At 45.8% G+C, this 141,267-nt stretch overlaps 12 protein-coding genes and 1 pseudogene across 19 annotated transcripts; 6 read left to right on the forward strand and 7 right to left on the reverse strand.

The window, feature by feature from the left end:
* Window positions 1–1,275: 1,275 nt before the first annotated feature.
* Window positions 1,276–3,526, forward strand: LOC112903465 (exocyst complex component EXO70B1-like). Its single transcript, XM_025972735.1, has one exon. The coding sequence runs from the start codon at window positions 1,276–1,278 to the stop codon at window positions 3,346–3,348; it is 2,073 nt and encodes a 690-aa protein (XP_025828520.1). The 3' UTR covers window positions 3,349–3,526.
* Window positions 3,527–4,646: 1,120 nt separating this feature from the next.
* On the forward strand, window positions 4,647–6,622 carry LOC112872467 (citrate-binding protein-like). Its single transcript, XM_025935556.1, has 3 exons — window positions 4,647–5,046; window positions 5,179–5,603; window positions 6,484–6,622. Exons 1-2 carry the CDS (start codon window positions 4,702–4,704, stop codon window positions 5,575–5,577), a joined length of 744 nt encoding a protein of 247 aa, XP_025791341.1. The 5' UTR covers window positions 4,647–4,701; the 3' UTR covers window positions 5,578–5,603; window positions 6,484–6,622.
* Window positions 6,623–7,389: 767 nt separating this feature from the next.
* LOC112902597 (citrate-binding protein-like) lies at window positions 7,390–8,153 on the reverse strand. The gene is made up of 2 exons (XM_025971720.1): window positions 7,896–8,153; window positions 7,390–7,785 (listed from the first exon to the last, which is right to left on the reverse strand). The coding sequence occupies exons 1-2, from the start codon at window positions 8,151–8,153 to the stop codon at window positions 7,390–7,392; spliced, it is 654 nt and encodes a 217-aa protein (XP_025827505.1).
* A 1,587-nt stretch (window positions 8,154–9,740) lies between these two features.
* On the reverse strand, window positions 9,741–10,663 carry LOC112902580 (abscisic stress-ripening protein 5-like). Its single transcript, XM_025971706.1, has 2 exons — window positions 10,352–10,663; window positions 9,741–10,228 (listed from the first exon to the last, which is right to left on the reverse strand). The coding sequence occupies exons 1-2, from the start codon at window positions 10,556–10,558 to the stop codon at window positions 10,040–10,042; spliced, it is 396 nt and encodes a 131-aa protein (XP_025827491.1). The 5' UTR covers window positions 10,559–10,663; the 3' UTR covers window positions 9,741–10,039.
* Window positions 10,664–19,581: 8,918 nt separating this feature from the next.
* On the forward strand, window positions 19,582–22,130 carry LOC112902649 (syntaxin-61-like). 2 transcript variants are annotated; one of them, XM_025971795.1, is made up of 8 exons: window positions 19,582–19,799; window positions 20,254–20,312; window positions 20,419–20,532; window positions 20,742–20,855; window positions 20,961–21,118; window positions 21,308–21,398; window positions 21,526–21,591; window positions 21,818–22,130. In XM_025971795.1, exons 2-8 carry the CDS (start codon window positions 20,256–20,258, stop codon window positions 21,926–21,928), a joined length of 711 nt encoding a protein of 236 aa, XP_025827580.1. In that variant the 5' UTR covers window positions 19,582–19,799; window positions 20,254–20,255; the 3' UTR covers window positions 21,929–22,130. The 2 variants fall into 2 exon arrangements, with proteins under 2 accessions (XP_025827580.1, XP_025827581.1); XM_025971796.1 differs by lacking the exon at window positions 20,254–20,312.
* A 404-nt stretch (window positions 22,131–22,534) lies between these two features.
* LOC112902648 (60S ribosomal protein L3) lies at window positions 22,535–25,386 on the forward strand. Its single transcript, XM_025971794.1, has 6 exons — window positions 22,535–22,583; window positions 22,738–22,842; window positions 23,437–23,547; window positions 23,888–24,192; window positions 24,419–24,828; window positions 24,956–25,386. Exons 2-6 carry the CDS (start codon window positions 22,758–22,760, stop codon window positions 25,212–25,214), a joined length of 1,170 nt encoding a protein of 389 aa, XP_025827579.1. The 5' UTR covers window positions 22,535–22,583; window positions 22,738–22,757; the 3' UTR covers window positions 25,215–25,386.
* A 655-nt stretch (window positions 25,387–26,041) lies between these two features.
* Window positions 26,042–31,077, forward strand: LOC112902450 (RNA-binding protein FUS-like). The gene is made up of 9 exons (XM_025971533.1): window positions 26,042–26,193; window positions 27,845–27,969; window positions 29,307–29,387; window positions 29,485–29,573; window positions 29,646–29,720; window positions 29,880–29,938; window positions 30,021–30,080; window positions 30,302–30,553; window positions 30,632–31,077. The coding sequence occupies exons 2-9, from the start codon at window positions 27,847–27,849 to the stop codon at window positions 30,727–30,729; spliced, it is 837 nt and encodes a 278-aa protein (XP_025827318.1). The 5' UTR covers window positions 26,042–26,193; window positions 27,845–27,846; the 3' UTR covers window positions 30,730–31,077.
* Window positions 31,078–31,625: 548 nt separating this feature from the next.
* On the reverse strand, window positions 31,626–36,842 carry LOC112902598 (ethylene-responsive transcription factor ERF110-like). Its single transcript, XM_025971721.1, has 4 exons — window positions 36,829–36,842; window positions 34,945–35,342; window positions 32,510–33,543; window positions 31,626–32,369 (listed from the first exon to the last, which is right to left on the reverse strand). The coding sequence occupies exons 1-3, from the start codon at window positions 36,840–36,842 to the stop codon at window positions 32,837–32,839; spliced, it is 1,119 nt and encodes a 372-aa protein (XP_025827506.1). The 3' UTR covers window positions 31,626–32,369; window positions 32,510–32,836.
* A 5,891-nt stretch (window positions 36,843–42,733) lies between these two features.
* On the reverse strand, window positions 42,734–55,205 carry LOC112902599 (kelch-like protein 20). Its single transcript, XM_025971722.1, is given in 17 exon segments — window positions 42,734–43,123; window positions 48,767–48,843; window positions 48,846–48,862; window positions 49,042–49,143; window positions 49,393–49,469; window positions 49,769–49,968; window positions 50,057–50,414; window positions 50,560–50,616; window positions 50,736–50,791; window positions 50,794–50,940; window positions 50,943–51,102; window positions 51,145–51,374; window positions 51,377–51,494; window positions 51,865–51,901; window positions 51,903–51,981; window positions 52,171–52,202; window positions 55,069–55,205. Coding segments are annotated over 17 exon segments (2,274 nt in total).
* Window positions 55,206–60,361: 5,156 nt separating this feature from the next.
* LOC112902714 (leucine-rich repeat receptor protein kinase MSP1-like) lies at window positions 60,362–62,347 on the forward strand. Its single transcript, XM_025971881.1, has 2 exons — window positions 60,362–61,506; window positions 61,711–62,347. The coding sequence occupies exons 1-2, from the start codon at window positions 60,722–60,724 to the stop codon at window positions 62,051–62,053; spliced, it is 1,128 nt and encodes a 375-aa protein (XP_025827666.1). The 5' UTR covers window positions 60,362–60,721; the 3' UTR covers window positions 62,054–62,347.
* A 7,081-nt stretch (window positions 62,348–69,428) lies between these two features.
* LOC112902600 (uncharacterized mitochondrial protein AtMg00810-like) lies at window positions 69,429–69,938 on the reverse strand. The gene has a single exon (XM_025971723.1). The coding sequence runs from the start codon at window positions 69,936–69,938 to the stop codon at window positions 69,429–69,431; it is 510 nt and encodes a 169-aa protein (XP_025827508.1).
* A 38,822-nt stretch (window positions 69,939–108,760) lies between these two features.
* LOC112902601 lies at window positions 108,761–110,962 on the reverse strand (annotated as a pseudogene).
* A 10,629-nt stretch (window positions 110,963–121,591) lies between these two features.
* Window positions 121,592–125,741, reverse strand: LOC112902825 (F-box/LRR-repeat protein At3g26922-like). 7 transcript variants are annotated; one of them, XR_003230675.1, is made up of 6 exons: window positions 124,774–125,741; window positions 124,193–124,348; window positions 123,937–124,120; window positions 123,248–123,329; window positions 122,801–122,976; window positions 121,592–122,071 (listed from the first exon to the last, which is right to left on the reverse strand). XR_003230675.1 is itself a non-coding variant. In XM_025972011.1 (5 exons), the coding sequence occupies exons 1-4, from the start codon at window positions 125,650–125,652 to the stop codon at window positions 123,289–123,291; spliced, it is 1,131 nt and encodes a 376-aa protein (XP_025827796.1). In that variant the 5' UTR covers window positions 125,653–125,741; the 3' UTR covers window positions 121,592–122,976; window positions 123,248–123,288. The 7 variants fall into 7 exon arrangements, 5 of the variants coding, with proteins under 5 accessions (XP_025827796.1, XP_025827794.1, XP_025827792.1 ...); XR_003230676.1 differs by having other exon boundaries at window positions 122,731–122,976; XM_025972011.1 differs by having other exon boundaries at window positions 121,592–122,976; window positions 123,937–123,991.
* Between the last annotated feature and the right edge of the window lie 15,526 nt (window positions 125,742–141,267).

Raw genomic sequence — 141,267 nt, forward strand, 5'->3', positions numbered from 1 at the left:
GTAACTCGCAGGTGTGGTAAAAGATTTTAAAATTTTAGCCTAACTAATAAAAGCCGAATTCTAAAAGGATCGAATTTATATTTTATAAAATTTTAAGTTAAGAATACTTAAGAGTAAGTCGGCAGAATCGTAGGATCATGATCCATTACTATCCTACGTCAGGAAATAGAGAATGGAAAATTAAAGAATACCTTGTGGAGAAGAGCGAGCATGGTATGTCGACCAATTCTCACACGAATACGGCCTTTTAGTGTTGTTGACGTTGGCAAACTGGTCAATGGAGCCAACCGATCTACGTTTGAGGTACATGGGGATTTGATGGATAGACCGGTCATCAAGTCGCCACTATTACCCCTCCCTCTCTAAACATTGCGAAAATGCTACTTCCACCATCAACTAAATCTGCCCATCTAGCCATTCTTGTACCTACCTATAGCACCGGCATTTGTCAACCTCCTTGGACTTTCCCCTACTATTGTTAGCCACAAAGCCTTCCCTCAAAATCCTGAAACCTAACCTGAACTCAAACCTGAATCATGAGTTAGTAGCATCTAAACTTGAATCTGAATTATGAGTTCGTAGGAGATAGATCGGAAGTAATTCCACACAATTGTATGTATATATATTTGGATTCAAAGTAGGAAACCTAAACTTCAAGATAATTCAAATTTAGAAAATGATGACTAAAATTTACGGAATACAAGTTTTACCTTATTAGGAAAAATGAACCAAGTAATTCTCGCAGTTTAAGATTTAAAACTTAAAATTTTAGTTATTCAAATCTTCACTTGGCTAGGTTGCCCGATATGGGTCTCAAGTTTAAAAAATAACACTCTCTCCCGTTGAGTTGCAAATGTAGATATTTAGGACGAGCTAAATAGTTTAAAATAAAAACAAATGGAAAAGATTCGATTGTAATCTTTTTCCTTCTACTTTTTTTGAACTGATTTTCTTCTACTTTCTTGGAGGAGCTGCTTCGTGCGGAGAACATGTTTTGGCGAGGGACTCACGTCGCCGCGAGGTTGCCAGCACCAATGCTTTCTTTAGCAAACCCTGCTTTGCTAAGAGAGGAGAGAGAAAGACCCTTTCAAATCATGTCTCCCTCAACCTCCGGCGACCTCTCCTCTCGCTCCAACCCCTCCTCCACCATTCCCCATCCTCTCTCCTCTCCCCTCCCACCCATTGCATGCCTCAGAAACCAGACGCGCGGTCCGACCGTTATTGAGGCATTGACCTTGATCCCACCCAGGCTCGGCTCGTTGGCCGCGGCAAGAAATGGATAGGATCCCCGTCCCCGTCGCGCCGCTCAAGTCCAGCAGCTTCTCGGCGGCCACCAACCGGGAGGACAAGCTCGCCCGCAACCTCTCGCTCGGCCCCATCAAGCTCAACGAGCACATCAAGGAGGCGCGCGTGGAGAAGGCCGACATCAATGCCGGCGGGGATGCGGGCGGCGGCGAGGACGGCGCGCCGGAGGAGGCCAGCGAGCCGGACTTCGCCACGCTGTCGGCGGAGATCGACGCATTCCTCGCCGCCCACAGGGGCGGCGAGTCGCCGCCGCCCGTCTCGGAAGTGACGCTGGACAAGTTCGCCAGCGCCGTGGAGCAGGAGATCGCGCCGTCGGAGGGGACCGAGGACAAGTGGGTGCCCGAGGTGCCCGGCGAGGTGCCGCCGCTCCTGGCGGCGATCAAGCGCATCGCGGCGCTCTCGTCGGCGCTGACCGAGAACCAGGCGGAGGGCGCCAAGTACACGATCGGGGTGCACCGCGTCACGGGCGTGCTCCACCGCGTGATGACGTTCGTGGAGGACGAGTTCCACGCGCTGCTCGAGGACCCCCGCGTCGCCAAGACGGTGCCCGGCGGCGACACCGGCAGCGCCACGGGCAGGTCGATGAGGCGGCCGCCGTCGTTCGGGCACGGCGCCGAGCCCGACCGCTGCGTGATCCCCTCGTCGGACGGCGGCGGCGCCGGGGAGGCCTCCCCGCCGTTCCCGCCGGAGACCGTGGACCGGCTGCGCGCCATGGCGGAGGCCATGTTCGCGGCGGGGTACGACACCGAGTGCACGGAGGTGTTCCTGGTGGCGCGCCGGAACGCGCTGGACGCGTCGCTGCAGAGCCTCGGGTACGAGAAGCCGAGCATCGACGACGTGGTGAAGATGCCGTGGGAGGCGCTGGAGTCGGAGGTGGCCACGTGGATCAAGGCGTTCCACCACACCGTCGAGGTCGGGCTCCCCGGCGAGCGCGACCTCTGCGCCCGCGTCTTCGCCGGCGACCGCGAGGGCCTCGGCCGCGACATCTTCGCGGACCTCGCGCGCTGCACCATGCTGCACGTGCTCAACTTCACGGAGGCCGTGGCGCTGACGAAGCGCGCCGCCGAGAAGCTCTTCAAGGTGCTCGACATGTACGAGGTCATCCGCGACGTGGCCCCCGTGGTGGACGCGTTCGTCGCCCCGCCCGGCGACGAGGCCTCCGGCGACCAGGGCGGGAGCGCGGCCGCCGCCCTGGCCGACCTCAAGTACGAGCTGGCCTCCGTGCGCTCCCGCCTGGGCGAGTCTGCGGCGGCCATCTTCTGCGACCTGGAGAGTTCCATCCGCGCGGACGCCGGGAAGCAGCCGGTCCCGGGCGGCGCCGTGCACCCGCTGACCCGGTACCTGATGAACTACCTCAAGTACGCGTGCGAGTACAAGAACACGCTGGAGCAGGTGTTCCAGGAGTACCGGCGCCCGGACGACGACGAGCAGCACGAGGGCGGCGGCGCCGGCGACCCGTTCGCGGCGCAGCTGATGGAGGTGATGGAGCTGCTGCACGGGAACCTGGAGGCCAAGTCGCGGCTGTACAAGGACCCGTCGCTGAGCAGCATCTTCCTGATGAACAACGGGCGGTACATGCTGCAGAAGATCCGGGGGTCGCCGGAGATCAACGCGGTGGTCGGCGAGGCGTGGTCCCGGAAGCGGTCGACGGACCTGCGGCAGTACCACAAGAACTACCAGCGGGAGACGTGGAGCCGCGTGCTGAACCTGCTCCGGGACGACGGCGTGATCACGGTGAAGGGGCACGTGCAGAAGCCGGTGCTCAAGGAGCGGTTCAAGCAGTTCAACGCCGCCATGGACGAGATCCAGCGGACGCAGGGGGCGTGGGTGGTAAGCGACGAGCAGCTGCAGTCGGAGCTGAGGGTGTCCATCGCCGCCATCATCGTGCCGGCGTACCGGTCGTTCCTCGGCCGGTTCGCGCAGCACTTCACCGCGGGGAGGCAGACGGAGAAGTACGTCAAGCTCAGCGGCGAGGACCTCGAGGCCATCATCGTGGAGCTCTTCGACGGCAACGCCGTGTCCATGCCCAGGAGAAGGATGTAATGTACAAATATAAGGAGCCATGAGAAACCTCCCCCTGCATGACGACTAATTTGATTTAAGCAACTATTATCATTACTGTATTTTATTTTCTGCCCTTTTTTTCCTTCATTTCGATCGTTCATGAGAGTGTTGGTGGAACAGTACAGAATTACAGATGTTGTAATCCCATACTTAAAAAACTCACTGCATTGATGTTGCTCAATCACGGCAGATGATAGATGTGTACTCGTTGATTAATCAATGCAATCCTGTTCATATGTGTTATTAGCACTCTTCTTTTTTTTTTAGGGTAGTGTTGACACTCTTCTTCTATGATGAAACATAGTATTCTTTTGGTTGGTCCAAATAATGTACTTACTCTATTGGGCCAGGCCTGGCTCATTTCAAGTGATGGGCCGCATGGCTCAGACAAGTATTCTGTCTTGTCATCTATTGTTGCTGGGCTTAAACGGCAGGTAGAAAGAAGAAAGATGCAGAGTAGTTGGATAAAGATCCTGCAGGAAATATGAAGTGGTCTGTTGGTTTATATATTTGGACGTGCTTTTTTAGATTTAATTAAGGACGTGGCTACAGAGGGGCTCTCCCGATAATGACCGAGAGCCCCCCACACCACCATTTCTATTCCATGTGAGAGGAGGAAAAGGACAAAAATAATGTATGAGCACATGAAAATCTATCTCAAATCTAAAAGGTATGCAGTTTCATAACGTACATTAAAATCAATCAAAATACGATTGCACCATTATGTTTATTAGAAAAAACTTCAAAACACGATCTGACTTGCCTATGTTTTAATCAAAACGGTGAAGTTACTTTATTTAAATAAATATCACTTCCTTTGTTATATAAATTAGTAAATTAATTCGTATCATGTATATTATTGATAGGTTACTTTATGCCATGGACCAAACAATTACGTTTTCTAATATTTATGGACTACAACAAAAAATTACTTTTCTTAATATAGGGTTGCAATATAAACCAGCTTTTATTTTTTGGAAATGTTGTGGGATAGATTAGACTATCTATTTTAGAAAAGATTTGAGATCTTAAATGCAAGAACCCTCTTCTTTTAGATTTTCTGTTTAGTTAAATACTCCGTATGTCCCGCTCCAAAAAAAAATACTCCGTATCTCTCATCTGAAAAAGGACCTTGAATGGGACCCAAACAAAAGAATGCGCCATTGCAGGCCTCCTGCCATCACATGTGGCCGTCGTCTTCTGGCGCCACCAGGACGGCAGGAACGCAGGTCCGCGCGGATTCAGCGACCCAAGGCCCAATCAACTCCGAGCGCCGGCACAACTCCGAATAAACCACCGCTCGCTGCGCCGGCAACTCTGTCCCTTGCGCCCATGATCATCAGTTCAAAAGTTTTTATGGCTCAAGGCACGGGCGTTCGGTCGTCGTCGCTGCTTCCGTCAAAGGCGGCGTCGCGCCCATCGTTATTGCTCCTGTTGCTGCTGCTGGCGTCGTCGTGCACCGTGCACCCGGCCCGCGGCGAGGGCCTGCTGACCGACGGCTTCACGGCGGTGGAGCTGTCCGAGGCGCAGTTCAAGGTGCAGAAGCCCTACGATGTGCCGCTGGCCGAGCGCTACGAGCTCCTCGCCGGCGGCGTGCGCCGGATGTGGGTCTACGCCACCGACAAGCCCATCACCACCGCCCACCCCGGCGGCCCCCGCACCGAGATCAAGATCGAGGCAAGAGCAAATTAAGCTGATCGACATCTAGGCAGCTGCTCGTGCTGTGATCTTGCAGTAACAATTTTGTCTTTTTTTTTTTGCTTGCTTGCTTCAATATAATTCGCGGTCGTCTACCATTCAAGCAAGCAGCTGGTGTACAGCTCCGGGGTGTGGCAGTTCGAGGGCTACGGCTACATCCCCTGCGGCACGTCGGGGGCGTCGGTGATGCAGATCTTCGGCGCGGCGGAGCACGCCACCACGCTGATGCTGCACGTCTACGGCGGCCGGCTGACCTACTACCACGACGTCGCCACGGGGGTCGTCGACGCCGGCATCTACGACCGGTGGTTCAGGCTCAACGTGGTCCACGACGTCGCGGCGTCCAACGTGACCGTCTTCATCGACGGCGAGCGCAGGCTGACCATGCCGGGGCGCGGCGGGGGCTCACACTACTTCAAGTTCGGCGTGTACGGGCAGTCCAGGAACGGCATGTCGTATCGGATGGAGTCGCGGTGGAGGGACGTCAAGGTCTTCACCAAGTGCAGCTGAGATTCCTGCATCGAGATTCGAGAGAAGTATGTGCAGCGCATCATCTCTCTCTGGTGTAGCGTTGTTCTTTTTCACTCACTCTGGACTTTGACGATACTTTAGGGAAGTAATCTGGGCTTTTTTATTTTTTTATTATTTCTATATATGACTTTGATTATTTGCAATATATATTGACTCTATTACTGTAAGTTGTTGTGTTCGGAAGTGATAATTTTATATGTTTAACATTCATTATAATTTAAAGTGGAATTCGTAAGTTCTTCTTACTTGCATTGTACTCCAATTCCCATTGTATCAGTTATGAAGTGAACTCCATTACCCTTCTTTTGTTTGTGGTTACAAGGATAACAATGAACTCTAATACCTTAACCTATGCAATAGCACTAAAATGACAACACTTTTCTTGTGATCTAGCTATGATGTTTTTACTCTTATTAGATCATTTGATTAGATTCATCTGTAGTTGACGCACTGATTTGTATGACTATGTTTCCTCTATGCATTCTACTGCTTTGATGACGGCTAGTCAAAAATAGATCTTTGTATGTGTTACCACTATCATTCTCCTTGTGGCCTCTGGTTACGCATGTTGGTTATTGGTTACTGGTTCTTTGTTTTTTACCCGTTATGTTATTGGATGGTGTGCTGTCCATGAAAGTCACAGATTTTTCTTTCAAAAATCATTTACGAGATGGGTGGAAACAAATTATATGGTGCTACATGGTAGGATATGATTGGATTAAAATCTGATAGAGTTTATGGTACAAAATCATGCAACAGATAACTAAACGATCCCATATAACAAATAAGCCAAAAGTTCAAGATAAACAACACAGAACTTGTACTAAGCGGAATTGACCGAGTACATACTAGTGCAACTGACCATTTCTTTTTCTTTTCATGCAGCTCTGATGTGATTGTAGGCTTTGGTGGACAGGAGCTACAGATGCTGAAGGAAGGGGCAACAACAGCTTTATCGTCGAGGTTATCGGCGTCAATAAGGAGAAACTTTGAATCTCAGTGTATGTACAAAGTAATAAAAATATTGGTAACTCTTATTAGCAGCTACAGAAACAAGGAAATATTTTGAATGATGTGGTTTGCTTCCTTTAATTCAGACTAAAGTACCAGTTGGTATGCCATGTTTGTATTTGTTTTAACACTATATTTTGTAAAAAGATGATGCTTCTCAATCTCACTTAGCCTCAAAACAACAAGATCATGTTTCTAAAATCATGTTTTGTCATTCGTAGCAACGCATGGGTATAAACATAGTAATTTGATAGAAACCGGATGGTACACCACACTGGCGGAGGACAGATCAAAGCTGAGGCGTGCCTTATCTAGGCTGATGAAGCTGCAAAACTTGATTGATGGTGACAGTGAAGGAAGAAAACACATAAAGTAAGCAATACGTGGAGCATGACAAGGCACTCTTGTGTCTTAGAAAATAAGGTATGGTGGCAGCCATAACTTGCCATGCCGAGAGCTCCACCATTGGTGCACCAGTACTATATTTAATCTTTTCTTAACCGACGGCTCAACCAGTTTGACCAATCAAACTATGAATTAAGAGCTTCGTTGGTTCGTTGTGTGGTCCTGTCCTAATAACTAAATAAACAGCGTCAGATGAATGCATGCATTAAGGAGGAAGTTGACTTTTTTCAAATTAGGCACAAACTACTCACTGACGGTTTTTCTCTCTGCCGCATCACTTTGCTTATTGATCACTACACACACATTCATGACGAACTCCGATCCGTGTCACCACACATCGGATGCATCACATCGCCCGATGTCCATCGATCCCGTTCACGGCTTGGTGTAGACGGCCACGTTCTTCCAGCGCGACTCCATGCGCCGCGACGGCTGGTGGTGCGACTGCTTGTACACCCCGAACTTGAAGTAGTGCTCGGTCCCGCCGTGGCCGGCGGCGCTCAGCCGCCTCTGGCCGTCGACGAAGACGGTCACGTTCCCTGCCGCGACGTCGTGCGCGACGTTGAGCCGGACCCACCGGTCGTAGACGCGGGCTGCGAGCACCTTCGTGAGGTCGTGGTAGTAGGTGAGGCGGCCGCCGTAGACGTGCAGCATCAGCGTGGAGGCGTGCGGCGGCGCCGCGCCGAAGATCTGCATCACCGACGCGCCCGACGTGCCCGACGGGACGAACACGTCGCCCTCGAACTGCCACACACCGGAGCTGTAGATCTTCTGCTTGCAATCTCCATGCACATAGGCACGAGCAAAATTATTGAAAAGTGAAAAGATTTACGAGGAATAGAGAAGAGATTTTCTTGTCGATCGTTGAGTTGAGAAGGTACGTCAACTTTGATCTCGGTGCGCGCGACGCCGGGGTGGGAGGCGCTGATGGGCTTGTCGGTGGCGAAGACCCACATACGGCGGACGCCGCCGGACTGCTCGTAGCGCTCGCGGAGGGGCACGTCGTAGGGCTTCTGCACCACGAACTGCGATTCCGTCAGCCTCACGCGGGTGAAGCCGGCGGTCAGGTGAGCGGAGCGGCCGGAGCCGCCGCCGCCGCCGGCGACGGGGGACGTCGTCGACGATGCAGTCACGGCCATTACCACCAGCAGCAGCAGGAGAGAGCACGAGGCAGGAGAATTCGAAGCAGCCATGTTTGTACGTACGGTGACGACAGCTGGCGTTGTTTGTACGCCGCCGGGACGCATCTATTTAAGCGCTCGATTGCGTGGCCGGTCGGCGTACACCGGCGGTGGTTACCACGGCGGCGGCGCGCGTCGTGTGCGTAGCGAGGGAGACGGTGACCGGCCAGCCTGCCGCGCCGCCACGCCGCCAAGATAGCACAGCAATCAAATGCTTCGGGCTCGAAGTTGGACGGAGGAGATTTCGAGGAGTCCAGCGTCCGGAATCGATTCGTCCAACACTGCACAAACATGCTCTTGTTGACTCGTGTTGCCACCGCAGAATCGCTGACGATCATCGGATCATGCTGACAGTGACAGTCAGCATCGAACGCCGCCGCCGAGGCGCCGACGGCGACGGACATGTCCATTGGATTCCTTCCTGGCCGGCTTCGATCGGCCTGGTTCACGGCCGCGCGGGCGGCCCACGAGTGCACATCGCTGCTGGGTCATCATCTTCCCTTATGCGTCGAATGTCTATTCATGCGATATGCGACTAATGCTATATGCGAGTAGCCTTCGTATCATCACATCACATGTATCCGCTGGAGATAATAATATTTCAGAATAAAATAAAATATTTCAGAATAAAATAAAAGACTGAAGATAACATTTTCTAAATATTTTTATAATATTTTATTTTATTCTAAAATATTATTATCTCCCGCGGATATATGCGATGATACAACAACCAATCGCATCTCCGATGAATACCCGCTTCCATTATGCGTGCTGTCGTCCAGGCCCACAAGCCTGCTCCCGGGCCTGTGTTACGTTAGACGACAAATCTTTTAACATTTTCTGTCGTTCTCGTGCGTCAGCGAAGGATCCGAGTGACCAACGTTATTTTTATCCCTACACGTTTTACCTCTCCTGTATATGCTTACATATTCGGATATTCCTCTTATTACTAACGTAAAATATCCGTAAAAAATAGCGAAAATTGCCCGGTCATGGTTCTGGCTTCCAATAAGGTGTCTCGTGTGTCGTGCACTCAGCAATAAATAAGATTTTTTTTGTAAGTTACATATTTTCTAGATTTATTTTTGCAATTAATCGTTCAATTCTTTCAGTGGACATAACATCAAACACCGAGACATATATACGATAACTTCATCAGTTTTAAAATTTATCAGTTTAGTCTTTTGAAGATGCTTATAGAAAATAGAGTTTGGATTATTATATCGGTAGAGATTAGTGTGCCTGCGAGTATGATTCGAAAAAACAGGATTCTTTTTAATCGAACAAATATTCCCATCCATCCACCTCAGCTCAACCACTAGATATGAGAATAAAATGGCAAGTGTAGTCTTTCACGTTGATTAATTCATTTAACTTTAGGAGATATATATATATTACTATGCATCTAGATATAAATATATATATATATAGATGCATAACAAAAATTATGTATTTAGAAAGCCAAAACAATTAATAATTTAGGACGGCGGAAGTATAATTTTTTTTTCAAGAAAAGGGAAAAATATACGGCGATTGCACGGGAAAAACGGGTATAAAACTTCCACGAGTTGATCATTAGTATCCAGACATTCAACCACAGACAGACTGGGAGCCACACATGCATCGCTCCCGGTTATTCAACGCAATTATGGACGCAGAGAAAAATCAAGCACGTACAGGCCGGACCACCTCGACGCGCGGGCCCCACCTCTCAGTCTCACACAAGCAAGCAAGCTAAGGGTCCCGAAAAGGGTCTTATTGCGAAATCGTGAAACACGCATGGCCACAATTATTGAAGCAGGCGGGTGCGCGGCGGCGACGACGCGCCGGAGCTCGCCGGGCGGTCAGCCGAAGAGGTGGTGGTGCTTCTTCTCGCCGCTGGCCTCCTCAGCGTCCTTGTGGTCCTTCTTCTTCTCGTGGTGCTCGTGGAAGGCGTAGCCGCCGGCGCCCACGGCCGCCGTGGCGGCGATTTCCTCCGTGATCTTGTGCCGGTGCGCGTGCTCCGGGTCCTTCTTCGCCTCGTGCTTCTCGTACTGCGCAAACAACAATCAATTAAATCCAGCAGAGAAGTAGCATGAGCCAAGTTCAATGTGTACAGCGGAGAGCATCCATGATAGCGAGCTCTAGCTGCGTGGAAGCTCTAGGAGGACACGTACGAGGGCGAAGGCGCCGGCGGCGATGGCGCCGGCCTCGCCGAGGTGCTGCTTGTGCTTGTGCTCCTTCTCCTCCTTCTTGTACCTCTCGTACTCGCTCTCGCCGGCGGCCACAACCTCGGCGGCCACGGCCTCCGAGTACCCGCCGGCGGGCTGCTCCTCGTCCTTCTTGTGGTGGTGGAAGAAGTGGTGGTGCTTCTCCTCCGACATGGCTGCGGCCTAGCTAGCTGGTCAAGCTGCTGGTGGCTAGTGTATGTGGCTTCACTGGGAGAAGTAGTACACTTGGCTAGCTGCTATCTGTGCGTGACAATCGGATGGTTGGCCTCGGGGTTTTATAGGCGATGCCGCGGCTAATTTGGCCGGTGGGATTAGCATGACTAAACATGTGAGTAGGAGGATAACCACGGTATTAACTCAAGTCACGAAAGCAGATGGGTTATTAAGGAGTCATGCATATACTTTGTATGTATACCTATGACATAGTGCTCCCTCCTCCTGCAAGAAAGTCATCTTAATTTTTCAATTTCATCACACACTACTAAAAGGGATTTCAGAGGTGGGTAAAAACGTATTTTTAGGGATGGATGCGGTACCCGCCCCTACTTCTCGTAGCTAAAAATGCTATTTTTAGGGGCAAATAATGCGTCCGTCCCTGAAAATAATTTCTAGGGGCGTGACCCGCTCCTGAAAATCGAAAATAGCAAAATAAAGAAGAAAAAATATTGCAGTCAATCAGCCACCACCGCAAGAAATATGCACACTTGCATCACCCGGGGTTCGAACCACATACCTCAAGCCTCGCGTGTACATTCCTCTCCACCACACTATACAGTCACTTATGACTCTAGTAACTCTAAAATTAATTTGTAGAGGCGGATGACGCCACCACTCACCCCTAAAAATATTTTTCTACTCTATTCCGAAAATTCATTTAAATCTTTACATATAGCAAAACAAATCAAAAAAGTTAAACTTCTACGCTATAGTTATTGTGAACTGTAGATAAAAAATATTCTAAGTATATTTCAGTGTATATAAAGGTTAAAATTGTGAAAATCTCAGAGTATGACTTGAGTTGTATTAGATATTATATAGTCATAGCTATTAGACAACTTATAATAATTTTTAAACTATTAAATTACCTTAAATGAAAAATTTATCAACTATAAAATTGTAGGTCTCGTCAATCTCTACAATTTTGGTATAAAGTTTGACTTCATCCGAGATCATATGAAAAAGTTATAAATTTTTTTCCTGAAACTATTTGTAGGAGCAGGTCATGCCATCACCAGCCTCTAAAATGCATTTCCATGGGCGGATCAATTGCTACAGTAGTCTCGCTCCATTTGTAGAAGCGGATTACATTTTGATCCACCCCTGGAAAAAATGTTTAAGCAGTGACAACTAAATATAAGTCGCAGCGGTCAACGGTGATAGTACCCACGGTGCAAACTTCTTGATCATTGCATATGCGACCGGAACTCACCTTGTTGCATCATATGACGATTTTGTTCCGGAACATTCGTTTCTTCTGATAGAATAATTTTTTCCCCTTCTCCACGGAACAATTTTTTTCGTAACTAAACAAAATTTTGTTTTTTGATGTGCCATCGGCCAAAATCAATTGGAAGCTTCTTAAGATCTTATCCAGGCCACAGCACTGGGGCCAAGTAGGCAAATGGTGGAGGGGGCGCCACGTCATTTGGACGGTGCGTCCCAACGACCTTGTTGCTGCCCGATCGATCGAGCGAGTAGACGCAGGCCATTGCCAAGCACAGACAGCTTGGGAGTCGCCATTTGAGTCAGAGAAAAAAAAACTGTTCTTCTTTCTGCCGGTAGAAACTCATTTGAGTCAGTGTTGGTGCGAGCGCGTAGAGTACATGTGTACGGTGTATATACTCCCACCGCGTGTGTCGGCGAGCCAAGAAGGAAGCAGCAGGACACAGACGTTAAGACGTATTGTAAGCAAGTTTACGTTTTGAAGACATAGTCGGCAAACCATAATATCTTAGAGATGAAAACCCGTGTCACCAAGCACGGATGCCTTAACTAAAAGGTCAGCAGTTTGATCAACGGATACAGCTTATCTTTTTGACAAAATAAATCATTGCCTACACTTGAAGCAATCGCCCTTCATTAGAGCTAGAAAAGAAAAAGGTCCGAGTCTCTGATGAAAAAGAATATATGTTTTTGTTGCACATCAAATGGTACTTTGATTGTGATGTGAACTCCTTGAGACCTCATAGAGTTCTCTCATCCACAGAATTTGCCTTTTCATTTTCTTTTTTGTTTGGTGAGAAAGCAGAAATGGGTCCGTGCAAATCAAAAAAATAATAATAAAATGCAAGGTCTCAACGCACTCAAAAGTTTGTGATTTTCTTACATGATTAAGCTAGATAGATGCATGCATGTGGCATAAGTTTTTTCATAGAGGACTTTACTGTCTATATACTACTTTCTAAAAAGGATTCGTATGTAAACATCGGACGGTCGAGATTTTTCTATACCACTGAAACATTGATTAATAGTACGAGGTAGTATATGTAGGTAGTAAAGGTAGTATTGATTCACTACAAGGTTTCACCCCTGATGCAACGGCCTAAAAGTGTTGCAATATGCCAAAAATAGTTGCAATAGATAAAATTGCAAAAAATTATAAAATTATCGTTAATGGTACAAATGACAATCTTACCCCTTCTAATGGATGGTTGGATCTTTTCTATACTACGTACTATCAAGTGGTAGTATTGTGCGCCGTAAAAGATGCCTTTTTATGTAGCGACCTAATGCTTTGGATATCCAAAATCCTATATGTTTATAAACAACTTGAGATGTACATACTAGTTTAACACAATGGCATAATGGTTTTTTTTGGTGGCCCGTAGATAAAACCACAAACAATATGAAACAATAAAAACACTATTTTTTTCTAAATTTGGAGAGAGGTGATTTCTTTATAAGATTTTGGGAATGACAACACATGTTGTTGCTTCTCATGTTTGGACCACCGTACTATATGGTCATAAGTGCATATTTTCCTTTACCTAAAGGATGAACATGATTCAAATCACAAGCGAGCTGCAAGTTGTCGGCCACTTGATCCAACACCAAAAATATCTTCCCCAGCATCAATATATGAAGGCGACTCTTCTCCTATCAATCATGTGTTCTTATTTTGTCGGCATTGCACGCGTAGCACCTGTGATCTCCCCCAAGGGAGGCTGCATGCAGGTGCAAAAGGTCAAGGTAGTTTTTGCCTGTGATCTGGGTCAGGTAACAACGAACTTGTGGGCTTGTGGCCGGCTGTGCATGTAAATTGCACATGTGGTTGAGTAGCTTTAGACAGTCACTTAACCATGGTTAAAATCATAAAGCATTGGTGGATGGACGGTGCAGGTGATACTAGTTAGTAGTAATGCACTGATATAATTTATTTTTCATACTTTTCTTGTGCATCATATGCCACATGGGATTTAATTTAACTAAAACTTTCATTTTTTTTCCCCAGCAATATTGTGGAAAGAGCATAGAATTCCGGTGACTCATAAGAAAAGGTTCTAGTTAGTCCTGGACCAAATTGATTGAAATAAAATGGCCACTCATTCTCAAACTTGTTCAGAAATTATCGTATTCCATTTTTCCTAGTTACATGTCGCAAGAGAAGATTATTGAGTATTGATCCAGGATTCTATTTATCTGATAATGTTATTTCAAGCAGATGGGACAGAGACACTGAAATTGAAGGACGAAAAGCAGAAGAGATGGACCAAATTAAAACAAGCAGCATGCGTGCCTGCCTGCTGCTTGGATCCAAAGCAAGGTAGATCCAAACTAATGTTCCATTGAGAAATAATGCAGCAAGTAGGCAGCGGCAACCACTCCATTATTATTGCTGTGCAATTGAGAGAGAGTTAGCCCTACACCATTTCTTTCCAAGTGTCATGGAGGGATTGGGGGTTGAGCAAGTGCGATCGATCCATGTCTGCATCGTGCAGTAATAAGGTTGCAGTGGGCATGCCTGCACGGATGGATGAATGCCATGGCCGTAGACATTTCGCAGCGTCCTACCTACTCCGTCAGGGATGTGTTTCCAACGATATTATAACACGTAATGTTCGTAAAAATAACATTGTTTTCTAGATTATCATAGGGATGTGTTTTATTGGATCTTGTCTGCTGCAGGTTGTAATTTCAACAATTCACATAATATGACACATGAAAAGGTCCAATTTCCACCCTTGAACTACCATAATAGTTTAATTTTCAACCTTCAACTATAAACTGGATGACAGAGGCCATCCAACTATCAAAACCGGACAATTTAACCTTTTGGTAGTTTTATATTTTTTTAAAAAATTAAATATTATGGTTAAATCTAAAAAATCAAAATTAATTAATTTTAAATTAGATAAATACGAAATTGGTATCAAAAAATTTCTAAAAATATAATTTATCTTTCGATGCTCTATTTGAATCTTATTTATTAAAAAAATAGGAATAACTATAATAAAATAAATACTAGAAATCTAAAAAATAAATCTGAATAATTGATAAGTAGAGTGCTAATATATAGGTCATATGTTTAGAAAAATGTTAGCACCTGTTTCGTATTTTTATGATTTAAAATAAATTACTTATGAATTTTTCAGTTTAAATATGAATACTTTTATTTTTAAAAAATAAAAAACACCTTTGAAACCACTTAAGGGTCCACATTTATTTGGTTTCAACAGTTGGTGATCTCGTTAACCGGTTTTGTAGCTAAAGGTTGAAAATCAGATTTTTATGACGGTTCAAAGGTGTAAATTGGACTTTTTCTTTTTTTTTATGTATTCTTGTTTGTTGAATGGGGAATCCAAGGTTGTAGGAAAATACAACAATTTTACGGGTTCACCAGTTAGCGTAGCCCTGCATGGGCTTGCAAATTTAATTGCGTCTAATCTCAATAGGGGGTTACATATCGATATTTTCAAGATAGCCACGTAAGCAAGAAAGTAATGAAATGAAATGATGTTTGAAACTACCCCTTCATTACATAATTTCGTGTTTTGGTTTCATATGCTCCAAATAGCATTTAATTTCAAAACTCATCAAGAGTCGGTATCCATGTAGAGATGATTTCATTCATCTAGATGAAGCTGGTTAGTTCTCTCTTTTCTCAACCTTAATGTTGTATCATCAGGAAATTCTATATGTGGCATACTAATTAATGAGAATAAAACTTCCATTTGGGAGTGGCCTAAAAGAAAGCCAGCCCATCTGCCTACAATACAAGAAATGTGAGATACATTTTATGACGATGAGGAAATCATCACCAAATGTACTTTTATGACACTAAGCAAATTGTTACATATGTGTTCCATTCCATGACAATTTCCTGAATAACGTCGTTAATGACATTTTGTGACGGTTGTTCTATGACAATCCTCATGAGTCATGATGCAATAAAATGTCACTATTACGCTTCTATAATATTTTCATTGACAATAATGGATCATCATGGGTAGTCAAATCTCTTGTAGTGTAGCTAGATGGACTTACCTTTCCATTGGCTATGTTTATTAACAACTAAACTTTTGACAACAGGCACATTTTGACTATCTACACTTACAACTTCAGTTTTCAAGCGTTGAATATCGTCTGCATCAAACTCTATAGATAGTCTCTTTTGCTTGAGATGGAGATGGAGGTAGGATTTTATTTTTATTCAAGCTTACTACTATCTCCGCTTCAAATTATAGTTCACTTTAGTTTGTCCTAAGTCAAATATTTCTAATTTTATTTGTGTTTATGAAAATATATTAACATTTTTAGTACCAAATAAATAAAATATATTTCATGGAACTAAGTGGATATTGTAAATTTTGATACTTTTTTCTATAAACTTGGTCAAATATATATTTGGCTTAGGATAAAAGTAAAGTATATTATAGTTTGAAATGGAGGGAGACTTAGACATGAATATGAGAGTACAAACTACAAAGTATTAAGATACACGTGTCGACCTCTATCTCCTACAAGCAAGCAAAATTTTAGCTAAGCTACGAGCCTCTCTGTTACCATTTCTACCTTATTAAAGCAAAAATTGTAATCAGGACATAATCTTTTGATCTCTCTTTGATGTCTTGGAAAGTTATCTTGAACATTTTGTTATCAGATGAACATGTTGATCACTTGATCATGCCAAGGTCGTCGATTACACGCATCGCCTCCAACATTTCGGCCAAAGAAAAAAGTGTCCAGAGAACTTGTTACCAAACGAAATAGATTACCATATGGGAGAAGGCCTTGCTTCTGGTTCGGCACCCCCCGGGGTCCTAAATACCTTCCACAAGATACTTAAGCAACTCATCTATAAAGCCCATCAAGGCCCAGCTGATGATGGCCCATTCAACATTTTAAGGGGAATATATTGAACCTCAACATTTTTCGGAAAAAAGTTAAACTAACATTTTTCTAAAAAGTTGAGCCAACATTTTTAGATGTTTTCAACTTTTTTTAAAAAAGTTAACATTTAATTAAAAAAATCGCCGCCGGCCACGCCTTCTTCTCTAGCTCCAGCGGCCACGGTGCGACGGCGGCACCAGCAGCCACGACGGCCGGCGGCGGCACATGCGGAGTGGCGGCCGCGCAGGCTGCAGCGCGGCAGCAGGCCCCGGCACGGGGGCCGGCGGCGGCCACAGAGGGGCGCGGGGCACGGCGCAATGGCGGCGGCGCAGGCCGGCCGTGGTGGCCGGAGGCGCAGGCGCGACGACGGCGGATGGCTGGGGCGACGCCAGGGCCGCGCGCGTCGGCGTAGGGGGTGGGGAGGAAAAGGAGGCGACGACGGTAGCAAGGGTTAGAGTTGGGGAAAGTGATAGATGAGGATCTGACGGATGAGATTGGTTGCACGAATCTTAAACAATAGGAGGTGGGAAAGAAAAACTCTTACGGAAGATGTACAGAAACTCCCCCCGGAAGGAACACGTTTAAAGCAACGGCCCGAATCAGGGCCATCATCGGTTCACAACCCATGCAACCCAGGCCATATTAGCCGAGGACAGACACACTTTCACGTACGAGCGGTCTCGGAAAAAAACATACACAGGTGAGCGAGATTTTTGCCTTTTTTATCAACTAGGGAGAATTAGAAAGGAGAAAATTTTCAGAAATAGTTCGAATTTGGGCATAACGTATAAGCCCGATAATATCAAATTTTATTTGATAAACCACACGCTTGCATCGTCTATTCAATGCTTTCGTGTTAGCAGCCTAGCATGATAGGAGAGGCGGGCATATCGTAGCTGTAGAGATCAATCATCCACACCATCAAAGCTGGCGCCGACGCGGGCACCGGCACAACCGAAGTACGTCGCCGCCGCCGAATCCCTGGTCGTCCAGCACGGCGGCGCCTTCGTCTTCATGCCGCCGGCAGGGTGGGAGGAGGTCGCGGCCAAGCTGAGGAGGAGCCGTGCAGGGGGAGAGACACACGTTGCTGGAAGGCGGGGAGACGTGAGGTGCTCGTATTACATGCCGCACGTTTTTTAGCTTTTTTTTCTCATGTACATTCCTCCTCTCCTTGCTAAAAAAAAAGTGTGGCTGCACACGCGAGTGGTGTGGAGGAAGTGCAACTGAGATGAAGAATAAAACTCACATTCTAGAGATATATTTTACGAAAGCTGGTACGGCAAACTTGGCCTATTCAAAGGCTTGGCACTGGCGGCCAGCGTAGTATGACGAGAGCTTGCGTATGGATCAACCACAATGTGCTAGGGACCATGCTTAGGCCTGATCAAAGGCTTAATGGACGGCGGTAAAGTACGTCACCAGCTGCATGGCATGGCATTAGACCTGAGAGAGGCAGGCGTGAGACATAGGCCGAGAGGGGGGGACCCATGCCCCCCCTAGCTAGCACTTAAATTTCAAATAAAAACATTCAAATTTTAAATAAATAAAAAAAAACTTAGCACTAATGGTTCCCATAACAAGAAAATTTTTGGAGTTTGTTGTTCTGCACCTGCCAGGACGTGCTTGCCTTTTTGCATTTTTCCTTTGAGGTAACTATGTTTGTTTGTTAGGAATTAGCGTGAAGTCCGCATTTGGAGGAATCGTATAGAAAAATGAGGGATCACAGTAGAGAAATAAGAGAACATCATGGTAGAGTAAAATGCATGGAGCTGAGAATACCAAAAACCTATCCAAATATGCCACTTAAGTGTCTAATAAAATATTAATCTGCGGTTTTATAATTTAACTACGTCATTATGATTGTTTCATGTCCTATCAAGTAGTTCACCTAAATTTCATGAACGAGGAGTAGATGCCAAGTAGACCGATTAACATTGATTATGATTGTTTGGACAAATATAGGATATGAAACTACAAATTAATGTTTAGGGGGTCTAAATGACATATCCTAACAATTTTAAATGCTCTGCTATTTTTTTAAAATTCAAAAAAATACAGCTTAGTTCATACAGAATCCATTATGAGGGATCGAAAAAAATCAATTGCAGAAGTGAGGGCTGACCATTTCTGGTAGAATCGCAGAAAAGCTTCCGTGCAGCTTGGTTGCTTGCATCGTTGCATTACTCGCATCAAACATGGCCGAATGGCGGGGGCTCCTATATCCCTTCCGAAAGATGGTTAAGAGATGCATCCTTAAAGCCACCAAGGCCAACATCATCTTCTTCCTCCGCCTGGCCGTCGGCCATCCTCCGTCCGCCCCCTCATCCTCCCACGGGCCGGCGGCTCTCGCCGCCGCGCTGCCTCGCCTCCGCCACCAGCCGAACTACCACCGCTAGGACGCTATCGCCGGCAACCTCTCCTCTAGAGCCGACGACCATTGGAAGTTCCAGCAACCTAGAAATTCTAACCTCCATCGCCTCGACCACCATCCCGACCATCCCACCTTCCACCCCTCATCGGTGGCCGCTCCACCCCTCCCCCTTCCCCTCCCCTACCTCGCCGGTGCATGCGCGAGCGGGAGCGCGAGATGGAGTGAGCGAGATCGGTCGGCGTGAGCGAGAGGAGAGGAGGAAGTAGGATCTTAAACAGTAAAAGATGAATAGAAAAGAACTTCCGGAAGAGATATAGGATTCACCCAAATGAGCAGGGGTGCCTAGCCCATGAAGGCCTTGCTTCTCACTTCTCCGGCCCAACGCCAGCTGAAACCGAAGCCCACGTGATGCGTCGGTCTCCTGTCCCCTTCGTGCTCGTTGGCGATGCCACCAAACCGAGCGGAGAATCCTATCAAAAAAAAAAAAAAAACCGAGCGGAGAACGCAGGCGGAGGCCGGGGATCATCAATGCTGCCGGGATCTCCTCTCGACCCAGCCCCTGCCAATTGAATCCGCCCGGCGCCACCTCCGCCCGGACGTCTGCGCGAGGCCGCGGCGCTCCGGTATTGCCATGAGAGGATGACCCCCGCGCAGGATCCGTTCTACATCGTCAAGGACGAGATCCAGGAGTCGGTGAGCCGCTCAACATTCGCCCGCCCGCCCGCCCCACATTGCTCGATCCGTCCGTTCCTTTCGTTGCTTGCATCCGCGAGCGCCTCGTTTGACGCTCATTCGTGCGCGTCGCACGGTCGCACCTTTTTGTTCATCCGCGAGCCGTGGCGTCTAGGTTGTAAGGAGCAGGGAATCGTCCAGAGTTCCTGGTGCCTTTCCTGGGTTACATTTTTCTTTGTCTGATGCAAAGCTTGTGAGAGAATGATGGGAATTTACGGCCTTTTTGGTCGATGTGTGCAGTTATGTCTGGCTGGTTGTGAATCTGGAGAGCCGATTCTTCTGCAGGGAGGCTTGTTTATGATGTCTGATTATTACCTGCATTTGTACCATTTGGACTCGTTCGGTTTAGTTCAAGTTTTAGTGTATGCATCTGCATTCATGCATTCTGATCTACTCACAGACGTTGGAAATGCAGATATGCTGATTGTTCACGAGAAAATATTTGAAGTATTAGCTTTCCACCAATCCATCCAAGTCAGATACATTACCAGTCATATCTCGATTCTTCGGATTAGTACATTTTCCTACACTTTTATGCTGCATATAACTAAAGTTTTCTTCTTTCCCTGTCATTGTATAGATTGACAAAGTGCAAGATTCTTTCCACCAATGGAAGCAGACGCCTGAAAATACTGGAGAGTATGTGCATCTGACCAAAGAACTATTAACCAGCTGTGAAAGTATCCAATGGCAGGTACATTGAATTGCCTCAGCATTTGTGTTACTACCATTCTAATTTCGAATGCATGCTATCCAGGAAGGATTCCATCTTAGACTTTTTCCTTTACATGTTATGCTAAGTACCAGAATGATTATCGTAAATTACAATCTTATTCTTTTGTCATGTTGCTTCTGCCATGGTTCATGAACTTACTTGTTGCCTTCCGTTAATTTTTCAATAAGGTGGATGAATTGGATAAGGCAATTTCAGTTGCTGAGAGAGATCCAGCATTCTATGGACTTAATGAGGCTGAAATTGGGAGAAGAAGAAGCTGGACAAGCACTGCACGTAACCAGGTATTTTTTTCACAGGATACTTGTCAGTGCTGCGAGCATGTTTAAACCATAATTTTGCTGCAATAGCTTATCCAAGGTGTCTCATGAGTTTGCGCATGGCATAAGGTGCTCTCTTTAAGGCGGAATGTTGAAGCTGGAAGGAAAAAGATTTTGTTTGGACATTCAACCAACCCCTCTGAATCGATTAGATCCAAGAAGCACATTTCACAAGACAATGATGAATTCATTGCTTCAGAATCTGATCAGCAGATGCTCCTGATAAAGTAACGGCTTCTAACTTAGCTTATTGTCTTGCTGTTATGTTGCTCAAGCACCCAATTTCACGCATCATTCAAGCTGAAAGTGACTGACCTGCTGATACATATTAAAATATTGGATGTACTGAATGACATCTTCAAAATAACATTCTAGATGCTTTGATTTAATGGTACTTATATGTACATCTTTAATAGGCGACAAGATGAGGAGTTGGATGCGCTTAGTGCTAGTGTCCAGCGAATTGGAGGCGTAGGTCTCACTATACATGATGAGCTTGTCGGGCAGGTATTATTATGGACACCCTCTCCCTCCTTCCCTTTTTTATGCAGAAGTGCATATTCTACTGTATTTGTAATCAAACTTTCAAACCCTTCCTCATGCCAATATTTACGTTCTGTTTCCCATTGTTCAGGAGAAGCTTTTGGGTGAGCTGAACCTCGATATGGAAACTACTTCAAATCGGCTTGACTTTGTGCAGGTGTGCTTTGTATCTTCTGCTCCATCTCAATACGTTTCGTCATGAGCCTTCTTCATGCATTCCCCCTCATTTTCTAAACAGTTCAGCATGCATCACATGAAATTGCATGTTTGCCAAGGTAGTATAAGTTAGGGATCACAAAGTAGGCGGAATATGCTTCACCCAGTTTCCATTGACTTTGTATCAATTTGAACAGTCTGAAACTTCCCCTTTTGTTTGTATGCAGAAAAGAGTGGCTATGGTCATGAAGAAGGCCAGCCTGAAGGGGCAGATCATGATGATCGCGTTCCTCGTGATTCTTTTCATCATTCTTTTCGTTTTGGTGTTTTTGACTTGAGATATGGGTGTGATCTGGGTGTAATTCTAATTCTGTACCATGTCGCGTTCAGAACGGTGCTGGATGAGCAGAATTTGAGTCATCCATACAAGTGTAGACAGTAGATAAGCACATGTTTGTAAGATGATTGATAGTTTGGCCATTGTAAAATTTTTTGTCCATGCTTCAATATTTCAGCTAAAGATACGACAGTATAAGCCTATTGTGCATCCTGTGTATATCAGCTACGTTGATTTCTCTGTTGCATCATTGCTGAAATGCTTGCTGGCACCACGAAATGCATTATTCTGTCATGTCAAGAATGCAGCAAAAAAAATATCCCACAAATTTTTTAATAAATATGTTTATGACACTATTTTTCACAAAGACACACATTTTCTATACCACTATTTTTTTTGAGCAAAACGAAACAGGGGCATTAAATAAAGGAAAATGATATGTGGAAATCAGAGTACTGGGCCAGAGCCCACAATAGGCTCAGCCCAGAATGACAGAACAAACAGCCCAGACCACATTAGTCTCTCCAGGGGCATTTCCGTCCGGCGCAAACAAAACCCTCGCGCCCGGGACCCCTTATATAAGCTGACCTAGGGTTTACATGCCCCCGCCTCCTCACTCACCCCACCCGTCCCTCCCGCGCCGCCACCCCCCACAGGTGAGCAAGCCGCGCGCCGCCGCCTCCCTCTCCCTCCTCTCCCCTCTCCAGGATTCGCTTTGCTCGTCGGCGGTGTCCATTTCCCCACCGCGGGATCGATCCGCCCGTGCTGCGTTCGCGGTGGATCTGATGTGTTTGCTGTGATGTGCTGCAGGTAAGGAGGAGGAGGCGAGGATGTCGCACCGCAAGTTCGAGCACCCGAGGCACGGTTCCCTCGGCTTCCTCCCCAGGAAGCGCGCCTCCCGCCACCGCGGCAAGGGTACGCACGCATCTCCCACTCTCCCCTCGCCGATTCTTGTTTCTTCACGGTTGCTAGATTCGTTTGCGTGAGTCTGTCCATGGTTGTAGTTCTTACTAGAACAGTGGTTAGCTCGAAGGATCAACGCCTGATTTACTCAAGGCGTTTCGATTCATTGGTTTGTGGGTCGAGTCTATGTTGTTGAAATGGTTGCCTATGTTGAAGGTGCAATTGCTGTTGTGGGTGTTCTAATATAATCATGCTGCTCTTGCATGCTGTGTCCTTTATATGACGAGTTAGGGTCCTATACGTTCCTGCTACTAAATAAGCTCATGTAATTATTTTACTATTACTTGCTGTGCAAAGCTAGTTGTATTGTTATTTATCATATATTAGTTTTCATGGGTTAGTCTTTGCTTTAGTGTATGACTGTTCCCTGCAGAAGTGAAATGCAGCATTTTCGTCATGTCTAACCTGAATGCGCAACACTCGAATTATTTAATTGCGAATTATGAACCTACTGTGATTATTTTACTCTGTTTGATTGATCTGGTGCTTACCTTTGACTTGCATATTTCATAACTTGATCTAATGTGTATTTCCCTGCTTTTGCAGTGAAGTCCTTCCCCAGGGATGACCCCAAGAAGCCATGCCACCTCACTGCCTTCCTTGGCTACAAGGCTGGCATGACACACATTGTCCGTGAGGTCGAGAAGCCTGGATCCAGTATGTCCTTTGTGTTTTCAATAAATTGAATTGATAACAGTTATGTTTTGCATATCTGAAAAGGATTTGCAGTGTCTTCATGTCCACAACTAGCAGTATCTTAAGCAATATACCATAAATGTTAGAATTTGTATTTATTTCTAGGTCAACTGCATTAGACAGTTGCATAACCTTTTCTTTTGTGTCAGAAAAATCTCCCTACCGAACTTGTCTTTACTTTTGAGGTATCCACAATAGCTCCCAATTAAGAATGTTAACCATGCACTTCCAGAGTGGTGTGCTTTCCTGTAGATGTATTACTCTGTGAAGGTAACAGCTATGCCTATCTGATGTTCTGCAGAACTCCACAAGAAGGAAACCTGTGAAGCTGTTACCATCATTGAAACTCCTCCTCTTGTCATTGTTGGTCTTGTGGCATATGTGAAGACTCCTCGTGGCCTCCGCACCCTCAACTCTGTCTGGGCTCAGCACCTGAGTGAGGAAGTGAGGAGGAGGTTCTACAAGAACTGGTGCAAGAGCAAGAAGAAGGCTTTCACTAAGTATGCTCTCAAGTATGACAGTGATGCTGGTAAGAAGGAAATTCAGCTGCAGCTTGAGAAGATGAAGAAGTACGCTTCTGTTATCCGTGTGATTGCCCACACCCAGGTGAGAAATGAAATCATTCTGTGCTTCTGCTCATCCATGGTTGTGAAACAATGCTTCCTTCTACTTGTGATCATGCTGGGTTAATTAAATAATGTCTGTCAACTAATATGTCAAGGGTTTAGTATAATATGCTAATCTCTTCTCAATGAATATGTTTCGTTGGACATATGTTGAATACTACCACTGTTTGCAGACTTCCGCACTAATGTTCATTTGTGTATTTCAGATTAGGAAGATGAAGGGTTTGAAGCAGAAGAAGGCTCACCTCATGGAGATCCAGGTCAATGGTGGTACCATTGCTGACAAGGTGGACTATGGCTACAAGTTCTTTGAGAAGGAGGTCCCGGTTGATGCTGTGTTCCAGAAGGATGAGATGATTGACATCATTGGCGTGACCAAGGGTAAGGGTTATGAGGGTGTGGTCACTCGGTGGGGTGTCACCCGCCTTCCCCGCAAGACCCACAGGGGTCTCCGCAAGGTTGCCTGTATTGGTGCCTGGCATCCGGCTAGGGTTTCCTACACTGTTGCCCGTGCTGGTCAGAATGGATACCACCACCGTACTGAGATGAACAAGAAGGTTTACAAGATTGGCAAGTCTGGGCAGGAGAGCCATGATGCCTCCACAGAGTTTGACAGGTGCTGTTTTCTTGTTTCCTGGAAGCAACATTTCTGTAAATTAGTGCTGCATGCTCTTAAAGTTAACTTGCACGATCTGTTGTGGCCCCTTTTGTGTTCTTGGTACTGAATTGTTGGGACTTTGCAGGACTGAGAAGGACATCACCCCCATGGGCGGCTTCCCCCACTACGGTATCGTCAAGGGTGACTACCTGATGATCAAGGGTTGCTGCGTTGGCCCCAAGAAGAGAGTGGTGACCCTCCGCCAGTCGCTGCTAAAGCAGACCTCGCGGCTGGCCCTGGAGGAGATCAAGCTCAAGTTCATCGACACCTCGTCCAAGTTCGGGCACGGTCGCTTCCAGACCACCGACGAGAAGCAGAAGTTCTACGGGAAGGTCAAGGCCTAAGCTACTGTGTTATGCTGCTTGTTCCGCACTGCGAAAATCCCTCAATTGTTACCAGATACTTGTTTCCTGTGGTACTAAGTTTTGTAGCAGAAGATGTTTGAGAACCTGTTCCCAAGTTTATCTGCGGAATTCGTGTCCTGCCCTGCAGTCCCTTGTTTGTGCGATTTTGCCAGTTGCGTGCCTGCTGGAACACACTGCATATCTGCAATGCAATTGCCATTCTGGATGTTTTGGTAACCGTTGTTCCTTGGTTTGGTTTGGCTGGCGAGAACTTGCAAGAGAATGCACAGCGTGTGCGTTCGTCGTTTCAAGATTGCTCCTATGTCGCTGATTCAGAATTGCACTGATGGGCTCGGTTTGAAGTTGGGTTTGCTGTAGACTGTAGGGACAAATCAAATTTTACAAGCTCAAAATTACGTGGATGGTTTTATTTTTAGGCTTTGGCAAAGCGTAGTCTTCTTGGTTTTGGGCATCGCAGCTGGTTTCACTACACGTTGGTTCGGTCACCCCAAAAGTAGGGGCCAGCACCCCCGCGAGACGCGGTCGTGGGCCCACAGCTCGCGGCCCCACCTGCCTGTGACGCACCGCCCTCCCTTATCCGCAGACCCCAACGCCCTATCCCACACGCCCGCTCGCACCTCCCCGCACCCGGTCTATACACCTTCCTCGACCCGCCCCAGCGAACGGCTCCCGGACCCTCCCCCGCCACGGGGATCCCATCGCGCGCCGGGTCCAGCCAGCCGGGAGGATAACCCGGCGGAGGCGTCGCCCTGGGCACGCCACGCGGCCCGGCCCAGTGTGCAACGACGCGGGGGACGCAGCAGCAGCGCACGCGGCCGCCGCCCCGCCTGTGAGACTAGTGAGAGAGGAACTGCCCTCCCCTTCCCCACCCCACTCCCCCCCCCTCTCCCCGCGCGCAGCCAGCCCAGCCAGAGCCAGGAGGAGGAACAGGAGCAGCGCCGCGGGCGGAGCACGCGAGGTGAGATTCCCCCCCACCCCTCCCCTTCCGTCTCGATTCGGCGCGGGTCCGTGCGATTGGGGGGGCGGACGGCGTCGCTCGCCGGGTCGGAGGCTCCGAGGTTCGCGGGCACCACCCGCCGTTGGCCGGGCTCACCGCGTCGGGCTGTTAGGGCGCGGATTGGGGCTGCGGATTTGGTCGTCGCCTCGGGGGCGTCCCCCGCTCCCATTTGCGGGCGTCGTTGTCACGGCCTCCTCCGGGGGCGGATTGGTTTCGAGGCGATGCGGTTTTCGTTTTGTCCCCAAAGGAATTTCGGGGGGTTTTAGGGGCCGCGAGTGTTCCTGGTGATGCTGGATGCGTCGTTCTAGGTGCCCGCGTTGAGGATAATCGATCCCGTCATCCAAATCGGCTGTTCATTTCGTGATTTATCGCCTGAGACGTTTTAGGGGTGGGGGGGGGGGGGTTTAGTTTCAAGGTCTGGGTTCAGCTCACTCTTTTCTACACTGCCACTGCACTGTTCCGTGCGTGAGTGCTGTAATCTTTCCTCACTGCTTCCCCAAAGGAATCTCTGGGAGGGGTTTTAGGGTCCACGAGCATTTCTGGTCCCGGTGATGCTGGATGCTTCATTCTAGCCTTCTAGGCGTGTACTTTACTCAGGAGAATCGGTTGCGTCGGCCAAATCGTATGCTTAATCTTGATTTATCGCCTGCGGCGTTTTAGGGGTGCGGTGGGGTGGCACCGGGTTAGTTTCAGGGTCTTGGTTCAGTTCATTCTGTTCTACACCGTCACTGCACTGTTCGATGCGTGCGCACTGTAAGCTTTCCTTACTGCTTCAGACTTGGAGAAATTCTAGCCTTTTCCTATCTGTATCGTTGATTCTTGTTTCTTTGTTCTGTTGGTGTGGGGGTTTCTGAATGCTTGTAGCTTTTTCCCAAAACATCGCCTTTCTTTGGCACCATAAGGTGCAATTATCTGATGCGTCGCCCGAATAACATGCTTTATTGTGTTCAATGACAGCAGTTTCTGGTACCACTTTAGTCTGGAGTATTGCATGGTCAAAACAGATTGCAGTGTTTCAGGGTTGTTTTTTTACAGCAACTTCAAGCCTTTATCTACTCGACAATAGAGTAAAAGTCAATATACTAGAAATTTGAGGGTTATTTCTGATTCTCACTTCCCCTTTTGAGCGATTTCACCCCGTCAGTATGGTCTCCTCTGTCGCCTCGGCACCTATTTGAAGGTTGTTGTTTGTTTAACTTTGTCTACACCTGCCTACGATAATGACCATCAGATTTAGATATTCTGACTGAACATTATCAGCTCGAAATGAGTCTGTCATAGTTTAGATATTTATGAGTTCCAGGACAAGCTTAATATGGTCTGACTCATTGCACGTACTGTAGATATAGTCTGCTGCATTTTATAACTTTAAACCCTCTTCACTTATGGTTCTTCAAAGAGGTGCATGTCATTTTGAGCAGTGCCAGCACCTTTCATCTCTTATTTGTTCTTTAGTTTTGTCTAGAGTGCTGTCTGTTTGATTCCTATGCTGGGTTTTACATGATTGGTTTGCGCCTGTATTATTTCTGTATACTTTAGGGTACTCTCTTCTGAAAGTACCTTGTTGATGGTCCATAGAATATATTATGCTGAGTTTTTTGTCAATTTGCAGGTATGGATAGATACCACAGGGTAGAGAAGCCTCGGAATGACACTCCCATCAGCCAGAATGAGATCAGAATCACTACACAGGGGAGGATGAGGAACTATATCAGCTATGGGATGTCGTTGCTCGAGGTGACCTCATTACTATGGTTCCATTTTGGCTTTGTTGTTATCTGGCATAAAAGAGCATTGATGTTTTGTATACCATGTTACCATGCTTTAACGATTGCTGTGAAATGTTTGCAATTTGAAATTAGTGGGAATATTTGGGGTATTTTGCCGTGTGCATGTGTATGCTTTTACTTATGAGTAGTTCTGCCCTTTAAGGATTGTAATGAACAAGTAAATTGCTCACCTGCCTGTCTTCAAGTGTTTATTGTTATATGTACATTAGGCAAATGGTAAATTTTGTTTTGTCTTAATTTTCTTCATTGAATAATCTCATTTTGTTCACATGTCAACAGACAGCCTAATCACTATTAAATATTAATCGGGAAATCTGTGACTTTGCTTTTATGATGGCATAATACATGGTTTTCTTGCATTTCAATACCTTCATGGCCCTTCCTGAATTCCTTGTTCTTACTTGTTAGTGTTTATTTTGTTGCACTTCTAAAAATTCGATCTTTTCACCCGAACAATATGATGCTTATGGATCGGAAAATCTGTTACATTGCTGTTATGATGGCATACTACATGGTATTGTTGCCATTCTAATACCTTCATGGCCCTTCCTGAGTTTCTTGTTCTTAGTGTTCATTTAGTTGCACTACTTCAAGTTCTGTATTTTCACCAGAACCATTTGAAGCTTACCATTTTGGTAAAAAGATACAAACTTTTTATGCAGTTCACATTATTGAAGGAATATTGCCGTTGTCCTGTGCGTGTGTTGTTTCTTCAGCTTGTTACGTCATCCTTTTTTAATGAAAAAATTTACACCTGCTTGACTAATGTTCTTTGTTACAATACACACATTGGTTAAATGATAAATTTACTTGGTTTAAATGCTTTCATCTAATATTCTCATTTTGTTCAATGTTCATACATCAAATGCACATCTCAATCAAAGACACCTTTGGATTTTTATGACTTGTATTTTGCTCTTGTAGTGGCGCAGTAATAAGAATTTGTGGCTCTTCCTGGTTATTGTCTACAACTCTGTGCCTTGCATTACTCCCAAATAGATTATTTCACCTGAATTATGTGAAGTTCGCCAGTTTGATTAAAAAAAGCAAATTTGCGAACAATTCACATGATTGTAGAAATGCTGCCCTTGTTATTTGCACTCAATTGTTTCTTCATTTTGTTTTCTCATCCTCTTCTGAAGATCTGTTTATTGGTTAGAGGCCAAAGATGCTATACTGCCTTTACAAATTCTCCGTGCAGTAATATTTTTTCTCGAACACTCTCCATGCAGTAATCTTAACATAGTTTAATTGATAGATGATCAATCCCTTCTACTTTTACAGGAAAATGGCCATGATGAGATTAGTATCAAGGCTATGGGACGTGCCATAAATAAGACAGTTTTGGTTGTGGAATTGATCAAGGTTGGTCTCACTAGACTAGGCTTGTCTGCCTTACAATACTGCTATTAAAATTGCTATCAATGTTTGTTTTTGAACTGGCACTTAACTGTTCATCCAGAGAAGAGTTGGAGGTCTTCATCAGAATACTGTTACTGAATCTGTTGATATCACGGACACATGGGAACCTTTGGAAGAAGGCCTTCTCCCGTAAGGATATGCTTATATTTCTTCAAACAAAAGGAGATTTTTACTCAGACACTAACACACTTGTTTACTCAGACTAGAGACAACGCGCCATGTATCAATGATCACCGTGACCCTGTCCAAGAAACCTCTGGATACATCATCTCCAGGGTAAGCCAAAAAATTGCCCTCCTCTGGCTACAGATATAGAAGAATTTAAGGCATACTTGGTTACTTTGCCTTCTCTAATCCATAAATGCCTGCTCATTGTTTTGAAACCTTCTGTCAATTTGCCTGCTCACTATTTGTTATGTTTGATGTTGTACTTAGGTACCAACCACCTATCCCAGCTGAAGAGGTGAAACCTGCTTTTGACTATGATCATGAAGGTGCACTCTCAGTTGACCTTCCTTACTATGACTATGATGTACTTAGAATCACCGCATAACCGTCTTGTTCATGGTATTTCAGAATCCTACCCCCCTGGTCGTGGAAGAGGTCGTGGTGGTGGGAGAAGAGGCAGGGGAAGAGGTATGTTCTTTCTTGTGTCTTCTATACGCAGCAAAGTTCTGTCAATAGTCATTGTTTCCTAGAACAGTGTCTCATATTTTAGCATGCTAAATCACCACATTTGCTAAATTATGTAGAGAGCATGGCTGCCTTATTTTCTGGATAGTGATAAAATGCCTATGAAGTTATTTAGGTGGAGATACCTTTTTTCTTTTGTAAATGCTTGAATGCTGAGTGTGCAGGAATGAGTAATGGCCCCCCTCCACCTGCTTATGGCTACAATGAAGAGTGGGAGGAGGAAGGAGATTATTACAACAGAGGGCGTGGGAGAGGGAGGTCGCGAGGTAGAGGAGGAAGGGGTCGTGGCTACTACGGAGGCGGCAGGCGTGGTGGCTACGGCTATGACTATGGCTATGGAGGCAGGGGTGGGTACTACGAGGAGCAGGATGAATACTATGACGAGCCTGAAGAATATGGCCCGCCCCCAGGCCGCGGTAAGCCCAGTCAAACAACATTACATGTCCATGGGGGGTTTTGCATGCCTGACACTTCTCATGGCTCGTGTTCTGTAGGTTTCACAGGGCGTGGCAGGGGAAGAAGGGGGGCGGCCCCCTGGCGCGGGCGTGGTGGCCGTGGGCCGCCACGTGGCGGCCGAGGAGGCTACTACTAGCCGAGAAGTGCGACATGCCAAAGTGGGTGTGCTCTGAAGCCGGCACTGATGTGCGTGCTTTAGTTATCGTTAGCGTTTGCTATCCGTGTTCTTCTATGGAGCTCCTGGACCGGAATGGCCCATAGGCCCTCGCTACTTTACTTCCTGCTGCTGTGCTGTGCCTGTGCCGACTCATTGGGCAAGTTTTTGTGGCTCGCTCGTGGTTTTGTAGCTAGGTTAGCGAGTGAAGTTACACTCGGTAGCGCAGTGTTTCCCCTCCCATCCAGACGACATGATGCGAGATTGTTTATTCTCCTGTTAATCTGTCATCTTATTTCGTATGGATGCTGAATGCAGAGAGTTTCATGATCCTCTTGTCTCGATTGGCCATTGCCGTCATGCTGGGTTAGGCTTTCCCGCTGGCGGGTTCAGGTTGTGTGCATACGCTGTAATAGTGGAAGTCCACGGGTGTGTTGCGAATAACAGATATGCCGCCGTCAGATAGCAAGCAACCTGCCGGGTGTTTTCACTTCAATGCACATAGTGTCAGCTCAAGGGTGTTCGTGTCAGGGAGCTGCTAGTAGCCTAGTAGCTCGTTAGCAAAGCCCTTTCTCGGCTAATGCGCGTCTTCCTCGTGTGCCAGAGGCTTGCAAGTTGCTGCACCTGATCGGCTTGTCAGCTTATGCAGGGTACCCAAATTCAACACCTGGCAACCATGCTGCAGAACCAGAGCAGCAGTGAAAGGAGCACACCAAACGAAACGTGGAGATTAGAGGATGCCGATGGTTGCATGGTTACCATTGTTTGTGTGCTGGCTCGAGGCAGCGGCACAAGCATCTTTGTAAAACAAAAACAAAAAAAAATCAATTTTTGGCTGAAAACAAAATTGGAAATAGAGAATATGTGGTGTAGCATGAGTCCATCAAAGCTGCATTGCTTGGAAGCTGGAAAGAAAGCCTATTGTCTCGATGGCATTTCTTGGAACATCACACTTACCAGTGGTGTATTTCTTGGAACACGACACTTACCAGTGGTGTGGATCGGTGGATGTGGAGTGGATTAGCGAAGTCACTTCCAAGTTAGTTCACGGAGAGGTAAATGGACTTTGTTTGTTTTATTTATTTCCAACTCGGCCTCGGCCCGTCACGAACACGACCACCAGGCCAGGCCTTTTCCTCATGCCGACCCAGTCCATCCCCGTCGACCACCCGGCCCAGCTCTCGGCCCAGCTACACGCTACCTCTTCCCCCCGCTGCCACGCGTCGCTTCGTCAGGGGCTTGAAGGTGCGGAGGTGTCGCCGTCGCCGCACGTGGGAGAGACAGCGAGCGGCCGTCGGCGACAAACGCGTTAGGGTTCCTCATCGCTCGACCTCAGGTGTCCGCTGACCCTGTATCCAAAATCCCCAAATGCGAACGCCGCCGTCCTCGTCCCGCGCTGATCACGTCGAGCCGTCGTCTGTCGACGTCGTCCTTCCCTTCCGGCAATGCCTCCAAGATTTTTTTCGGGGCGCCTAGCCTACACTGCTGGTCAATGCCTTGCGCCACCGCTCTGATCGGCGATAGCTGCGGGCGTTGAAGATCGCGTTGCTAGTCCACTGCGTTCTGACGGCCAGTAATCCGACTGCCTTGCTGCCCGTTGCTCAAACTCAATGGCCTGCACGCTGAACAACCAGGAGAGCTTCTGATTCAGCGAGATCACAAGGAAGTCACATTCACACGCACGCTAAATTCTTGAAGTGTTCGTCATTTTCGCGAGCGAGCGAGCCGGAATGCCGGGCCGGGCTGCGCCGTTCTTTCTCACCTGAGGATGAACTGGAACGGAGTAGGACACCACCGGCGCAGGACCCCCCGCCGCGCCATTGACGTGACAAGTTCAGATTCTCATGTTCACCGAGAAAGCAACGACAGCTTATTCGAAAAGAATCCACGAATACAAATGCATCTCTCATCTCAAAAACAAAAGAGAAAAGGATTTACCGCTACACCTAAAAGATTCTACATGCCGTATGAACGTGTATTCTCGGATCAAAATCAGTCCCCTGGTCAACGGACGTGGAAAAAAACTGGGCCAAAAATTCGGATCAGGACTGCAGGGACGGCCGTAACTCGATCCCTGCGGCGACGCGGGTCACCCTGCCGACGGGTCACGCGGCGGCGCGGGCCACCACCCCGAGCCCGCGTCCGCCCATGTCGCCGGCGGCGGCGGGTGACCCGCCCCGCCGTCGCTTCCGGACCGGCTCCCCTGCGGCCACCACTGATGGCGCGCCGCGCCGTTGCTTTCACTCGCTCCTCCGAAGCTCAAGAACACCGGGAACGACGGCGAGCCCGGCGCCGCGGCGGGCGCGGTCACCGTCTGCTCGAGGAAGCGGGGCGGCTCGCCGGCGCCCTGCAGGAACCGGGCGTACTCCGAGTACTCCCCGCCGCCGCCGCCGCCCGCCAGTGCCTGCGACTCCAGCAGCGCCTCCGGCCTCTGTGGCGGCGGCGGAGGAGGAGGAGCCGCGGCCGCCTGCGGCGCCGAGGGCGTGCGGAGCGTGGCGGACTCCGGGAAGTTGAGCTTGGCGCGGCTGCCGCGGAACCCGAGCGCGGCCTCGTCGTAGGCCCGCGCCGCGGCCTCGGCGGTGTCGAAGGTGCCCAGCCACACGCGCGCCGCCTTGTGCGGGTCACGGATCTCCGCCGCCCATTTCCCCCACGGCCGCTGCCGCACGCCGCGGTACCGCCTCCGCTGCCCTCCGCCGCCGCTTTCCGCCGAGGATGGCGAGGGGATCTCCCCGCTCGGGCCGGCCGACGCCGTCGCCGCGGGCGAGTGCTGCGCCGGCGTCGCTGCCGCGCCGTACTCTGCTCACACAAGCCATGAATGAAAACAGAGCAAGAAGAATGCCACGATGCTTAAAGATTGCAATTTTACTCTCCTACTGTATTAACCACTAATGAGCATCCGGTGCTTGAAGACTACATTTTTACTCTTGTGCTATACTGATGCAGTTGAATCGCATAAAATGAAGAGGGAAATGGTTAATTTGCTCTGTGCCTCTGTTCTTCTGTCTTTGTGACACTTGGATTAAAACTGGAGCTTTTTCCTTTTCGATTTCGTTGGTGGATGATGAGTCTGAACTTGAGCAATGGAATTTGGTGTGCAGACTCGTGGTGGTCAATGGAACTTGTTTTCATATAATTCTTTTTGTGAGGATATTTCTTGCACAAAACAGCATTTTTTTTCTTCCTATTTAGGTCTGTGTGTGTTCCTGTAACTCTGTTCCAGTGTTACCTATTCCACGGCAGAGAACATACTTCACAAATTTTCTCCTCTTCTTTTCCCATTGCAATAGTGACACAGTTGATAACATTCTATAGAACATACACCAGGAACCAAACTTTAAAGGAAACATTCACACGAATTTTTTTTGGTGCCCAGTGACGTTCATTCACGGATCTTTAAAGCAGGTTCTGTTTTTTTTCCCTTTATTTCACTGTCCTTTCTTCAACAGTTTGTTTTCTAGCTGCAAAGCTTGCATGCATCATGCTCGAGTTGGTAGTGGTGGGAAAGCACGTTCATTCATGCAACCTTGTATACTCGTGAGAAACGTGAAGAGGCCCAACAAGAGCATGAGGGCAAGGACGCAGCAAAAGAAAGAATGTAACAAAAAAAGAAAAAAAAATCGCGCCTCCTATACTCCACATGGTTGACTTGTAGGTGGTAGGGGCGGCGGAGGGTGTGTGTCGCGGGGAGGAAGGACCAGGAGGTGCTCGGGGAGAGAACGAAGGAAGAAGATGACCATGTGATACTGGATCTGAGCGGTTGTATTGCTTGTTATGGAGCGAAAAGACCTTCGCTTTGTGTGGCCTGACATATGACACGTCCTAAGATTTCGTTTTGCTATTTCCAACTATGCAACAGATCAACGGTGATTCCAAACTTTATGCTGTTTTTTCTTTTTGAAAAAAGTCATGTTGTGTGGTATGCTTGTACTTTGCACGTAGAACGAAGGCGGGAAAAGAAAGTCCGGGGAAGAAACAGGTTTGGGTTGATGGAACAGAGCAATGACAAAAGGGTTGAGCAGGGCAAGCTCTGTAGCCTGTAGGAATGGTTGCCGAACTGCTGCTCTGTCTCGAACGGCAGAGCAGGAGGAGGCGCGCAGTGAGGCTCTGTTCCGAGTGGCGACGAGAGGAGACGCAGCTTTGGCTAGAGTAGACTAGACATGACGAATGGGCAAGCGGAGATGTAGCTGCTTGGGTTACCGTGAGGCGGTGCCGCGTGTGACGGCGGCGACATCTCGCCGTAGCCGTAGCCGTAGCCCTGCCAGGCCCCCGCCGGCGTCGGCGAGGCACCCTCCCGCCGAGCACCGGCCGGCGCCCCGCCCGCGACGACCCTCGCCAGCGCTTCGACCATCATGGACGCCTCCCGGCTCCGCTCGTACCCGGACCGCATCCACCACGCCGCCGCCCGCCGGTCCTCCTCCTCTTCCTCGTCGCCGCCGGCGGCGAGCCCTCCTCCACCTCCTTCCCGCGCGTTCGCCACCTTGGCCGCGCCTCCTTTTTCCGGCCCGGGCGTTGCAGCGCGTATATAGGCGCGGCGCAGGGTCGGGAGAGTCGTTGATCGGGACGCCACGTGTACGGCCAGGGAGATTCCGCCGCTCCTAGTAGTACTTCACATCTTTTATCCGAAAAAAAGAGAGAAGAAGCCCCGCCGTTTTATGTACAGTGAACTGAAGTTCTGGCACAAGGTGCAATGCATTTGGTTTCCTTCTGTCGAGCGCTAGATTTGTGCTGCCACCTTGCTTAGCTTTTTTTTTTCAAAAAAGAAAAGATGAACTGCCACCCTGTGTTTGGGACGGTTTCAAACGGCAAATTCGCTTCACCTGGAGCTGGAGGGAGAGCAACCACAGACCATTGACCAGAGCGTGCTGGTACTGTAGACCTTTTGTTTGGCTGGCCAAGGCCAGCTGCAGAAGGCAACCTGGTAGAAGTAGCACTAGTTTACATTTAACAAATAAATAAGTGAAGTTCAGGAGAATTCGAGAGCGAATTGGTCGGAGGATATTAAACTCACTTCGTGGGGAGAGATTGTGGCGGTGATTCGGGCAGGCAGGTTCCCACTGCTTCTTCCTAGTCTGAGGGGTTATTTGGTTTCTCAGAATTAAATTTTAGTTCCGTCGCATCGAATGTTTAGATACCGATCGATCAGAAGTATTAAAATATAGACTAATTTAATTATATAGCTTGTGTCGCTGACCATGTCACACATGGGCCGGTCTGACCGAACCGCGCGGCGCATCGAGAAGGCGTTTTCGGTGGGAAATTTTATTTGCTCCACTGCTAGCTGTAATTACCAGCGGTAGGGATGGATAATTAAGAGACGAACGAGGATGATTGGTAGCTGTAGCAGCACTACTGTAGAGATGTACGTACTCAAGTTGGGCTCGTCGTCCTCGCCCCAACGACGCGCTTTCCTTTGACGCACGTGGCTGACTAGCGTGGACGTGGCCACCTAGCCGTCCACTCGCTGGCCAACACTTGTCAAGCGGAGATGGAGAGTGATGGGGAGAGGGCCAATTTGCAGACTGAGTCACTGTAGACATTGATTTACTACGTGTGTTTCGTTTTCTCTAGCTACCTACACAGATTCAGCTAGGTACCGTGATGTATCTCTATCTCTACTATTTCTATCTATTTCTAAAGCAGGCAATGTAATGATTCTTTCGTCTGTCAATCGAAATCCTAATCGGATTCCGAACAAATTAATCGGAACCCTAATTAGAACTCAGACAAATAGACCGGAATTCCAATCGGAACCCGGACAATCATTATCTCACGCGGCCACGGCACAGCATGTACACAGAGTGAAAGAGTATAAAGTTGGTATTCTCGTATAGATCCGAATAAAATTTATATTACCAGTAGCAACGCACGGAAACTATACTAGTAAATGATAAAGATCATAATATATTTAGGAAAGCTTTCTTCAAAGGACCTATAATAGTTCGGAACTCTCAGGGAGTACAGGTAAGCCATTTTTTTTAGTGTGACAACGTTACTATGCCACAGAAGAGAATAAAAAATTGAATTCTTGTTTTAAGCCAGTCGGAACACGGAAATTCCAACGCGTACGGAATCCGTACGTACCACCTATCGTCCATCGAGCCTGCCGACGACGCCGATCATATCAGCAAAAGGCCGCATACCTAGCCCCACGACCAGTCAACCGGCCTCTTCCGTCGGAATGTTCCAAATTATAATTTATTTTAATTATTTAGATATATAGATTTTATTATATATATAAATCTATATACATAATAAAATATATATATATATCTAGAAATACCAAAACAAATCGATTGATTCACGCCATCCATACACACGTGTGATGACTGCTGCTGATATCCATGCGACGATCGACGGTCTGAACCGATCAGAAGGCAAGCAACTAATAACCAACAATTACTTGTTCTTTTTTTTTTATTAATGGGAAGAAAAGTTGAAGGAAACTTTTAGTTCCGCGCCACGGTTCAAATGGACATGACACGTTACTATTAGCTGCTGCCATGGCTAGTAAGAGCTGCCCGGCCGGCCTAAACATCTCTGCTGGCCGGTATGCATCATGTGGACACAGAAACTAAGTCTTTGTTACTTGTCGCAATACAATTCTTTTAAGCAAGAGAGCTGGGAATAATTATATTACATCTGACATGATGAGACAAGAGCAGAAATCAGAGGAATGACAGGACGAAGAAGATCGATCCTGATCTTGGTAACAGTCACACATCTCTGCATCAACTGTTGACACGCACATCACCACATGCATCCCGATCGATACGCCAGTTTCAACGTTGACTTACTCATGACTCGCGTAGCAAATTGATCAACGTTGACATGCGCATCACCACTTACTTGTGGTGGACTGGTTATTGTCTGCTATCTTTTTCCCGTCGCACTAGCACCGGAAGAAAGCCACGATTATGATGAATTGATGACTGATCACCTCCTCTTTCGGGACAATGTTCTGGATCTTTTTTTTTATATAAAATGAATGATCGATCATCAAATCTTCCGTGCAAGATATGATCATTTACATGAGTGAATGCATAGCAAGAAAAGATCTACCAATAAATGGAACTGATAGGAAAAATGGAAAATACTTCCACTAGTACCTGGGACAACTTTGCATGGCTCTTTATATATATATAAGGGGATGTTTGTTCCCCTGGAGCTTATTTAAACCCCATCACATCGAATGTTTGTATGTTAATTAGAAGTATTAAACACCATTTGATGTGATAGGGCTTAAAATAAGCCTCAGGGAACCAAACACCCACTAAAACTGTAGGAGAAAAAAGAGTGAAATAAAGCCGATACAAAGAGCTGGCCATGGTTTGGTTAGTTGGGAATAGGAGGCAAAAGGGAAATGCACGCCAGAAGAGAAGCTTAGCGAAGGGTGAGTGTCGAGTGGGCAAGTAATCTAAGTTGGCAATTTAGCCCTTTCTCGATTGAACTGACAGATAAGTGCATTCTTTTCAGGGAAATGAAGAAGTGAGAGCGAGGCACATGCCAGCTTACACTTTGCAGTAGCATATCTGTGTGGTAATGCTTACCCGAAGCAGAACCACAGAAGTATTATGGTCCAGAACTGTGCTGGTCGGCGATGTTAGATTCAGTCAGTAGTGTAATTTTTTTATTTATGCTTATTATGGTCTAGAAGGGGGTGAATAAGAGACTCAAATCAACCCCAAAAGACCCTCAACCCCTGTCCCTTCTCTAACTATTAGTAATAAGAGACTCAAATAATGCGGTGGGTTATTCTTTCAACTCATGTTTATTTGTTAGGCCCATATATATTTCGTTCCACTTGAACAAATGCTTTGTTCCAGTTCAATATAACTTGACATGATGTTCTAAATTGAGCGCTAATCATTAACGTTTCTTATATATCAAGTAAAAATATCATAGCGGCATAGAACAGTTTTCGAATACAAATCCACAAGTTCAGTTCTAGGAGAACAAATCCATATGGATCCCATAAATGCTAGCAGTCTCCTCTCACACCGTGGCACTACATGTAGCTGGAGTGAGCATAAAAGCACCTACAGTAGGATCCATTGGCACTGGCGCACCGCAGTACTATATGTATCGAGCGCCAACATATTGTTTCCCTTCTTCTCCATTTTCTCCTGCTGCGAAATTCAACATATCTTTGGTTGAGTTTAGTCAGTGTTATGCTTTTGTCAGTGTTGTGCTATTGTTTTGAGTCGATGGTCATCGCGATCTGGTGTGAAAAACTACCACCAAGACAATATATTCATGATTGTGATGACTCTCACCAGCAAATCTTCTGTGCAAGGTACGGCATTTAGATCCATGAATGCATAGCATCAAAGGATCTCCTGCCAACAATTATCATTGGAACTGATAGAAAAAGGAACACTTCCTACGGTACTTTAGGACAACATACATGACTTCTTATACATATATGTTACCCTTTCAGCGAACAGTGAGCACTGCCAATGCAAAAGAAGGGGTAAGGAAAGCACAAAAGTTTTGCAAGTTAACAGTGAGCTCCTCAGTTTGGCCGTGGGCTTGAGAGTACTTGAAGACTGCTGTTTGTTTCCGTCCGTACATTTGCCACCAGATATACAGTATCGGCAGTGGCGGAACCTGAGCTAAATTGGGGGGAGGGGGTGGGGGGCAATTTGATACAGCAGTGTGAAATAACTAAGAAATAAAGAGTATTTGTATGTATACATGCACGCATAAAAATATGCAAGAGAGAAATTTTTATTGGAGGGGGAGCCGGGGCTCCTCCACTGTGTTCCGCCAGTGAGTATCAGGCCTATCATCTATGTCTTCGTATGCAGAACTAGAAGAAAAGAGAATGTCGATCCAAAGAGCTGGGAGAAGCTGCCACAGTGGTTGGGAACGCGAGGCACAAGCGAAATGCACGTCAGTAGCTGAAGAAGTGAAAGGGTGTGAGGAGCACATCTAATCTAGGGTTGCAGTTCAACTCCTTTTCTATGCGTATTTTTTCAGTGAAACGAAGAAGTGAGAGTGAGTCGCATGCCACAGAGTAATAAACTTCATAGTAGCATCTCTATGTGCGGCAGTGCTTAGACGCAGTATCGGTTCCTCATTCCGCCAAGGTGCTGTGATAATATTGGATTGGATGGGTTGGCTGCCACTGAAAATATTACACCATGGAACGTTTAACACCACTTCACTTTAACCAAATTTTTTTTAATAGTTCAATAACTTGACATGGTGTACTAAATTACTGCACGTTAATCATTAAATAACTTGACATGGTGTCAAAATATCATAAGAACTATATATCTGGATCCGATAATGCTACTTTCCTCTCACACTATGACAGTGCAAGTAGAGCACATAACTAAAAAAAGCTAAGGCACCTGCCACAGTACTCTCCACTGGATCGGAAGTGATTAAAACAAAAGGTCTAATAATCACACTGGCACAACATGTACAATATGATCGACCGCCTATATATTGTCGCCCTTTCCGCTTACACAGCTCAAACCAAGAGCCATCAGCACTAACCATAAGTAGTAGACTAGGCGATACATACAGAAGGATTGATCAAAAGAGTAGCAAAGAAGAAGCTGCTGCCGTTGGGTGTTGGGGATAGGAGGCAAAAGGGAAGTTTACATCAGCAGAGAATGTAAGGTTGGGAGACAGATGCTAGAGCCGATGTGAAATGAATACCGTGGTAAAATACTTCACGTTACCAAGTCTGTCCGCGACCGTGGCCTTGAAGTTTGTTCAGGCGATGATGCACTCGTTTAATTTGTTTGTGGAATATAAAGCAAATTAGAGTCCATCGAACTGCATTCGAAGCAGCGGCAGTTGCATATATAGGTAGGAGAGCACGAGGTTACGTGCAGTGACCTGCAGCTGCACAATTCTATGTTTTAAACCTGCACATATCTGATTTACGAGCAACATGTTCAGAACCACGCATGCACATCGTAGCAGCTTCAAGGATAAGACGGCATTGAGCTTATCTCTTCAGCATTTGCTACTGCCCTATGCTTAGTACTATGCTTGTATTAATTGAGATGCAACCCTCTGTTTTTTTCTAAAATCTAAAAAATACTTTGGAGAAAAAAATTAAAATGTTTGGTTAAGAAAAAGATATTTTTTGGACAAGAAGAAAAATGGTCCAAGACTGTAATGTGATTCCCTTTTATTTTATGCTTTGTCTAAACATCCGTTGCCTAAAAATTAAATCACCACAAGTCAATTTCACTACTACTAGAGAACTTCTCGTTTGTGCCGGCTCCTAACCCTCACTCGCGCTGGTTAACGAACTGGCAGAATAGAGACGACACTGATGAGGCTGTTTGCTATGTTTCTTCTTTAAAATGTGAAGCTTTGATTCTTTGGTTAAAAGTTGTTGGCTGCCGGCTTCAGACATTGCATAATTGCATTGACAGGGACCTAGTCTACCTATACATTTCTTTTCTGCACCTATAGCAGAGTGCCATACGTCCGCCTAACGTTCTTTAAGCTGAAAATGGTATCATTTGTCAGATTTTTGGTTCTCTGAACGACGAATTCTAAAGAATGCCACATCTCATTTCTCGTTGATGCTCGGTCTTGTAACTGCCACATGTTCAGTAGTGAATGCAGCTGGAAATGCTATTCTCACCACGAGCATGCAGCTGGAGCGAGCTTGATGATCATGGATCAGCTGCTTAGTTGTGTGTCGCCCCTGGCATGCACTCACATGTACTCTCACTTTAGGACGATGGCAAACTACGATACCTTCAGCTGCCAGATATTTGATCATTTAGACGGGTGCAATTCATGCATACTGCATACAACAAATTAAAATTTACCTGACGACAATAGTTAAAAAATTTTACTACTCAGAAAGAAAAAAAAATTCCAGTGGCTCCGCGAACAATTCAACAAGAATACAAAACGCCAGTACACTAGCAGAGTGTACACTAGAGAAACAGAAGACAAGGATGATTAAAGCAGTTGGAAATAGGAGGCAAAATGGAATTACAGACTAAGAGACTAGTGATGTATGTCTATGATATCCCACCGCCACCAACCATTTAGTTGGTTAGGTTCCTTGTAGTGGAACATGTTCATCGAGTCCTTGAATCAGCACAGGTGTTGGATGAAGGAGCAAATTTGAATCGACCAACTTTATTATAGAGAAAAATACTAACATCTACAACACCAACAACTACATTATGAAAATATCATTCATGATGGACCAAATGATACTATTTTGGTGTTAGAAATATTGGTGCCCTTTTTAGACAGAAGGCCATTGGCACAGCTTTAAAAAGAAAGCAGATGGTTTCAACTGGGGTTGCTAGTTTTGCAAGTGACACAGGTTCAGAAAACCATAACTGGAGTGCAAACGCAACACCAAAGAAAAGAGAAAAACCACTCTAAGCCTACCTCTCCACTAAACGAAACCAAAGCAAAAGCATAAACCCCCGGATTGAACTAGTTAGATCGGCAGGACGGATTTTGCTGCCTCAAACGTTGAACCTCCAACTTGATCCAAAGTCTTCTGAAATGAACCGGGTTCTCGGACGAGAATCCGACTCCCTGTACTATCGTGATAGTCCTAGTATCGTGATTGTCCCAGAATTAGACGCTATCACGCATAGAACTCATTTCAGGAGGATACTACAGTCATACAACACATTAAAGGTCAAACATGGGTTTAGTTATTACATAATCCAGAGAATTGCAGTACGAGGTCCATTACAAGCCCCTTGGGCTAAATCGTAACAAAGGGAAATCGAAAAGCGGTAGCTAGGCTTCAGGGCCTTCCTTCATCTAGGTGATCCTCCTCCACAGGCAGATTTGAGTGTAGCATGTGCCTCAATCGTACCATCCGTCATCGTTAGGGTCGAACTCCGGATCGAATCCTGCATCTACCCAAACTATCGCCAAGGAATCGGATAGGTCCACATCACCATCCGCATGCAAGCTTTAAAGTGGTCTATACTAATAAGGGTACAACAAAGCAAGGAATAAAGCTAAGATTTTCCTATGCATGAGCAGCAACCACCACCACCTCATTACTAGAATTAGCGGGCCTCTCAAGACCAAACTGGGGATAGAAAATAGGGTGCGTCAAATTACCAAGCTTAACCTTTGAGAAGGACTTGGCTGCCCAACCGTAGGTCAATGGCCAGACCTTAGCTTCCTGATACTCCTCCACAAGATTGCGGCCACTAATAGCAGCCGCCGCCACCCTGAATGCTGCAGTACACTCCTTGAATTCCAAAGTTTTGTCAAAATCTGGTTGATTGACATGCTGAAAAGGTAGTACCTTCGATGCAAAAGGAAATATCTTCTCTTGTGGATCATCTGAACCAGCAAAACCAATCTTGGCATAAAACCAATACAGAGCCCAATCATCATCCCACTTGTTCTTCTGACAATAAGAAATCTAAACACGATCCAACTTCAAAACCTTGTTGTTTCTCCCCAGAACAAAGGTACAACAGCCGCTCTGCACGCTGTAAATCTCATCCTCACCTTCAAAGAAGATCTTCCAACCCTGGGGATGCAGCTCATAAAATCTGCAAAAGGTGTCCGGAGACACCAGAGCACCGAAGGTCCTCACTACCCAGTAAAATTTTGATAATTGAATGATTGCATTCGGTGTCAAATGATGCATCTTGACATTATATCTTGCAAGGATCTCAGGAAAAGAAGGATCGAGGAAAGCATAATCCAGCGGTGAAAAAGTCACGAAACACAACAGTTTCGCCTTCGAGCGGAGTAGGGGTATCCTCATTCCTCGGAGGCCAACACTCCCTAGCCTCAAAGTAGCCCTTGTCAACATAAAAGTTAATAAGGTTATGCAAAACCAAGGATGTCCCAAATCCCGGTCACTTCGGGTTTTTCACGACCCATCAGATTAGAAAGATCAGCGTCGACTTGAGACAAGTCTGCCTCATCCCCCGATAGCTGAACTAAATTCTCAGCCGCTGCACTAGCTTCGCCACCTTCGATGAGCTTGGAAGTTTCTTTCAAGCGAGCCATCCCTTAGAAAAGAACAATAAACTAAGACAAAGAACTGTAGCCTAAGAAAATAGACATGAAAACCTTCATTTCACTCACAAAGATTTGGTAAAACTCTCGCGAAGGAAGCCGCAAATCAACTCACGACACATGGCACTGAGAAAATGGAATGCGAAGGCTACTAGCTGATGAAAGCGTGAAAGCGACTCACCCCCATCCCCTGCTTATATAGGGGGGAGGGGGGGGGGGGGTAAAAGGAGCAGTAAACGACCGGCAGTAAACCCGAGAGGAAGCCCAAACGACGCCCAAGAAAAACATGACACATAAGCAAATGTAACCTTCGGCTCGTGCGAAGCTCCGATGCTCGGGTAGAAGTTTGTTTACGGAGGTTGGCTGGCAATTATTGTTCGAGGGATCGGACCGTCGGAGTCGGCCCTCGCCCGCGAGGGGCTACTGTTGAGGATCGCCACCCCCGAGAAGGTCTCGCTGAAGGATATGACGAAGGTTTCATGGAACCTTCGAGCAGTCTAAAAGTCATTATACGGTTTTGTTGATTTGTCTCGCAGAAATTGTGTTTAAGGAACCCAAGAATCCATGTTCCGGTGATGGTCGAAGATTCGCGCCTGGCTGAACGCGCAAAGGTTACATCGCGACCTTTGCGTGAGGGTGGACCAACCACGTAGACCTGTGGCGAGCGTGTCGGAAGTAAAGGTTGACTTCTGGATGACGAAGGAATCAGTTGCACAACCTTTGACGGCGCCAAGAGACCAGACGAAAGATCGAGGGTTCCGCGGAACCTTCGATATCACATGAAAAGCGTGATCAACTTGTACACGCCAACGTCCGGAAATGACCAAAAATCATAATATCCCATGGATATTCTGGGTAGGTAGGGGTATTACTAGGATTATGTAACAAAGGTAGGGGTATAAATACCCCCATCTTTTACTGTAATTGGGATGGTTTTTTAAGATTTTGAAAGTGCATATTAGGTTATTCTGTTGAGTCAGAACACCATTTTTACTTTTCTGTTTGGGGAAATATCCTTCGGATCCCAACATTCGAATGGCCAAGAAATTTTATCCTTTTCTTCTATCTTTCCCAATAGTTTCGGCAAATTTTAAATATCATTACTCATTATAGGATTGCATGCACCAACAAATTCAACCTACCGATAGAAAAATATTGCCAATTCACTTGTACTTCAGCGCCCCTCTCACATATAGGCTCAGCACGTGTTCATCTTCGGAGGCTGGATGAAGGTGCTTGCCCTCCTTATCAGCAAGCGATGCTTGCTCATCGTGAGTTGAACTGGTCATGGTGCTGGAGAAAGGAAGAGCGAAAGCGGCAGACAACGCAGAGGAGTGGCGTCTAACGGCTATGTCATGGAAGCAAAGGGTCGCAAGATGTGAGGCCCTCATGATATATAACATGAAGGCGTGGAGATACTTTGGAAGAAAACAGAATAATCTTAATTTCCATTATTATCTAATTGGCACAACATATAAAGTATTGTACACACGTTGAGCAACAACAAAAAGGATTATTCTGATCCGGACGCCGCTCTCCTTGCATCGAGTGGACGGAGTCAGTCTGAGCCCGTGTGGAGAGCAGGACACATGCATGCATGCTAGCTGATCAAGGGACGGCAGGCAGGAAGGCCGAGTCAAGTGCCTGGGCCGGCCACGGCGAGCGCGTGATAGATCATAGATGCATGGTGTGCCTGCTGCTTTCCGCAGCTCGATATATCGACGATCCGGCCGGCGATATGCATGATCGACAGCACCGCCCGCAACTGCTTCTGCTTCGTCTTCATGAGTGTGCATGCGCTCTGCTGCCGTTTCTTGCATTATTGGTTCCCCCTGCCTACGTAGGAGTACGTACCAATGGCAATGATAGGAGAGAGCTCACTAGTACAGAATCGCTGATTTGTCCCGGTTGGGAAACTTTTGTCGTCCCGATTTTCCAACCAGAACCGCCAAACCGGGACTAAAGTCCAATAGCGGCCGAGACAAATATGCAGGGCCAAAGACCATTTCTGTATTAGTGGTTCCATCTTGATCAGCTGCAACTACTTTATACGTAACACGCACATCTCTGAATAATCTAAGCCCGCGTTTCTTGTTTTATATCGGAGTTACTAGCGCCCGGATGTTGGATCCTGGCGCTAGACATCTGATGGTAAAACTGCAGAAAAAGTTTCCGCTGCAACATGTGCTTTATGTTGCGTGCAACATTCAGCAGTATAAAACCAGTAGGAAAATCCCACTGCAACTTTGAACTCAGTGAAAAAAATTCTCAGTGCAATATGTACCTCATGTCTCATGTAGCTGGGCGCGGGCGCGCGACGCGTCGCTATGCTCTTCCCCTTCCCTGTGGGTTGGGCGGCCACCGGGGGTCTCCACCGCCACCCTTCTCGTCGGCTGGGAGCGGTAGCATGCGGCTGCGAGGTGAAGCGATGGCGAGGCGGAGCTGGCGACGAATTGGAGCGGCGCGTGCGCTGGAAGCAGGAGGCGTGGAGAAAGGCAGCGCGGCTGATTTTAGCAATAGGATGGAGGGGCTGTTTGGATGGTGGATAGGGAGTCTAGCATTACCGTATTTTTATTACTTCCTGTGATGATCGAATCTATTTAGCAATTATTGAAAATTCCTTCTTTCTATATTTATATGCGATCAATATGCAGAGGCTAAAAAATTTGTCGGTACGTATGTATATATTCAGGCTGCCACGCAGGCAGGCAGGGAACTGAATTCTCCATCGTCGGTCTCTGCTACAGGGTTGGATCCAGAGGGGGGGGGGGGGGGGGCGGGGGGCTTGAGCCCCCTACCATCCTGACTCCCATGGAAGTCCCCTAAGTCCCCTAAGTCCCTAAAAATTTTTAGCAGCTCCGTGGCCATGAACACAGCGTGGCCTTGTCAACTGTCAAGCTAAGTCGCGTCACAAAACAGAAAGCAAGGTATGCATGCGATGCGACGTCCAGTACGTACGTGGGATTGATTCGATTCGATTCATGCGCTCCGCGTTGCATTGGATGGAGTACAGTGGACGATAGATGAACCGGTTGCATCACAGTACTGGGGATGCATGTCTTCGATCAGTCAGGCCTCGCATTATATATATTGCTTCTTATCTTCTTCCTATATGTAAAGCTTGCTAAGAGAGAGCGTGCAGTGCAGTCGTGCACCGGCTTAAGTCACAAGCTAGCTAGCTAGGCACTTGCATGCACTGTCACCTTCACAGCTACATTCCTTCACTGCTTCAGAACCAACCAACCAACCAATCACCACACTGATACTTCCAAAATCAGCCACTGCATGTCTACCTCGATCTTCTGAAGTGAAGTACGTATTGTCAAATTAAGATGCATGCCTCTCCATCCATCTCCTGGTCGATCTCCCCTTTATTTTCTTTTTTATCTCATGTATACATGCATACATACATACTGTATATATGTAGTACCAGGGAACAGGGATGTATGGAACATGCATGTACTTTCCTTTCGATGGGTTATTATGTAATTCCGTTTCGGTCCTGAATATGCATGCAAAATAGTACATTGTAGAGACAGGCGTGATGAGGACTGAGCTAGAGAGATGCCGGTGGCGACAATGAGCGTACGTAGAGACGACAACCCTCGCACCCATCGTTTTCGTTGGCAGCCGGACCCTATGGTAGTCAGATACACGAGCTGCTGGATGAACATCGCGTTGTTCATTGGCAGCACAACATTGTTGGTGCCCCTCGTGCCTCTAATCGCAGCAAAGACTAAGGTAGTTAAGCACATAATTATAAAATGCCAAAAGTTAGAAAATGGTCGGAATATTGAATTTGAACCATGAATGAATTTATGACCTGTTGTCTAAATTAGGCCAATGGAGTTTATACGGAGCCAGGGCTAGTGGGGGCGTACAGTGTATTCCTATGCTATTCAGCAATTAAAAGGTAAAAAATAAAATATTTCAACTAAATTATGATTGAATGATGTGACGACCTTGCTAATAATCCATAATATAGTCTTTGTGTGTCACTTTGTCTATGATATTTGCCTCAATAGTGAGCCAGAGACGAGCTGCTACAAGAAAGAAAAAGCCGGTGCGGGTGCAGATTGGAAAACCATAATCGTAAGTTCGCTCTTTGTTCAGTCATGATTTCTATCTATATATAATCAAATATTTCTTTGATGTTTCAGCACTGGCAGAGTTTTGTGGGTGAACTGATGAGCACCGCTGCAGCTGCTTTTTCAACGGGCAAGGACTACAAAACTATACAGGTAATAGGTTGTTGTATGCTGTTCATTCCAATTCAACGAATCGCCAAATCAATAGAAGTTTGAAATAAGTTGTAGCAGTTAAATAAAAGGATTTCTCAAATATTTGCAGCTCGGGAACGTAGTAAGATTGGAAGACGACGTACCATATGGTTACGGGTTCTTCCATTTTGTCTTCACTATGGGCTCCATGTATTTTGGCATGTTGTTTCTTGGCTGGGACACACATCGTATAATGGAAAAGTAAGTTCACACGGAAGCCTGGTTGCAATGAAAAAGAATCAAAATAAAGTGTTGGTTTATTCTTGGGTGGATGTTTGATATTTTGCACGCATTTGACCCCAGGTGGAGTATGGATGTCGGTTGGACGAGTGCGTGGGTGCATATTGTTAACGAGGGTCTTGCAGTAATATCCTTTGGTAAGTTTTTAATTTGATTTCTATTTTTTACTTTATCTTTTTTTTTCCTGCGGAGCACATTATATTGCATTGAGAGATGCATATGTATAATGTTTGCATTTGCAGTTGCTATACTAGTTGCTCGAATATATGGAATAGGCTGGCTCCGGCAGCTACTTGCACGGAGCTTTGGAATAGGTGGCCAGCAGCAGCAGCCGCCGCCGCCGTTTGCGATGAACATCTTGAGACGTAGCAACAACCTTCTTCATTTGTTTGGCATTCTTGTATAATATGCTGTATACTCACCGACCCATGCAGATGCAGTGAATCAAATCATATATCTGTTTCCTGGTCACTTAATTGTCAGAAGCTACGTCAATTCACCATGAAGTTCATGGGTTCAACCATCACCCATGAAGGCATCCTTGGCTCGTACACCTCAACGGTAGCTACCATTGTATATAACCACCAATCGAGAATCTGGGGAAAAAATACTTGACCAAATTACATCAACAAAATACAATATACTCCCTGAGGAACACCTACTTTTGATTTGCTGGGTACAAGTTCTACAACAACTTTTTTTTTTGAAAAGGAACATTGTACATATCTTCAGTTCATTGTTTTAACATATTACAAAGAAAGAGCTACAAACTTACATCTTCTCATTAAGAAATGCTAGCGTATGGCAGCCCCTTCCTGCACTCATTTTTGGGAGCATTTTCCAGTTAGGCTCTCGAGGATCAAGCCTCTCAGCAGAGCTGGCGACACACATCACAATGTTAAGAGAAAAGTTTTCTTGCGTTCCTCTCACTTCAAAGAGATAATAATTTTGCTGCCATGATAGCAATAGAGAATAAGCTAATGCATATTTGTGAAATGATTAACTTTATTCGGATTTACACTAAGCCATAAGCTAAAATAGTTCCAGGTTTTTATGAGTTGTATTTCTCTACCAGATCAGAACTGAAGCAATCAAGTACTAAGTATAGGCACGAAAAGGACGGTACCTCAGATATTGAGCACCGTTGAAGCCACCAACTGCATAAATCACACCATTAAGTGCTACACCAGCTAGAGCTAAGCGCTGGAAAACAAGGTGAAAGAAGTCAAGCAAATTAAAGAATTCATCATATTATGCAGAGCTTTATGTGAAGTAAGCAAATATTAAAATACAGGAAACTGAATGGAATCAGGAATAGTTTTACATCATCGTAGAATTACATACTTCTCCATGAGTAGATGCTTATTACGTCCCCTAGTTATTTATGTCTTAGGCTAATATGTGCACATTCCACTAAATGCTTCAATAGTGTACTAATGTATCAGAAAAAAAAAGCTTTCCAAATTTAGACCAAATGAACACCAGGAAAGTGATACTGATACCTTTTGCAGCATAGGTTGATTCTTTATCCACTTCCCATGAGTAGGATCAAATATCTCAATGTCAGAGAAACATTGACTTCCATCTCCACCACCAAAAGCATAGATTCTCCCATTAACACTAACCCCAGCAAGGCTCCCCCTGTCATGAGTCAATGATGGGCATGTGGTCCAATCATCACGGCTTCGGTCATAATAGTCAACTTCATGCAAAAGATAAATGCAGAATCAGGACAGAAATTGCAATCTGAGAGCTCAAGATGGAATTAAACTTAGAAACCAATTACTAACCTGTATCAAACCAGCAAGCACCATCACCACCACCGAGAACAAATAACTTGCCATCTAATGCAAAAGTTGAAGCATATGACTTCCCAACAGCCATTGGTTTGAAAGGTGTTAGTATATCCAATGAAGGGGAAAAGGAGTCTAGTGATGGCAGAAATGAGAAGCCATCAAAACCACCAACTAGATAAATGACATCTTCTGAGCCCGAACATTGTTCAACAAACTGGTTAAGTGAATCATCTAGGGTTAAAGGGTCTATCTTTGAATTCAATGTCTTCACTGTGCCCTTTAGTTCCACAATTCTTTTCAGTAACCTCTCATTCACCCCTTGTAAGTATTTGACTTCTTTGTTGGACCAAGCCTGCATTTTGGACATAAATTAGATCTGACCCCTTGTAAGAATTTTCTAGGACTTCCACACTTTAGTCAAGAAAATATGATATTCCTCACCAGAATTAACAAACTTAAGCTTAAAGTATAATCATCAGGTTAAAAAGATGCAAGACCTGCTTCTTCTCCATCAGCTCTATGCGCCCAGATAACTCTTTAACGACATCTATCAACTGCACAAACGAAATTATTTAGACAAGAACTACGCATGTTAGCTAGACTAAATAAACTAATGCACAAAATAAGGATGATAACATGGGATGCAGCTATCAGCTGAGTTCAGAGTTCTAACCTTGGATTCTATACAGGATTCAGAGTCTAATAGTTGAACCAGAAAATTAGAATGCCCCAGGAGAGCTGATTAACTTCAGCATCTAAGGTTTCTGGCAAGTTAGAGTGTCCATCCAGAATTGTGCATTTGACCTTTTGGGAATACTTACAGCTATGTGCATCATTGTCGTCAGTCTTAATAGCATTGGCATACAAATCAGGATCCACTGCTGTGCAGGCAAAGCTGCATGCCCTTCTAACACCCGATTGAAGCTAAGCACTGAGTGTTGCTGTTTTGTTTCAGCTGCTTTATCTGATGCTGCATACTCTTCCCTCTCCGGTGGAGTGTATCCACAATCCAGATCATCGAAACCATTAGAAGATTCATCACCTTAGCTCACATGTTCCGCATCCACAACTCCTTTCCAAACTTCCACAAATTTGTTCTTCTTTACCATGTCTGCATATGGCTTTACAGCGGTTTCTGATTTGAGTCCATTGTGCCCCTCACGCTCTCTTGCCCATACAGGTGACGGTACTAATTCTCTCACATGATCATCAGACGGTGCTGCAACAGGGGGCATCCAGAAGTTGTTGGGAGGAGGAGATGGAGTAAACATATCCATCAAAACATCCGTTTGAGCATGATCCAATTCAAACTAGAAAAATGAAGCATCTGGCCAGGGATACTGGGGCTGTTCTGATAGTAGTTGGCTACAATAGCATTTCTGAACTGATTCTCTGCTAGCGGAAAACACCAGACCCTTACCCGCATTGCAACCTAAACCAACAAAAGGGCATTGAGGGAGGGGGGGGGGGGGGGGGGAGGACAGATAATTCGATGTCTGCCGGTATGGTTTGATTTTATTCGTGGAACAGATAATTTCTCCATGCAATCGATGTCTGCCGGTATGGTTTGAGTATTCAATGTTGCCGACTACTAAGACTTCTGTTTCAGCACCATTCGGAAACAATGTTAGGCCCTAAGTCAATCCAACGTTTTCTCCATCAGAATGCGTCTCGTCGCAAGGCTCGTTTTGAGTTTTGGGGGGGGGGGGGGAAGGGGGATCGGGAGCGGGCGGGAGGGAGAGGGAGAGGGGGGGGGAGAGTAAGAAGATGGCATTCAAAGATTTAGAGATAAGGGATTGTACCTGGGCAGGATAGCTTGTATTTCCCTGGCTATCATTCACGATCATCATAATTGAAGAGAAAGAGAGGTAGTCCTTCCTTAATGTTTCGTACATAGGATATATGTGCTCTTGGCAAGCCTGCAACATGGCACAAATGGTTACTAAGTTGGTAGATTACCCAACCATTTGCTATGATTTGGGAGGCATGGAGTGATATGTACCCCCTCACGGGAAAAAAAGAAACAAATGCTGTAAAGGGGCAGCTCAGTTTGGTAAATAATAGCTTAAAAATGAGTTGTGATTAAGAGGAACGAAGAGCATATATACCGAAAAGTTGCCGTGAGTGACACTGTAACACCCTAAATTTTACAAAGTGCAAAAATTTAATAAAAGGATAGGTTAAAGGAGTCATAGGATTTTTGATAAACAATTTTCCTTAAGTATAAAAAAATAATAACTGTAAGGGAAATATATGATATGTGCATTCATGCTCTTTGCACTGTTTCATTGGTTGTAGTTTATTTGGATTTAAATTCGAATTCAAATTTCATGTTCAAACTCAAAAGCAATTGTTTGTTTTTATCTCTTTTCTCTCCTAGGCCCAGCCCAGCCGGCCACTTCCTCTCTCTCCCTTTCTTCCTTTTCCCCCTGGCAGCCCGGCCCGCGGCCATCTCTCTTCCTTTCTTTCCCTGCGCGCGCGGCCCACTCCCCCGTTCCAGCCCAGTTCCCCGCGCGCGGCCCATTTCCTCGCTCCCGGCCCGACCCGCCCGTGCCCCGCTCCTTCCCCGCTCCCTACCTTTGGCGCGCGGGTCCCACCTGTCGGACTTTCCTTCCCCGTGCCCGACCGGGACTCCGCTCCGAGTCCGGCTCGCCCCCGCGAGATCTCCGCTCCCTCCGCCGTATCCGCCTCGGGCCCGCACGCCTAGGCGCCCTCAGCCGCCCCCACGCCTCGTCTCCCCCACGCTGCAGCCGCCGCCCCGCTCAAAACCCTAGCACCCGAGCCGCCATTGCCGCTCGAGCTCCGGCCCGCCGCCGCGCCGCCCTTCCGCTGCTGCCCACCGTCGATCGACCGTCCCCGGAGCACCACGTGGTGGTGAGGAAGCTTCCCGGCCGTCTCTCTCTCTCCCTTCCGCGCTCCCGTGCCCGCACGAGCTCGCCGGAGTCCCCGAGCCGCCGCTCGCCGTCGCACCTTTGCCACGGCCAATTTCGCCGCCCCCTTTTGCCCTAGATTGGTTCCCCGCGTCGCCCTCTATCTTCCCGTCCAAATCCGAGCCGAACCTGAGCCGGGAAACGTGATTTCGCGTGAAGTCCGGCGAGCCGCCGCCGACTCCGCCTCGCCGCCGGCGCCCCGCCGCCGCTTCCGCGCTGACCCGACCGCCTGCGCTCTCCCCACCGTCGGATCGGAATCCGACGGCCCAGAACGGATCTAACCCCGAGTCAAACCAACCTGAGTACCGGTCAACCGTGGCCTCTTTGCAAAATAGCCCTTATGTTTTTCCAGATTCAACCCGCACTCCATCTCAGTTCAAAAGTATTCGCGTTTAGGTCCTTTTTTTCTTCTGTTTAGACCCCTGTAGTTTTCCAAAATAGAACCCGCCGTCCTTTATCTCTCTGTTTTGCAATCTAACCCTTCTGTCTAGGGTTTAATTTCGATCTAGCCCCTGGTTTCTTTGTTTTAGGTCCTTTTAGATCCAAATCTTTCGCAGATAAGCCCCTGGAACCCTGTTTTAGCCCTAACTTCTCCGTTTTAACTCCGATTTCATCGATCCTTGCGCTCACGCGATCCTTGCGACTTATACAATGATTTTAAAATATTATTTTGTTCTGTTTATATTGATTGGTGTACTGTTTCTTATTATTTGCACTTGTTTGCTTGTATGTGCTTGTGTGCGACGTTAGACGGTGCGCAGTTCGAGGATCCGCAGGGTCAAGACTTTGAAGAATTTCCTGAGCAGCAACAGTTTGCTAATGAAGGCAAGTGGTCCTTGATCATGTTTCAGTCCTATTTAATATCACAATTACATCTTTACTTTATACGCATGCATGTGTCTAGAATATGATGGAACCCAAGTTAAGGACATGCCTAGTTTCAATTTATCTTCCTTGATTAAACCTGGGTGTTTATATTTATGTTGTAGCTACGCTTATTGCTTCTACATAGATTTAGGTTGGTCAACTCGGACATTAATGATGATGTTTTACCTTTTCTGGAATGCTGTTAGGTGATAATTAAGAATATTGAATCAAATGGAACATGGAGAACCACCCAGGAAAACAGTACAACCACAATTACTGTATGGCTCTGGTCTTGGCTAATTAATTAGAAACCTTGGCTTGTGATGATCTTACCGAAAGGGCAAGAGGTGTTGCATTGACGGGGTATAGCTCGGTCCTTTTGAGGCACATGGCTATGTGGTCCTTGGCTAAGGTATTTTCCTCATTAGGGAGGGTTATGACCGCTGTGGCTTAAAATCTTAGCGGATTGTCATAAGTTAGGGAATCTTTGCAAAGGCCTCGTAGTGAATCCCTGCCACTCACCTCGGAAGTGTTTAAGGGCCTTGCAAATCCGGGCATCAAGGGAAACACGAGTTGTGGGTAAAGTGTACAACCTCTGCAGAGTGAAAACTGATATATCAGCCGTGCTCACGGTTAAGAGTGGCTTGGACCCTCACATGATAATTGAACTTAAAGATGATTTAAACTGATGTTCTTTATTTGTTATTGTTGTTTATTCATTTCAGTCTCTTATTTAAGGGTTGGTACAAACTTGAAACTAGTTAATGCTTGCTAAATAAAACTTGACCAACTAAAATGCTTATCGCAATCAAACCATATCAGCTTATCCTTGATTTGGCCTTGCATATCATATAATTTACTCCATTTGCTGAGTACCAACCATAAGTGTACTCACGCTTGCTTTATTAAAACCAATGCTGCTCAGAACAAGATATTTATCCGGAGTTTCCTGAAGATATTGGAGAATTCTAGGCATATGTCTCCCAGTCAACTGCCTATGAAGTTGAAGTCCACTGCTATTTATTGACGTTTATTTACTCGCTTAAGATTAAGACTGTCGGTCATGTAATAAAGTACTATTATACTCCTTTCCGTTAATGCATTGTTTCGGATATTTGCTTGTGACGTCTACTGTATGTGCGGAACTTGATCCTGGCGCACATATGAGATGCATTCGGTTACTTTTCCTAAACCGGGTGTGACAGACACTCTGCAATGGTATTGTTTGTGCAACCAAATATCACAGCTCCAAGATCTTGTGGTTGGAGATTTCTTGCGGAAATGGATAGGTTTGTTGGCCTGGTGTTTTTCACAACTTGGCTCCAGGAGGATTTGCTCTCCACCATTATAGTGTTGCTAGCAAGATGAGAGAGAAAATGAAGCAGACAAATAGAGTGAACTCTGCTATGTAGTATTATTGGCGTTTGCATACTTGCTTGGTGCACGAAGCAAGAAAAGGTAAAATGAATCAAGTGTATTTGTTTCATTCATTTTTAATTTGTCGGTCAATACGTATAATTTCACTATTCATGTTGATGCATGCTCTAGTAGGAGCTACACCAAGTCCAGCTTCATGAGCAGGAGAAATGTTGCAGAACTATATATGTTGGGCTGGTGCGGAGCTATTTATCAGATCAGTAGGATGTTGCACTCTCTAGAAACACTGTGCCACATTTTCAGTGTTTCTAGGAGATGCAACGCTGCAGTATCATGTATCTATATCCCATATTGATAGTAGTCTCGTCTCATCCTACAAATACGTGGTGCGAGCTTGATGGATTCTAGAGCGTGTCCATCGGGTGTACAACTGTGAATGCATTCACGGTGATGATGAGCACAGATCTTCCGTGCATGCAAGATATGGTCATTTTGATGAGTAAATGCATAGAAACAAAACTTGTGCTAGCAATTTCCTCCATCTACTCTGATCAAAACGAACTAAAGGAAATCCACTGTCACTGGCACAACATGACTGCCTAGTGTTCTCCGTTCTGTCAAGAACTCAAACAAAATGCCAGCAACTAATATCAGAGTAGACAATTGCTGAAAGAGTTGAGTAGCTAGGATGATAAAATGAGTTGAAGAAGTGGCCATTGTGTGTTGGGAATAGGAGGCAAAAGTGAAATAATACATGGACAGCTGGAGGGAGGCGCTGGACTTGGACAACACAATAGACCAAGGCTGCATGTACCCGAGAATTTGTGGCTCCAGTAAAAAATACAAAATTAGGCACATCAGTATCAGAAATTCCTATCACCAAATTATTTTTGTTATTTTGCTATATAATCGCAACGTATTTTTGTTATAGTACTAAGAATTACATTAGACATCTGATGGAAAGGAGTAAAGTTAGTCTTCAGTCACTACCCGAAACACAGAGGGAGTATGATTTAAAAGGCTTTACTTTACTTGAATAAACTTTGAGAACGAGTTGATGAATGTGTGGGATGTACAAAGTTTGTAAGTATTTTAATATAAAATTTAGAAGTCTAACTTAAATGTAGGATGTACAAAGTTCTGGCATATATGATTCAAACATTTATAATATATTGGTGGAAAGTTTTTGAAGTAAAACGATTAACATACAAATTCTACCATGGTTTGTTAATGATCCATGTAAGTTTCGAGCCGTCCTAGTAAATCGCGACAAGAACAAATTTAAGAATCCAACAGCAACACTTGGCCTTCTCTTGCTTTACACCGTTGCAGAACATTATGTCCGTATCCCATAATGCTAACTCCTCTCACGCTTCAAATAATTAATTAGCTGGAGTGAGCTCGGTGAGGCCGAGTACAAGCTCATCGAAGGGTTATTTAACGGTGCTGATGAGCTGATCTTCCGTGTAAGACTGTAAGATATGGTTATTTCCATGAGTGAATGCAGGCGTATGTAGCAACAAAAACAAAACTTGTGCCAGTAATTTCCACCGTCAATGTTGATTAAAACAGACGGAAAAAAGTCCATCGCCACTGGCACAACATGGCTGCCTATATAGTGTTCTCTGTCCCCTGAAGAATTCAACAAAATGCAAGCAACCCATCACCAAGTACTAGACTTGGAGAGGAGGGGAGGAGTGTATAGGATTGGTTGAGGGTTGGGAAGAACCAGCCATGGGGTGTTGGAATAGGAGGCAAAAGGGAAATACATACCAGAAGAAACAGAAGGACATGGAAGGCGCCGGAGTTCTATGGCGCGGCGGGCCTCCATGTCCGAAATGGGCGCAGCGCAATTAGGTTTAATGGTGGCACGGTACATGCATGTACGGCAATTCGGGCGTGTGAGGCCATGGATGTACATATGTGCAGACACCAACTTGTCCACATGATGTTGGACTATGATTTAATGGCTCATATTACATTATAGGATTCAAATAAATTAGATCAACTTGCACATTTGAAATATAATGCTCAGTCTAGCACATCGCCGTAGAGGCATTTGTCTAGATTAGTTGGTAGCATAGATAATACTTGAGAGATGAAAAAAAATCCTGCATCCACCATTACTTTGAGAAAACACATGCAGAATACTGGCCACTGAGGGAGAGAGGGGAGGATCGACCTCGGCCATGCATGCTCTCTGCACAGCGCCTAGAGCTCGTGAGCAAGAAGGCATGCTTGCAAATCAGTGGTCGCTGGCCTGCTACCCTCCATTGCCATGACTTTGGCACACTAGGTCAACTGAAATCGGTCCAAAAAAAAATCTTATCAGCAGGAGTACCAACAGCACGCATCCGTTTGACTGAACAAACTAAAGTTTTGCTTCAACATCTTTATATAAAATTGAGCTATATCATTTCGTAATTTCTTTTGTTCATGCTCGGGTGGCAAACATTGCCGTAGCTAGGTGTCACAGGAAGTGCAGATGAGTCAACTGTGAAGCAGAAATCAAATGTTTAGTGTAATTTGTGCCTAGGACATTGATGCAAACACTTGGCATGCATAAGCATAACTATACATCTCCATTCCTTGGTAATCGTCTGATTTTGATCAAACTTAGTTGAAGTCAATGGCAGGCGGCAGTTACCACATCTTCGACTGCGAGTGAGCTGGTGTGCGCATGGCTGACGATGGAGCACTCTGCAACCCGGGTGAGGGAGCACGGGAGAGAGGGGAGCCTACTGCTGCTGTCCATGGCCCAACCGGCGAGGTGGCAAGAGAGCCATTAGGGAGGTTGAGGCTTGACAGAGGCAAGGACCGAGCCAGGATTCTGGAGGGGAGCCGATGAGGAAGAGGTGGCGATGAACCGGAGCTTTCGCGGCGGCGCGAGCGGAGCAGGCGCCCGTGGATGTAGTGAGCCGTGTGCAAGGAGCGGCTGGGGGCAATCCATCGGAGGCGGTGGTTTGAGCGTGGGGAGCTACTTGGCAGACGGAGGTTGGCGGCGCGAGCAGCCGAGGAGGCGAGACGATGGGGGTGCCGTGCCGCGGCGAGGTCGAGGCCGGAGATCGGGACGGGAGCGGATCCATCTTTTTGCAATTTACACCCTGACCATATGCAAATACCCCCCCTAATTTGGATCGCGATTATGAATCACGATCCAAATATATACAAATACACCCCTACATTGGATCGCGATTATGAATCGCGATCCGAATATATGCATATACCCCCCTATTTCGCATCCAAATGAAAGGCCGGCCATTTAGCGTCAGGGAGACAGAGATGGCGGAAGCGCGGTCAGAGATGGTAAGACGACGAGAAGCTCGGCAGCATTCGCCGTGGAGGAAGACGACGATGAGCGAGCGGTCAGACGAGTACGTCGACGGGGAGGTAGTGCACTGGTGTTTGCCTTGGTACGGCTTCAGAGCCTTCCGTTAATTTTGACAGGCTACTGTCAGTATCAGTCAAGAAGTTAGCCTTCAGTGAAAAGTTCTGAGCCCGGGCATGATTTCTCATTGCCGTTTCAGTTGCTTGGTGTGCTGAATCCCGAGAAATTTGTAGCAAAGATATGCTAATTTATAAAAAGAACAACAGATAGCCCAATAAACTTCTTTTGTTATAAAAAGAACAGCAGATACTTTTACTTCACTCTCAGTGTCTTTTTGACTCTTTCTGGATTTGTTTTCCCGTTGATGCTCGATCCAGTATGGCCAGCTTGGTTTCAGGCGGAACAATAAAAAAGCCCTTGCCAGCAGCAGAAACAGAGAAACTGTTAGTCTGGTGCGGTACCCAATAAAAAGATATCCAAACTTCCGTATGCCATTGGCACAACATTACTGGAACCCCTATATATAGTTGTTTCCCTTTGGTTGAACAGCTCAACTACAAAGCCCCAGGACGGTATCCAGTGCAGAGTAGACTAGAGGAGGAAGAAGAGAGAGAGGGATGGCTGGAATAGTTGGGAAGAATATATCATGGTGTTTCAATTGGGAATGGGAAGCAGAAGGGAATTTTGCATCAGATGGGAGTAGAATCACAGGGAGGGAGACGCTGAACTGGCCGGTGAAATTGGCAGAATGGTAGAACACTTGACGGCATGCAGCAGTTTGTGTCTGGGAAAACGCGCCTGGCTTTTCTTCTGTTCAGTAATGTCCAATCAGAAGTGGTTCCAAGAACCGATAACTCTTCAAAGTAGTCACTTCTACAGAGCTTTGAGGATCATTTGACCAGCTGAGGAAATGGCTCTCAGTCCCTGACATCGAGATGCAGCTGTGATAACCCACCTTCGAACAAAGTGAAAACTCCAAGTTCTCCCTGATTCTTTTTTGAAGCAAATTTGTGCGTGATTGAAATCATACGGGCATCCAGCCTAGTCGGCATGGTTTCAGCTCATGCCAAAAGGCTCAAAACTACAGCACATACCCATTGGATGAGCTGAAATCATACGGGCATCCAGCCTAGTCGGCATCGGAGAAGATGCTCGAGCGTTGAGAAGATGACTACGAATAAGAAGTCTGGATAACGCCGAATGGATCTCGCTGCCGTTGGATGGCAGTATGGCACACGGGCCCAGTCTATTGTGCCAGTGGCCCAGTCTATAAAAATGTCCATGGAAGCCAAACATTAAGTTTGAGGTAGCTCAAATATACTTGTATATACTTGAACGATTAGAAGATAGGTTGATTGGTTTGAATTCAATAACTTTGTACAAATCTCAAGACGAGGTTGATCTTTTCTTTTTGAAACACAATACAAACACAAAAAGAATGCTTACTTGAAAGCACAAGCACCTATGCTGATTGAAAGACTCAAATCTCAATGCGCCAGTTCCGCCAAAAGAAACCTAAGCAACTGAGCATAAGGTCAGCTCATTTATTCATGAAAATTTAAGTCTACTCCCTCCTATCACTAATATTAGTGTAAATAGTTTACGATAGCGATAGTTCTACAACATGCAACTTTGAACACTAATCTATGTAAAAGATGTCTAATATAAAATAGAAATATTATATTTTGTGAAATTATATTTATGATAAACCTAGCTATTAGTATCAAAATATTATGTTTGCATAATTATTTACGTTGTTTTGAGCGTCAGTTTGTAAAGCAACAATTTTTTTTTATCATCTAATGTGGTAAATACCCCACCGCTGTGTTTGAGCTTGACGTGATGAAAACGCGTATCTTTGGGTTTGTCCAGACGTGGAAAAGGGCATCTAAAAAAGAATAAAAAAAAGGAGTTCGTGGAAAAGGGCAGTATGGTAATCTTGTAACCTTTGACTCCACTAACAGTCATCAGTCCAAGTCACCGTCCAGGTCCGCATTCGCCACCCACGCTGACGGCGACGTGGCGACAAAGTCAACCGCTCCCCGCCGAAAAGGCCGTTGACTCCATCGACGACTCGCTCCTCCTCCTCCCTCTAGCCTCTTCCTCCCAAGATTCACCCGGCCGCGCCACCAGAATCACCGCGCTGCCGGCCACGCCATGGACGTCCCCGTGCTCGCGCTGATCGTCGTCGCCGGCGCCTCCATCGCCGTCGCGGTGCCCTGCCTCCTCCTCGCCTTCCTCTGCCGCCGCAGCCGCAACAGCCTCAAGCCGCTGATCCACCAGCGCTGCCGCTCGTCCCCGTCGAGGCCGGCGCTCCCGGTCTCTACGCCGGACACCTCGTCGTCATGGTCCCTATACGGCGCCGACGCGGGCGCCTGCCTCCAGAAGCTCTCCCTCGCCGACCTCGCCGCTGCCACGGGCGGGTTCTCCCCGGACAACATCATTGGCGACGGGAGCTTCGGGTTCGTCTACCGCGCCGTGCTCCCCAGCGGCGCCGCGGTCGCCGTCAAGCGCCTCTCCGGCGACGGCGCCGCGGGCGCCGGCAACCGCGAGTTCCGCGCCGAGCTGGAGGTGCTCGGCAGCCTCAGCCACCCGAACCTCGCGCGCCTGCTCGGGTACTGCGCCGCCGGCCGCGACCGCATCCTCGTCTACGAGCTCCTGGAGCGCGGCAGCCTCGACGCGTGGCTCCACGGCGAAGCCGACGAGGACGGCGAGGCGCTCCCGTGGCCCGCGCGCCTCCGCGTCGCGCGCGGCGCCGCGGCCGCGCTCGCGTTCCTGCACCACGGCCGGCGGCCGCCCGTGCTTCACCGCGACGTCAAGTCCAGCAACGTCCTCCTCGGCGAGGGGTTCGAGGCCAAGCTCGCCGACTTCGGCCTCGCCAGGATCGTCAGAGGAAGCCCCGCCAAGTCGCACGTCAGCACCCAAGCCGCCGGCACCGCCGGGTAATAATAAACCTTACACCTTATACGTGCGTTCTTGCAAGCATACACTTTTTAAATACTACAATCATGGATCGATAAAAATTTGCAAATTGACACTTATGATAGCATGATCTATGCATGGTAGAATACATGAATGTTGAAAGCTAAATTTCTTCACCAAATTTAAAAGGAATAACATGTTTATCGTGATGTTGTGTGAAATAGGTACGTGGCGCCGGAGATATGGGCCGGCGTGGGTGCGACGGCGAAGGCGGATGTGTACAGCTTTGGTGTGTTGGTAATTGAGATAGTAACAGGTCACCGGCCAAGTTGGCCGGTGAAGACGAAAAACGGGGAGAAGGAGGTCGACATGGTGGATTGGGCGAGGGAGAAGATAGGTGCCGGCCAAGCCTCGGAGATCATGGATCGGCGGATGGGCATCGGAGGGCAAGGGAAGGAGATGGACGAGGCGAAGGGGCTCCTGGAAATCGCGTGGCAGTGTACGGATTCTGGCCAGAAGAATCGGCCGACGATGGAGGAGGCGGTGGAAATGATGAACAGGATCTGAGAATGGCAAATCAAACGCCTGCCGTTCATATAGCCATGCAACTGCATAGTGAGTTTAGACTTTAGAAGAAGCTCGAAGCATGAATGGTGAAATATTTGCATTGCTTTTGATTAGCTTGAGTTTATTTGGCACGAAGTAAAAGGGTGTGCCTGCATGTACCATGGTGTCATGTGCTTGAACCTAGGTTGAGAAAAAAAGGGATATTTTCTCCACGAATAAACTCGGATAGTGTGCCAGAAATTTGTACAAATATTTATCACCTCGTGTTGCTAATAACAAAGGGCACACTCAATATAATCTTGGTCCACATGTCTGTGCCTCATCAGTTCCTGCTAGCATTCATCTTTTCATGTCAGATACGTGATTATGTGACCATCTTTAATTAACCAACTTACAAGTTTGCATTACTAGCTGGGGTGCAAGTACAAGCATCACAGTTACAACGAGCATTCTTCAGGGGTTTACCCACGAGCAGAAGAATTTAAAAACTTTTACATGAGTCGAGGAAGAACACATACAGGCACGGCAAAGATCTAATGAAGGGGATTAGTTCAAGCATAGCAAGGCATGAGACTACACTGTGATCGTACCGCATCAGACATTGCGTCCAGACAGGAACCTGATGCAAACTCAAGATCTTCAGGGACTTGCGAGGTCAGCGCAGCTGATGCGCACTTTCTGGTTGCCTCCTATTCCTGTTGCATATTGGCCAACAGCTCGTTCCCATCTATTTAATCCTCCATTCCTCCTATCTTCTTCCTCTGTTTCTCCTCTGTTGTGCATTCTGTATAAACTAGCTCTCTTTTGTGTTTCTTCAGCGGATACTGGAGTTTGAGTTTATCAAATGAGTGCATTATATTGCTGTGTATTCATTTATTTAAGTGATAATATCTTTCATGGAAGATCTGATCAGGAAATGTAAATGCGTCTGGTACGAGGTGGTTGATCCCGGAAGGTAACGACTAATATGTGCATGCAAGTAGAACATATTTCACAGCATTCCCAAAATTTAATCTCCATGTACAAAACTTACTTGAAATGATCATATTTTCGGGGGGGTTTTGTAATGGTGGTGGTGCGTGAAGAACAGGAGTATCTTGATTTAATTATTTCATAATGGCAGCAGTCGGTGATTTGCTTTCCTTCTTCTTCTGAATAATATTTGTATTGTGCAGACCTTTTTATGGAGAAAGGGAAGGCTTATTTTGTTCGACAAATAAGATTTGAAATACTAGTTACATGCAACGATAGCTCTCTGTTCCCTTGATGGCGTGGAGTTCCTCACCAAGCTACAACAATGGGGATGGCAAGAACAACAATTCGAAAGAAGAAAACGTTCGAGACATGCAAGTTTCATCTAAAGAACAAGATCACGAATATTAGGCATGATATCATGTATCACCTCGATGTAACGCTACTTGAAATTAATAAAATTTCCCTTTTTGAAAAAAAAATCATCACAACCAGTCTTAGAGAATGTAGCTGCCACAGTTCTCTATCAAGTCAATTGATGTCCATTAACTAAAATTGGGAATCTTATGCATGATATCATCAAAGTTCTCTACCGGGCGAAAACATGATATCAATTGACTTGATAGAGAAGTGAAAACGGCATTGTACTACGTCATTGTGAGGACACAAGACACCTTACAGTGTGTCTAGAGAGCAACCTAATGCAACACAGAGATCTTGATGGGCTCCAATCTTCAATCATGCTGATGTGAACTTTACCGTTGCCTCCTATTCCTTTACAACTCTTTGATCATCCCCATATCTTCTTCCTCTGTTTCTTTCCCAAATTTTGTATACACTATGCTACTGTGTTTTGCCAGAAAGAAACCGTTAAATAGGAGCCCAGAGGGTAGTGGACTTGATCTGATATATAGGTGCATTTTGCTATGCATTCACTTCTCTAAATGATCATATCTTGCATTGCAGATCACATCAGCAGCAGGGCAAATCCTTATACCTGCAACCGGTGCTTGATCCCGAAAACCCACCTGCCATTCATAAAGCCATGCAACTGCATAGTCGGTTTAGACTTAGAATTGAAGAAGCTCTTGGAGCCTGTACAGTGAATTATTTGCATTGCTTTCTAGCTTGAGAGCTTGGCACAAAGTAAAGGATGCGTCTGTCACGTACCATGGTGTCATGTGCTTGACCTAGGTTGAGAAAAAAGGAATATTTTCTCTACGAAAAAAACTTGGATATTGTGCCAGAAATTTGTACAGATATGTATGACCTCGTATTGCTAATAACAAAGCGCACATTCAATCTTGGTCGACATGTCTAGTATGCTCATCAGTTCCTGCTAGCATTATTCTTTGCATGTCAAAGATGTGATTATGCAACCATCTTTAACCAACTTACTGTCTAGTTTTTCTCCCACTGTTGTACAAGTTTTCCTTACTATCTGGGTAGAAGTACAAGCATCGGAACAGCATGCTACGGCAGCAGCTGCACAGCTCCTGCTTTGCCCTCAAAAATAGAGAGCGCTTGACTGCTGCAGCTGCAGCTGAAGCCATAGCCAGCACTTCCGAACACTGTTATTCATTCTTCTGGCCGACCCACAAGCAGATGAACTTTTTTTTTCTTGAGATTTGATTAAAGCCACAACATAGGCAAGCATCCAAATATTAAAGCACTTCGTCTTCATCATAAGACCCATAACGAGCAAAGAACTAAGATCATAAACATAGATGTCAGGTAAAACAGAGCTTTCCAGAATCCATAAGGTCAAAGCATCATTTGGTGCACTATAGACCAAATCACACGCATACCAACAAATTCGTATCAAGACCTGACCCCAAGACTTGAATAACATCATCTTGATGATCTAAGACTAAGAAACCTTGAGTTACCAAAGCAGGGGATGAGTTCAAGTATAGCCACACATTTGACTACTCTCTGAATCTTGCAAGTCCACACCACATCCGACATTGCGTCCAGACAGCAACCTGATGCAAAGTTGAGATCTTCAGGGACGGTTAAGCTCCCTTTGACTGCTGCGTACTTTCCCACCTGTTGCATCTTGACCGGCAGCTCCTATCTCTTTAATCCTCCTATCTTTTTCCTCTGTTTCTTCTCTGCTGTCTATACAATATATACTTACTAGTACTAGCACTCTTTTGTGTTTCGCTGCGGGGTAGTGGAGTTTACAAAGTATTTGCGTTATATTGCTGTGCATTCACTTCTGTAAGTGATCATATCTTTCATGGAAGATCTGATCAGCAGCACTGCAAATATATATGGTAGAAGGTGGTTGATCCCAAAAGGTAATGACTGATAAGTGGTATATGTTGTGTTGTCATGTGCTCGACATATGCTGAGAAAACAAAAAGGAATAGTTCTCTAGGAATAAACTTGCATGGTGTGGTGGCAGAAATTTGTACAAATTTGTATCACCTCGTGGCTCGTGTTGCTAATAACAAAGGGCACATTCAATCTGGGTTGACATGTCTGTGCCTCAGTTCCTGCTAGTGTTAATCTTGGCATGTCAGAGATGTGGTATGTGACCATCTTTAACATGTGTCTAGGTTTTCTTCCACACTTGTACACGTTTTACTTACTAGCGGGTAGAAGATGACAGCATCGCAGTAACAAAGAGGGCATTGGTTCCTATCTGCGCTCCTGTTTCGATCATCACTGAAACGATACGACCGGGTGCCAAGCTCCTTTGCAAATAGCATATTTCCTAATCGCCTTGGCCTTCATTTATTCTTCCTTGTAAAAGAACATAAATGAAATGAGTGAATAGTTAACAAAGCCCTCAAAGCAGATTTATGTTAGTTTATTAGTTTCAATTCTGAATCATGGCCTATCATGGCTTCTCTTGATGACAGGATGGCACGGAGTTCAACAAATTCAGCTAACTATCGTACCATGATGGGGACTACACGAACATTTCTTAACTAGAACCATATTTGAGACATGCAGGGAAGTGAATTTAGCTCACGTCATGGAAAGATAATGTTCACACTTGACACTCATGGAATCTTAGGCAGGATGACTGTCATCTATCAAAACTATATATGGAACCTACACATATTCAGTTCATAAGTCAGAGGAGTTACTCAATTGAATGAATTATTGAGAACAGCACCAAATTTTGGAGCATATTGTCACGCTGCATCTCGTTTAAGCACTTTTTGCACATCACCAGGGTTTAGCCTAAGAATTGCCACTTTCCATTATCTGTTATCAATGGATTACATGGGTTGCCCTGCGCCAACATGCATCTAGCACGCCAGAAGATCTAATGAGGTATGAGTTCAAGCAAAGCCAGGCATTTGACTACATTGTGAATCCACACCACATCTAACATTGCGTCCGGACAGCATCCAGTATGCGAACTAGGGTTCTTCTGGGACTCTCTGGCTGAAATTGCTTGATGCGTATTTTCCCACTGCCTCCTATTCCTGTTGCATCTCGGCCAGCAGCTCCTTCCCAACTCTTTAATCCTCCTATCTTCTTCCTCTGTTTCTCCTCTGTTCTCTAAACTATATGCTACTTGCGCCCTTTTGTGTTTCGCCAGTGGGTAGTGGAGTTTATCAACTAGAAGCATTATATTGCTGCGCATTCACTTCTTTAAATGACCATATCTTTCATGGTAGAAGGTGGTTGATCCCAAAAGGTAATGACTGATAAGTTCATGCAACAATAACATATTTGACAACATCTCCATGAACCAGTACAAAACTTACTCGAAATAATCATATTTTGGGTTTAACCTTTCTTGGAGTGGTACGGTTTTGCATAAATTATTAATAGGCATAGGGGCATTTTGCTGTAATTATTTTATAATTGAAGCAGTGTAATTACTAAGATTAATATAAACTAGTCATTCGCAACAATGGCTCTCTCTGTTCTCCTGATGGTGTGGCTTTGTTCTCCAAATTATGCTTACCAATCTACAATGAAGGGGACGGCATGAACGCTTCTAAAGAAGAATTCATTTGAGACATGACAAGGGTAGTCTAGCTTATGCTATGGAAAATAACAAGTTCAGACTGGTAATCTTAGGCACGATATCGTCACAAGCAGTCCAGAAGAACTGTGGCAGCTACAGATATTCTGTTAATTGACATCACTTGATATAGAGAAACGAAAAATATTAAATTACTAACGCCTTTAACGAAAAATATCAGAAGAACTGTGGCAGTTCAGACTGGCAACGCATTTCATCAAATACAGGGTGACTACTGCACAGCACCCCTGACGGTGTGTCCAGAGAGCATCATTGTGACTTCGCGAGTCCAAAGCACCCCTGACCGTGTGTCCAGAGAGCAACCTAACGCAGTACTAGGATCTTGACCCACACCAACTTTCAATCTGCCTGATGTGAACTTTGCCGTTGCCTCCTATTCCTGTTGCATTTTGGCTGACAGTTCAATTGTAACTCTTTGTTCATCACCATATCTTCTTCCTCTGTTTCTTTCCCAGATTTCTATACACTATGCTATTGTCTTTTGCCACAGAGAAACCATTATATAGGAGGCCAGCAGGTAGTGGAGTTAATCTGGTAGTGGTGGTGCATTTTTTTAATGCATTCACTTCTCCAAACGATAATATCTTGCACAGCAGATCTCATCAACACAGCACTACAAAACCATGTACCTCAGTACCTGCTATAAGGTGGTAGATCCCAAAAACTAATGACTGATAAGTGCATGCAACTGGTGGCACTTACAGCACGTCTCCATAATTTATCTCCATGTATCAGAGCATGCTCGATCATTATGTGAAGTTATTGGAGTTGTGATGTGTGAACAAGTTGTTTGAGTTCTATCTATCAGTACTGGGAGAAGAGGCTTTAATTTTCGGTGACAAAATAGCATACTGCAACTTTACTTGTGCTCCTAAAACTGAACATGTGTCACGTTGCTGGGTCAACATGAGAACTAAAAGAGAATAACTTAGAGACATTAATTAGAATCCTAGTTTATAATTTGTTCCCATTCTACCACCAGCTAGTGCATATAACAATATGCTATCTCTCTACACACACTGGTTGGAGATCGGATGATCCTTGACCCTATACTGAAGTAGTTTTACAGACCCATAGGGAACTACAGCGATGTCCGAGCTTCTATTGCCATCCCAAAAGAAGACTATCGGACCATTAGACCCTGGTTGGCTGCAATCAGTGGCCGATGTATTCTTCCTTTCCGCCTCCTATTTCTACCACCGCTTGGAAAGGTTTCCAACTCTCGAGCCATTCGTTGTCACTTTCCTCTATATTACTCCATTTTACTAGTGATTTTTGTGCTATTGTGAAAGGAACCAGTATATATATATAAGAAACCAGAAATTGCTGCTTGTGCACAAGAGAATCTGTCTATTAATTCTTGGGTGATCTGGCGTGTGGACATGAGGATAACCTAGATAATTACTATGATTTGGGAGATGCACGAGGATGCCTGCCCACCTTAGCGTCAGAAAGAAAAAGGTCACCTCGGTGGTGTGGCAGAAGGACAAGTTGGAAGGACGCACAAAAGTCCCCAGAGCTTAACTCTGTTACATGCAACTTTTATTTGTAAAATTTTGACCAACATTATTTTCTCAAATATTCAGCTAAGTAAAGCAAAAAATATTGTTAGATTTTTTCATGAAAATAGTTTATGCATGTGATTTATTTTTGGCTAGTTGTGGAAAGGACAAACATTCAAACATTGGAATAGTAATCTCAAAAGTGACAAGGATCTCGAAAAGTTTTAGTACGAAATCACTCATCGTCCGCGGCATAACTAAGATAGACACAGCCATCCAAACTTTAAAATAGTTATTAATGATCATCAGTCCAACTAGTTATAGTTGAAAAAGATGGAGAATCGATCGGCAGTTGTATTCATCATCTCAGTACAGGTTTTATACATGTACACAGGCAGCATGCGTGGCCATCATAAGCGGACAGCGAGAGCATGCTGAAGACTAGGCGCTAGATGTAACAGAACTGAGAGAATGGGCCTGTCTCCCAACAGCCTCGCTAACACCCCGCCTCAACCATTGCATTGGCTGACCGAATGCACAGGTTGTCATGGAATTCTTCAAAGAGCGTCGTTGAAAGGCCCTTGGTCATAATGTCAGCGAATTGGTGGTGAGTAGGAACATGAAGCACCCATAGTTGCCCGAGTGTAGTCTTCTCCAGCACGAAGTGTATATTGAGCTCCACATGTTTGGTTCGTCAATGGTGCACAGGGTTCTCTGCAAGATAGACCGCCGACACGTTGTCGCAATAGATGATGCTCGCCTTGTCCTCAAGAATGTGAAGCTCATGAAGAAGGCTGCGAAGCCAATAGCACTCCACAGCAGAATTGGTGACGCCGCGGTATTCGGCTTCGGCACTTGATCGTGAGATGGTGGCTTGGCGTTTGGACTACCAGGAGACCAATGAATCGCTGATGAAGACGCAGAATCCCAAACGGCGCATATCCGGGCAGCCTGCCCAGTCCGTGTCCGTGTAGGCGACGATCGATGTCGATGGAGAGGCGAGCAGATGAACACTGTGTCGAGTTGTCCCGCGAACGTACCGTAGTATCCGCTTGATCAGGGCCCAATGAACATCATGGGGCGCATGCATGTGCAAGCAAGCTTGCTGCACGGCGTATGCAAGCTCCGGGCGTGTCAGTGTAAGATACTGCAATGCACCAGTGATGCTTCGGTAGCGCGTGGCGTCGTCGACAGGATGGCCGGCGCTGGATGACAGCTTGGGCTTGTTGTCAACCGGAGTGGTAGCAGGCTTGCAGTTTGTCATCCCAGTGCGTTTGAGGATGTCCTCGGCGTACTGTTGCTGGTGAAGGAAGATGCCGTGGACGTACGACGAACTTGGATGCCAAGGAAGTAGTGTAGTGGCCTGAGGACGCCGTGAGGACAATATCGTCGACATAGAGGAGGAGCCACACCATGTTGGATCCCTGTTTGTACACGAAGAGGGAGCTGTCCGAGACTGTCGAGGTGAAGCCCATCGTGCGCAGGTGGCCGGCGAATCGTTGATACCAGGCGCGGGGAGCTTGGCTAAGACCGTATAGAGACTTGACGAGGAGGCATACATGATTGGGCTTGTCGGGGTCGATGAAGCTGGCTGGCTGCTGGCAGTACACGCGTTCCTGGAGCTCGCAGTGCAAGAACACGTTCTTGACATCCAGTTGGTGGATAGGCCACTGACGGGTTGCGGCGATGGTGAGCACGGTGCGGATCGTTGCGGGTTTCACCACAGGCGAGAAGGTTTGATCGAAATCAACCCCAGGTCGTTGATTGAACCCGCGAACGACGCAACGAGCTTTTCACCGTTCCAGTTTGCCGTCGGGATGGAGTTTGCTGCGGTAGATCCATTTTCCACTGATGACATGCGCTCCGGGAGGTCGTGGTACTAGTGTCCACGTGCAATTCCGCTGGAGGGCGTCGAATTTGTCCTGCATGGCGGCATGCCAAGCTGGATCACGGAGCCCAGCACGAACGCTACTGGGCACGTCCAGGTCCTTGGGCACCGTCGCGACTTAAGCGTAGTGTGGGTTCGGCTTGTGAATGCCTGCCCGTGCACGCGTGACCATGGGATGTCCGAGTGGCGTTGCTGGCGAGCTGGGCGAAGCCGGAGCTGTCGCGGAGGTCGTCGTAGCGGGTTGAGGCGGAGACTGTGCCGGTGTCGCGGCTGGGGATGCAGTCGGCATATAGGAAGCAGGTGTGGGCGGTGAGGGCGTCGGGGCCGGTGTTCCGGAGGCTAGAGTTGGCTTTTGAACCGGTGTCGAGCTCGTCGCTGGTGTGGGAGTAGCGACGTCGTGGCTTGATGACAGAGGCAGCTGGACCGTGGGCGCGGTGTGGCGACGGCGCACGCCACGGTGAGGACGGCGTGGTGGCGGTGCCGGAACAAGGTCGATGATAGGTGTAGTCGCGGCTGCCGGTGGTGATGCCGATGTAGCGTCTTTGAACGGGAACTGCTGCTCATCAAAATAGACATGACGGGACACAATGACCCTGTTTGTGTTAGGATTATAGCACTTATATCCTTTCGTGTACTCGGGGTATCCCAGGAACACGCAGGCAGCGGATCGTGGTGCCAATTTGTGAGCAAAAGTAGCAGTGAGACTGGGATAGCAGAGGCAGCCAAAGACCCGTAGGTGATCATAGTTGGCTGGCTGGCCGTAGAGGAGCTCGTGAGGGGTGGTGTTGCGCCGTGGCCGACATGGACATCTGTTGAGAACGTGGTGGTGAGAGCGTCCGGCCAGAATGTTGGTGGAACATGGGCATGGAAGAGGAGAGCGCGTACACTATCATTGAGAGTGCGTAGAACACGTTCAGCTCGACCATTCTGCTGTGAGGTGTATTGAAGCGTCCTCCCCGTCAGGGAAGACTTAAAAGTGCTGATTTATCAGTCCCAGGAGGCTGATAACACTTTTATTACATCAGATGGTACATCACCGTACAACTCTACGCGGTAATGGGCAGTGAAGCGCCACTAACGCGAGGATTACAACAAAAACCCACACAACTATACTAGCTACGAACAAAGGATCATCAGAGTCTTGCGCCATGCGGAATCCAACGGTGGCCTCAACCACAGGCAAGACTGGGTGCAGGACGAAACCCTACTCGTTGTCTTCGGGGACGTAGTCTGGGTCTTCCACTGTAAAAGTAAGAATGGGGTGAGTACAAACGTACTCAGCAAGTCCAATCACACCCACGGAGGGGGTATAACAGGAATCATATGCACAGGACAATCCAAGGATAGGTTATGGTTCATTTGTGAAAAACTCAATTGTATGCAAGGGTTCGTTTAAAAACAATTTCCAAAACGAGTTTTCTGGCACCAAGAACACACGATGTTGATCCACACAGGATCCAAGTTTTAAACTGCTACCGGACTCCCCGTCCGCCGTAGCACACGGCACAACTGCCGGACACTTTCCAAACAACTCACACCAGCCCATCCATTCCCAGGGATAAACACTAGTTATGTGACCACACCGTAACCTGCCCAATACCGTGGGCACGGCTATTCGAATAGATTTTAACTCTGCAGAGGTGTGCAACTTTACCCACAGGTGGGGTACCACAGCACGAACACCTTAGTGCCGGTGCAGATCCCAACAAAGCCATTACCCACCTTAGCTAGACCTGACTAGCCATCACGGGATCCATCAAGGGGTCATTCGACCTACCTCCGAGGTTTAACCGGGGCATAAGTCACACAGATCTTATCCCTTCTCCTTGATCACCCGTTGCTCTCAGCTCTCCTGATGGCTATCAGGCTAACTAGTGGGGTTTATGCTAAGCCGTTGCCCATACAACGGTCAAGTGGTTCGCACGACAGAAAGCTAGGTGAGATGTCACATCAACTCGGTCCTTAGGGGTGACAAGATGGATATCTCCCTTCCTCGCTCAACCACACAGGTACGAGCACACCAACGGCAATTCATACAGAAATGCCATCCATCCCGTCTATCTCACTTTTCAAAACCACATTTTATCCCTTCCCACACACACACATTTTCTTTATAAAATCAGGTGGTCAAAGTATGGTTGTCTCAAGCAAGGGTGGCTATCCTACCATGTTTTCAACACGCAAAACCATGCAATTTTATAAAACAGGCCACTGGGTTGTGTTTATAAAAACTAGGACAGAAACATGCATCAAAGGGCGGGATTGAACTTGCCATCGTCAAATCCTTGCGGGAAGTCCTGATCGAAGCACTGTCCCTCGGGTTCGGGGTCGCGGAACTGGTCCTCGTTCACTTGGTCACAGTCGGGACCTTCCTCGTTCACTCCGTGTCCTACGACGCAATCAAACAAACACACAATCAAGCACAAAACTAAAAGCTTTTATCGTCGAGCTTGAATCGGAAATAATTTAGTTACGGAGTTAGGGGTGATATCTTTTGGGTGGTTTCTTAATGGCCTGACTAAAACTATACTAGAAAGGGCGTGGTAAAGTTTCGGGTCGATCGGAGGTCGTTTCGCACATAAAATGACGAGCCGAAGATGGTTCCAGTGGTTAAACGGGGTTTCAAGGGCTTGTTCGTAAATATCCGGAAAGAGTGTGGACCTATTTGTAAATCCTAGAAATACTCTAAGCATGCAAAAAGGTGTCGAATATGTTTAGGTTTACGTAATGGAGGACCTGGTTTGAAATATCAAAAAGAGTAAGGTTTATTTAGTAAAAAGGAGTAACTAAGTGAGGGGGGGGGTTTCTTTGGGGTAATACAGGAAAAGGGGAGGGGGCTTTGGGCAAAACTGCCCTTCTTCTTCCTCCCCTCACCACGTGAAACAGAGGAGGGATGGGGAGGGCTCGGCCGGCCCCAAATCCGGCGGCCCTAGGGCCTAATCGGCTCGGGCGTGTGGGGGAAAAGGGAGAGGAGGAAGAGGGGGTCCCTTTTTGGGGCTCACCTCGGGCGGGGCTGCGCGAGGCGGCGGGCCGGCGTGGGGCGGGCGGCGGCGGCCGTGCGGCTCGGCGGGGGCAGCGGTGGAAGCTTGGGGAAGGGAGCTGGAGGTGATGGCGCGATGGTGGAGGTGCCGAGGTGCGGGGGAGGCTATTTATAGGCCGGGGGAAGGGCGGTGGAGGGGGTCTCGGCCGGCGGCTCCGCGGGCGCCATTAATGGCGACTTGTCCGTTCGCCCGTGTCGCGACGCGGTGTGCAGTGCGTGTCCAGGACGGCGGCGGTGTGCGGCAGCAGCGGGCGGCGCGGCACGCGGAGGAACAGGGCGCGCTCGTGCGCGCGGGGCGCGGTGGAGAGCAGCGGCGGGCGGCACGGCTTGACGACGGGCGGCGCGGCCGCGTTCCGGGGGCGGGCACGCGCGTGCGCGAGCGGCGCGGTACGGCGCGGCCAGGGCGAGGGCGGCGCGGCGCACGGCCACGCGCCGCGCGTGCGCACGCGCGACGTGACACGACCGGCAGGGGCTTGCGCGCGGCGTGGCAGGGGTGCGCGGCGCGGGCGGGGCTGGCGCACGGGCACGCGCGCAGGGGGGGGAAGGGGCTGGCGCGTGCGTGCGCGAGGGGGAAGGAGAGGCGGCGTGGCTGGTGCGGCGAGCAGCCAGGGCCGGCGGTGCTCAGGAGCAGGAGGAGGGGAGAAGGGAGGAGAAGGGAGGGGAAAAGAAAGAAGGAAACAGAAAGGAAGAAAGGAAAAAGAAGGAAGAAAAGAGAGAAAAAGAGAGAGAAAGAGAGAGAGAGAGAGAGAGAGAGAGAGAGAGACGTGCCGGCGCCGGTCGCGGCGGCGTCCGCGGCCGGTCGGCCACGCGCGCGGGATTCGCGCGCCGCGCGAGAAAGGAATCGCGCCGGCGTTAATCGCGGCGGTCGATCGCGCGCGGGCGGCAAGTTTCCGAGCGGCGCGGGATGGGACGGCGATAAAGTTTAGTGTCGGTCAGGAGGGTCAGGGTTAGGGTTTCGACGTCGAGTGGTTTTTAATTGAAAACACTCTAGCGCGTGATTTGATTTGGTAAATTTTCCAGGGCGTCACAAACCTACCCCACTTAAATGAATCTCGTCCTCGAGATTCGGCTGGTTCCTAAACAGATGGGGAAACTCCTTCTTTAGCGCCTCTTCGCGTTCCCAGGTCGCTTCTTCTACTCCATGTCTGCTCCATTGAACCCTGCATATCCGTACTTCGGAGTTTCTTGTCCTTCTAGTGACAGTGTCTAGAATCTTAACCGGCACTTCCTGATATCGCAAATCCGGCTGTAGATCTATTGTTTCCGACGGCACATGTTCTCCCTCGGGTATTCTCAAACACCTTCTTAATTGCGAAACATGGAACACTGGGTGTATATCTGACATTTCTTCCGGTAATTCCAGTTGGTATGCCACGGCTCCTACTCTCTTCAGAACCCGATACGGCCCAATGTATCGAGGGGCTAATTTTCCTTGTACCTAAAATCTCCGTATCCCTCGAATGGGTGAGACTTTGAGATAGACAAAATCTCCCGTATTGAAACTTATTTCCCGCCTCTTCTTGTCCGCGTAGCTCTTTTGTCGGGACTGAGCCGCTTTCAACTTCTCGCGGATTTCCGCTACTTTTTCTTCTGCTTCTTTTATGAGCGCGGGTCCTACTAGGGCACGTTCCCCAACTTCTGACCACATCAGGGGAGTTTTGCACTTTCTTCCATAGAGGGCTTCGAACGGCGACATGCCCAAGCTGGCTTGGTAACTATTGTTGTACGAAAATTCCGCATAAGGTAGGCTCTGTTCCCAATCATTTCCATAGGTCAGGACGCATGCTCTTAGCATATCTTCCATGATCTGGTTTACCCTTTCGGTCTGACCATCCGTCTGTGGGTGGTATGCGGAGCTGAAATCCAACTTAGTGCCCATGGCTTTATGCAGGCTTTTCCAAAACCTAGAGGTGAATTGAGTCCCTCTATCTGAGACAATTCTGCTAGGCACTCCATGTAACTTTACTATATTTTCCACATAAAGCTTCGCTAACTTTTCCCCGCCGTAAGTGGTTCGTACGGGTATGAAATGTGCCGATTTAGTGAGTCGATCCACTATTACCCATATGGAGTCGTGTCCTTTCTGTGTTCTGGGCAGTCCCACTACAAAGTCCATGCCTATCTCATCCCATTTCCAAACTGGAATGGGTAGGGGTTGCAATAATCCTGCTGGCTTTTGATGTTCGGCCTTGATCCTTTGGCAAGTATCACAATGCGCCACAAATCGCGCAATATCCGCTTTCATTCCATTCCACCAATATTTTTGTCTTATGTCCCTATACATTTTAGTGGATCCTGGGTGGATGGAGTAGGCCGAGTTGTGGGCTTCGTCCATGATCATCTGCCGGAGGTCTCCTTCCTGGGGTACACAAATTCTATTCTCATACCATAATGTTCCTTTTTCATCTACTCTGAAGCCTGGTGCTTTGTTTTCTCCAGTTTGCTTGCAGATCTTTACTAGCTCCTGATCCGAGCTTTGAGCCTCTCTAATTCTATCCTCTAGTGTTGATTGGACATTTAGCACTTGGCTGGAACCTCGAGGAATAATGTGCACATTTAATCGTGCCATTTCCTCGCGCAGGTGGTCGTTTTTGGGCCCATAGGATTTCCGACTTAAAGCATCGGCTACTACGTTTGCTTTCCCGGGGTGGTACTGAATTTCCAAATTGTAGTCCTTGACCAATTCCAACCATCTTCTTTGCCTTAGGTTTAAGTCCGGCTGGGTGAAGATATACTTCAGACTCCGGTGGTCGGTATAAACCTCACACTTATTTCCAATCAGGTAGTGCCTCCAAATCTTAAGGGCATGCACTACGGCTGCCAATTCCAAATCATGGGTCGGATAATTCTGCTCATGAGTCCTGAGTTGGCGGGAAGCGTATGCAACGACTTTCCCATCTTGCATCAGCACACACCCTAATCCTTGTCGGGATGCGTCACAATAAATGACAAAATCCCGATGAATGTCCGGTAGGGTCAGCACTGGGGCGGTTGTCAACCTTTGTTTCAACTCTTGAAAACTTCTTTCACAACTTTCTGTCCAGGTGAACTTCTTCTCCTTCTTAAGAAGTTCCGTCATGGGTCGGGCTATCTTGGAGAATCCCTCGATAAATCTCCGATAGTACCCGGCTAACCCAAGGAAGCTCCTGATTTCACTGACGTTGGTTGGTCGCTGCCAATTGGAAACGGCTTCGACCTTCTCTGGGTCCACTGCTACGCCTTCCGCAGTCAGAATGTGACCAAGAAAAGCTACTCTCTCCAGCCAGAATTCGCACTTGCTGAACTTGGCATATAACCTATGTGCCCTCAGCTTTTCCAATACTACTCGCAGATGTTGCTCATGTTCCTGAATACTCCTAGAGTAGATAAGTATGTCGTCGATAAAGACTACGACAAACTTATCCAGCTCGTCCATAAATACTTTGTTCATGAGGTTCATAAAATAGGCAGGGGCATTGGTTAGTCCGAAGGACATTACAGTGAACTCAAACTGCCCGTAGCGGGTGACAAAAGCCGTTTTGGGGATATCACTTTCTCTAATCTTGAGCTGGAAATACCCTGACCTTAGATCGATCTTGGAAAAGTACTTGGCTCCCTTTAGCTGATCGAACAGGTCATCAATCCTGGGAAGAGGGTACTTGTTTTTAATGGTAACCTCATTCAGTGCCCGGTAATCTACGCACAACCTCATACTCCCATCTTTCTTCTTGACAAACAGCACTGGGGCTCCCCACGGCGACGAGCTTGGTCTGATGAAACCAATGCGTTGCAGTTCTTCTAGTTGTTTCTTTAATTCCGTCAACTCAGATGCCGCCATCCTATAGGGTCTTTTGGCTATAGGGGAGGTTCCAGGGATAAGGTCAATGACGAACTCTATATCCCTATCTGGTGGCATTCCGGGAAGTTCCTCGGGAAAAACATCTGGGTATTCGTTTACTACCGGAACTCCTTCTAAGGGCTGGGCTTCCATGCTAAACACCATTGGGTCAAATTTACTATCCCGGGTATGGCAGATCACTTGTACCCCTTCAGGGTTTGTTAGGTGTACCACCTTGTCAGTACAGCCTATGAGACCATTGTGTCGGCTTAACCAGTCCATTCCAAGGATTACGTCTATTCCCCCAGACTTAAGTATTACCAAATCTGCTAGAAATTCTACCCCACTTAAATTGATTCTTACCCGTAGACAGCCTAATTGACAATTGATGTCGCCTCCAGGCGTCCGGGTTAATAGGGGTGTAGCTAGTAGTACTGTAGGTATTTTGTGTTTTTCCACAAAACTTGAGGATATAAATGAGTGCGATGCCCCTGAATCAAATAGTACTGTTGCCAGAACTGAGTTGACTAGATACTCACCGAGCACTACGCCCTGAGCTTCTTGAGCCTCCTGCGCATCGATGTGATTGACGCGGGCTCGTCCAAATGATTGTTGGGGCTGCTTCGTCTGCTGGCTGTTGTCGTTGTTGCGGACAGGCACTCGGTTGGCACCGGTCAGGGCTGGTCTGGGTCCATTCACCGAGTTGGAGAAGGCTGATGTGGCCGGCTTGTTCTTGGCATAAGGGCAATTGGCGATGTAATGCCCTATTTCACGGCAGTTGAAACAGGCCCTAACATTGTTGTTGTCGGGGGTGACCTGGCTTGTATTGCTCTGCGGGGCCCTCGTGGTATTCTGGCTCCTGGGCGGGGCCTGAGGTCCTGTCACTTGCGACTGAGTCCTATACTGCATCGGAGCCTGAGATCTTGGTGCTGTGTAGTTGGAGTTCCTCGGCTTTTGGAAGCGGTCCTGCTGGCGGGCCTTGCTCTCCAGGAATTTCTGCTTGTTGTCCTTCCGCTCTTCGGCTTTGGCCCTTTCCGTGAGGATAGCTTTGTTCATCAGGGTGTTGAAGTCAGGGTAAATCTGAGGGGTGAGTAGGGTCCGGAGTTCTGGGCTCAGTCCTTTCTTAAACATATCCTGTTTCTTGTCGTCGTCATTCACTTCCTCCGGTGCATAACGGGCCAACTCAATGAACCGGTGGGTGTACTCTTCCACCGTCATGCTTCCTTGTTGCAGTGCGCGGAATTCATCCGCCTTGCGCTTCATGGTGGCCGAAGGGATGTGATAGCGGCGGAACTCTCTCACGAATTCTTCCCAAGTGATGGTGGAGGCATCTTCGGCTGCGGCACAATAGTTTTCCCACCAGGATAATGCTGTTCCGGTGAGCTGGTGGGCTGCCAGAAGGACTTTGTCTCGATCCTGGCATTCAAATGGTTCGAGTTTCCTCTGAATCACTCGCAACCAATCGTCTGCATCCAAAGGGTTGCAGGATCCGGCAAAGGTGGGCGGCTTGGTCCTTAGAAAAGCTGTCAGTTTGTCATTCATATTCTGCCCGCGTGGTTGCCGGTTAACAATGGCGTTGGCCAGTGTTTCCAGTATGAGGGTCTGGTTATGGATTATCTGTGCCAAGTCTCCGAGGGGTGGGGGTGGTGGTAGTTGTTCTCCTTCTTGACTTCCTCCTCGGTTCTGGCTTACTTCTTGTTCTGCCTGAGGGGGATTTCGTCCAGCAGGCTGTGCTTCGGCACCAGCGGCTGCGGGGTTCCGGCTACGGGAGGCTCTCGCGACGCTTCGGGGAGCCATCTGTGGATTGGGTAAAGTGGGGTTATGATTATGTGATGTTTAAGTTGTTTATTTCGTATATAAGGCAGAATCTACCTTCTGCCGGTAGTTATATAAACTAGTAGCACACAACAATTCAGCACACAACATTACAAACAACAAGCAAAACAATTTTATTTCTGCAGGGAAGGTACAATCTGGGGGCGAGACTAGGTCTCGTACTACTCGTCCAGGGTCATGTCCAAGGGCACAACTTAAACAAAAGGGGCTGGGGGTACATCACTAGGCTGGCGTCGGTCATTCTACTCGCGGGGCTGGCCTTCTTTTGGGGTAGAGAGGGTGAGCAATCCTCCGCCGTTCTCTGGGTTTCCATCCGCCGAGGGTTGTGCAGCACCATCTTTTTCCGCGGCGGCAGCAGAACTTTCCGGGTTCTCGGATGGGGCTTGTGGGTTTCCAAAGAGTGTTCCCCATCCTATGACGGGTGTCCCGAGTAGAACATGGTCTTCTCCGATTGCCGGGACAGGTGTTCCGCTTTGGGTCCAATCTTGCATGCGCCGGTCTCGGGCTTGCCTGAGGCTCTCTTGGGCTACGGCTTCGCTACTGATCGCGGCTGCGGCTCTTGCTTCGGCGTGGGCGGCTTGGATCTGCCGTAGTCTCACTGCTAGCTCCGCTTGCTCAGCTCGATGGGTCTGCTCCCTTAGAAGTTTGGCTTGTTCATCGAAGAGCTGGTCCAGGGCGGCTAGGTAAGTAGCTACTTGGTACAGGGGGCCTTCTTCGTGGCGACGTCGTTCCAGGTTTCTCATGCGTGCTTCCCAAACTGGGGTTCTGATGGCCGGCGGGAAGAACTTTGCTGGTGTGGGGGCGAGGTGTTCTTCAAAAATCCGGCACAAATAACGGAGTGCTTTTCTGATGGCCAAAGGGTAGGTGTCTTGGTGTCTAAACCCCGTGGCGGTCGCACGCCAAGGCTGGATGTCGGGGTAGCGGTTGCTCCTGGCGATGACCAGGATCACCCTGCAGCGGAGGGTACCATGGTGCTCGTACTCTCGGCTATAGTACCTTGGGCGCTCCGTAACGCCAAGGTCTTCCAGGGTGTTGATCAAAAGGCTGGGGAATCCAGGTGCGGCTTGGCAATCGCCCTGGGTCCATCCTTCCTCAGCCATCTGAAATAGTAACAGGGTAAAAACCAGTGGTGAGTGTTTGTGCAGAAAAATATCTAAGTCGGAACAAATCCTAGGGCTTGAGAAGGGGTTTCGCTCCTAGGGTCACGTCCTACGGCCAGCCTACGGCTCTGATACCACCTGAAGCGTCCTCCCCGTCAGGGAAGACTTAAAAGTGCTGATTTATCAGTCCCAGGAGGCTGATAACACTTTTATTACATCAGATGGTACATCACCGTACAACTCTACGCGGTAATGGGCAGTGAAGCGCCACTAACGCGAGGATTACAACAAAAACCCACACAACTATACTAGCTACGAACAAAGGATCATCAGAGTCTTGCGCCATGCGGAATCCAACGGTGGCCTCAACCACAGGCAAGACTGGGTGCAGGACGAAACCCTACTCGTTGTCTTCGGGGACGTAGTCTGGGTCTTCCACTGTAAAAGTAAGAATGGGGTGAGTACAAACGTACTCAGCAAGTCCAATCACACCCACGGAGGGGGTATAACAGGAATCATATGCACAGGACAATCCAAGGATAGGTTATGGTTCATTTGTGAAAAACTCAATTGTATGCAAGGGTTCGTTTAAAAACAATTTCCAAAACGAGTTTTCTGGCACCAAGAACACACGATGTTGATCCACACAGGATCCAAGTTTTAAACTGCTACCGGACTCCCCGTCCGCCGTAGCACACGGCACAACTGCCGGACACTTTCCAAACAACTCACACCAGCCCATCCATTCCCAGGGATAAACACTAGTTATGTGACCACACCGTAACCTGCCCAATACCGTGGGCACGGCTATTCGAATAGATTTTAACTCTGCAGAGGTGTGCAACTTTACCCACAGGTGGGGTACCACAGCACGAACACCTTAGTGCCGGTGCAGATCCCAACAAAGCCATTACCCACCTTAGCTAGACCTGACTAGCCATCACGGGATCCATCAAGGGGTCATTCGACCTACCTCCGAGGTTTAACCGGGGCATAAGTCACACAGATCTTATCCCTTCTCCTTGATCACCCGTTGCTCTCAGCTCTCCTGATGGCTATCAGGCTAACTAGTGGGGTTTATGCTAAGCCGTTGCCCATACAACGGTCAAGTGGTTCGCACGACAGAAAGCTAGGTGAGATGTCACATCAACTCGGTCCTTAGGGGTGACAAGATGGATATCTCCCTTCCTCGCTCAACCACACAGGTACGAGCACACCAACGGCAATTCATACAGAAATGCCATCCATCCCGTCTATCTCACTTTTCAAAACCACATTTTATCCCTTCCCACACACACACATTTTCTTTATAAAATCAGGTGGTCAAAGTATGGTTGTCTCAAGCAAGGGTGGCTATCCTACCATGTTTTCAACACGCAAAACCATGCAATTTTATAAAACAGGCCACTGGGTTGTGTTTATAAAAACTAGGACAGAAACATGCATCAAAGGGCGGGATTGAACTTGCCATCGTCAAATCCTTGCGGGAAGTCCTGATCGAAGCACTGTCCCTCGGGTTCGGGGTCGCGGAACTGGTCCTCGTTCACTTGGTCACAGTCGGGACCTTCCTCGTTCACTCCGTGTCCTACGACGCAATCAAACAAACACACAATCAAGCACAAAACTAAAAGCTTTTATCGTCGAGCTTGAATCGGAAATAATTTAGTTACGGAGTTAGGGGTGATATCTTTTGGGTGGTTTCTTAATGGCCTGACTAAAACTATACTAGAAAGGGCGTGGTAAAGTTTCGGGTCGATCGGAGGTCGTTTCGCACATAAAATGACGAGCCGAAGATGGTTCCAGTGGTTAAACGGGGTTTCAAGGGCTTGTTCGTAAATATCCGGAAAGAGTGTGGACCTATTTGTAAATCCTAGAAATACTCTAAGCATGCAAAAAGGTGTCGAATATGTTTAGGTTTACGTAATGGAGGACCTGGTTTGAAATATCAAAAAGAGTAAGGTTTATTTAGTAAAAAGGAGTAACTAAGTGAGGGGGGGGGGTTTCTTTGGGGTAATACAGGAAAAGGGGAGGGGGCTTTGGGCAAAACTGCCCTTCTTCTTCCTCCCCTCACCACGTGAAACAGAGGAGGGATGGGGAGGGCTCGGCCGGCCCCAAATCCGGCGGCCCTAGGGCCTAATCGGCTCGGGCGTGTGGGGGAAAAGGGAGAGGAGGAAGAGGGGGTCCCTTTTTGGGGCTCACCTCGGGCGGGGCTGCGCGAGGCGGCGGGCCGGCGTGGGGCGGGCGGCGGCGGCCGTGCGGCTCGGCGGGGGCAGCGGTGGAAGCTTGGGGAAGGGAGCTGGAGGTGATGGCGCGATGGTGGAGGTGCCGAGGTGCGGGGGAGGCTATTTATAGGCCGGGGGAAGGGCGGTGGAGGGGGTCTCGGCCGGCGGCTCCGCGGGCGCCATTAATGGCGACTTGTCCGTTCGCCCGTGTCGCGACGCGGTGTGCAGTGCGTGTCCAGGACGGCGGCGGTGTGCGGCAGCAGCGGGCGGCGCGGCACGCGGAGGAACAGGGCGCGCTCGTGCGCGCGGGGCGCGGTGGAGAGCAGCGGCGGGCGGCACGGCTTGACGACGGGCGGCGCGGCCGCGTTCCGGGGGCGGGCACGCGCGTGCGCGAGCGGCGCGGTACGGCGCGGCCAGGGCGAGGGCGGCGCGGCGCGGCGCACGGCCACGCGCCGCGCGTGCGCACGCGCGACGTGACACGACCGGCAGGGGCTTGCGCGCGGCGTGGCAGGGGTGCGCGGCGCGGGCGGGGCTGGCGCACGGGCACGCGCGCAGGGGGGGGAAGGGGCTGGCGCGTGCGTGCGCGAGGGGGAAGGAGAGGCGGCGTGGCTGGTGCGGCGAGCAGCCAGGGCCGGCGGTGCTCAGGAGCAGGAGGAGGGGAGAAGGGAGGAGAAGGGAGGGGGAAAAGAAAGAAGGAAACAGAAAGGAAGAAAGGAAAAAGAAGGAAGAAAAGAGAGAAAAAGAGAGAGAAAGAGAGAGAGAGAGAGAGAGAGAGAGAGAGAGACGTGCCGGCGCCGGTCGCGGCGGCGTCCGCGGCCGGTCGGCCACGCGCGCGGGATTCGCGCGCCGCGCGAGAAAGGAATCGCGCCGGCGTTAATCGCGGCGGTCGATCGCGCGCGGGCGGCAAGTTTCCGAGCGGCGCGGGATGGGACGGCGATAAAGTTTAGTGTCGGTCAGGAGGGTCAGGGTTAGGGTTTCGACGTCGAGTGGTTTTTAATTGAAAACACTCTAGCGCGTGATTTGATTTGGTAAATTTTCCAGGGCGTCACATGTATGGACAAGTGAGATGAAGGATGATGCCCTTCATGGTGAGGAATGAGCGCAAGGCATGGTTGTCGAACTCCTTGCCGTTATCAGTTTGGAAGCTGCGGATCGGGGTGCGAAATTGTGTCTTCACGTAAGCATGGAAGCACAGAATTGTTGCCAGAACGTCAGACTTGTTTCGTAAGGGGAAGGCCCATGCATAATGCGTATGATCATCAAGCAAAACAAGATAAAAACGGTAGCCTGAATTGCTTATAATGGGTGATGTCCATACATCACAGTGGATCAACTCAAAAGGAGATGCCGCAACTTTATTTGAGCTGGCAAATGGGAGGCGAACGTGCTTGCCAATTCTGCAGGCATGGCACGTGTGCTTTTCCACTCGCAAGCAGGAAAAATCAAACTAACGAAGCAAACTGGAGAGGGATCATCGCCTAGGTGTCCTAGACGAGCATGCCACACAGCTGATGTTGTGTCGGCATGGAGGCTAAATGGAGTGGATCCAGTGCCAGGGCGCAGAGGGTAGAGGTCACCGGAAGAATTACATCGGAGGAGAACCGTCCTCGTTTGCAGATCTTTGATAGAGAAGCTAAATGCATCAAATTCCACAGTGACAGGATTGTCACGAGTTAGAGCTCGAACAGATATAAGGTTCTTAATCAGAGTGGGGCAAACAAGAACATTCTTTAGATGTAAAGGTGCAACGGAAGTATTAAATGAAACATGGCTTGTATGTGTGACAGGTAAAGGAGCTCCATTGCCGACGATAACATGAGATGAATTAGGAGGAACATGGTGGCTAGCAAGAATACCATTATTAGTGGACATGTGAGAGGATGCCCCTATGTCGAAGAACCATTCACCACCGCCGGCATAGTTGGTGTTGTGGGAGGGCTGCCCGTTGATGGTGGCGAGGAGCTTGGGCGACGCGACCTGTCCCTGCTGGATCATGCCAGGAAAGGCCGAGCCGACGTTGGACACCATCATGGCGTGCAGAGCAGGAGCGCCGGGACGAGCGCCGAGGACACCATTGAGTGGGGAGCACCATTGTGGCATGGGCCAAGCCTGGATAACACCCGTCCAGGGATTGTACGGGCCCCCCAAGACAGGAAGGACTAGCCGGTTGGCTGCTGGGGCGCAGTGGTGCCAGAGTTATTGCGGTTCCTACCATCTGACTGCTTGCGCTTCTTTTTGCGGTTGGAGCCGGACTTGGATGGGGAGAACGTGGCCGGCACAGAGGTTGTCGACGATGCCTGTGGCCACCAGTGGCCGATGAAGAACCGGCAGCAACAAGAGTAGTGGCGGCCTCCATCTTGTGAGTACGTTCCAGGTACCCTTCTTCCTGAAGAAGGAAGGAACGCACGTACAGTAATGGTAGTGGAGGGTTCATAGTACCAATGACGCCGAGAGAAGGGCAAAATTTGGAGTTGATGCTGCGCAACATGTTGACGATGAGTTCCGTGTTAGAGATGGGGTGGCCGACGTCGTTGAGCATGTCGGCGAGTTTCTTGAGCTTGCCGCAGTACTTGGAGACGCTCATGTCCCCCTAGTACTAACTGTGAAAGTCTTGAAGGGCGAACACAGCACGCTACATGGCATTGTTTAGGAAGAGGCCGCGGATCGACTGCCACAGAGAGTAGGTGGTGGTGCGGCGCTTGAAGACCATGGTGCGAAGATCCATGGTCAGGGTGGTGTGGAGCCACGAGACGATGCAGTGGTCGATCTGAGTCCACTCAACATCGTAGATGCGCATGTGGGCGTCGACGGTGCCGTCGACGTGGTCCATGATGCCAAACTTCTGGAACGTCAGCTCGAAGAAGGTGCTCCAGGTGGAGTAGTTGGAGTCTTGAAGATCCAAGATCTCCGGCACATGGGAGCGAATGTTGACGAGCTGGACCATGGAGGCGGCGACGGGCGCAGGAGCAGGAGCGTGGAAGGGGTTGAGATCCTGAGCAGCAGAGGCGTTGGTGGAAGAAGGGCTAGAAGCCATGGCGTGAGAATAGGATCAAGACTAAGCTGATACCATGAAAGAGATGGAGAATCGATCTGCAGTTGTATTCATCATCTCAGTACAGATTTTATATATGTACACAGGCAGCATGTGTGGCCATCAGAAGCGGACAGCGAGAGCATGCTGAAGACTAGGCACTAGATGTAATAGAACCGAGAGAATCGATCTCTCTCCTAACAGCCTCACTAACAATAGTGACCTCTTGATCACAAGTGTTTCACTTTCTAACAGTTTTTTCCCCAGGGATCAAACGCTGTTACTAATAAAAAGATATCTCAAACAGTTGAAAACTCTTATCTTAGACAGTATTTGAAGCTTGAAAGATTCTGTATTAGAGATTCTGCATCTTTTTTCAGATGCCTTCATTTCTATCCGAATGATGACCACATCGAATGCAGGGATAAGTCCAAGCATATCCAGGAATTTGAATTTTAGTAAATTGAGTCCACCCCCTACATTTAACATTGCGCCTAGAGCGCTAGACAGACCCCAATGCAAGGTACTAATATCTTTGGGAACTATTTTTTCCTCATCCGCTGATGTGTACTTTCGCGTTGCCTCCAATTCCTATGGCATCCTAACTGACGTTTCCTTGGTAACTCTTTGAACATTTATCATCCCCTCCCTTCTTCCTCTGTTTTCTATACTCTATACTACTATCGGGCTTTTTTTGTTTTGCCAAAAAGAAACAATTATATAGCTAGGATACCGGTTGGAGTTGAATTAATCTAGTTGGTGAATTTTATCTATGCATTCATTTCTCCACTTATTCAAATCTTGCACGGAAGATCTCATCAGCAGCACTGCAAATATACAACCTGACAAGTTTGTGACGAGTGAAGAAAGATAACCTGGTGCACTGGGACCGAGAGAAAGGTAGAGACAGTCCTGGCCTTGGCGATCTTGAATCCGCAATGAGGTCATTCATATCCTATTTTCGTTCGAGGGCCTCTGGCACTAGCAACTTTCGAACGTCATCATCTGCTCATGGATGAGGAAGCGCCAGAGCAACCCTCCAATGAAAATTGGATTCACCTCCATTTCCTCTTCAACGCCAATCATTTTGGTGCTGGCTCCGGCTCATAAGAAGGGGACCGGGAAATCTTATATGGCTGATACGTATTTTATTTCCTCTCGCCTCCTATTCCCAGATAAAACTGTGCAACAAGATCGTCAGGGGTTCTGAAGCTCCAGTATTGTGGAGCGGCAAAAGGACTGACGCCATGGTGAGCAGCGAAAATGGTTGGCCTGGCAGCGGATCCAAGTTTCATCGAACGACTTCAATCATCTCATTTAACATATGTAATAAACTTAATCTAACGGTAACAATAATGCAGGATATAGTTTTGTATGAGCAAAAAGAAAAGCTCTTTCAGAGCAGTAGCTAGCTTTCCTCATTCGCTAGAATGTCGGTGCCCTACTGGCTAATTCAGGCTCATGGCCAGACCAAAATCTCTACCCCCGCAGCTGCTCAAGTTTCCTCAAGAACACGCTAGAGTCTCCATGTATACTGGAAGTGTTGTCATATCCGATCCACATGTCCACAAAGCCACGGAATGGACATGTGGCATTGTCTAAAGTTCCAGACACACTATCTGAACTCCAGCTATTTGCCGTGCAAAAGGGATATTGCATTAGCCTACCTTTTGCAGCTTGGTATCACAGAAATCTATTTCAATTATCTACAAGAAACATATTAACCTCCTCCCCTAACTAACATAAGTCACACATGTTGATGTTTGTGAATATTCAGTTCACATATAGGTCAACCAACCGGTACATCCAAATATGTTACTGCTAATTACTTGTTTCCATGTGCATCCTATTCCCATTTCCCATCAGGCCACACAAGGAGGACTTCCGATTCTAGCCATTCCCGCCCATTCTCCTCACTCCACATTGGATTTTAGATTGCTGTTTAGTTTACCAGAAGTCTGCTGGGGCTTGGTGTGCAACGTAGGAAACGAAGGATTATATTTAGAGGGCCGCATGAATGTGACAATGATGGCAGAAATCTGGGTAGAAGGTTCATAGTGTGATGGTGTGCATTTACACTTGTCATCACACATATCCTGCCTTGTACGTTGTCCAAGTGGTGGGTGCCCTCTATATGATCATCTCCGCTCCATGACCACAAACATACATGTGACAATGTTATAAAGTTCCAGCTTAAACTGTTCTAGTATTTCAAACCATACCGAGCTCCAGCTATTTGGCCCATAGATTCAAAAAGAAAAGATGAAATTTACATAAGTGAGCATGCAAGGTGGCATATTAATTAAGGTTACTATTACCCTCTCAGTAGACATATTTGCTAATGATAACACATAATAATCTTTGTAGTAGTCGAGATCCGAAGCCTAATTACTTTCACAACCGATGATTTGACCAGCTATGGGCATTATGATCAATGGAATGACTCGCTACAATACAAACACTTATCGCTGCGGCCATACCACGAGGATTTTTGTCATAAGCTGTAAATATTTGGCAGGATATTATGAAACATAGTTAAGCAAAACTGTGACAGCTACACATATTCCATTAACCGGCATTGATTCAGAACACTATAAAGTCGAATTCCTGCACTAGTACGGCATGGCTTCTTACCAGATTGAGTCTATGGAACAATGGAAATTAATCTTAAAGAGCAACGCAATGGAAGATAGTCAGTTGCGGGCCAGTACAACATCGTTCTCTGCATCGAATATGTACTTTCCTGTTGCCTCCTACTCCTGTTACATTTCGGAAGTCTTCAATCCTCCTCTGTTCTTCCTCTGTTTCTCCCTCTGCTAGTAGTTCTAATGGTTTGCCAAAAAGAAACAGTTTATATAGGAAGCCCGTGGCAATGGAACTAAGCTGGCAGGTGCATTTTCCATGCATTCAATTCCCTAAATGATCATGCATCTTGCATGGAAGGTCTGGCACAAGCAACACTGCCGATAAATTTAGAGATGTGATGGCTCCTAAAAACCGTTAATGACAAGTGCATGCGACAACTACAATAGATCTCCATGTATCGGGCATACTCATTTGGAGAACTTCTGTCAAGCATTACACGCTTGCGCTGGCTTTTGGTCAAAGATGAACAATCCAAACCAGCCTTTTTCAGACATGCCAGAGAGTACTCTTTCACACATTGGAATAAGAACAGTTCAGGTGGCATCAAACTGCACAACATCGCAGCCTGTACTGGTGAGAAGACGAACTTGTCATATGAGACATGTCTCAATGGATGCTCACCAAGAGAATAGCAACAGCAACATCACCAAGAGAATAGCAACAGCAACGTTGTTGTACCTGTAAAAGCTCTCCGGGAGAAAGAAAAATTGACTGTAAATGTTGAACTAACGGGGAAGAAATGGAAGAGAGAACTACGACATAAGCTACTCATTAATATTAGGAGTCAAACTCTGTAACCAGCGAGAAAGGCGTACAAACGCTGTGCACTTAATTGGTTCAAACCAAATTTAGAGGTTCTCACGACCACACTACAACTACAATTGAATCATATGGGCTATACTATTAAAGGATATTGGCTGGAGTATTACATTCGCCCCATCTTAAGGGCTAACATCCTCGGCAGCTCACCACATACGCAGCAGACTTCCGGAACCACCCCTCGGTACATGGCCATGCTGAAGGCCTAGCCATACGCACAACACGCATATGTAGCGAGGGTTCATGCTCTGATACCATCTATAACACCCAGCTCCTCACGTGGAGCTAGCCCGCATACACATAGCATCTCTCTTACACTTTCGGCCTCGCTTCGTGTAAAAGGGTCAACCCGAAAATGCTATGTTTGGAATAACAAGGATTATAAGCTGGTCCTCACCCCCTAAAACTTTTAAGGTGATATTAAGCCACCACACTACAACCACAATTGGGCCACATGGGCCAACTAATACTAAGGGATATTGGGCTGGGTTATTACGTAAAGACAGCCATTTGAATGCATCATAAGTTAGACATTAAAGGCCTGTTTGGAGCACTCCAACTTAAAAAAACAACTCCACTCCATCAACTCCACAAAAATATGGAGTTGTTGTATATGTTTGGCTGATTGCAGTGCTCCAACTCCAGAAAAATCAGCTTGACTTGTTATGAATAGTCTACTTTAGCCCTTGTGAATGGGCCCACATGTCATTCTCTTTTCTCCCCTCCCCTTCCTCTCTCTACTCTACTCTTCCCACCGCAGCATGCAGGAAGCAACTCGCCGGTGGTGATGAGGGAGAGAGCGACGACCACGACGTGTCGGCGGCGGCAACGGGAGGCATAGTTGGGGGAGGAGGACGGGGCGTCGCGGCTAGGGAGGAGGGGCCGCACGCCAGGGGAGGAGGATGGGGCAGCGCTGCTGGGGAGGAGGGTGAGCGGCGCGGTGGGCTAGGGAGGAGGGCTAGCAGCACGGCTGGAGGGAGGTGGCGGTGCGACGCGGCGAGCGGGCCGCAGGAGGCCGAGGCAGCGGCAGCGGGAGGCAGGACGACGCGAGGAAGAAGAGGAGGTTGGGGTGGGGGCTAGAAAAAATAGAAACGAAGGGGTAAGTTGCGTAACTAGTGGTAATGGTGGGTAAATAACCCCAACTCTACGAGGAGATGTGAAACTGGTATTTTTTGAGCACCCTTTGAGGAGCTTTATAAAAAATATGGAGTTAGCCCCCAACTCCAGATTTTTTTCTAGAGTTTCTGGATCCCGAGTTTTTGGAGCTAGACGTGTTTGGCAGGAAGTTCGTGGAGCGAAGTTAGAAAAATTGGAGCGGAGCTTTTCCAAACACGCTCTAATTATGCCCACAGAGCAAACCTAACAGGGGCATTAGGAGACAATACATATCACTCTTTCGAATGTGCACGTTCCTGTTCTCTAGCTCCTAATCCTGTTACATTACTGGTGGCCAGTTCCTTCCAAACTGCTCAATAATTAATGGTTCTATCTTCGTCTGTTTCTCCTTCTGTTGCCTATACTAATGTCTCCTTTTGAGTTGTGCCGAAAATAAACCACTATATAGGAGGCCGGTGGCAGTGGAACTAAGACGGTAGATGCATTTTTAAACTGCAGTCACTACCTCTCTAAATATCATATCTTGAATGGCGGATCTGATAAAAAAAACAAGTAAAAAACACATCGAATAAAATTTGTAGAACGCGCTTGGTTCCCAAAAACTGATAACTCATGCGACGGACATAGGTTACCCAGACACGGTCCATTCCCACAATTACTGGATCCTATTTGGATCCAAGTACTAATGAGTGAAAGCGCTAAACTTTAGCACTAGCTCATCCAAATGGAAGTGCTAATAATGAAGTGAGCTAACTTTAGCCAAGATTAAAAAAAATTTAGCATATGTATGAGTGCTATTATATACTAAAATTTAGCATTCAACTTTAGCTCATCCAAACCGGCTCTTAATCTCATTACGCGTCAGCCATGCACCCGGCATACATTTAGGGGCATTCATTCAAGCACTATATATACTTGCGCTGGCTTAAAGTGGGGCACACGACCAATTCAAATGAGCCTACGTCAGACACTAATATTCAGATAGGCGAAAAAGTAATGTTCAGACTTTGCACAAAGATTACAGCGGTCATGGGTTCCAAGGCTCCAGCAATTATTTTAGAGCAAATAGTAGAGCGCTCTCAGTGCAGCAGCTACCTCTCCTCATGCAACAGGAAATCGATGTGCTGTGCCAGACGCTGATGAACAATATTTTCTGATCTGTAGTTTTAGTTCTTCTGTGTTGTACGATCCTACAGTGCGAATAGCTTGAGATCCAAATATTTTGCGAGATGTGTACTCGTATATATGTACAAAAGTGGCTTGTGACATCTGAAGTTCTGCACACACTGTCCAAGCTCCAGCTATTTGCAATGAAAGATTAATAATGTACATATTACTTTCTTTTCTTGCTTTGCATCACAAAAAAACTACGTTAAAGACAGAAGACAAAAGCATTATATCATCCTGGTTTACCCCAATAGCGAGAAGAACGCATGAAAACTGATGAATAAATTGAATATTCAGTTCACAAATCGTTCGATCATCTGGTGTACACAATGATAGTCTTTGCTATTAGTTCTTGCTACCAACATGGTCAACCAACGTGATGAACCCAGTTTACATAACTCACTCTAGGAGTAAAACTAGCTGCGATTCTCTTTGCTTATATTTCTGGTCAAGCTCAGGCATATATTAAAAAGATAAGCTCTTCCCATTTGACCATGACAACAACTTTCCTATCCATTCTTCATACTAAGGTGTTCCTCTAGTGTTTGGTGCATGTGCAAATGCAATGGTGAGGAAGAAGCATATATTGAAAAAGATATCATCTCCGATCCAAGGTTTCAATGGCCAACCAGAGCAGCTCTGAGCTGCAGCCAACGCTGCCTGTAGCAGAAAGCATTACCAAGGCTCTATGCAAACAGCCCCATAATGCTACTAACAGGTTCTTCCTACATGCCTCCTATTCTTATGAGGTTGCTCGACCAACTTAATTACAACTCTAGTCATTCCCTCCCATTTTCTCCCTGTGCTATGCTGCTATAGTTTGCTGGTGCTCGGCATCCACCATTCAGATCTATATTATTATATAATTACGGGGTGGGGTGGGTTTAGATAGTAAATTAATTTTATAAATTCTTCAATATGAATTCCGAGAATCAAACAGTACAGCCTGTGAAATCAATTAGCGTAGTCAAATCATCAGACAGATGATGTCCACCCTTACTTTGAACTTAGATAGCATGGAACAGCAGCTCACAGTCATGGAGCCCTTTCCCACATTAGCGATCCATGCATGGTCATCACCTGCAGGCCGTCGATGCCAATGCCGGCGCGAGGCATCATCAATCAATCAGCCCGTCCCAGGAACCTCCGCCCGCTTCGCAAGATAAGGCCGTCAAATGGGCCGGGACCGAGCACGGACCACGGAGGAGGGCATTCGCTTGGCTCAGATCGAAGCAGGATCGTGCACACTGAAGAGATGAACGACGAGGAATAGCAATACTGATCTCTGATGACACTACCCGGCCGTCGACCATATGATGGGGAGCCAGGCATAGAGGTCAGGGAAACTCATACATGCTGCTGTGTATTGTGGCAGATTCTAGTCGGTTGCTTTCTTTTATAAAAAAATAGATGTTGGTTTTGTAAAAAAGGACAATAATACATGAAGTATATTTAGCTCATAAATTCCGTTATCATATTAAAAAAATCAATATTGTTACTGTATATGCCTAACATCACATTGAGCAATATGGACTGGTCTCCAAACCACCGATGCAGATCCTTATTGCTGGAAATCAGACCTAAAGTAGCGGAAACACCAGACAAGTCGGCTAGCTGACAAAGCAGCAGGTACATTTATACTATAATAGTTGTAGCATAGTGCACACACAAGTACACAACGATATTCTAATTGAGCACTTTTACATTTCTGCTGATTTGTTCTAGCAGGATAGGAAAAATAATCCATCAAAGCTTTCATGTGCACAGCACAAGCCACAAGCTAAGCCTTGACGCGACCAGACACTCAGACAGCATGCTAAACTTTGAAGGGCGATCGACCAATGAGCAAAAAGGTTCTCACGACATCAGGATTCTTGCATAGAAAGCAGGCCGCCCTCATGCTCTCTGATCCTCTGCTTCGGGCTTGGAGAGTAGACCAACACCTGCATGGATTCAAGGTGGCAGAGCGATCCTCTGCTCTCCGATCCCTTGTTGTTGTCGCACTCACCTGCTGTGTGGTCAGGGATGCTGTGAATGCAGGTGAGGGAGGTGAGCTGTGGCATGCTGCTTATGGTGGATGGGATCCCGACTGAACGCTAGGGACCTCCAGGTATCCTGATCCCCTGAACGACGAGGTAGCACAGCGATGGTTCCTTCTATGCCCTGATTCCCATTTGCCTCCTATTCCCATGAATGTGACCACTTCTCTAGCCACCGATCCCTCTCGCTTCGCACTCTTGCTAAGCTCTTCCTCTACTGTTCGGTGTGCAATGCGTGAGGAAGAAACATTATATATGGCGAAAATTAATATTGGAAATTTGGTAGCTGAAAACATTTACAAGTGACAGGAGGTTATCAGCAAAAGTGCAAAATCTCTGACAGACAAATATCAAGACTAAAGATAGAAGAGAAGACACACACACTGGGTACTGACTTCTATTAGCTACACCCGAATTTTGTTCCATGCGTGCTGATATAAAATATCTTATAGGTGCCACCTTAGAATAAATGCGTAAGCAACAAGTAGGTGGGAGCTCTCTGCTAAGTACACACTCCAGTGCACGTACTCCTAGAAATGAAATGAAGCTACTATCATCTCTACCTTAGTACAGCACTACCATATATAAACACCCCCCATCAGACATACAATCAACATCTCAGTCATGCATTAACTTATCTCCTTTTCCTGCTAAGAACAATGCTGACAGTGATGAGGGTGGTGGGGAGGTGATGAGTCAAAGCAAAGCAGCGATAGTCTATTTGATCGGTGGTGAATGATGATGGAGAAGCTGACACGATCCCACAGTTGTTGTACACCCTGTTGCCAATGTTCGTATGTATCTGGTTGGTTGCTGCATAAGTAGAAGCAGAGAGCACTCACAAAAGTTTCAATAGATACTGCCACTGTAATAACAATGTATAGTTTTACGAAATGGCATATTTAGCATGTTAAAAGGATGATACTTTTCTTCTGAACTGAAACATGCATTTCTTATTCTTTCCCTTTTATTTTTGCCAACATTAGTGTTAGAATGCCTAGCAGAGGAAGATGCAGTTGCATTGCGAAAATTTCTGACACCAATGGCTAGCGTGGAACAATCAACTGCCAATACAATGGTGGATGGCTCAAGTAGTGATCCTGTTCCAGGAATGTACGTGGAATCATCAAGTTGTGACTAGAGGCAATTATTCGACTTCTAAGTTATTAGCCAATGTAAATGAAATCGACACGTCCCTCTCCTGTCCAAGGCACTGATGCTGTTCTAGTTGCATTATTCTTGGTCCTCCTGTCCAGGAGTTCTCACTCAAGCTAAAGAATGTGAAAAAAAGGATGGAGTGTTTAGGGACGAACTCAATGGAGTGGACTATATGTGCTTTCCTTTTGCATCCTACTCCCGAGCAGATCCTCCTCTCTTCACTCCATAGCTAGACTAGTCTACTGAACACATGAGTTAGTTTCTAGCACCTTGTGTTACAAATTTCAATGAACTGACAAAAAATATAGGTGGTCATATTTATATTCTACTAATGGAAGTTACCTTCTGCACATTCAATTTTCAACTAAGCAATCATATACTGCATGCATGGAAGTTATCCCCAGTTGATGACCACTAATGTGTGCATAAGCGATAAATAGGTTGGAAGTTTCTACTAAGTAAACACAATGCAACCTGTGCAGCCGTTCCAGGAAAAGAGACAACCACTATATTATTTCAATCCTAGTACATAAAAGACTTCCTACATACTCTAATTGGGACACAAAAGCAACTTCCCAATTCTTTCTAGTCCTTACTTCTCCTTTTCCAGCTTGAGGTCCAACAATTCTAAATAGCTCTGAAACTTCAAGACCCAACAGTTCGTTCCATGATGCTTGGTAGCTTCTTCCCTCTTGCCTCCTATGCCTATCAAACCAGAGCAAACTCATTCCAACTATATAACCACTCGTGCTCTTCATCATCATGCTAAGTTGATGTACTTGGGTTGGTTTGCTATGGTAGCAGGAAAGAAGTTTCCTAGGTCGCATATATATAGTGTGTGCATTTATGTCCATTACATTGTATATCATGTCTTATAATATGGAATTGATGTGCGCGGATCTTCTATCATCTTCATGGGGTAACATAAATATATACAGCAGAAAGTAGAGCTTACTTGCACCATTTAATATCTACTCCTCATACATCTAATTGATTTTATAGAGAGCCCTTGAAGATCTTAATGTTAACTATTCTGTATATACTGATTAGCTATTATTGCACAGCGGAAGAGACTAAGAATAGTTCTCTTCACTACTAGAAAATATGCTAAAGATCCACCCCAAAAGTACCAGCATGAAGTACCGGGTCTTCTTCATGCCGGTATTTTTTTGGGTGGATGGAAGCCTATGGAGACCTTTAGTATTGGGTGGTAACACCAACCGGTTCCAAAGGCTAGACTTTGGTACTGGGTGGTGTTGCCACCCGGTACTAAAGGTTCCACCCAAATTAGTACCGGGTGGTAACACCACCCAGTACCAATGTCTAGCCTTAGGTACCGGGTGGTAACACCACGCGGCAGTAAAGGATCCTCCACAGCTTACTTCAAAATAAAAGTATCTCTCTTCCCATCACAAGTGTTGTGTAGGTGAGATGGTAAGGATGGATTGAGCGAGGTAAGAGGTTCTAAGTTCAAATCCTCACACCAAATTTTGTGACTGCGCGTGTGCGGGCCTCCTCCCGGGTTTGAATGGGTGATGTTTTCACCCTTAAAGTAGGGCTTCAATACCGGTATTTTACCCGGTGTTAAAGATTGGGACATTTAGTCTCGGTCACTACGGTCGGAAAACGGGTGCCTAAGGCCGTTATCACCCGGTGTCAAAGCTTTGATACATAGTCAAGGAATGAAGTTGATGAAGTGCCGCGTTGGTATTCACATAGTCACCTCTTCACCATGCCATAACATGATACATGCAGAGAAGCTAGACTTCCTCTCTTCAAATCACATAATTCATTGTGTTGACTCATTCAAAGGATGACCATTAGCATTAACCGCAGACAAGATATTTATTTTCACTATTCTATGTCTCACTGTTGCAAAGTGAGGAGGGAGGTCAACAAATTAAGCCTTTTCCTCAAGATTCCATTCAAGAAACAAAGGTTGTATACACATAGGTTCTGTCATGAATGTTTAGTAACAAATACAAGTTAAGTTTGGATTCCCCCCTTCCATTTAAATGGAATTTGGAGTTTTCTTATCTACAAGCCCTTGTGGAAGGTCCGACCCTCTCTTTCCATGTTGGAACACAGGCCCCACCTTGATCATAATTTGTCTCTTCTTTCTTTTCCTACTCCATGTAGCTCGTCGCTTCCATCTCAATGTTCTTGAAATTCAGTCCCACACGATCTTGATGTTCCAAGCCTCCACCTAGTGCATCCATTCAGACAGCAGTAAGAACTGAAGGAGAAGCGGATGCAACAAGTGTGTGATATGACTAGCACTTTCAGAAAACTTGGCGAGATTGATAGGCAACATATTGGAAATTCACCATTTCACCTAGCTAGTAGCTTCTTCCCTCCTGCCGCTCATGCCTATCAGGCAATAGAAACTTTAGTCATTCGCTCTCTATCTCCTTATGCTAAGTTGATGTACTTGGACTGGCATGCTATGGTGGGAAAGAAGTATTATATGGGTGCCAGATCAATGCCATTGACAGTATAACTTTACTGGTAGGAGCACATAATATTATTTGCACTTACATCCTTTCCATTACACAGGTGTCCTATACGTTAACATCAAGGTTCTAAATAGCTCACTACAGCTGCCACATAGCGTGCAAAAACTGTTTTGGCCCTAAATGTAAAGCAACATGTGATTGCTATATATGTGAGTGAGATATGAGCTACACACCTATATAGATGAAATATTTGCTATAGCTAGTAGCTAAGGATATGTAGCTTCACTATCCTACATGCATATATACCATATGCCAAAACATTCCAAGTAAATTTTGAAATCCACAACTTCACTAGGAAACCAGAAAACACTTTTTGTAATCTTGAAATATGAGAAAATCAGGTTCACGCCATATTTGCTCTTTTTTCAACGCTCCAACCACTTATACTTCTTACTTATGCAGTACCTCTATTAATAATACCATGACTCAGTCATAAATTTATATTCAGTATCTCCTTAGCTGATAGCTTTTTTTCAAGCTCTACGGTCATCCTACTATGATTTTCTTCTATTGCCTACATTGTTATTAGAACTATTGTGTGAACTTGGGATACCACAATGTTATTATCTCATGTTTGGTGCACCATGGTGAAAAAGTTGAAACTAATGTTAGAGGCACCGAGCAAATTGATGCCATTAGTAATGTTGATTACGTAGCTAGGCACTAATATTTGATGTGCATTACCCATTCCTGTGTACCACATCTCTAATGCCATTTCTCTATACTGCAGTACTACGCTCTTGAAGTTTTGACGCACAAGCTAATCTCCCCGCCAACTACATACACAGCAATGTATAATGACAGAAAGTAGAGTTACTATGTTAATTTAGCTGCTCATATAGTTTATTACTATAGTTTGGAGATCCTGTCCGTCCTCTGGGGACGAATGGACAACCGTTCACCTTTGTGTATATGGTAGACTTAAGGAATATCTGTAATGAACACGTGAGTTGGTTTCTAGCAGTTTGTGTCACAAGTTTCAACGAATTGACAGAAATATCTGCGGTCATATTTATACATATATTATGCTGATGGTCACAGCACTAAATCGCTAGGTGCCAGCCCTTTATCTTCTGAACATTCACTTCTCATCTAAGTAATCATATATAGGATGCATGCATGGAAGATGTTATGGACACCAACTAGCATATATCTTGAACTAGGAAGAGTTATTCCCAATTGATGACTAGTGTGTGCATAAGCAATAAATATGTTGGAAGTTTCTATTAATAATTAACATGCATGTGTGCAGCCATTACAAAAAAGAAAATAAAACCACCATTATCTCGACCTTAGTACATAAAAGACTTCCTACATACTCCCATTAGGACACAGAAGCAACTTCCACCAACTCTCTAGCCCTTACATCTCCTATTTTCCAGCTTGATACAATTCCACAGTGAAGAGGGTGGTGGGGTTACAAGGGATGAAGAAGATGGCTCGAGTCCAAAGCAAGTAGAGAAGATGGATCTCGTATTATCAATGGTGGTGGGGCTTCGTAACAATCCCATCTATGTCCACCTTGTTTGCTGGTCTTCATATCTGGTTGCTGTATGCCGAAAAAAGAGGAAACAGATAGGTATCAAATGATAGAAACACATGTTCAATAGGCAAGTATATAAAATCAATCAAAAATAGATCAAAGTGTTAAGGTACCATACATTCCATGATTCATGTGCCGGTGAGAGCGTTTTCGGCATCTGCCTCACGTCCGGCTCATTCACCTCAAGTGCTTTCACCTTGAAGTAGCTGTAGTCTGGGATGCTGTGAATGCAGGTGAGGGAGGTGAGCTGTGGCATGCTGCTTATGGTGGATGGGAGCCCAACTGAACGCGAGGGAAGTCCAGGTACCCTGATCCCCTGGACGACAAGGTAGCACAACGATGGTCCCTTCTATGCCCTGATTCCCATTTGCCTCCTATTCCCATGCAAGTGACGACCGCAAGTTTCTCTAGCCACTGATCCCTCTCTCTTCGCACTCTTGCTAAGCTCTTCCTCTACTGTTTGGTGTGCAATGCGCGAGGAAGAAACATTATATACGGCAAAAATATTGGAAATTTGGTAGCTGCAAACATTTACAAGTGACAGGAGGTTGTCAGCAGAAGAGGAAAACTGACATACAAATAGCGAGACTAAAGATAGAAGAATGGACACATACCTGGGTATTGACTTCAACTAGCTACACCCGAATTTTGTTCCAGGCATGTTACTTCGTCCTATAAGAAAATTCAGGGACTTCAACCCAAATTTTTAGTTACAACCAATTAACTTATACATCAAACCAAAAAAACACAGTAAATATATTGTAACTTAACTATAAATACAATATAAATTGATTGTAACTAGAAATTTGGTTTCCTTTCCTCCATGAGTGCTAATTAGGAAGAAAAGGACGAAACAAGGAGAAGGGAAAACTTCATGTGTAGTTAGTAGAGCCAAATACCCAGTTGTGATATAAGCCTTTTCCTTTTTTAACTTTTTCCAACTTCCCAAAGTGATTCTATTAAAAATCAATGTATGCTGACTGCTGCATCAACCCATTGTAAAGACATCATTAAATGGTAGAAGGGTCAACACTCCTTCCATTGCCGTCTTAGAACAAAACCAAGGTGGACTAGTAGCTTTGTGGCGTACATAGTCAGGGCTAGGATTTGGTTTACATATTTCGCATCTGGCCGGTTAGAACTCTAACGAATGGGCACACATGATATACTGTCCCGCATCCTAGCATGACCTTGAACCCCTTCTCGGGCCATCCATTGCTGCATCTAGGTAGCTCTTCTTCTCCCAGTCATCATCACTCATTCTCTCAATGGGGCAAAATACCATATTAAATATTTGCTAGCTGCTTCCCATTGGCCTTCTATTCCCATGAGATAATAATATAACTAACTTCTTTTTTGAAGGAAAATATAACCTGACTCTAGTTGTTTCCTCTTGTTATCCATCTAATTGTCACACCCGGTTTTAAGGACAAAACCGAATGCGTAACTGTATGTATGCCGGGATCAAGTTTCATACATATAGTGACTTCATCAGTGAATAATCAGCAACAGTATCACAAAAAGAGAACTAAAAGACTATAAAGATTATTAGAGCTATACAGCTTAACCTGTAAATGAAGACTCCAAACTTCACGGACAATCGACCGGGTGTTGCGTAGGCCTAGAACTCAGCATCATCTTCAAAAGACTTCACATCAACTTTCTCTTCGGAGCAGCAATTATAACAAACGTAAGTATACTTATGGTTGGTACTCAACAAGTGTTGGGAATTATATGACATGAAGGCCAAAATTAAGGAAAGACTGACTGGATTACTGCGATAAGCAATTTTAGTTGGTCAAATTTTATTAGCACGTGATTACTAAGGTATAAGTATATACCAAAACCCACATTAGAACAGATATAACAAAAATATAACCATAACCATAAACATGGTCCACGATTTAATTCATCTTCAACTTCATTAATCATGTGAGGGTCCAAACCGCTCTTAACCTTGAGCATAGCTGATATATCAGTTTTCACTCTACAGATGTTGTACACTTTACCCACAATTCGTGTCTCCCATGACGCCTGAGGTCACGAGCCTCTTAAACACTTCTAAGGTGAGTGGCTAGGGATTCACTACGAGACCTTTACAAAGATTCTCTAACTTATGACAATCCACTAAGGTTTCAGGCCGCAGTGGTCATAACCCTCCCTAATGAGGAAGACGACTTAACCAGGATTATATCTAAGCCTCAAGAGGACCGAGCTATACCCCATCAATGCACTCCCCTCTCGCCCTTTTGATAAGACTGTCACAAGCCAGAGTTTCTAATTAATTAGCCAAGACCACAGCCACATAGTATTGTGGTTGCACTATTTTTCTAAGTGGTTCTCCATATTTCGATTAAACAGATATGATCTTGTGATTAACAACACAAATTATTGAAGAACATAAAGCAACGCACGTATAGCATTGTCATTGTTATCATCATGGTTATTGACATTCCCAATCCGGAACCAGTTATAGCAACTAAGCAGAAACTATCCAACAAGAAGATAAAACCCAAGTTGATAAGAAATGATGATAAAGACTAGGCATATCCTTAATTAGGATCCATTAAAATTAAAATACATGCATGCATAAAAGAAAGTTATATTTATTATGATTATTAGGATAAAAGCATGATCAAGGAACACTTATGATCAATGAACACTTGTCTTTCTTCCAAATAATAGCTGCTCAGGATCTTCAACTCTTATTCTTGAAACTCTTAATCTTCAAAATTCTTCGATCGCGCTCCTTCTAACGTCACACAAGCATCAGGCCCAAGCATATAAGCAAACAATCAAACAAGAATAACTAAGAACAAATACACCAAATAAAAGAAAAGCTTTAAAATAGTGTACAAAAGGATAGGACTCGTTGCTACGGTCACGAGAACACAAGAAATGCGGAAAACAGACCTACGGTTGAAAAGAAACAGCTATCGGAAAGTTTATATTATAAAAGAGAACCAATAAAATATAAGATTCATTTATTTTAATTTAGAAAACTAATGTAAAATATATTCAAAAGAGAATATCTATATTATAATTAACTCATATTATATTTGCAATTATAAAGACGAGGTACAACTTAGTCAAATTTTATTTATAATTGTCTATGTACAAATTACACTAATTAAATAATTAATTAGAAAAGAACTTGTCAGAGCATCTATACGCATAACTTTATGATTCGAGTTAAACTAAACAGGTTATAAATGAAACACAATTATGTTGGTATTAATCAAGTTATATTAATTATAAAAATCGGAGTAAAGACTTAACTAGATTTTAATTGGAAAAATTAGATGAGAGCATATTAATCAATTCAAATTTATATTTAATTTTAAAATAGGAACTACGGTACAACAACACTACTAAATGATAGTTTACGCTAAAACAAGACTAACGCAACAAGAACGAGTCGAAACAGATCTAAAACGCGCAAAGTGTGGAAGAAACAAGGTTGCAGGGACCTAGTCACGATTAACTATAGATCTAGAGGGCTAGAAGCAAAGATTTGCAAGACACAGAAACAGTGCTCACGAATAAATTAAAGTTCAGGGTTAGATATGTAAAACGTCAGGGCTGGGTTAGGGTTGAACAGATCTAAACTTAAGGGGGTTTTCTGCAGATTTTGCAAGACACAAGAAACGACATGAAAATTACATGATTCGCTGGGGGTCTAAAAGCAAAAGCTCAGAGTGTTCCTCGACATGGCCGACGGTGGCAATGTTGGCCGGATTCCCGGCGATTCTGGGCACGGGAGAGCGCGGGGAGCGGGGCAAAAGAAAGAGGAGATGGAGGGGGTTCCGTTTTACCGCTTACCCATGGCGGGGAGGCACCGTGGCGGCGGGAATCTCGCCGGGAAGAGGCGACGGTGCACTGCTCCGTGGCAGCGGTGCTGGTTTGCTCCTGGGCATCAGCGGTGCTGTGCAAGAGAGGCGTGCAGGAGGGCGCGGCTGCAGGGGCAGGCACATGGGCAGTTGGCAGCAGGGGGTCTAGGGGCGGCGGCGCTCCCAGTGCCTCGCGAGCAGGAGGGGGCGTGAGTAGATGGTGTCACGAGTGGCAGGGGGATGGGGAAGCCTGGGCGCCCGCTGGAGAGGCATGTTGCGGCTGCGCTGTAGGGGCGATGGGTGGAGGACGCGGCGCTGCGCGATAGGTAGGGAGGCGCTAGGCTGGGTGATGCAGGGCTGCTCTTGCAGCGAAGGGGAGGCCTGGGGTTCGAGCGCTTAGGGGGAGGAGGCGCAGCAGGGACATGGGGGCTCGGACGCTCGCACTTTATAGGGGATGCAACCCTAGGTCGGTGTGGTGCACACCCCAAGGCCCCTGGCGACTGCGTCGAGTTCCTGCCTCGCACGACCGGACTCAGTTCGGGTCTTGCGGCATAGGCCGGGTCGAGCGGGAGTGTGGCGATGCAGAGAGGGCATGGGCAGCAGGGCACGCAAGGCCCTGGTGGACAAACGATAGGAGGTGCGAGTGATGATGCAGCAGGGGTGGGCGTGAGCTGCAGGGAGGTTGGGTTGAGTCTAATCTTTTAGAGCGATGGTGTTGGTCACCGATGTTGACGTTGACAACTACGAAGTATCGTCAAAAACCACCAAAATCGAGATACGATTCCATTTCGAGCGTGATTTGATCGGGGGAGAGATTAAAGAACGAGAAACTCGATGGGGCATCTTAGAGATTCGAAGAAGACAGAGTTAAAAGGATGGACAACAAACAAACGGCTCGGTCTGATTACGAGGAGATAAAGAAAGAAAGAAAGGGGAAGCGGAAACGCTTCTGGATAACTCCAACTTGGTGAAGGAAGGTGATCGAGTGTCGGTTAGGTAGCTTTGATGAACTATTAAGCTTCAGAAAGGAAAGGCAAAAGGCGAAAATATGAGTTTTCTCTTCGGTACCTCAAGGAGAAGCTTTTGATTTACTTTTTATCATCTTTTGATTTACTTTTTATCGTCAAAACGCGACAGATGACGAGATTATGGCGGTGGTCAAGCTCAAGCTTGCACGCGGCATGATTCTAGGATTTTAGGCGGAATAAACCCAAAACGAGTTGAATCTAGCTCAAGATGAAAAAAAATGAATTCAATTTCTAGAACATATTTTCAGGCTTAAAATAAATCTAGAAAAGTTCAGATTAATTTTTTAAACCACGAAAAATATATCGAGAAGAATCCCAAAAATTCCAAGGAAAACTCGGGAGGTAATTTGGGACACGAGGAACCCAAATAAAATACTTAGAATTTAAGAAAAAGATTTTTAGAACTTCCAATAAATGGATTTAGCTCTGGGGAAAAGAGAATAATTGCCAGAAAAATCTGAAAAATTCTCAAAAAACCCTAAAGATGGATGAACACATTCTTAAAGATATTCACATACTAAAATTAAATATTTTAGGGTGTGACACTAATCCTTCATTTGTTTGTGACTGTTGGGTGCGTCATAGTGAAAAAGAAGCATTGTATAGAGGGAGTGTCTGCAGTGGAGAAAATTTTCATAGGTTGATATTGTGACAATTTATATCTACTCATCGAATCACATATCCAATATCTCCCTCGCTTAGTATTGATCTCTGTGGTTCGGTAATAATGGAACCTAAACAAAGGACACATGAAAGTTTGTAACCATTAATGCTGAAAAGAGTTCAATCAAGTAATTGTATGTAGGCATGATATAATTCTACATAGTTGCTTGAATGGATGTACACATTATTGCACTAACAATTACTATTCGTCATATATAAAGTGCTGATAAAAAAGATCTTATAGGCGCCACCTTAGAATAAATGCATAAGCAACAAGTAGGTGGGAGAGCTCTCTGCTAATTACACACTCCAGTGCACGTACTCCTAGAAATGAAATGAAGCTACTAGCCTACTATCATCTCTACCTTAGTACAAGACTACCATAAACACCCCCCAGCAATACACACAACCAACATCCTAGCAATTCATCAACTCTACATAGTTTAGCAAAAACTGTTTTGGACCTAAATGTAAAGCAACATGTGATTGCTATGTATGTGAGTGAGATATGAGCTACACACCTACATAGCTGAAATATTTGCTATAGCTAGTATCTAAGGATATATAGCTTCACTATGTGTGACATCCTAAATTTCACCCTTAGAAGTATCTAGCTCAGTTCTATAATTTTCAAGGTTTAAAAGTTCAACTTGGCAATATTTAAAAACCCATCATAGGCTCCAAATTGATTTGTTGCATTCATGCTGGTACATATTATATTATTTTATGATTGTGGTTGAGCTCTAACTGTTCTCAGAATTTTTCCCGATTTTTTCCGGATTAAATTATATTTTATATAATTTTATTTCATTTTTTGGCATAGAAATCCCTTTTTCTTATTTGTTTTTCTCTTTTCTTTCTTTTCTTCCTTTTCTTTCTTTAACTGGGCCGCCGGACACCCTCTCCCCCGCCGGCCCAGCTTCCCCTCCTCTTTTCCGGCGAGACTTTTCCTTTCGTCTCCCTCTTTCTTTTTTCCTTTTCTTTTGGTGCCTCCTTCTCCCTCCCTTTCCCTCCTCACCCCCTCACTGGCAAGCGGGACCTGCTCGTCATCCCTCTCCTTTGGACAGACCGAGTCGGGCCTGACCCGGACACCGAGCCCGCCTCGAGCCCGCATTGCCAACGCCGGCCTGATTTTGGCTTCACTTCACCCCTTTTACCCTTCTGCCGCGGACCCCACCCCCCACCTCTACCCTACCGCACGCGCCGCCTTCCTTGCCCGCGTGATGTGCAATCACGTGCGCCGACCGCCACCCGAGCTCGCCAGCCGCAACCGTCGATCTGCCGCTCGGGTGCTCCTCCGGCCGCACCGTCGTTCCCGCTGGCTTCCTGGTAGGCAGAGGAGGCTTCCCCACCCCTTCTCCCTCCATTTCCGCCCAGCGCCGCGCATCTCCGCGCTCGCCGGAGCCGCACCGCCGTGAAGTTCCGCCGCCAGCCACTTACGGGCTGCCTCGGTCCCTTCCAACCCAACTGCGTTCTTGAAGTTGACGCACAAGCTAATCTCCCCGCCAACATATACGCATGCAGCAATGTACAACGGCAGAAAGTAGAGTTACTATGTTAATTTAGCTGTTCATATAGTTTATTACTTAGTATGGAGATCCTGTCCGTCCTCTAGGGACGAATGGACAACTGTTCACCTTTCTGTATGGTAGACTGAATTAAGGAATATCTGTAATGAACACGTGAGTTAGTTTCTAGCAGTTTGTGTTACAAGTTTCAACGAATTGACAGAAATATCTGCAGTCATACATATATATATATATATGGGAAAAATCCATTCTACACGCGCTCGTGTAGTACTTGTAGCTACTCCTACATGTGTGTAATCATGATGTAGAGCGTATCTGACCCAACGAAAGGTATATACGAGGTGTATGTGATCATGCTAGACCATTTATGATGGTATATATTTTAAGTATATAACCATACATGGAGTATATGGATATACTCATTTTTACATACTAGTACTGGTATATAATCATGATATATTTAAAAAATAGGGATGCTTTTGAAATTTTTCGTACATATCCTTTTGAAGTATCTTAGTGGTATACTGATAGTGAGAGTAGCTACAAGCGAGTATAGATAAAACTTTATATATATATATATATATATATATATATATATATATATATTATGCGGATGGTCAAGGCACTAAATCGCTAGGTGCTGGCCCTTTATCTTCTGAACATTCACTTCTCATATAAGTAATCATATATAGGATGCATGCATAGAAGATGTTATAGACACCACCTATCATATATCTTGAACTAGAAAGAGTTATTCCCAGTTGATGACTAGTGTGTGCATAATTAAGCAATAAATATGTTGGAAGTTTTTGTTAAGTTAACACACCTGTGTGCAGCCATCACAGAAAAGAAAACAAAACCACCATTATCTCGACCTTAGTACATAAAAGACTTCCTACGTACTCCCATTAGGACACATACAGAAGCGACTTCCCAACTCTCCTTTTCCAGCTTGATACAATGCCAGTATGCCACAGTGAAGAGGGTGGTGGGGTTACAATAACGGATGAAGAAGATGGCTCGAGTCCAAAGCGAAGATGGCTCTCTTATTATCAATGGTGGTGGGGCTTCGTAACAGAGAATCTATCCCATGCATCAATGTCCACATTGTTGCAGGTCTTCATATCTGGTTGCTGTATGCCAAAAAAGAGGAAACGGAGAGGTATTAGACTAATTAATAGTGAAACGGAGAGCATGGTAAAACACTTCATGCTACGTTGCATCTTGGGTTAGTATAATAAAGTGCAGAGCAGCATCGTTTTTTAAAAAAAAATTTGAGTGGTATAAATGTACGGTGCAGGAGGGCAGCACCGATACTAAGCGATGTCTTACAAAATGAATGCCATATTGAAAGGGCATCAACGACATCACGATGGATGTAAGTTGTGAAGACAAGCTAAACTACACTGGAATAATAACATGACATGAGGCTACTACACCCAAAAGACAGCTGCATAAATAATGTTCCTTTTACCTTTAAATGATCTACTGGAGTCATCAGTAACATCGAGCTTCTCACCTCTACTTTAAGTTGATACCAGTGCACACAAAAGTATAATCTGTGAAAAAAGTTTGGAAATAAAACACAGTTAACTCACATGAAATTTCGCAGAGATAAATCAGAAATTTTGTTGAAATAGGAAGCATTCATATATACGGAAAATTCCCTCTAATAATAAGAACCACTGGTTTTTCAAAAAATAGTAAGAACCACTCTTCATCCAGCACGGATTAAATGCCACAAAATTTGATATGGATGTTACAAAAAAATATATGTGATGATAAATGATGCATGGCTACATACTACTATATAAGTACAATTTCTAAGTAAGAGAATCCATGAAAAAAAAATATAGCGAGCAATGGATTTAGCATTAAAACAGAAGCTAAGTATACGAGCAATGGATTTAGTATTAGAACTGAAGCTAAGTATAAGAGACAGCAATACACATATATGAGATCTAAGTAAAAGTTAAAGACAGGAAGCATACTGAAGACACGGAAGAAGCATAGCTTCACTCATGAATATTCACATGTTTATTTTATACGAGCAGGAACCGATGGCAGCAAAATCAATCACAATGGGTGGCATACAGGTTATGTCAGACCCGGGCACATGAGACTTTACACGTGGCATACTTCTCCTAGCATACGGGATGGGACATAGCCCACGCCCTACATCTGTTGTAACTACTCGTAGTGTAGTAGGATTACTCGTACATTAGTAAAACTAGTCGGACACGGTAGGAAACTACCCGAGAAGTAATCAGGTAGGACTTCTGGGTTTATACCCAACTAGAACTTCCATGTAAACCTATCCCTCCAGACTATATAAGAGCGGATAGAAACCCCTTCGAGGAGAATCATCATCAAAGGCAACACAAACGACGTAGGGTATTACTCTCTCGGCGACTCGAACCTGTCTAAACCTTGTGTTCTTTTGCACCTTCGAGTTCCTGATCTCGGCGACACCCTACCTACAAACTCACCACCTCAGAGGTATCTCTCGATGGGCGTGACGGTAAAACACCGACAAGCTAATACTTGCCAACATAGATGCTTGGGTAAGTAGAAGCAGGAGACTGTTCACAAAAAAGATTTGTGGATAATGCCAGTCCAATAATGAATACCAATTGTATCACTACTAGAAAATTGACTTTTCGTCCCGCACGTTAGTACCGAACACATTTTGGTCCGGTACTAAACTAGTAAGGAGCCATTTTAGTACCGGGTCCAAATTTGAAAGCCCCCGGAGCTATTTTACTATCGGGTTAAAACATCACCCGGTACTAAACTGGGTGGTGTTTTGGCCCGGTACTAAAATGGCGCGTCTATTTAGTACCGGGCCAAGACACCACCCGGTACTAAGTACCGGTCGGTGTCTTGGCCCGGTACTAAATGGTCCGCCTTTTAGTACCGGCTAGGCGGTACTGGTTGGTTCGACTGGTACTAACCACGCCTTTTGCTCGGTAGGTATACTAGTTCTTCTAGCTGTGTATATGACTCAAAATTACACGTTGCATAATGTGATTAAGTGTTACAACAAAATGCCTTTATAGATAATTAAGTTTCTGTAAGATAGAGAGAAAACTCAACACGAAACGGCCAAACTTAGAAAGCGTACGTAAAAAGGAAAAACATGGAATAGTGATGCAAGTAATAGTAGTACGTACTGACATGACCATGCATATATTGAGAACAGACATTTTGATCATGGATAATATTTGCTTTTATACAATACATATGGACAACCGCACAAATAGAACCAAGAGTGTGTTCACGGATAACTCATGGCCAGAACATTTAATTCTGATATTATCTAGTGGTACGCCATTGGTATTCAAGACCTTCAGAATTTTGAGCACTATCCCATCAACATCATTACATATGATTTCAACAATCTGAAGATGGCTAGGTGCAACTGATTGTTCCATTGGCTTGTAACTTCCCTCCATTTCAATTGAATTGCTGCATACCTGAACCCAACAAATAATTTACTCAATAAATAAACAAAACAAAATAAAGACTAAAAATGTGTACAAAATAATAACAGTGTACCTCTGAAATTTTAAGGGTAAGCTTCTCCAGAAGTGGTGCATGATGGAGAAACCAAATCAGTGCACTGAGGTCAGCAGGTACAATCCATTTGTCAAGAACCAAAATCTTTAACTTGCTAAATATTGGGCACCAGTCCAAATCCCTGTAGAAAACATACTACAACAAGGGCAAGGGCAAAAGGTCAAATACTGAATACGATAAAAAAATAATGTAATACAAGCTACAATCGTATCCTGGTAGGCTAGGGTTACCAGACAAGAAAGGTTTAGTATTCATGTTTGCTAAGCTGAATAAGTTAATCCAGAACCAACATCACACAACAATTACTAGCCACATCTCATTTCTGGACATAATTATTCATCATACCAGATCAGGATAAGCTGACAGGTTCAGGTCTGTAGCTTCCGTCAACCCATGGAGAAACACGCAGCCGTAACCATCAGGACGATAGTAGTAATAACAACCCGCAGAGGCAACATCTCCACAATCATACAAGAGACCATTCTTGCATCGATCATAATGGAAATGATCGAATCTGAATGTTGCAGCAGCCAACAATGGCATGGTTCCGAGCAAGGGAGCCCTTCCACTGTTGGAGACGAACTCGAACGAAACAAGGCTTGGAAAGGACATGGCGGTGCGGGAGTTGGAATGGAAGTTGCAGCGTTTGATACTCAGATGCTCCAGCGACCGGGAACCGTATCTCCGACGAACAGACATGGCATTTCTCCATCTTGAGATGCTCCAGCGCCGGGCATCCGGAGAGATCAAGAACGGCGGCGTTGCCCTGGACGCCCACGAGCTCCAGCCTCGTGAGGAGCTGGGAGGCGAGGGGCCGGGCCTCCAGCATGAAGAGGAACCCGCTGGGCGTGATGCGGACCGGGAACCGGAGCTCCCGGATCCGGTGGTGCAGCGCGTGGCGGATCCAGCCGTTGCCGAGCAGCTCGGCGGCGGCCTCCTCCGACGGCCAGTCGAGATCCAGATGGAGATGGAGGTCGAAGTCGCACGATTCTATGGGCGGCGCGCCCCGGCGCGGACGCGCCAGCAGGGCGTGTTAACTTGATCTCGACCCCGGATCGGTCCAACGACCGATCCGGAGTCCGTTACGCGCCCCGATCGGGGGCGCACAGCCAAGACGATGGCATGTGGGCCCCCGTCGCGCAGCGCCATATAAAAGTAAGGTGGGGGCCGGGGCACGAAGGACGAAGTTCGCCGCCGTGCCCATTGCCCACCTAAAACCCTAGCAATCCGATCCAAAGGGGGGCGCTGAAGCGACGGGAAGCGCCGTCGCCTCTGCGTCACACGCCGCCGCCTCAGCTCGACTTCACTGCCGCCTCAGCTCGACTTCACCGCCGCCCGCTCACCCTCGTCCTCGACTCCGGCTCGACTTCTTCATCGCCATGGCCAACAACGGCGAAGCCGGGTCGTCCACCGGGGGTACGGCTTCTTCTCTATCTCTCTCTCTCTCTTTGTTTCTATCTAGATTAGTCACCAATGCTATCTTATTGGCTAATCCCCGAGCTAATTGTCACTTAGTTGATCACAAGGATCTAACAATGGTATCAGTTAGCCTAACTAAGCGTAGTTAGCCTCGGGTAAGAGAGAAAAAGCAATTAGAAGGAGGGGATTTCAAATTAACCCGAGAGAAATTGCAAGGCAAGTAAGAAAGATCGATTCCAACCCTTCGGGGTGAAAGAACCCACGCACCCGAGCCCAAACATGCAACCCTAACCCTAACCCTAACCCTAGCGCTAGCCCCAAATCGAGCAAAAACAGAAAGCTTACCTCGCCACCGGGAGCTACCTGCTCCACGGGACAGCACCGCCGAGGCCCAGGAGCTCCGGCGCACCACCGCCGTCGATGGGCCAAGCCATCCCGAGCGCGCCGTCGCTCGCGGATCCCACCGTGCCTCGCGCGCGGGCTAGCTAGCCACCTCGGGCCCACTCGACGGCGGCGCGCTCACGCACAGGCGAGCGCGCACGCCGGCGAGGAGGCCCGCGGCGGCGCCGTCGCCTCGGTCGCCTCGGTCGCCGTCGCGCGGAGGAAGGAGGAACGGCTGCGGGGAGCGGAGGGAAATGAGCTAGGGTTAGGGCAACGCTCGCCGGGAGGGGGTTTTGATCGGACCGCAACGGCCGGACGGCCGTCGGATCTGATCCGACGGCCACGGGGGGGTGACGGGCGCGCGGGCCGCTTACGGCCCAGGCGGGGCGCCGCTTTCCCGGCCCAGGCCCAGGTTGCGGCCTGGTGCGCGGGTAAGCGCCCCGCGCGCACGTTGGCTGCGCTGGGCCGGGCCGCAGTGGGCTGCTTTGGGCCGTTTTTGGGCCGTATGAACAGTAAAATTCAGTATTTTCTCAGAAACTTTTACACATTTCTTGTATAGTTTTGTCTTTAATTTATTTTTCACCAACGTGATAAATTTAATAGAGAGATAGCCAGTTAGAAAGTTTCTGAAAGTAAGCATATTTCATCTTTTCCGCTGCAAATTTAATTAAGTTATATCCTTTAATTATTTTAGAACCAACGAGACATTATAATTAAAGGAGTCAGTTTTAAGTTATTTCTTCCGTTATAATATTGTTATTTTCTGACCAACGTTGATAATAGCAGTATTATAATTTTTCAGTAAGTTTTCATGCATTTGTTCTAATTCTGCCTAACGGTGATTTAGAATTAATGCAGCTAGTTACTTGTATGTCTTAATATTGACCAAAGTTAAATTGAGATATACAATTATTATTTTATAAAACAGTTCTCACTTTTCTTGATTTAAATTTCAGGATCTAATGCAATGACTTTCATTAATGCTATACCGCCGTTGGATGGTTCCAACTACGGGATATGGGCACAAAAGCTAGAAGTGGCTCTCGCACTGTCAGACATCGACTTAGCCATCACCTCACCGTTTCCTGTTGGTCCCGAGGAACTGGTGAGGGACCCGGAAGAGACATCTACTGTTTGGCAAGCTCGTCAGAGAGAACATGCAAATGTTCAAATGAAGTACGATCTTGAGAGAGCAAAATGGAACTCTTTCAACAGGAAGTGCTTGATGGTCATCAAGAGTTCCATTATAGACAGTATCAGGGGAGCAATCCCAGATTGCGCCACCGCAGTTGAGTACTTGAAGAAGGTTGAGAGTCAATTTGTTGGCTCTTCAAAAGCTTATGCCCAAACTCTAATTCAGAGGTTAGTAAATGACAAGTACACTGGCGGTGGTGTGAGAGAGCACATACTAAAGATGAGCAACATGGCATCCAAGCTCAAACCTATGGACATGGAGCTTCCTCATGCTTTCGTTGTTCATTTGGTTCTGGCTTCTCTGCCAAAAGAGTTTGAGACTTTTGTTGTTAATTACAACATCAGCCCAGAGACATGGGATCTAGAGAAGCTCATCGCGATGTGTGTGCAAGAAGAGGAAAGACTTAAAGCCTCGCATGGTGACACGCTCAACTATGTTAGGCACAACAAAAGAAACAACTCTTCTGACAAATACACGAGGCCACAAGGGAAACCTCAGTTTAAACGAGGTTCCTCTTCTTCTTCTTCTTCGACTCACCCAGGCAAGGGTGCAAAGAAAGATCAACCACACATTGAAAAAGATCAATGTATGTGGTGTCACAAGACAGGACACTACAAGAAAGAGTGCCCAGATTTTCTAAGGCATTTAATTAAGAAAGGTGAGGATGTTATCACATTTATAGATGAGACCCTGTACGTAAGTTATTCTAAATCTACTTGGTGGATTGACTCAGGTGCAACTGTTCATGTTGCTAATTCTTTGCAGGGTATAAGTACAAAGACGATGCTACAAAGAGGGGATAGATGGCTGAAAGTCGCCAATGGAGTTAGAGCCGACGTTGAAGCAGTTTGTCAACTCACGTTAGAATTAGAGAACGGCTTTAGACTCCAGTTGAATAATGTTCTTTATGTACCCTCTTTGTCTCGAAATTTAATTTCAGTATTATGTTTGGCAGATGATGGTTATAAGTGTCATTTTGGCAAAGAACAATGTGAGATTATATTTAAAAGTCAGTGTGTTGGTCTTGCCATCCGACAAGACAAACTTTATATGTTGCCTATGCATGAGACTGCACATTCTGTTAGCAATACTACGAGTATTGCAAGCACGACTAACGACGCAAGTCATAAGCGCAAACGATGCGACAACGAAAATTCAGCGAAATTATGGCACTGTCGTTTAGGCCATATTTCGAGGGGGAGAATTGAGAGATTAATTAAAGAAAATATTCTCCATCCGTTAGATTTTTCAGATGAAGAACATTGCATCGATTGCGTTAAAGGAAAATACGTGAAGAAAATAAAGAAAGGAGCCAAACGCAGTTCAGGGGTTTTGGAGATAGTGCACACAGATATCTGTGGTCCATTTCCCATAAAGTCTGTGGACGGTTATGATTCGTTCATAACGTTTACGGACGATTATTCGCGTTATGGCTATATTTATCCAATTAAAGAAAGATCAGAAGCGTTAGATAAATTCAAGATTTTTAAGGCTGAAGTAGAAAATCAGCAGAATCTTAAAATAAAGATAGTAAGATCTGACCGTGGAGGTGAGTATTACGGTCGTCACACCCCGTATGGCCAAATTCCTGGACCTTTTGCAAGGTTTCTACAGGAAAATGGAATAGTAGCCCAGTACTCTACACCGAACGAGCCTCAGCAAAATGGAGTCGCTGAAAGACGTAACCGTACCTTAATGGATATGGTGAGAAGTATGCTAAGCTACTCCACATTACCGGTTAATTTATGGATGGAGGCGTTAAAAACTGCTATTCATATTCTTAATCGCGTACCGAGTAAGTCGGTGCCTAAAACACCATATGAGTTATGGACAGGGAGAAAACCCACACTAAATTATTTACATGTGTGGGGCTGTCCAGCTGAGGCGAAAGTATTTAATCCAAATATCGGAAAGTTAGACCCTAAGACAGTAAGTTGTCATTTTATTGGCTATCTAGAAAAGTCGAAGGGTTATCGTTTCTACTGTCCTAATGGATATACAAAGTTCGTAGAAACGAGACACGCTGTCTTTTTGGAGGATCAGATGATGAGAGGGAGCAAGGTAGCTCGAAAGATTGACCTTGAGGAGAAGCGGGTTTTCGTACCTACTCCGATGATCCAAGATCCATTTTTCATGTTGCCTGTTGCTGCTTCACCTGCGGTGTCAGCACCTGTTGTTAGTTCTTCACCAGTTGCTGTGTCAACTACGGTGCCAGCACCTATTGTTAGTTCTCCAGCTGCGGCGACGAATCAGAACCAGGAACCTGTCCTTCAGGATCCGACAGAACCAGTAGCCGCACATCAGGGGGAGCAAGAGCAGCCCCAGGTAGAAGAAGTGCCGATAGCTGAGGCACCGAGAAGGTCTCAAAGAACAAGAAAGCCCGCTATTTCGAGCGATTATCAAATCTATAATAGCGAGAAAATTCAGATGGAGGGTGACCCCACTTCATTTGAAGAAGCCATGAGAAGCGTTCATTCGTCTGAATTGTTGGAAGCCATGGAAGATGAAATGAAATCGATGAGTACCAACGATGTTTGGGATCTAGAAGAAATTCCTAAAGGAGCCAAAACAGTAGGCTGTAAATGGGTCTACAAGACGAAATGTGACTCCAAAGGGAATATAGAAAGATATAAAGCGCGACTTGTGGCAAAAGTTTTCACGCAAAGAGAAGGGATAGATTATAATGAGATATTTTCTCCTGTTTCATGCAAGGACTCCTTCAGAATTATAATGGCGTTAGTGGCGCATTATAATTTAGAGTTACATCAGATGGATGTAAAGACGGCGTTCCTGAACGGGGACCTTTATGAGAATGTTTACATGGCACAGCCAAAGGGTTTTGTCGTGGAAGGAAAAGAAAAGATGGGATGTCGTCTAAAGAAATCCATTTATGGATTAAAGCAAGCCTCCAGACAGTGGTATTTGAAATTCGATGAAACCGTAAGAAAGTTTGGTTTCAAAGAAAATGAGGAGGACAACTGCATTTACGCAAAATTTAAGAATGGAAAATTCGTTTTTCTTATTCTGTATGTGGATGATATTCTGCTTGCTAGCAGTGATATTGATCTGCTATTAGAGACAAAGAAATTCTTATCCTCAAAGTTTGATATGAAAGATTTAGGTGAAGCCTCGTTCGTTTTGGGAATTGAGATTCACCGAGATAGAAACAAGGGGGTTTTAGGATTATCGCAGAAAGCATACCTAGAAAAAGTACTAAAGAAATACGGTATGCATGCGAGTAAGCCAACACCTGCTCCTATAGTCAAGGGCGATAGTTATGGGAAATTTCAGTGTCCCAGAAATCAGTACGAAATCGATCAGATGAAAGCGGTACCATATGCTTCAGCTGTCGGAAGCCTACAGTATGCTCAAGTATGTACGTGCCCTGACTTAGCTTTTGTCACCGGGATACTTGGCAGATTCCAGAGCAATCCAGGGATAGAACACTGTAAAATGGTTAAGAAAGCTTTGCGTTATGTGCAAGGAACGAAAGACCTCATGCTAACATACAGGAGATCTGAATCTCTAGTGATAGAGGGTTATTCAGACTCAGACTTTGCGGGAGATAAGGATGACAGAAAATCCACGTCAGGCTATGTGTTTACTCTTGCAAGTGGAGCTATATCGTGGAAAAGCTCCAAACAGACAGTCACTGCATCATCTACGATGTATGCAGAATTTATAGCTTGTTACGAGGCATCGGGGTAGGTTAAATGGCTAAAGAAATTTATACCCGGATTAAGAGTGGTTGACAGCATAGAAAAACCACTAAAGATGTACTGCGACAATGAGCCTGCAGTATTTTACGCTCACAACAACAAGTCAAGTGGAGCTGCCAAACACATTGACATAAAGTTTTATGTTGTTAAAGAGCAAATCCAGGATCATACAATTAGTTTTGAGTATTTGAGCACAAAGAAGATGTTAGCGGATCCGCTCACAAAAGGCTTACCGCCCAATGTGTTCAGAGAACACTTAGCCGGCATGGGTTTACGGGAAAGCCTATGATTCCTGGACAGTAAGGGTCCAAAAGTATGGTTCTATTTCAAACGGAAAAGTATGTTGTGGCTGTTAATCCAACAGTAATAACTGTTGAAGACGAGGCATGCTCAATATATTAATCTGAATGAAATCGGACGTAAGAAGTGAGTAAGTTGGTAGAGATCAAAGGGGAGAATGTTAACTTGATCTCGACCCCGGATCAGTCCAACGACCGATCCGGAGTCCGTTACGCGCCCCGATCGGGGGCGCACAGCCAAGATGATGGCATGTGGGCCCCCGTCGCGCAGCGCTATATAAAAGTAAGGTGGGAGCCGGGGCACGAAGGACGAAGTTCGCCGCCGTGCCCATTGCCCACCTAAAACCCTAGCGATCCGATCCAAAGGGGGGCGCTGAAGCGACGGGAAGCGCCGTCGCCTCAGCGTCACACGCCGCCGCCTCAGCTCGACTTCACCGCCGCCCGCTCACCCTAGTCCTCGACTCCGGCTCGACTTCTTCATCGCCATGGCCAACAACGGCGAAACCGGGTCGTCCACCGGGGGTACGGCTTCTTCTCTATCTCTCTCTCTCTGTTTCTATCTAGATTAGTCACCAATGCTATCTTATTGGCTAATCCCCGAGCTAATTGTCACTTAGTTGATCACAAGGATCTAACAGGGCGTTGACGAAGGAGTCGAACCTCGCGACGCCGCCGGCCCAGCCGTCGGTGCCGAGGAAGCGGACGCCGGGCGTGGACAGCCAGCGGTGGCGCCAGAGGTCTTGGAGAACAAGGATATCCGCACCGCGTCCTGCGCCGGCAGCAGCGAGAGGATGTGGAGGAGGATGCACTCCGGGAGGTTGCTGAATGCTGATGCGGTCCACCCCGGCGGTCATGGTGATCGAAGAAGCTTCGGCGGTCGGCGCTGAAACTGGAGAGGGCAGAGATCGAGAGAAGGGGAGAGACTGCTGGGAGAGTGAATAAATACCTAGGGCAACCCATTCTCGGGAAAGAGTATCCAGGGCAACCCTAGGCCCACCCTAGGCAAAGCGTACGTCATGTTTTTCAACTTAGGGTCAAAGCACAAGATTTTTTTTAAGACCAACCAAACTAGAAAAAGATCGAATAGAAAATTATTAAGGGTACCTGTAGACTTGTTTATTTGCGGTTTTTTCCCCCTGTGCTACCTTTCGTTGGTTAAAAATTAAAATATAATCGAAGATGATTTGTACACAAAATAAACCAGCCCACTTGACAATGTATTGGTCATTACTTGTAGTAAAATGGGGTCAAGACAATATGTTGTGTCAGGATAGCAGTACAACATTTTGTAGAATATCTTGACATAAAATTTTCTAGCACCAAGCCCAAGCCCCAAGAGGTAGTCCAATTCCATGTAGCTCATAAGCTTTAAGAGACGACGTCTTTATGACCTTCACGTAGCAGCTTCTTCACTCCTGCCTCCCATGCCTATCAGACTGCAGCAACAGCAGCTTTCCAGCTATTTGATCAGTTCGCCTCAAAATGGTAATCCTAGTGGCATTTCCTCCTATTTTATGGTAGCAAAGCTTGCGATGATATTTCAAAGGAGTAGTGGCAGATGCGCAAGTATTGTTCATAACGTTAGCTATATATGCTACGTACTACCTTGCTCTGCTCACTTTTATGACATTTCAGACAAGAAAAGAATGCTGCACGAAGTTCAATCTTGCTGTATAGTGATTAGCTGATGTACAGTAGTGGAAGTGATTAAGAAAAGTTTCTCTTCACACATTGGACAAGTTATGCAGTACGTAGCTTCCGAGTCGCAAAGGTATTCATACATATAGATCGATGCATGCTCAGTAGGGAGCATATCAGCCAAAACTAGTCATGACTATAAATCATTACACTAAGCCCTAGAAATTGTCTCTATTCTATTTTAAGAGTCAGTCGCTTTAAGTAGCGGTCCTGGAAATGGACATGTGGCTGGTCCACGCCGGTCGCTTAGGTGGACCACCACAGGAAATGAAAGCGAGGTTCAGGATTGGTCGCTTTAAAGGACCGTCCTTGGAAATTTAGCTTGTCTTTTGACATGTTCCTTGTTTATGTGGTTGTAATGACCAGCAACACCAGGAGCTTCAATTACAAATTTTTGGGTTTTCGGCTCTCGATCATCATCAAGCTCATATGACATGTCCAATAAAAAAAATTGCAAGAAAAGAGTAAGAGAAGAAGAAAAACAAGACAAGAACATCTGCATAAAACCGGACGAACGCTTAGTATGTTGAAATGGGGTGCCCAAGTCAATACTAGAATCGTACTTTTGTCTTGTACATGAAAGGTTGGTTCATTCTTGCATCCCATAATGTCATGCACTTTTCATTGGAGCAAGTTCAGAATGTCCCAAGTCTATTTTATGTAAATCATATGTAACAGACCTTGAATTAAGCCGTTTCCATGTGCCAAAATACATGTAAGAGCCGCTGTCCTTCGTCCCTTACCAAAAGCTTCGTACACCTCACCGGTATGATATCGCCTTATTTGGTAACGGGTTTCATTGATGCTGTTACATGTAGTCTAGTATATGTAACGGGCATTTTGCTTTGCTACTTTGCTACTGTTGGGTGCGCCTTAGTGAAAAGGAAGCATTGTATAGAGGTCGTGTCTTGTAATGGTGAATTTTTCAGTAGGTACATAATGTGATATGGATTTACTCTCTGGACCACATGTCATATATCGTTCTGACTTAGTATTGATCTCTGTGGCCCGGCAATAATGGAACCTAAAGACGGAACGCATGAACCTTCATAAATCATAACCTTTAAATTAACCTCTTAAAAGAGTTCAGTCATGGGATTGTAGGCAAAAATAGGCGTATTATTAAGATGATGTTATCTGCTTCCCTCTTGCCTCCTGTTCTCATGTGCTTTGTCCGGCGTTAGATGTCTTCAAGCTTGCTTGAAGCATTCTCACAGTATTCTAACTCAAATCCCGCCCAGAGTGTATATAAGTTCTTTCCTTCGCCGAACTATCCAGTACAAAAAACTATCCCTTCATCATCGCTTGGTGTTATTTACTAGCTATTTCGCGTGCCCTGTCATCATTTTGCCTGCTCCTTAGCCTTGCAAAATAATTTCAGCTGCTGATAGCTACTTCCCTTTTGCCTCCTATTCCCGCTGAGACAAAATATCAGCAACTTCATGACCCTAGTCATTTCTTCTTGTTTTCCACCTAATATCCAGCGTTTTTTTTGTCTTGGGTGTGCCGGTGAAAACGAGGCCTTATATACAGGGGCATGCCAGTAATGGTGAAATTTTTGGTAGCTAGGTGCGTTACGCACGCATTTGCTCTCCGGGTCACATATCGTAACTCTTATGTCGCTAATAAAAATGAAAAGACTTGGACATAAACCTCTCTTGTGTTTTTGTTATTCTGATTTCCAGATGGATCTATCAGTACATGTCTTTAGCATTGATATCTGTGGCTTGGCAATATAACCTACATACAGTATACTAAGCACAAAAAATTTTCTCTGGGAAAGTACGCTATACTTGTGATAAAGTTTGGAAAAAAGTGACTTTATAACACTTTGGACACATATAACTAAGAAAATTTAAGTCATCGGTGTGGTGTGGCAATGCTTGGCAAACAACGAGGGATGCAAAAATTATCTATCTATCCTGATTGCATTCCCGTCTTCACCACTACTGGTGTTTGGTAGCTCCTTCGAGTGCCATGTCATCATCATTTCTACTAGAACGTAACACGCGCTTCGCATGCCCTATCAATAATTTTCTTTTAGTATTTATGCAAACATGAGTATAGTGCTTTTTTCAAAAAAAGAATAACACACATGATATTTTGTTATGACAAATGAGAGCATTAACAAACTCAGGAAAATTAAAGGAGAAAAAAAAAGACTTGGACTCGATCTAACTGCTAAGTGCTCTAGCTCGTGTGCCGCCTTATTTTGTTCCCTGTTAATCTTCCTGATGTGAAGAAGATGCAGGTGGCTTCTCTCCAACATTACCTCCTGAATCGGCAGTCTCACTGCTGATCTATCCAAACCTTTTGCTTGAAGCTTGGTTATCATCAATGCACAATTCGAAGGAGATATCACAGTTTGCAGTTATGAATTATCCCAAAGAGAATTAATTGATGCCGAGAGCATCACTCGGTTTATAAAATGGCTGAATACATAACATGAGGTAGCAAGTAATCAGATGTAGGTCGAGACGTGGCTGCAACTGTGTAAACACAAAATGTGTTGATCTCCTTTTCCTCCTAAACATCAGCGCTGGAATTATAAATGTAGCTATTGAGAACAAATGTTTGTTGCTGTAGAGCTTGGTAATAGCAACACAAGGCGTTTACAATAAAGATAATATTTGTAGGGAGGTAAATATGTTTGGATGAAGATATGATGTTGAAAAAAATCATTTTGGGTACAGTACCTGTGGTTATCTCAGACACATACATGTAATCAGAATTTGGATGAGGCATACATGATTCAGCAGCAGTCTTGTTGCTGCGTTTAGGGCTACCCTTGGCCGAAACCGGTCTCAATATGGATTTTATGGAGAATTTTATAATATTAAATTATGTGCCACATCATCAATTTTGCTGACACGCGATAAGAGAGGAGGACGGACTTTCATCATACGATAGAGGAGTTATATTCTCATTATTCTCATAACACTCAATAGGTACAATTATCTAGTTTTTTGTCATAATAATAATATAATAAAAAATCAGCGCAAGGCAGGAACAGCACGCACGTGGCGCTTGCCCTCCCACTGCCCCAGCCTATCATTCCTGCTCCTTGACCCAAAGCAGTGGGGCCAATAAGTCCATGGTCCACCAATCATCCACCAGTCCTCCTTTTTTCTGCTCCTCAACGAAGTGACGAATCCACCGTAGGCCTTGATTGGGTGGCCACTGGACGAGGGAATCCCGCAGGCTGTGGCTGAGCGGCGTGCAATGCGACCCTGCCCGGCATGGGCGCTTTTTCAGCATGCGAGGGGCCCATGCTACAGCAGCAGAAGGAACGCTCCTCCCTTTGCGCTCGGGACGGCCGCGTGCGAACAGAAGAGACGTCCCCGGGCGTGGCGTGCTGCGAATGAGGACCCAAACCTCTCTTTAAAAAACGGAGCTCTTCGCCTAGCAAAATTATAATTTCAGCTGCTGATAGCTACCTCCCTTTTGCCTCCCGTTCCCGTCGAGACAAAATATCAGCAGCTTCCAGACCCTAACCACTTCCTCCTTTTTTCCACCTAGTATCCCGCGTTGGTTTTTATACAGAGGGCATGTGCGAGTAATGATTGAAATTTTTGGTAGGTATATATTGTGATGTTATGCATTTGCTCTCCTGTGTTTTTCTGTTTTCAGATGGATATATTTGTACATGTCCTTTTTCCCTGGATCGGACGGAGAAGTTCAATCGATGAATTATAGGCATGATACTTTTAGTAATCATGCATAGTTGCTCGAGTGCATCGACACATATTGCACCAATAGACATATGCGAAATGCTCATCAAACAAGATCTTATAGGCATAACCTTAGATAGGACTAATGAGTGCATAAGCAGCAAGCTGTTAGCAGCTCTCTGCGCAGTAGATACAATCATGTGTCCTAATCCTAGAAACAAGATGAAACTACTGTTATCTTTACACCAAGCGCCATGGAGCAGCACGACTATGGCTCCGCCATCTACACATTCGTCAGCCTTGACAAAGTCGACCACTCCATTTACTTGCTCACCCGCATCATCTCCTATACCTGGAAATGGCCTGTAGTAGCGCAGCTCCTCACCGTGAAGACAGCAGATCGAAGGTGTCGAGATGACCCTAAGCCCATCCTTGATGAATGGCAGCTACTGTCATCAAGATCCAAATCCACATCCCTTGCTTCCCCAACAGCCTCCAGTATTTGAAATTCACCTCCCAAGCCCCCTATTACCTGTCACTCCACATTCTTTCTCTCCTGCTGAGCTTCACCGTTGTTGCCCTGCGCCGCCAAGCAGTCCAAGGCGTTAGGGTAACAGGGAAAATCCACTTTGCATGCGTACAAGCAGGTTAGCTGCTTCCCTCTTGCCTCCTATTCCCATGAGACAACTTCCTACTCTAGCCATTTTCCTCACGTTTTCCATCTAAGCCAAAGTTGCTTTGCTAGTTTGCTACTGTTGGGCGCGCCTTAGTGAAAAGGAAGCATTATATAGAGGTTGTGTCTTGCAATGGTGAATTTTTCAGTAGGTACATAATGTGATATGGATTTACTCTCCGGATCACATATCCTATATCAATCTCTCTTAGTATTGATCTCTGTGGCTAGGCAATAATGGAACCTAAATACGGAACACATGAACGTTCATATAGATCATAACCTCAAAATTAACCTCTTAAAAGAGTTCAGTCATGGGTTGTAGGCATGATAGTCATGCATAGTTGCTCGAATGCCAGTACGAATCTTGTGCTAACTGACATTGATTCATATTAAAAATCTCATCAAACAAGATCTTATCGAAATCAGCTTAGATATAGGTCTACCTGGCCCAACTTGCTGACTAATGAGTGCATGAACAACAAGTAGGTAGGAGATTTCTACTAACTGGGCACTCCTGTGTACTCATCCTAGTAGAAACAAAAGGAAATTACTATTGTCTCTACCTTAGTAGAGATTCATGGTAAATACCATCATCAGGACACAGAACCAACTTCCCAACTCTTCAGCCATTACCTCTCCTTTTCCTCCTAATAACTGTGCCACCAGTGAAGATGGTGGTGCAGTTGTGACCAGTTGAAGCAGAGCAGCAAAGAAGTCTATCTGATCAGTGGCGGTGGAGGCATTATGACAACTGTGGGGAGTTGGCATGATCCCACCATTGTACATCCTGTTGCCAGTCTATCTGGCTGCTGCAGACCAATGTCAATGCCGAAGGGAGTAAATAAGGGAGGTGCCAGACTTAACAGTAGCATCGGTTTCATTCAGTGGTACTGAAAAATGGTATTTCCAAAAGTGAAAAATAAATGCAAAGATTCGATCAAAAATGCAACTTCAATAGGATAAGTTACCTTGCAAAGCTGCTAACAGTGATATGATGGAACTAGGTTGTGAAACAAGGTAAACTACACTGGAATAGCAGGACATGATGGACAAATGGCAGCTAATAAATGTTCCGTTTACCTTAAGATAATCTACTAGGGCCATCAGCAGCCCAGTACTTCTCACTCTGTTTGGACTTCAGTACTCACAAAATTTTTAAAACCTGAATAAAAGGGGAAATGAAAGCACAGTTAACTTGGGGAGGAAATTTTGGAGAGATAATTTTTTGAAAACAAAAACTGACATGAGAAGCAATTCATAAGTACTAAAAGGTGTCTGTAAAATAAGAGCTACCCTTGTTCCAGCATGAAACATTATCAAAATACCACAGAATGAGATGGATGCTACTAACATATGATGTCTTAGAAAAAAAAACTTGTTTCTTTGATATGTGAGTTGAGAAATGAGCAATGGGTTCTGTACAGGAACTAAAACTGCATATAGGCACAAATAAAAGGTACAAGTAAAAGGGCAGGATAGACAAAGCATGAGAATAATATTCAAGATTCTCAAGGGGAAACATGGCTTCACTAAAGAATCAGATATCCACATATTTATTTGTGCGAGCTGGAACTGATGGCACCAATTCAATCAAAATGGACTGCTTATGGGACGATACTTGCCGACATGAATGCTTGCATAAATACAAGCAGGAGAGCATTCACAGAAGCTCCAGTCGATAGTTTGATTATCGATAAGTGATAATACTTTGTTTTATAACAGATATTGACAACTGGACAAAGAATCATGACTGTTCATAGATAACTTACGGGCTGAACATTGGATTCTGATTTTCTCTTGTGGTATGCCATTGGCTTTCAAGACCTTCAAAATTTTGAGTAATATCTCATCAGCATCTTTACATATGATTTCAACAATCTGAAGATGGCTAGCTGCAATGGATTGTTCCAATGGCTTGTAACTTTCCACTGTTTTCATCAAATTGCTGCGTACCTGAAGCGAAAGAATACTTAATAAATAAAGCCAAAATAAAGAGTAGACATGTCTAAAGAGCAATAACAGTACCTTTGAAGGTTTTAGAGTAAGTTTCTCCAGAAGAGGTGCATTGTGGAGGAACCAACTTAGTGCACTGAGCTCATCAGATACAAACCATTTGCTAAGAACCAAAGTCTTTAACTTGCTAAATGCAGGGCACCACTCTAAATCCCTGATGAAGACATACTAGGAAAAGTGCAAAGGCATAAAGTCAAATGATGAAAACACTACAAAAAGGAAAATTAAAATAGAAGACTGAATCAAATCTGGGTTTAATATGCTGATGAAAAAGGTCTAGACTTCATATGTTTTATATAGGTGAATTGTATATCAAATCTAATCTATAAAACATCCCTATGTTTGCTAAGCTGAATAAAGCCATTCGGAAACTAACATCACACATCAATGCAAGGCATCTAACTTTTAGTTGAGTAATGTCAGTAATTTCAGAAGAACAAGACAGTTTCAGTGCTGATATAGCATGACTATGGTGAACAAACTACAGGGGATGTTTGATTGAAGTGTGATGATTCGAAAGGAACAACTGAAATACAGCTATGTATGTCATACAATTCCATAACTGAAAACATGGGAAGCAGCTGCAAGCATACCAGATCAGGATAAGCTGACAATGTCAAGTCTGTAACTTCTGCCAAGCCTTCAAGAAACACGCAGTCGTAATCATCAGGAGCATAATAGTATAAACAACCATAACAGGAAGCATCTCCACAATCATCCAAGCGACCATTGCTGCATCGATCATCATAGAAGTGATCGAATCGAACCGTTGCAGTTTCCAAGGACGGCATGCTTTCAAGCATTGGAACCCTTCCAGCATTGGTAATGAACTCGAACGAGACGAGGCTCGGGAACGACATCCCAGTGCGGAAGTTGCAATAGAAGAGGCAGTATCTGATCTTCAGACGTTTCAAGGATGGGGAGTGCATTTCTGTCGAGCCAACATCGCAATCCTCCATCCTGAGATCCTCCAGCGCGGGGCAGCACGAGAAATCAAGAACGCCGGCGTTGCCCTTGACGCCTACGAGCTCCAGCCTCGTGAGGTGCTCGGAGGCGAGGGGCCGATCCTCCAGAGCGCAGGGGAGCCGGGGCGTGACGGAGACCCGGAAGCGGAGGTCCCGGACCTGGCGCCGCAGCGCGCGGCGGATCCAGCCGTTGACGTGGCGCTCCATCTTGGGGACGTCGTAGCGGCCCAGATCCAGATCGACGTCGAGGTCGAAGTCGCAGGAGTCCAGGGGCGCGCCCCCGCGGCGGGCGCGCAGCAGGCCGTCGACGAAGGGGCCGAACGTGTAGACGCCGCCGGCCCAGCCGGTGCAGCCGGCGAAGCGCACGGCGGGCGCCGACCGCCAGTGGTGGCGCCAGCTCTGGGCGAGCACGCACGTGCGCACCGCGTCCTGCGCCGGCAGGAGGGAGAGGATGTGGTGGAGGACGCCCTCCGGGAGGTCGCTGATGCGGTCCGCCCCGCTCGCCATCGGCGGCGCTCCGGCGAACAGGTGGGGAAAGTGAACGGAGGTAGTGTGCGTGCTTGTCACGTGCCTAGCGCGGTAGTGCCGGCACTTGGCCATGTATTGGTTAGACTTGAAAAAAATATGGTCAAAATGGCTGCTATGTAGACATGTAGTTTTAGCTTGGCCTAAAATTTCAGAAAAAATTGCAGATTATCTTGATACAAAATTTTCTACCACCTAAATCTCTGAGTTGAACGGCCCATCACCGTCAAGCTTTAAAAGGTAGCCATTCTAAAAAGCTCTCAATCTTGATTGGAGTCTTGGTGAGACGGCCAGTTTTGTTGGGGGATCCGACTCCACCAAGCATTTAAGAGAGAGAAAGAGAACTCTGAAGATACATATGAAAGATAGATGAAGGTGCAACATAAGTGGGTAAGTGAGGAGTGCATAAGTCAGCCCCCCCTCTTGACCTCTTGGGTCATTTATATATAGGAGTAGAGGGAGGTGGCAATTTGCCTCCAGCCCCCTAGTAGGTGCAATATTCATAAATAGGCCATCAGGCCCTTATACGAGGCACATTTACTGCATGGGCTGGGTTGCATGGGCTGGGTTATTCCTCCAACAGTAGCCCTTCAGCTACTTCAGTTTGACTAGTATAACAAAGTACAGTAGGTGAATATATTGGAAGTGGCCCGGACCTATCTATGACCTCGGCCATGAGAAAATACCCTCACGACCACCCGCTCGTACGCCTCGCTAAAAACTCGATCCGAAATCCCAGTGGTTCAAAACACATGGAGAAAAGAGCACACGCGTCTGGCGGATCCACACACACATGACAACGATAATCCAGCTAGTGATTGACTTCGGTCATAATGATGAAATGAGTCTTCGGCGATGATGAAGGCAGAAAACTTTATCGCTTGACTTCGTCCCATAGGATCTTCGGAGCCGCTTCGGAGCCTTGGTTCCCGAGCGCTCACATCTTCGGATCCTAGGTTCCTGAGCGCTCACATCTTCGGAACCGGTTGAGCCTCGTCGTCACCACCTGTCGCGCCACTATAGTCGAAGCATATGGTTCCTTTTTATTGTACCCGAAGCAGAAAATCTCTCTTCAGCATAGCCGACGTAGTCGAAGTAGAAGAAGCAGTGTAGTCGGCGTAGTTGTTGTAGTAGAAGAAGCAGAAACGACGATGCATTGGTCCTGCCGAAGCCAAGACCGCCTTCGGGTCTCCACTCGCGAGCGTCGGGCAAGACTTGTCCGCCATGAGGTGCTAGTCCACCATAACCCCGCCATAGCCCCTCTTGTCCGGGGTTCGCAGTGGAGGCAGCAAAGGTGCTTTGCACGCAGTCGAAGCAACTGATGTCGACGAGGGTGAAGTCGAAGTAGTCGTCTCCGAGCCCCTCGAGTCGAACACTGTCGATGAGGTCGAGGGCGAAGTAGTTGTCAGCGAGCCCCTCGAGTCGAACACTGTCATCAAGCCTCGTGCCCTCGGGCCTTGAGTCACGAGCGCCGGGCAAGACTTGCAAAAATCCTGTGGAATCAAAATAGAAATAGAGCGGGCCTTCGCACCGCCCTATCAGCTCAATAAAGCAATAGATTATAGCAATTGCAAGTTACCGAAGCTTAGACCCCGAGCCCCTCAAGTCAAGGTTGAGAGGGTAGGCGAAGTAGTAGTTGACGCCAAAGGTGTCAGCAAAGCCCCTCATGCTGAAGAGCTTGGTGAAGGCTATGCCGTTGTAGGTGCCGATGCCTCGTGCCGAAGGCCAAAGAAGTCGCATAATGCACCTGATTGTAGACAGATCTTCATCGGGCAAAGCTTTTTGAAGCTTTTGAGCGTGTTAGCAGGATGCCTGATTGCTCACTGACGAAGGCTACTGTTTGACGAAGGCCAATGATAAAGCAAGGATCCTGACTGACAAAGGCCCATGCCTCATGAAGGCCCATGGCTGACGAAGGCCCATGATCGACGAAGTCAATTTCTGACGAAAGCCTATGACTGACGAAGTCAATTTCTGATGAAGGCCCATGATCGACGAAGGCAATTTCTGATGAAAGCCCATGACCAATGAAGTTGATTTTTGACGAAAGCCCATGACTACTGAAGTCAATGTCTGACGAAAAGCCCAAGACCGACGAAGTAAATTTTTGACGAAAGCCCGTGATCGACGAAGTCAATTTCTGATGAAGGGGTTTCATTTTTGGATCTGCGGATGCCTTCGGCTCTTGGCTCGAGAGGGTTCCGTTTTTGTTTCTACGACAACCTTCGGCATTTCGCTCGAGAGGGTTTCACCTTTTGTTTTGCAGATGCCTTCGACTTTTAGCTCGAGAGGGCTTCGTGTTTGGCGTGAGCACTCTTAGCTCCACGCTCCGGTGCAATGCAATATAACGTGATGCAAAGATTGCATGTATGATATGAATGGATGTATGCTATTGCAATGAGGGTAAAAACGAAGGGTAAAGTGTAAAATATTAAGCAGGGCACTGGACGTTATTGCCCTAAAAGTAAGGATGGATTGTGCCCATTTATCATGGGCATTTCAGCCCTTTCCATCGATGACAACACCCCTTTGAACCGAAGGGGTTGGTTGCTTCGGTGCTACGAATAGAGACTGGTTGAACCTCCAAGAGATCGGGGTTGTGAGACCGTTATGGTGGCAATGCTGAAGCTCCATTATGAGAATGACTGATAAAGGCACTGATTGACAAAGGTCAATGACTGATGAAGGCCACTGACTGATGAAGGTCTGAGCAATGAAGGCCTGACTGATGAAGGCTGATGCCTGATGAAGGCCTGATGCCTGATGAAGGCTTGACTGACGAAGGCCTGATGCCTGACAAAGGCCTCGCTGAGGAAGGCTGATGCCCGGCGAAGGTCTGATTGACTGTTGACGCAAAAAATTGAGCGGTGAACCCCTGCTTGACAACACACGAAAGGCCTGGGAGATTTGCTTTACTCCGGTGCAGATCCGCTCGCAAGGTGTGCACGGGCGTGCCAGTCAATTTGACCTGCAATTGACAAGGGAAACGTAAAATACATGAGCAGATAGGCAGCGAAGCCTTCGTGCTCATAGATAGGCGTTCTTTGAATAAACACCACATGCAAATAGATATTGAATGTAATTATGTAGTGTAAATGACTAAAGCAATCATGGCACGTGCTATCGGCTATGTCAACCGACGGGCCAATAAAGCATGATAAGTAAACAATCATCCATGAGGCCGATTCCATCATCCTAATGAGCATGAGCGGCTCATCGGCTGTCCAAACCAGATCCACACAATCGATGATAATAAAGCATGAAAGCCATCAGCTAGAGAGCCGATAGGAAACGGAGCACCGTTGAGCTCTTGCTCCACTATGACTAGGGCCACAAGCCGACGAAGCTTAAACTAACGTTACCACTAGTATTTCTAGATGAAACTACAGCAATACGTCCGGTAGTTGCAATCTAGAAACGCCGGCAGCAAGAGGTTAATCTAAACTTTGAGGTAGCTGAGATTAAGATGCAATAGGCCATTAAATAATCTATCATCTATTTCAGCAGGATAAAAGCTAATTAAAGCAAACTAAACAGCCAGATGATAAATTAAAGAAATATCAGCCGATGCAAGCTTAATCAACGCAAAATAAATATGATTTTACCACATCTATCAAGAGATTAAATGATGTAGCCTTACAAGATATGATGAGAATCGATAACCGGTAGGCAAGCTAGATGAAATTACAGTGATACGCCAGTAATTAAAACCTAGAACACCTGGTAACAGAGATGCCTGCAGATGAGCCGGAGGTCGAGGCGATGCAGCCCTGCTCATCGAAGAAGTCACCGGAAAACTACATTACTTCTACTCCTAGGGTTTGGCGTTGAGCCGAAAAGAAAGATGTGTGTTGTATTGATCGAGAGATGATCCCTTCCACAATGGACGGTGGTACATATTTATATCCTAGACAACCTAGCCGGTCACGGCAAACCAAACTTGCTAAAGAAGAAATGTCTAGACAAGCTAATATTAAGATACATGGACTCTAATTTCCTTTCTGTAGAATTCTCCTTGATTAAGCTTCTTTCCGATCCATCCGTGCCAAGACCGATCCACATGCGTGATTAATCCGGACTGTTCCCTGGTGACGCATGCAATGCAAATAAACACATATGTTGTATCCTCCCTTCTTTATTTAATCACCTTTGTTTATACATGGAGGCTTTTCCTTCAATCTTGCCTTCTAATCACCTTGCCTGACCAATCCATAAAGCCAATTCTTGTATTAGAATCCTGGACTCCATGTCTGACAGCTTTGTGCACGTTGGATCAAAAACAATAATGGAGGTTTGGATTTCTCTTGAACGAACGGTCAATCGGCTAGCAAAAAATATCTCTGAACATGCCACTGTTTGAATTGCTGCCAAAAGATATCCTAGTCACCACGAACCTGCCGATCACCGTCTATATGGATGCTTGCAGCCAGCTATCTCTCACTCTGGACCTCATGGGATTTTATTGGTAAAAAAATCTGGTGTCAACACTGAAGAAGGCCTCATGTTTGATGAAGCCGTGACTGACGAAGGCTGATGCCTGACGACGGCCTGACTCATGAAGGCTGATGCCTCATGAAGGCCTAACTGATAAAGGCTGATGCCTGACGAAGGCTGATGCCTGATGAAGACTGGTGCCTGACGAAAGCTTGATGCCTGACAAATGTCTGATTGATGAAGGCCTGATGCCTGATGAAGGCCTGACTGACGAAGGCCTGATACCTGGCAAAGGGCTAACTGACGAAGGCTGATGCATGACGAAGGCTGGTGACGAAGCGCAATTACGAGAATGCTCCAAAGATTGATGATGAAGCCCAATTATGACAATACTCCGAAGGCTGATGACAAAGCCCAATTACGAGAATACTCCGAAGGCTGGTGACAAAGCTCAATTACGAGAATACTTCGAATGTTGGTGACCAAGCCCAATTACGAGAATACTTCGAAGGTTGGTGACGAAGCCCAATTACGAGAATACTCCGAAGGTTGGTGACGAAGCCCAATTACGAGAATACTCTAAAGGCTGATGACGAAGCCTAATGACGAAGAAGGGTGAAAAACCAATTCCGAAGGGTAAAAACCAACCCCGAGTCATCAACAAAGGGTGAAAAGCTAACGATAAAAAGCAACCCCGAGTCACCTACGAAGGCTGGAAAATTGATTTCGAATGGAGTCACTGACGAAGGGTGAAAAACTAACTCCGAAGGGTAAAAGACAACCCAAGTCAGCGGCGAAGGGTGAAAATTGATTTCGAAGGGAGTCACCAACACAGGGTGAACAATTAAGCACGAAAAACAACCCCGAGTCATCGACGAAGGGTGAAAAATTGATTCCGAAGGGGTAAAAAACTAACCCTCAATCAACGATGAAGGGTGAATAATTGATTCTGAAGGGAATCGCTGAGGAAGGGTGAAAAACTGATGAATGGTAAAAAAATAGATTCCAAAGGGAATCGCTAACGAAGGGTGAAAAATTGATTCCGAAGGGAATCACTGTCGAAGGTTGAAAAAACTCGTTTCAAAGGGAATCACCTACGAAGGGTGAAAAATTAATTCCGAAGGGTAAAAATCAGCCCGGAGTAATTGTTACGCAAACAACAGGCGAATAATGAAGACGATCAACAAATAACGCAGAACACAACACGCAAGTTTTATGTGGAAAACCCTTCAAGGCGAAGGGAAAAACCACGGGCACCAGCCAGTCATGACTTCACTATTTCTAGAGTGTTTTACTGGAACATCGCACTGATGGCGGTGGCTTACAAGATGATGATCTATCCAAAATCCTAATCACGGTATTTATATCATATATCGTACCGCTCCGGCCCAAGCCTCCGGCGACGGGCCTCCGCTGCACTCCCAACCTGGCCACCTCGAACAGGATTTGGATCACAATTCAACAGTAATCGACGAAGGGTCATAAACTGATTCCGAAGGGTAAGAGAAATTCACCACAGAAGGGCGAAATATTGACTCCAAAGGGTAGGAACTAACTCCGCACCACCACCGAAAAGGTGGAAGATTGATTTCGAAGAGTAAAAATGAACTCCAAGTTAGCACCGAAGGGTGAAAAACGAACTCCAAATCAGCACCGAAGGGTGAAAAACGAAGGGTAAAAATTAACTGAAGTCACCGCTGAAGGGTGAAAATCAACTTTGTCACCGCCGAAGGGTGAAAATCAATTGAATTACCAATGAAGGGTGAAAATCTAGTGAGTCACCGATGAAGGGTGAAAATCAACTGCATCACTGACGAATGGTGAAAATCAACTGCGTCACTAACGAAGGGTGAAAATCAATTGAATCACCGACGAAGGGTGAAAATCCATTGTGTCACCAACGAAGGGTGAAAATCAACTGAATCACCGACGAAGGGTGAAAATCAACTCAATCACCGACGAAGGGTGAAAATCAACTGCGTCATCTACGAAGGGTGAAAAACAAATGAACCGCCGGCGAAGGGGGAAAATCAATTGCGTCACCGACTAAGGGTGAAAATCTACAAAAATATTCTCTTGATCGAAGGTGCTTCTCACCTCTCTTTTCTCTCTTCAGTTTTTATTTTCGAGCCAAACACATAGTGGGCGCCAAACTGTTGGGGATCTAACTCTGCCAAGCGAGAGAGAGATAGAGAGGGAGGAAGAGAACTCCGAAGGTACATACGGGAGATGAAGGTGCAACACAAATGGGAAAGTGAGGAGTGCATAAGTCAGTCCCCCCCCCCCCCCCCCCGACCCCTTAGGTCATTTATATATAGGAGGAGAGGGAGGTGGCAATTTGTCCTCAGCTCCCTGGTGGGTACAATATTCATAAATAGACCATCGGGTACATGAGGCCCATTTACTACATGGGTTAGGCCATTCCCTCAATAGTTTTTTTACTGAGACTGTTATCTTCTTTCCTCCTACCTCTCGTGCCTATCGAACTGCATTAAACCCTTTCCAATAATTTAGTCAGTTGTGTTTTTCTATCCTTGATGTTCCTGGGCTGGTGTGCTATGGCAAGGAAGAAGTTTAGTAAGTTTGCATACATATTTATAGTGTGTATTAGGTTCTTTATTTCGCATATCATGCCTTTTATATCGTAATTGATGCGTATGACCATCCTATTTTCTACACGGGAAAACATAATATACCACGACAAAAAGTAGGTAGAGCTGACTTGAACCATTTAATGGTTGAGTACTCGTACCATTGCTTTGGCCGAAAGTTACTTGTCTTTATCAATTTTCCACAATGTATATACTTATATTGCATGATATGTGGTACCTATGGCTAAAGTACCAGATTCAAATACATAGTTAAGTCAAACCAAGCAATGGAAACGATTGGTTCGACCAACCAACTAGCTAGTTAGCATGCATAACATTGTGTTACTTTTGTGTTGATTGCTCAGGAATAACTTGGGCACTTACAATTTGAAGGGCTTGCTTCAGATAGGAGAGCATGATACAAAAGCAGGACATTTAAGTCATTTGCAGCAAGTCCTTGTACAAGGTGTCATTCCATACATGCTTTCAAAGACAGCTAGCTGCCAAACATTCGCACGAGGCAAGACTCCCACAGCGAGATCGGAGAAGAGTGTTTCATGTTCCTATTCATTTATTCCTTTTGCCTCCTATTCCCGTCAAGCCACTCCAGCAACTTCCCCAGCTCTCTCGCCATTCCCTCTCCTTTTGCTGCTATTGCTAAGATATCTTGTGCGGTGCGAAAGAGGCACTATACAGTGGCACATGATCATATCGATGCTAATGATAATGAATATTGGTAGGTGTATAGTTTTTCCGTGCATTTATTTTGTATGGATTATATTTTACACACACACCTCGTATATTTGACTTCTAGTTCTCTCGTGGCATTGATGTCGATGATATTTATTACGTTGTAAAATGATATGTGCAAGAAAGCAGAGTTGCTCCATTATTAATTTAAATTTTGACTCGTATGGAGATGACTAGACACTGGTGAGCTTCGTGTATACACAGAGGTTCAGTCATGAAAATTGAAGCAAATGCATTTGGATTTTTTTTCAATTGAGATGATTTTGAGTTATTTGCGTACGTTTGCTTATGCACTCGCATGTTGAGAGTTAAGACTAAACATGCTTTGTTCAACCAATTAATCGAACCACTTGGCAATGTATTGGTTGCACTCCTTCCAGTAGAAATGATCAAGCCAGCTGCAATGCAATATTAGCATCTGACTTCAAATTTTTGTTGACTATCTCTATATCAAGTTTTCTTGAACCTGAAGCTCTGGATGGGACTGCACATCATGGCCAAGCATCAAAAAATTAGTCAATTCTACATAGCTCCGAGTCATTTTGGAACGACAAGCCCGTTCATCGTTTGTACTACCTTCTTCCCTCCTACCTCTCATACCTATCAAACCGCAGCGAACCCTTTCCAACAACTTATTCACTCACCTTCACTCTTCTCATCATGCTAAGTTGATTTACTGTGGTGAGAGAAGTTTGGTAGCTTGAAACCATATATATATTGTGATATGTTTGTGTGTGCGCATTGCATTGCATATCATGCCTTGGTGCGCATGAACCTCCTATCCTCTTCACGGACCACAGGGCGGGCGACAGCACATGGAGCTGACTTGAACCATCTAATATCTAGTTAGTCATATAGCTACCTAATTTGTAAAAACAGAGAACATGATTATATCATTTCAACCAACTAACTACCACGCACAACATTGTGTTACTTTTACGTTGATTGCTTAGACAGACCTGAAAAATATATTACAGTTTAAGGACTTGCTTTGGCGGAAAGGGACCAAACTGTACCCTCGATTAGAAAAAGGAAAACGAATTAGTTTAGGGAATAGAGCATGGCACAAAATTGGAACACTTTCTGGTGGATGACTTGCAGAAGATGCCATTCCATGTTTTCAAAGGCAGCCGGCTCCTATCTACTCGCAGGACTGTTACAAAGGGGTCCGACTAAAATGTAATATGTTCCTAGTCACTTGTTCCCTTTTGCCTCCTATTCCCATCAAAGCACTCCAGAGACGATCCAGCTCTCTAGCCATTCCCTCTCTCCTTTTGCTTCCAATGCTAAGATGAAAGAAGCATTATATAGCAGCATATCATATCGATGCTAACAATAATGAATACACGTATGTGTTTATAGATTTTTCCATATATTTATTTCTATGGATTTACATATCGTACTAGTATATATATTAGACTTACAGTACTTTCATGGCATTGATGCTGGATAATATCCACACGGTCAAATAATGCATTTCTTTAAGCAAAATGCATTTAGATTCTTTTTTCTCGTATGAGAGGGTTTAGAGTTCTTTTCCCGATGTACTTGGGCTAGCGTGATAAGGTAGCTAGGTAAGAAGTTTGGTAGGTTGCATTGGGTGTGTTGTGTTTTATTTGTATCGATCATCGGATATCATGCTAGTGAGTCGGACGGAAGGTAACATCAATACATCACAATATACCACGATAGAAAATAGAGCTGACTTGGACCGTTTAATGTCTAGTTGCTGATGCAACTCTAATTTATGGCGAGCCCTGAAATGTTGAACGTGAGACATAATACACACACACACTAATTAGTTGTTTCACAATAGAAGAGAGACTAAAAAGATTACAGTTCATCTTTAGGCATGGTCGAGAAATGTAGTTATTGGTGCGGTGGTGCAGCAGTGGTGTTCATATTGACACATGCATGTTCACATGGTAGGGATCGGAGCATATATATCAGCTAATCATCATACCAAAACTAGCCATCATGATTACAAATCAAAGACACATGTGCAAGTATAGTATAAATTCTCCCATATGGAGAACTCCGGCGTTCTAAACTTTAAACTATGGCTCACCATGACTCTGCATCCTACAGGACAACACATGTTCTGCGCAGCAGGTTGTGCTACCTGGCTATTGTATCAAGCCAGAGCAGTGATTGACTCTTAAACGTGATATAACGCAGTTCATGTATATCCGATGCACTGTGGCTAATGGACTAATGTACTGGATCCAGATATATGGTTGAACACAGATCACAAAGTAGTACGCTACCCTTTGGTTCTAGCAATGAAGGATACCATTGCTTTAGAAATTGAAACCAAACAACGGAATATGATTCCTTCAACAGTGTTTCTCTTTTATGCTGATTGCTTAGATAACCTGCTTGGCACAGAGTGATTAGAACATAGTCACATAAATCAGGGTTGAAGATACCGTTCATCGCCCAGGGAACGTCGTCCCTGCCCTGGAAACGCAGGGCCATTCTCACCTCTATATTGTAAAAACCTCAGGAGCGTACCACGACCTAGGAACTTTGTGACTATGGATTAAACCATACCCTAGGATAGACAAGCAAAATGAACTGATTTCTCTCTCTGTAGGAAACCGAACGTCATCGGTGGCTCTAGTCCTTCTTGTACAAGATGTCATTCCATGCATCCAATGGTAGCCATTTATCAAAATTCGGCATATGCACTACAAAGAGACAGGAGAACAATGTTTCAGGTTTGTAGTCAGTCATTCCCTTTTGCCTCCTATTCCCATCAACGCCCTCCAGCAACTTCCCACTTTCCAAGCTCTCTAGCCATGCATTCCATCTCCTTTCTTTTTCTTATTAATAATGCTAAGATGGCATGGGGCAGTGAGAAAGAAGCATTATATAGCCGCATCGTACCAATACTAACAATAATGAATATCAGTAGGTGTGTCTATTTGCCATTTGCATCTACTTTTTTTTGGACTTACATACCATAAATTGGACTAGTATTTTCATTGGTGTTGACTTCCGATGTTATTCACTCCCTAACATGGTCTATGCAACTAAGTAAAGTTGTTCTATTATCAATTTTAGTGTTTGGTTGCTCACATTATTGTCCACTCATATGAAGATGAGTAGAGCCTTAGGCACAAGCAGGGTATTTATTTCGCTGCTCTATGTCATGATTGTTCCAGTGCGATCGAGATCCATCATAACAAACCTTCCCTGCACCTGGTGAGGTTTGTGTATACACAGATTCAGTCAGAAAATTTAAGTGAATGCATTTGGGTTCTTTTTATTTCTCAATCGATAGGATTTGGATTTATTTTAGGACATTTGGATTTCTTTTCCTGGAACTGGTATAAGTGTATAACCAGGCCTAAGGATGGCCCAATCTCTTTTCCAGATTTGTAATACGACCCACAACTCCGAACACAGTTCATCCCCTCTTTCTCTTTTCTGTTCCGTGCGGCCCATCGGCCATCGTTTGGTCTCCACACTCTCCTCTTTGTCGCCGGTGACACCATGCCCAGCCTTCACCTGGCACATCAATGGCGACGAGCCCGGAGGCGAAGACGCGGAACGAAGAGAGAAGCGGCGGCGGTGAGGTCCCAGCACGAGCGCGAAAAACAAGCCCTTCTCTATTCTCTGCCACCGCAGTAGCCACTTCCCGACCGTGTTCACTGGCCTTCTCCCCCATCCTACAAGGGCGCTATGGGGTTCGTGGAATTCGTGTGGTTTCTTCAACTTTTTCTTTTGCACCTAGTCGTGCGAATTTGCGTTGTGCAGATAATAATATATGATAAATGTTCCTAATTTGAGCAATAAACCTGTTAAAAGAACCATCTTTTTTACATCCTGGACTGAACATTGATTATTTTTATTGCCAACTTTAATGTTACAACGCCCGGTAAATTATTTAACTTGTCAGGCTCTGTTACCAACTTTTGAGCCTCTGAGCCTACAGTTTGTCTTCTGTAACCAGTTCAAATTGTGAATAATTTGACACTAATAGCTTGCAATGAGTTCTGAATGCCAAACTATCATCTTTTTGACTTTGAAGAATACTATTTATTTTATTTACTGTTGTTGCAGATTGGAGATGAGATTGCAGATGCAATAGATTATGTTGATGTGGGCACTCTGGATGCGTTTAAGTTCATAGGAGCGTTTCCTCTGCTTGTCGAGCTTGGTTTTCGTGCTGTGTGCAGCTTGGAGAATGCATCGCAGGAGTCCAGGGGCGCGCCCCCGTGGCGGACGCGCAGCAGGCCGTCGACAAAGGGGCCGAACGTGTAGACGCCGCCGGCCCAGCCGGTGCAGCTGGCGAAAAGCACACAGCGGACGCGGACCGCCAGTGGTGGCGCCAGCTCTGGGCGAGCACGCAAGTGCGCACCGCGTCCTGCGCCAGCAAGAGGGAGAGGATGCGGTGGAGGACGCCCCCCGGCAGGTCGCTGATGCGGAGGCTAGGAGTCAAATGTTACACAGTTATATTTTTTAAAACTGTATATTCAAATTAAAATCCAACTGCACCACTGTATTCCTTGCAACGAAATTTTTAAAACATGATCATATTTGGATAATTTTTTATAAAATATTTTTTTAAAATGCGGAATAATTTTTTTATTGGTGGAACAATTGTTCTAGCAATATAAAAAAATATTCCGCCTGTGTGTGATAATTTGACTACCAGCACACGGCTCCTAATATTTCCGGTCCATGCTGCTCGCTTTCGGTGGTGCTCCGGCGTTGGGCAGGCGCTCCGCCGAACAGGTGGGGAAAGTGAGAAACGGAGGTAGCGTGCGTGCTTGTCACGTGCCTAGTGCCTATTTGGTATTGTGTTGGTTAGACTTGTAGTAAAAATGATCAAAATAGCTGCTATTCAGTTTTTAGGATTGGACTAAATTTTTTTGCCGATTATCTTAATACAAAATTTCCTACCAGCGGTGCCTCTAAGTAGGATTTCTCATCCTGATCGAGCTTCAAAAGGTAGTCAATTCTAAAAAGCTGTCAGTCTTGGTTAGACGGCGAGCTCTTTCATCAACACTTTTATCTTCTTCCCTTCTGCCTCCCATGACTAGCAAACCGAATTAAACCCTTTCCAATAATTCAGGCACTTGTTTCTTTTTTTTTCTGCCCTTGATGTTCTTGGACTGGTGCGCTATGGCAAGGAAGAAGTTTAGTAAGTTTGTGTACATATGTATAGTGGGCATTAGGTTCTTTAGATCGCATATCATGCCTTCAACATCGGAATATTTATAGGTATATTGGTTTTCCATGCATTTATTTTCTATGAATTACATATACACATCGTATATTGGACTTATAGTTCTCTCGTGGCATTCATGCCGGATGATTGTTGTAAAATGATATGTGCGAGAAAGCAGAGTTGCTCCATTATTAATTTCAACGCTTGATTGCTCACACTGCTGACTCATATGGAGATGACTACTGGTGAGGTTTGTGTATACACGGAAGTTCAGCCATGAAAATTTAAGCAAATGCATTTGGATTTTTTTCAATTAAAGATTTTGAGTTATTTTGCATATGTTTGCTTATGCACTCGTATATTGAGAGATCAGACTAAACATGCTTTGTTCAACCAATTAATCGAACCACTTGGCAATGTATTGGTTGTACTCCTTCCAGTAGAAATGATCAAGTCAGATGCAATGCAATATTAGCATATGACTTCAAATTTTTGTTGATTATCTCGATATCAAGTTTTCTTGAACCTGAAGCTCTGGATTTGACTGCACATCTCGGCCAAGCTTCAAAAATTAGCCAACTCTAAATATCCCTGAATCATTTTGGAACGACAAGCCCAATCATCATTTGTACTACCTTCTTCCCTCCTACCTCTCATGCCTATCAAACCCCAGCAAGCCCTTTCCAACAACTTAGTCACTCGCTTTCACTCTCATCATGCTAAGTTGATGCACTTGGGTTGGTGTGCTGTGGTGAGAAGAAGTTTGGTAGCTCGGAACCATATATATTTTGATCCGGTTTTAGAAAGGAACCGAATGCATCTCATATGTGCGTTAGGATCAAGTTCACATACATATGATAGATGATACAAGTGTATATCCGAAACAATATCGTAACGAGAGAGAGTATTGGAATACTTTATTACATGAACGAAAGTCTCAATCTTAAGCAAACAAATAAATATTTTTAACTAGCAGCGGAATTTCAACTTCACAGGCAGATGACTGGGAGACATATGCCTAGAACTCTTCAAAATCTTCAGAGAACTCCGGACAGTTATCTTATTTTGAGAAGCATTGATTTTAATAAAGCAAGTATAAGTACACTTATGGTTGGTACTCAGCAAGTGGAGTAAATTATATGACATGCAAGATCAAATTCAAGGAAAAGCTGACAAGTTTTGACTGCGATAAGCATTTTTAGTTGGCCAAGTTTTATTCAGCAAGCATTATCTAAGTGTAAGTATATACCAAAACCCTTAAATAAGTAAAAGAAATAAGTAACAAAAATATAAATAAGAACATCATTTTAGATTATCTTTAAGTTTAATTATCATGTGAGGGTCCAAGCCGCTCTTAACCGTGAGCATGGCTGATATATCAGTTTTTACTGTGCAGAGGTTGTACACTTTACCCACAACTTGTGTTTCCCTTGATGTCCGGGTTTGCAAAGCCCTTAAACACTTTCAAGGTGAGTAGCAGGGATTTAGTACGAGACCTTTACAAAGATTCCCTAACTTGCAACGATCCGCTAAGGTTTCAGGCGGCAATGATGATAACCCTCCCTAATGAGGCAGTACCTTAGCCAATGACCATAAACAAAACCTCCATGAGGACTGGGCTATATCCCGTCAACGCACTCCCCTCTTGCCCTTTTTGGTAAGATCATTACAAGTTAAAGTTTCTAATTAATTAGTCAAGACCAGAGCCATGTAGTATTGTGGTTGTACTGTTTTCCTGGGTGGTATTCCATATTCCAATTAATGCAATGATCTTATAGATATCACCATAAAGTATTGCAGAACATGAAGTAAAGCAAGTGTAGCATTGTTTCCAAGTTAACCAACCATAATCTAAGTAGAAGCAACTAGCAAAACTACAATATAAAGTAAACAACCTAGGTTTAATTAGGGAAGTTCAACAGAAACTAGGCATGTCCTTAGTTTGGGATCCATCATTTTATAGACATATGCATGCATATAAAGTAAATGTGAGTATTAAGATTATTAGGACCCAAGTATGATCAAGGGCCATTTGCCTTCCTCAAAGCACTGTTGTTGCTCAAGAGCGTCTTCAAAGCCTTGCTCTTGCGGATCCTTGAACTGCGCACCGTAGATCGCATCACACAAGTACATACAAGCAAATAAGTATAATAAATAAAAAACAGTACACCAAACAATGTAAATAGAGCAAAATAAGGTTATAAAGCTACTTTACGCATCACAAGGATTGCGTGAGCGCAAGAATCGATGAAAACAGTATTAAAATTGAGAAGTTATGGCTAAAACATGATTCGAGAGGCTTATTTGTAAAAGATTTAAAAATAAAGGGCTCTAAACGAAAAAACTGAGGGCTAAAACATAAATAAACCTTAAATCTAGGGGTTAGATTGAGAAATAGAGAGGCTAGGGATGGTGGGTTATATTTTAGAGGGTTTAGGGTTTAGGGCTCTAAACAGAAAAAAGGATCTAATCGTAAATACTTTTGAACTAGCATGGACTGCGGATTGATTTCAAAAAAATAGAGGGTCTCTTTTGCAAAACCGGCTAGGGTTGACCGATATGGGTTGTATTGACCCGGTCTAGATTGGATCTGACCCGTTGGATCAAGATCCGACGGCGGTAAGGGTTAGGCGGTTCAGGGTG

The sequence above is a fragment of the Panicum hallii genome, chromosome 8, assembly GCF_002211085.1.
Source record: "Panicum hallii strain FIL2 chromosome 8, PHallii_v3.1, whole genome shotgun sequence".
Lineage (NCBI taxonomy): Eukaryota > Viridiplantae > Streptophyta > Magnoliopsida > Poales > Poaceae > Panicum > Panicum hallii.

What these genes read in the sequence shown, in the direction of transcription:
- LOC112903465 (XM_025972735.1), top strand. Translation starts at nt 1,276, where the DNA reads ATGGATAGGATCCCCGTCCCCGTCGCGCCGCTCAAGTCCAGCAGCTTC.
- LOC112902649 (XM_025971795.1), top strand. Translation starts at nt 20,256, where the DNA reads ATGCTGATTGTTCACGAGAAAATATTTGAAGTATTAGCTTTCCACCAA. An exon ending in GTGAAAGTATCCAATGGCAG is followed by an intron (nt 20,533 to 20,741) that starts GTACATTGAATT and finishes TTTTTCAATAAG; the next exon opens with GTGGATGAATTGGATAAGGC. An exon ending in ATCGGCTTGACTTTGTGCAG is followed by an intron (nt 21,592 to 21,817) that starts GTGTGCTTTGTA and finishes GTTTGTATGCAG; the next exon opens with AAAAGAGTGGCTATGGTCAT.
- LOC112902598 (XM_025971721.1), bottom strand. An exon ending in ACACGCGGCACCGCCTCACG is followed by an intron (nt 33,544 to 34,944) that starts GTAACCCAAGCA and finishes TTGTGTGAGCAG; the next exon opens with AGTACGGCGCGGCAGCGACG.
- LOC112902580 (XM_025971706.1), bottom strand. Translation starts at nt 10,558, where the DNA reads ATGTCGGAGGAGAAGCACCACCACTTCTTCCACCACCACAAGAAGGAC. An exon ending in CCGCCGGCGCCTTCGCCCTC is followed by an intron (nt 10,229 to 10,351) that starts GTACGTGTCCTC and finishes TTGTTTGCGCAG; the next exon opens with TACGAGAAGCACGAGGCGAA.
- LOC112902597 (XM_025971720.1), bottom strand. Translation starts at nt 8,153, where the DNA reads ATGGCCGTGACTGCATCGTCGACGACGTCCCCCGTCGCCGGCGGCGGC. An exon ending in GCACCGAGATCAAAGTTGAC is followed by an intron (nt 7,786 to 7,895) that starts GTACCTTCTCAA and finishes GATTGCAAGCAG; the next exon opens with AAGATCTACAGCTCCGGTGT.
- LOC112902825 (XM_025972009.1), bottom strand. Translation starts at nt 125,652, where the DNA reads ATGGCGAGCGGGGCGGACCGCATCAGCGACCTCCCGGAGGGCGTCCTC. An exon ending in TGTCAGCTTATCCTGATCTG is followed by an intron (nt 124,349 to 124,773) that starts GTATGCTTGCAG and finishes CACTTTTCCTAG; the next exon opens with TATGTCTTCATCAGGGATTT. An exon ending in CAGAATCCAATGTTCAGCCC is followed by an intron (nt 123,330 to 123,936) that starts GTAAGTTATCTA and finishes CCTTTTATTCAG; the next exon opens with GTTTTAAAAATTTTGTGAGT.
- LOC112902648 (XM_025971794.1), top strand. Translation starts at nt 22,758, where the DNA reads ATGTCGCACCGCAAGTTCGAGCACCCGAGGCACGGTTCCCTCGGCTTC. An exon ending in CTCCCGCCACCGCGGCAAGG is followed by an intron (nt 22,843 to 23,436) that starts GTACGCACGCAT and finishes CTGCTTTTGCAG; the next exon opens with TGAAGTCCTTCCCCAGGGAT. An exon ending in GTGTGATTGCCCACACCCAG is followed by an intron (nt 24,193 to 24,418) that starts GTGAGAAATGAA and finishes TGTGTATTTCAG; the next exon opens with ATTAGGAAGATGAAGGGTTT.
- LOC112872467 (XM_025935556.1), top strand. Translation starts at nt 4,702, where the DNA reads ATGATCATCAGTTCAAAAGTTTTTATGGCTCAAGGCACGGGCGTTCGG. An exon ending in GCACCGAGATCAAGATCGAG is followed by an intron (nt 5,047 to 5,178) that starts GCAAGAGCAAAT and finishes TCAAGCAAGCAG; the next exon opens with CTGGTGTACAGCTCCGGGGT.
- LOC112902600 (XM_025971723.1), bottom strand. Translation starts at nt 69,938, where the DNA reads ATGTCGACGATATTGTCCTCACGGCGTCCTCAGGCCACTACACTACTT.
- LOC112902450 (XM_025971533.1), top strand. Translation starts at nt 27,847, where the DNA reads ATGGATAGATACCACAGGGTAGAGAAGCCTCGGAATGACACTCCCATC. An exon ending in TGGTTGTGGAATTGATCAAG is followed by an intron (nt 29,388 to 29,484) that starts GTTGGTCTCACT and finishes CTGTTCATCCAG; the next exon opens with AGAAGAGTTGGAGGTCTTCA. An exon ending in TTGGAAGAAGGCCTTCTCCC is followed by an intron (nt 29,574 to 29,645) that starts GTAAGGATATGC and finishes TTGTTTACTCAG; the next exon opens with ACTAGAGACAACGCGCCATG.
- LOC112902714 (XM_025971881.1), top strand. Translation starts at nt 60,722, where the DNA reads ATGGACGTCCCCGTGCTCGCGCTGATCGTCGTCGCCGGCGCCTCCATC. An exon ending in CAAGCCGCCGGCACCGCCGG is followed by an intron (nt 61,507 to 61,710) that starts GTAATAATAAAC and finishes TGTGTGAAATAG; the next exon opens with GTACGTGGCGCCGGAGATAT.